General features: G+C 38.1%; 1 protein-coding gene across 1 annotated transcript; it reads left to right on the top strand.

The window, feature by feature from the left end:
- Positions 1-3,157: 3,157 nt before the first annotated feature.
- slc45a2 (solute carrier family 45 member 2) lies at positions 3,158-78,262 on the top strand. The gene is made up of 7 exons (XM_028803036.2): positions 3,158-3,771; positions 27,596-27,772; positions 46,410-46,765; positions 53,380-53,523; positions 60,437-60,560; positions 63,230-63,435; positions 78,027-78,262. Exons 1-7 carry the CDS (start codon positions 3,321-3,323, stop codon positions 78,249-78,251), a joined length of 1,683 nt encoding a protein of 560 aa, XP_028658869.1. The 5' UTR covers positions 3,158-3,320; the 3' UTR covers positions 78,252-78,262.
- The last annotated feature ends 45,874 nt before the right edge of the window (positions 78,263-124,136 follow it).

The raw sequence follows: 124,136 nt of genomic DNA, 5'->3' as shown, positions 1-124,136 counted from the left end.
TGCTTCCTTTCCACCCTCCTCACTTATTGATTGCATAGCAGAAATCAAATCCTGGTTTTCTTCAAATTTTCTTAAATTAAATAGTGACAAAACTGAGGTTCTCCTCATTGGTACAAAATCAACGTTATCCAAAACTGATCATTTTTCATTTGTTATTAATTATTCCTCTGTCTCCCACAGGTTAAGAGTCTGGGTGTCATCCTTGACAGTACTTTATCCTTTCAGTTCCACATCAATAACATCTCCCGGTCTGCATATTTCCAATTGCGTAACATTAATCGTATTCGCCCCTCCCTCACTCCCCACACCACTGCTATCCTCGTTCATAGCCTCGTCACTTCTCATCTGGATTATTGCAATTCCCTTTTCTTTGGTCTTTCTCGCAAATCTCTTTATAAGCTTCAACTGGTCCAGAATTCAGCTGCCCGCATCATTACTAGAACCCCCTCTATTCACCATATCACTCCCGTTTTGCAGCAGCTTCACTGGCTTCCAATTAAGTTCCACATTCAATTCAAAATTTTCCTAACTTTTAAGGCTCTCCACAACCTCGCCCTCCATATCTGTCTGACCTCCTCCATGTTGCCATTCCCTCCCATACCCTTAGATCCTCTTCCGCCATCCACTTGACTGTCCCCTTCGTCCGTCTTACCACCATGGGGAGCAGAACATTCAGTTGCTCTGCTCCCCAGCTCTGGAACTCACTACCATCTGAGCTTAGAACTATTGAATCATTCTCACTTTTCAAATATAAACTTAAAACTCATCTGTTTAAGTCTGCTTTTTCTCATTGATTACAATTGCTCTCTCTGATTTTAACTTTTGTATTTTACTTTTGTTTATAATCTCTGTTTTGTCTATTGTTCAGTGTCCTTGAGTGTTTCGAAAGGCGCCTACAAATAAATAAAATGTATTATTATTTATTATTATTATTATTGCATTGTGCTTTGGGGCTGTGTTGTGGCTTGTGGGGGATGTTGCCCACAAGTGAAGAAGAAAAATAAAATCACGTGTGCTTTGAACTTGTGTCCTATGCCTGTGTGTGTCGTTTTGAGGTGGCAATACGCCCCTTAGTGTTGCTATTGGTACAAAAGAGCCCCAGTAGGGTTTCTTGACACACTTCAGCTGAATAATTTGTTGACTGGAAAACCTCAGTGTCAGTGTGTCTGAGAGCGGATGTGCAGCAATGTTCAAAATGGTACTCAGTTTTGTATTAATTCTTTCCTTTGCTACTAACCTCCAGGGGGTCCAGAGTTTCAAATAACTGAGCGTGCTATTTTAATTAGCTTGTTAATTCAGTAGGCATTTCTTGTAGTGATGTTACCAGCCCACCACTGCATAGAAAACTACACTCACCATCACAGAGAGACCTATGATAACTCTTAAGGAGTTACAAGCTGCAGTAACTAATAAATAACCAAAATAATAAAATGTGACGATACCTTGCAAACTACTCAGAACACTTATAGTGTAGGATCTGAACCCAGCCTCATAGATTTGTGAGGTAGCAACACTAATCCCTGTGTCACTGTGCTACCCCTTCAAAATCTTAAAAAGCAAGATGAAGATATGGGGCCTAGAGTCTATCCCAGGTAGCATAGCATGCAAGGCAGGAACAAACCCTGGACACGGTGCCAGTCCATCACAGGGTGAACACACACACACACACTAGGGTCAATTTAGTATCACCAGTCAGGGCTGGTTTCAACATTAAGCAAACTAAGCATGTGCTTAGGGCATGAAGGGGAAGGGGGTCACCACAGATGTTTATCATGGATCATATGGTGCAAAACTGCAAATGGTGCAGGTTTCACCAAAAGGGGCTCCCACATTAAATGAAAAACATTACATACAAATCCAGTCAGGTCCGTAAGTATTTGGTCAGTGATACCATTTTCAGAATTTTGCTTCTGTGTGCCACCACAGTGGATTTGAAGAAAAGCAACTGAAAGGTGATTGAAGTGTAGACTTGCAGCTTTAATTTAAGGGGATTAACAAAAATATCATATGAGCAGTTCAGAAAAGGCAGACATTTTCATACATGGTCCACCGTTTTCAGGGGGACAAATTTGGGACAAACTAACATACAGTAATAATAAATATAACAATCATTTTTAATACCTAGTTGAAAATCCTTCAGAAGTCTGAACCCCTGGCCCTCTCCAAGTGCTGGCTTTCCACTCCAGTGATGTTTTGCCAGGCCTTTACTGCAGTGGTCTTCAGGTGCTGCTTGTTCATTGGACTTTCTGCCTTTAGTTTTGTCTTCAGTAAGTGAAATGCATGGCCAGTTGGGTTGAGGTCAGTTAATGGACTTGGCCATTGAAGAATATTCCACTGCACTTGGTTTGCTGTCCCAGTGTGTTCTGGCTCATTGTCCATCTGTACTGTGAAGTGTCGTCCTATCAGTTGTGCAGCATTTGGCTGAATCTCAGCAGACAGTAGAGCCCTGGACACTTCAGAGATCATCCTGTGACTTCTGCCAGCAGTCATTCAAACCCTTTAGCTGCCACCCATGCTCACGTGAATGACAACGGTTTATTATTGCATATATTTTAAATTAGATATTAATGGGGCTTTCAAGCGCTTAGGGCCTCTAAAGGTCTTAATCTGGCCCTGTCACCAGTCCACCTAACCTACATGTCTTTGGACAATAGGAGGAAACCAGACACAAGTAGAACATGCAAACTCCTTGCAGGGAGGACCAGGACAAGAACCTTAGTCTCTGATGCTACCATTGCGCCACCACTAATTTCCATTCTGTTGTAATAAATTTAGAAATTAGGAAATAACTTGATTGACTAAAACAGGATTCCAGTAATTTAGACATTTATGACCTGCAGCCACTGTGCTTCTCCAGACTGAACTTACACACCACAGCACCCTTCGGATGTCAGGTTTTCTAGTTTTATTTTCTCATATCCTGAACATTTCATGTCTGCCACTGACACATTTTGCACGCATCTATGCCCTTTGGTTGGTTGTTTTGTGTTTGACTAAAGACTTTCTTTATTTTTATATTCCTTTTTCTTCCTTGGGGCAAAGCCATGACCTTGTTCTAGCTGATGAAAAGGATTCTTTCCCCATTGCATTTTTCTAATCTGCCCTGCATCAGTGAAGTGTAGCAGTAAATCTCTATCACATGAATGGAGGAGGGGGGGGGGGGTTCTAAAACATGTGCTCACTCCTCTTTAAGTTTATTGTTATTATTATTAAAAGTAAAAACTCCTCCTATCGCAACGACTAACCTTTCAAGACGATTTCAAAGAAATCATGCGCCCACAGTTCTTTCGGTAGTCCCGTCAACTTACCCAGAAAGCAGCATGACTCTACTCCAAAAAGACGAGCTGGACGAATTCACGCAGGTGGACTTCCTCGCTTCTGCCATGGATTTGTGGACGGCTGAGCAGCCGGATCACGAAGAAGGTCAGGACGACGACGACTCCCCTCCTTCCTTAACCAAGGAGCCGGCCAGGCGCTCCACCGGTAGGCTGCTCATGCACAGCATGGTTATGTTTGGCCGGGAATTTTGCTACGCCGTGGAGGCTGCGTTCGTCACCCCAGTGCTGCTCAGCGTCGGCCTTCCGCGAAGCCTCTACAGCCTGGTGTGGCTCATTAGCCCGGTGCTGGGCTTCCTGCTGCAACCCATCATCGGCTCGGCCAGCGATCACTGCACGTCGCCCTGGGGTCGCAGGAGGCCATACATAATCACCTTGGGGATAATGATGCTTGTCGGGATGAGCCTGTACCTCAACGGAGACGCCATCGTTTCAGGCAAGTTGTCTTGTTACCTTGGAAACGTGCATTTGGGGGGCGACCGTTTAAAGGTTTTAACAGTTCAGTGCCAAAAGTTTTGTGACGGGACAGACTTTAACTTTAACGTCAAGATAGTGTGGCCTGCAATGACTGTTATCAGAATGACACTGCACCGAAAAGTTCTCAGGAACGTTTTTGGTGAGTAGCGTAACCATAGGAGCTAAAGGATAACTAATTATGTGTCTGACCGTTACTAGTAATTAATAATGATCGTCTGAGGTCCATAAATTGATGCCCCCTTCTGGAGCCATTCCCCTGTTTCGCTGATGAACTGACACCAATTTTACACGCCCCTCAAATGTGAATGCAGCTAAACTTCGAGGTCTCTCAGAATCAGTTGTTTTGGTGTCCGCTATTAGAAGCAAATTGAACAAAAAATCTTAACATTTTGTATTTTATAGTATACGTTTTATTTTTGCGATGTGTCATTCAGGAGACCGCACTTTTTATTACTTTAGTTATAAGCTGCGCTCAACGGAGTAGTGGCTCTGTGGCAGAGGATCTGCGCTGGTAATCAGAAAGTTGACTCCATATAAACAGGGAAATGCTAAGGAAGAAGACGAAGAAGAATAAATTATATGCTGCACTCAGCTATGTTTAACACTACATATTCTTATAGACTCTGAATCGAATACATCATATAATTTGTATAAACAGACAAAATATGTAATAACTACGTGCCGGGTGTTTAGAAGCTCTGTAGAGTACTCTCTTTGTGGTTCTCTCTGTGTTATATCATTAGTATTGTATTAGATAGATAGATACTTTATTAATCCCAGGGGGAAATTCACACACACAAAAAAAATCCATGCCCACGTTGTAAAAGTAAGTGTGTCCGGGGAACGAATCCACATAGAATAAAGTGATAGGAGTGATCATTAAAAAAGAGAAAAATAAAAATAGAAAAATAAAGTCGTACACGGAGCTGCTGAAAAGGCTGCCACTCTCGGCGGTGCCAGAGTATTACTGGCGTACAAAATTTTAATATTTATAGTAATAGTAATCCATCCATCCATCCATTTTCCAACCCGCTGAATCCGAACACAGGGTCACGGGGGTCTGCCGGAGCCAATCCCAGCCAACACAGGGCACAAGGCAGGAAGCAATCCCAGGCAGGGTGCCAACCCACCGCAGGGTAATAGTAATTCATTTTATTTATTCGTAGGCGTCTTTCTAAACACTCAAGGATACCGAACAGTAGATAAAACACACATTATAAAACAACCAGAACGTGATTTCAGCTATGCAATTAATAAACGAGGAGGGTGGAAAGGAAACGGTAGTTTTGCTAGTGAGATAGAGCAGGGTGTCATCAGCTCTTTATATTAACGATGCATTAATTGTGGCGGAAGGGAATGGATGGATAATTGTGGCGGAGTTTATACTCCAGAGAAGTGAAGCTCGACGATGTATAAAGTAGTCTTTTGAGTCGCCCAGCTAAAGCCTTCACTACTAGCCGAGCGGTTTTGTATACCTATTGGCAGGGCCGTTCTTAGGACGTTGGGGGCCCTCGGCATAATTAGACTGTGGGGGCCCAAATGCGTGTAGTATTAGCTACAGTTCAGCCAGATTTGACCTGTCTCCACTGGGCACCGCGTGGAGGTATGTAGTGTGCAAAATGTGCAGTGCAGTGGTGCATATTTTTATAAATTTTAGAGCATTTTATTTATTTTTTTTTGTCACAATTAAAAAGTGTGTTTTTTATACAGTTTTCCATTTTTTTCTACCAAATTAAAACTTGGGCTAAATAACATTTCAGAATAAAGCTCAAGAAACGAATTCTTGTGGAATGTGACGTGAATGTTGCTTGTTGCTTACTGCTGGTCGGTTTTGAAAGGAATCAGTAGGAGAATGCACCTTTTCGGCCTCGACAAATTTCAGCAAAGCTCCTTTTTGTGTGTCAATCAAGGCTACATCGTCTGCCTTTATCTTTCTTTTAGCAGCACCGGATGGATAACTGTGTTTCATATTAATATGGCACGTGCGAAACTGCTAACGTGAATAAGACGCAGAGTATGATAAGGCCAATGCCAAGGCGAAAAAGGGAAGAAAGTGTTATACGCAACAGAAAAACATGGGAAGAAGTCTGCGCCCACGCTCATGTTGCAACCGTGGTCTGGAACGGAATGGTCTCCTCCGACGAGAGCACTCTATTTATTGATTTTTATGGAGGCGTGTTGTAACAGGGCTCCGCCTGTGCAGGGCCCTGGCCATAATGAAAGCCCCAAGCCCCAGTTATTTCTTGCAGCATCTCTGCCCCAGGAAAGGGCAGTAAACTTAGCATTAAACTTCGTAGTACAGATACGTAGCTTGCGTCGATCTTAAAAAAAAAAAAAAAAAAAAAACCCTCGAATGATGGGGCCCCTTTTGTCTTGGGACACCGGGTGACTGCCCTGCTCGCCCATGCCTAAGAACAGCCCTGCCATTGGGGTTGGCTCGTGACCTCGCAGCAAGTACGAAGTGACGTTTATTACATTAGCACGATAGTTTATCCTGGTGATGTTTTTTTATTTATAATTAATATACAGTAATCCCTCGCTACTTCGCGGTTCACTTTTCGCGGATTCACAACTTCGCGGATTTTATATGTAAGCATATCTAAATATATAACGCGGATTTTTCGCTGCTTCGCAGATTTCTGCGGACAATGGGTCTTTTTACTTCTGGTATTTGCTTCCTCAGTTGGTTTGCCCAGTTGATTTCATACAAGAGATGCTATTGGCGGATGGCTGAGAAGCTACCCAATCAGAGCACACACTTAAGTTCCTGTGTGCTGCTGATTGGCTCAGCGACGGAGTGCTGCATTAACCAGGAAGTCTCATCTCACTCATTCAGCATTAACGTGCTCTTGCTACTGCATTCAGGGGATTATCACCTTCATCGTCATCATTTTTACTGCGCAGCATATTCATCACCATCATCACGTCATATATAGCTACGTGTACTTCGCTATACAGTAAGTGTAAACTTATCTATCGATTTCATATTGCTTAGCAGTTGTCCCTGTTATTAATAGAGTAAAGGGTGGGTAGTAAACAATACAGGGAGGGTTTAAAAACGTCCAAATACACGTTAAATAATTAAATAAATATGGTGTCCCTACTTCACGGAAATTCAGTTATCGCGGTCGGCCTTGGAACCTATCTCCCGCGATAAGTGAGGGATTACTGTATATATATATATATTGTATATATGTTGTATATATATTTTGCACTCACGTTCAGTTTGCCACCTTTACTATAATAGTACATTTAGCACAAAAGTGTACCGCAAACATGGGGATGGGGGCGTGGAAAGTGGATGGAGTCAAAAGAGATACGGCTGACATGGTTGTCATCTTATGGGTCTCAGATTGTCTCAGGTCGCCGAATCTAGCCGAGGCTTAAAACTGTCCTGACTGTCTTTACATACTTCTTGTTTGTTCGGCAGCTCCCGTTAGAGGTCGTCCCAGCAGATCATCTTTTCCATTTTTCCAGTCTTCTGCATCTTTCTCGGTCACCTTTTATTGCCTAACTGAACATATTACAATATGCAAGCTTTCGGTGCAGCAAAGGCCTCTTCTTCAGGCAAGATTTAATTACATATGCAAGTTTTCATATAGTAATCTGTTCGGTTAGCCAATAAAAGGTGTAATTTTGCCTGACTTCACATTGCATCCATAATGGCTAACAGAGTACAATCTCCAACTACTACTGAAAAATACAAAAAAAACAATTTGATTCTAATCTTCATAATTTAAGATGACAAACTTCAAAGAACTCTCCAAGTGAAGGTACCAGTCCTAGATTTGTTTCCATGCTTAGCTGGAAATCTGAATGTTCTTAATAAACTTAGGAAAATTAACAGGATGAGTATTGATAGGGGCGGGATGAGAATGCTACTGTCCAATGGCCATCAGTCCCAAACCACTCCACCCCAAATAACTGCTACACTTCACTGATGCAGGGCAGATTAAAAAATGCAATGGGAAAAGAATTCTTTTCATCAGCTAGAACAAGGTCATGGCTTTTCCCCAAGAAAGAAAAAGGAATGAAAAAATAATAATAAAGTCTTTAGTGAAACACAAGACAATCAACAAAAAGGGCATAGATGCATGCAAAATGTGTCAATGGCAGACATGAAACCAGAGGTAGCCTTAGGGGGTGTGTGGGGCCTAGGGCTGACCAACCACATGTGGGGCCGGTTACGTCAAACACTGTTACTGGTATGTGTGGACTCTATAAACTTGCGCTGAAATTTAATAAAAATAATGTTAACATACAACAGATTTTCTAATTACAGTATTTAGCTAAATTTTTACAAGATAACACGCAGACTTTATCAAAATATAACTGAAGTATATAAATTGACAAATCCGCTCAAACAGGACATGTATACCTCAAAAGCGGGGCCTGGGGCGGTCGCCCCACTTGCCACCCCCAAACGCCGCTCTTGCATGAAATGTTCAGGATATGAGAAAATGGAAATAGAAATCCTGACATCCGAAGGGTGCTGTGGTGTGTAAGGTCAGTCTGGAGAAGCACAGTGGCTGTAGGTCATGAATGTCTTAATACTGGAATCCTGTATTAATCAATCAAGTTATTTCCTAGTTTCTAAATTTATTATGACAGAATGGAAATCAGTGGTGGCACTGAGGCACAGTGGTAGCACCAGAGACTAAAGTTCGCTCTGCATTTTTCTCTGTCACACCTACCACCTGCATGTCCTCTCTCACCTCATCCATTAACCTAAATCAGGGGTGTCGAACTCCAGTCCTGGAGGGCCACAGTGGCTGCAGGTTTTCATTCTAACCATCTTCTTCATTAGTGACCAGTTTTTGCTGCTAATTAACTTCTTTTGCCTTTGTTTTAATTAACTTGACTCAGACCCTTTAGTTCTTTCTTTTTCCTTAATGTGGAGCCAAACAATAATGAGACACAAAACAAGCTGCCACATCACCAGCTAACCACATTATCTGAACATAAAGAAAGGTGAGGGTCTCTGTAAGGTTGATCTCCGAGGTCACCAAAACATCTCGACAGTGTTCTTAGAAAAAACAGAAAATGAACAGTTTTGGAAATGTCTGCTGTGGCAGAATGAGAGCAGCAACAAGCTGTGGAATTAAATAATTGGTTTAATTAACAGCCAGAATTGGCTTCTCATTAAGAGATTGTTTGGAGTTTGAAGCCCCAGTTTAGCTGGTCATCTGTTGGCTCGTTTCACATCTCATTTCTGTTTGGCTGCCATTTAATGAAGAAATGAATCAATTCAGAGGACTGAATCCTTAAAAACAGGGCTATTAAAATGAAGGGAAAACAAGTTAATTAACAGTGAAAACTGGTCACTGATTAGGAAAATGGTTAGAATGCAAACCAGCAGCCACTGTGGCCCTCCAGGCCCGGAGTTCAACACCCGTGACCTAAATACACAAAAAATGGAACACTGATGTATTGTAAAAAAAAGTTTGTATCACTTGTACAAGTGAATTATGTTGCCGAGCCATGTAACTAACTAGCACAGGTTATAGTTGTACTAAAGTATTTTGAATTACTCGCATGAATAATCATTTCCGGCTGTCATGTGCATTATTGTGTGCCATCTGCAAACGAAGGGAATATTTTTGTAACTACATGAAGGGTATTCACAAATGATGGGCACCTTTTAACAGGTTAAAACATGTTACGTCATAAACGATCATGCTAATGAAAAAAAATCAGTGAATGTACTCTTAATGATATTAAAGTTTAATGAACTAACTGTTTATAAATCTCTCATTGGCATGCAGGTTAGGAGAACTGGGGAAGCTAAATTGGCCCTAATGTGTGTGTTTGCCCTGCAATGGACTGGTGCCCTGTCCAGGGTTTGTTCCTGCTTTGCGTCCCATGCTAACAGGGATAGGCTCTAGCAAAGTGATCCTGGTCTAGATTAAGCAGCTTGGAAAATGATGTGACATACTCTTAATGATATTAAAGTTTAATGAACTTACTGTTTATACATTTTTCATAGGATGCAGTCCAAAGACATACAGGTTACTTGAATTGGTGATGCCAAATGGGCCCATTGGTTTATGTGTGTTTTTTGTCCAATGATAGACTGGCACCCTGTCCAGGGTTTGTTCCTGCCTTGTGCAAAATGCTAACTGGGATAGGCTCCAGCACGCCCCTCGACCCTGGTCTGTTTTAAGCAGGTTAGAAAATGACATGACAAGTACTCTTGATATTAAAGTTTAATGAACTTAATCCTTAAGAATTTCTCATAGGACACGATATAAAGACATACAGGTTAAGTGGATCGGCGTTGCTAACTTGGTCATAGTTTTTGTATGTGAGTGTGTGTTCACCCTGCACTGGACTAGCACCTTGTCCAGTGAGTGATCTTTCCTTGTACCTGACCCATAGCCTTCTTCTAGCAGTATTTCTGGATGTGGCGGAAGTGCTGCCCCACAGGACTCAGCAGTGCCAGCAGCACCTCCTGGCGGTAGGTGCCCACAGTACCCAATAGGGCTGCTCCAAACTCCAGCTCCCATGGAGCCCTGTGGGAGTCTGAGACACTGCTGCAGTCCAGGGGGGCTGCCATCTGGCGCTCCGGATGAGGTTAATGCCCTGAATATGCTCTCTCCCCCAGTTCTTCCACTATATAGGTGTCCCGGCTGGGGCCCTTGTCCACCACATCTCTAATATTATTAGTTCATTAGAACAGATTACTCTTAAATATGCTTCGTACATTTGGCCAAGAGTAAAATCAACTTTTGCTTTTCCCACTGATTGACCTTGGATTTTGTTGATGGTCACTGCAAAACGCAGTTTTATATGAAACTGCATTCTTTGGAATCAGAACAGGTACTTATTAGGAATAATACTAATTTTGGGTGTAAATATAATTCCATCTGTGACACATCTTGTAAAAATGGTAGTTTTGATCAAATTTGTATATAACTCTTTGATCTTTAATTTTATACCATTACAAAGTTTTGAAGGGTTTAGATCAAAGCAGTTTACACTGAATCATGGTTGACTTTAGCTTTATACATACAACAATGGCATATACAGGTTTCACATTTACATGCCATATGCAGGTGTTTTAACTTGCATGGTTACACTGTATGTATAAATTTTATATTTTAGTAGCTTACTGTTGCATATTTATTCTGTAAAGGTTATTTGTAAGAACTCTGTGCTTGCACTATAAAAAGTCATCTGAGAACATAAGAAAAGCTTTGATGAAAATAGGCCACTGAACATCCTTCATCAATCTTTATTCACTTAACTCTGTGAAAATGACAAGAATAAATGAAAGTGCATGTCTCTATAATCTTTAAAGAAACGATAGTATAGAACATTGTGCAAACTCAGCACAAACCATTATTGGGCAGGGAATTGAAGTACCCAGTGGTACAAAACAATGCCTGTAAACTTTGCATTAAGCTTAAATCGTATCCTTTACATTTGAATTTTGAATCTGAATCATCCCTGCTGAGGTGTTTCTGTGTTCAAAACAGCATTTGTAGTTTTACTCCTTTAAGGGAGATTCATGTTATTCTGCATTACTTGTGAAAATTTTAAATCACACTGCTTTCAGATAGATGCATTTTTAACTGGTGATTTGTTTCCATCTAAAAATGAACTTATGTGTTTGTTGGTATGTGACTACTAGTGTACTACTACTGGTCAGTGACTCATATTAAAAATGATAAGTGAATTAGCTATAAACTGGAAAGGACAAATATTTTCTTTTATTTCTGTTTTGGAAATAAAGTATGGTCTTTGCTAATTATTTTTTTTAATTCCACAAAAAATGTATAATAAATATTTGTGTGCTAGTCATGCTGGTTTGTATGATATTATGGAGTGTCGTATAGTTGTACTTTCTGCATACAAGCTGCACATTCACTTTACTTATGACAAGTCAGTTTGTTATGATTATCAGCCACTCCACACTTTCAAAAAGTATTAAGAGTTTTATAAAATAAATGATTTTCACTGCACACAACATCTTCTGCCTGTTTTAGGAAAATAAAGTATATTTGCACATTAGAGAGGATGTGTAGTATAGCAAGGAAGTGGTGGTGCAAGATTTTAAAATAATAACAGTGAGCCTTGGGCTAGTGAGTGCATAGTAGTGGTGGTGGTGCTGCTGTGAAGGCGTGTGGCCACAGGGTTTTCAATGGGGAAACGAGCTGATACAAGTGCAACTGGACAAAATTAGGTTCTTCTGTAGGGTTTCTGGGCCCACGTTCCATGTCAGGGTTAGAGGTGTAGCAATATGGGAGGACCTTGAAGTGGAACTGCCATTTTCTGGATTCAGAGTAGGCAGAGTTGAGGTGGTCTGGGCATGTAGTTAAGGTATCTCCTGGGTGCTTTCTACGGGAGGTGTACAAGGCACAGCCAGCTTGGAGAAGACTTTAGACCTAGCTGAAGGATTTTATTTCTCTCAATTGTCCTAAGAGTGTTGAGTGCCATAAAGCAAGGCAAGCTAGACAGATGCTACAAGAGATAGAACAGATGCTTGTGATTATTGAATTATTTGATCCAAACGCATAAAGAAAGATTCTTTATTTATTATTTGGCTGTAATCATAAATTCTGCATCAAAAAGCCTGTTATGTTTAATTCTAAGAATTTTACTAATCCACCAGAAAAGAACAGTTAATGTTCGGGGGTGAATTACATGGATTGTTCTTGTTTTTACTGGACTTGCAGCAGACTCAATCACGTTTAACTAATTAAGAGTTTCTCTGTTAGATTTGTAGCAGTAAGGAAATAGCCAAAGCCAATTGCCACATATAAATGTATCTCTCCACAGCCTATTGTTATTAATTAGCATTGTTATTTTTAATATTTAAAATTAAATTATAATTTATATTAAATAAAATAATATTTTTTATTGATACCTAATAGGAAACGCACTGGCTGCAGCAACATCATAAATCATAAAAAACATAAATTAAAGCATAAATAAGAGCAAACTATTACACAAAGTGTTAACCCAGATGTATACATATAATAATAATAATAATATAACAAAGCTAGATACTATCTATCTATCTATCTATCTATCTATCTATCTATCTATCTATCTATCTATCTATCTATCTATCTATCTATCTATCTATCTATCTATCTATCTATCTCTGTATATATATATATATATATATATAATGATGTTTTGAGTTTGTGTAGCTTTCTAAATGTATGTAAGACTAAGTCTAAGTAATTAAACTAAATGAGCTTATTACCACAAAGAATACCAAAAAAAACTGAATTATCATTATTGCTTCCAATTAATTGTAAAATATCAAACTGTGTGAATTAGCTTTAACATTTGTTTATTTAAACTGGGGAGTCTAGATAATGTCCTCAAAGTACCCCTTCGTGCTACATGAAGAATCTGAGCACTTGTATTTGATAATGATGATAATAACATATTTAGTAATGACAATATAACTTGTTTTTCAATCTGTGTACTTTTTAAGTTAATTCACTCTACACAGCTTTGAAGGATTCAAATTTCTAACTGGAGCTATTCTCAGTTAATTTAAGTGAACAAAGATTTATCCCAATGTTTGGATTAAAAATATTCATAAATATTAAAATATATATTAATGAAAGTGGAATAACATTATTTTTGAAATGTAAATTTGTGAGATTAGGGGTGGACAAGATATGTATGTACTGTATGTGTGTATGTATATGTGTATGTGTGTGTGTATATATGTGTGTGTGTGTGTGTGTGTATGTATATATATATATATATATATATATATATATATATATATATATATATATATACTGTATATATATAATATTTGTCCCACAAGTAAAGTCTGACATTATCCCATCAAAACAAATCAAAGGACTTACAGCCTGACCTCTGGCTTACTCTTTGTTTTCACTACCCCTTAGTCATGTGGGGTCAAGGAACCAATCATATGAAGGTTTACTAGTAGCACCAGTGTTGTAAACATCATATCCTTCTAAAGTCTTACATTAAGTCATGTACATGTCTGCCCATATTGTGTAAAAGTAAATTTAGTTATTTATTCTTTCTGCCATGAATTCATATTTGTCTATGATAAATATATTTAACTTATTAACAACTAACTTAGGCAATTTATGACAATTAGATGTCCATATATGTGTATACGACTAAAGAAAAATATGCTTTATTCAAATGTATGATTTTCTAAGGTATGCATTTTTTGTTTTCCGCTATCCTAGTGTTTAATTAGGTATTTTATTTGTCTTTCTACTTTGTCATATTTCACTCTTCATAACCACAAGGTTAGAAATTGTTCCATCTTCACTACTTTTTCTTTTGCATTTACATTTAATAATGCATGATCTTGATATAACATTTGATGTTAATTAGTATTGTATTACATTTTCAGTTGGTCCTGCCAGAATTCAAGTCAGATCTTTATCCCCTTGAATACAGTCTGTCTCATTTTTCTTTGTCTACAGCTCCCCAGGGTTATGCAAATGTATCAACAATCTAAGACAAATGAATATGGGCTAATCGCCAACAGAGATGTGTGTAGCCCACTCTATTACAATTTCTCTACTACATTGATGCATGTTAAATCTTGCTTATATTTTGCAACAGCTTTGCTTTTTTTTAGTATTTCTTTTGCAAGTGACCTTTCCTTGAAATAGAGAAGTGCTTGTAAGGCTTGTTAGTAGGACAAACCTTTTGAACAGGAGACCTAAGCTGTCAGTTTTTACCTAATGTATCTTACTATAAAATGAAAAAGTAGAGGCTTTACAGTTAGTATGTACACAGTATTGAGCAGACTTTAATTATGCAATAAATACAATCAAAAATATTTTCAGTTTATGTAAAAAGGATGCTTTATAATTGCAAAGAAATTAAGAAATTGATATGTTCACACATTAATCTTTGTCTTATAGCATTACCTTACTTTTATGTATAAATGTACAGTGTAGATTTTTGCATATAGTTGTAATAATAATAATAATTATTATTTTTTATATAACATGTCATACTGATACATGCAATTCAAGGTACTTTCCACAGATTAATCAACAAAAGAAATATATACCACATTTACTTTGATTATTATCATTATTTAATATTGTGATCATTTCTAATAAATGTAATTATACTAAATTCAAAATCATCCAGGTATTAATTAAAATTTAACCACTAAAGTGCAAAACAAACCTTCACTCTTACCTTAAAAGGTTTTCTAATTAAAGTATTTATACATTAAGGTTGACAATAGACAACCATATCTAATTAATATATATATATATAAATAAATATCCATCCATCCATTATTCAACCCACTATAGCCTAACTACAAGGTCACGGGGGTCTGCTGTAGCCAATCCCGGCCAACACAGGGCACAAGGCAGGAAACAAACCCCGGGCAGGCGGCCAGCCCACCGCAGAATATATAGTATATAGTATATATATAGTATATCTTACAGTATATATCTACATTTTACCTATCAAAGAATCCAGTGTATAGTGAAAAACATATTCCACAGCTTTTAATTAACTAAGTAAGATTTACTTAATAATTATACAAATCACTTGCTTTCAATACAAATTTAAAGGGATTTTTAATATAAAAATTGAACAACATTACCAGGATATAGTGGTAGTATATTTCTTAAGCACTAAATGGTAACAGTTAACAACCAAGCAACAGGTAATTTAAAAGTACAACATAAATATAAAGGCATTTCAAGGAGTAGAACTTTGAGAGCATTGTTCGACAGTTTTGGCCATCATATGTAATCAACAAGCTGCTGAATGTTTCAAGTCATTTTCTTAATAGTAGCAAGCCAGGTCAGTTGAAAAGAGTTTCCTGCTGCATCAGTGTATGTACATTTTTGTTTCTAAGTTGTACATTTCATGAAATGACTCACGACAGCATCAGCATTTGTTAGATCTTACAGGATGACTAGTAAAGTAAACATTGTAATGTTACTGTTCTTTCTGACTTTTTCAATACTAAAATTAGTTTTGCCTGAAAACAAAGGGCAGCTTTTTATAATGGGTTTCTGGTTTCTCTCTGCATACAGTGCAGTACTCTCTCTGATTTGGCTTTAATACTGTTCCCTTCCTGCAGCCCTCTCTATATTGCGGAATATGCCCCTATTTAATCTATTGAAAAAGTTCTTCCCATATTTGAAAGGTTATTTTCCATTTATTTTTGTCTTAATGCCACTTGTAATTATGATCCCTTTTACACGTAACTGGTGAGTTGAAGCAGCAGTAGAACGGTTTGCCTTGTACTTTCATCTTTTGTTTAATCCATAACAAGTATGCGATAATTATCTTACTTATATCACCGTAAACATTGAGAAGATTTGATTAACTATTGCCATTACTACCCTCACTGCCCCAGTTGCTTTACAACAACAACATTTATTTATATAGCACATTTTAATACAAAAAATGTAGCTCAAAGTGCTTTACATATTGAAGAAAAGAAAAATAAAAGACAAAGTAAGAAATTAAAATAAGACAACATTAATTAACATAGAATAAGAGTAAGGTCCGATGGCCAGGGAGGACAGAAAAAACAAAAAAAAAAACTCCAGACGGCTGGAGAAAAAAATAAAATCTGCAGGGGTTCCAGACCATGAGACCGCCCAGTCTCCTCTGGGCATTCTACCTAACATAAATGAAACAGTTCTCTTTGCTAGGGTTCTCATGGAAGGACTTGATGATGATGGTCATGCAGACTTCTGGCTTTTATTCCATCAATGTTGGAACATCTTGATGCTTTGAGTAGATGGTGGTGGCGCAGGCCGCCACCACAAAGAAACCGGAAAAAGAAACAGAAGAGAGAGTAGGGGTTAGTACGGATTTTAGAGCCACCATGAATAGTTATTATAATGAATTGAATATACAGAGTATCAGGATTAAATTAAAGTGAAGTTATGAGAAGGCCATGTTAAAATAATGTGTTTTCAGTAGTTTTTTAAAGTGCTCCACTGTATTAGCCTGGCGAATTCCTATTGGCAGACTATTCCAGATTTTAGGTGCATAACAGCAGAAGGCCGCCTCACCACTTCTTTTAAGTTTTGCTCTTGGATTTCTTGGACACTCATTTTAGGATCTAAGGTTACGATTTGGAATATAGGGTGTCAGACATTCCGATATATAAGATGGAGCAAGATTATTTAAGGCTTTATAAACCATAAGCAGAATTTTAAAGTCAATTCTGAATGACACAGGTAACCAGTGTAGTGACATCAAAACTGGAGAAATGTGCTCGGATTTTCTTTTCCTATTTAGGATTCTAGCAGCTGCATTCTGCACTAGTTGCAAACGATTTATGTCTTTTTTTGGGTAGTCGTGAGAGGACTGCGTTACAGTAATCTAGTCGACTGAAATCAAAAGCATGAACTAATTTCTCGGCATCTTTCAATGATATAAGAGGTCTAACTTTACAGCTCATGCTACCGTTTCTGTTGCTTGTATTAAAGATTTGCTGCACAGTTTATCAATACTGCTCAGTACAGTACAATACAATACAATACAATTTATTTTTGTATAGCCCAAAATCACATAAGAAGTGCTGCAATGGGCTTTAACAGGCCCTGTCTCTTGACAGCCCCCCAGTCTTGACTCTCTAAGAAGACAAGGAAAAACTCCCAAAAAACCCTTGTAGGGAAAAAATGGAAGAAACCTTGGGAAAGGCAGTTCAAAAAGAGACCCCTTTCCAGGTAGGTTGGGCGTGCAGTGGGTGTCAAAAAGAAGGTCAATACAATACAATACACAGAACAGAATACAAGTAATCCTCAATGCAGTATAAAAATAAAAATATTACAAGTACGGAGCAGAATTTAACAGTAGATGATATCACATAAAATGATTTGGATTTGTTTAGAGTCCTGGAGACCTCGGCCATCAAGCTGCCTCCCCCATTTGGCCATTCCACGGCTGAGACAGCGCTGAACCAGCTAATCCAATGAAATGCCTCCTCTACCGCACAATTCCTGCGATCCTCCATCAGGGATGACTTTACCTTAGGCAGGCAAAACAACTTGGCAGGTGGGCCGTGGCACCAAGTGCCACATTTCAGTACCAAAAAGAGAAACAGAATAGGTGAGGGTTAGTAAAATTAGAACTATCATATTACTTATGTTTTAGTGCTAATGACTAACAACAGAGATGCAGTCTGTACAGTTAATCAGCAGCTCTAGTCAGGGTGTGCTAAACTGAATTAGTGAGTCTTCAGCCGGGATTTAAAAGCTGAGATCGAAGGGGCATCTCTTATAGTAGCAGGCAAACCTTTCCACAGTTTAGGGACCCGGTAACTAATAGCTCATCCTCCCACTTTTATTTTATTAATTCTTGGAATTATAAGCAGACCGGCATCTTGAGATCTTAATGTGCAATCTGGTTTGTAAGTCATGATAAGTTCAGACAAGTAAGCCAGACCTTGGCCATTTAATGCTTTATATGTTAAAAGGAGGATTTTGAAAACTGCCCTAAAGTTAACCAAGAGCCAGTGTAAGGATTTAAGAACTGGAGTAATGTGTTCATATTTTCTTGTTCTTGTAATAATTCTTGCAGCAGCATTTTGGATTAACTGGAGGCTGTATAAAGAACAGTTTGAACATCCAGTGAACACAGCATTGCAGTAGTCAATCCTACTAGAAATAAATGCATGAATTAATTTCTCAGAATCCTGTTTATTTAGAAAGCGCCTTAATTTCCCAACATTTTTAAGATGGAAGAAACATGATTTGGACAACTTTGTAATGTGTGCTTTAAATGACATGCTAGAGTCAAAGATAACTCCTAGATTGCGGGCTGATTAGGTAAAATTAATGGTGATTTCAACGGAGTTAAATGATGACAAAATATTGTTGTGATCAGCATCATTCCCTCCAATAATTATCATCTCTGTTTTATTGGTGTTTAAAGATAGATAGTTCTAATCCATCCACTCCTTTAATTCACTAACACAACTAATTAAAGACATCTTTGGAGAAACTTCATTTGATCTAAATGAAAGGTATAACTGGGTGTCATCTGCATACAAATGAAAATTAACATTATGTTTCCTAATGAGAGATCTCAGTGGAAGCATGTAAAGTAAAAACAGTAAAGGTCCCAGTACTAAGCCCCGCGGAACACCATATTGAACTTCTGTGTATAATGATGGAGTACTGTCAGCACATTTCTGTACGTATTAGAATCGATTTGATAAATAAGAACTAAACCAAGCGAGCACAAAGCCTGTACCCCCAACATCATTACTTAGCCTGTTCAGTAAAATGGAATGGTCATTGGTGTCAAATGCTGTGCTTAAGTCTAACAACATAATTACAGTGGAGTTTCTTTCATCAGAGGATATCAAAATGTTGTTTAAAACCAGCGTTAGTGACGTTTCTGTACTATGACCAGTGCGGAAACCAGATTGGAATTTCTCAAATAAATTATAATGCATAAGGTGTGACTAAAGCTGATTGGAGACTACTTTTTCTAGTATTTTAGAGAGAAAGGGTAAATTTGAAATAAGCCTATAATTATTTAGTATGTGTGGGTTTAGGTCTGACTTTTTAAGTAATGGTTTAATGACTGACACTTTTAGTGCATCAGGTACTGTGCCTATCTAATAATGTTAAGAATAGGCACTGCAAGAACATCCATTGCACTTTTTACTAGTTTTGTTGGCACTGGATCTAGGGAACAAGTAGTGGGTTTAATTTTAGAAGTTAAGACTTCCTGCTCAGTTACAGGATTACAATTACTAAAGTGCTGAATGCAATGTTGAGACAGGGTCTGCTAAGCTAGTATGTGGTTTGTACTGTGATGCTGAGATCTGGGATCTTATATTTTTAATTTTGTCTTTTGAAGAAGTTCATAAATTCTGTACTTCTAATATCTGTTGGTATTTTGCACCGTAGATCTGAATTCCCATTTGTTAAATGTATCGACTGTTTGAAACAGTACCCAAGGATTTTTATTATTGCTATCTATTATTGTAGAAGAGTATTCTGAGAGAGCTTTAAACAGAGCTTTTTTATATTTTTAACACTGTCTGTCCATGCAATTTGAAAGACATGTAGCTTTGTTGTTCTCCATTTGCGCTCCAGTTTTCGATACTCTAATTTAAGAGCTCGAGTGTTTTCATTAAACCAGGGAGAGTTTCTATGTGCTAGTGGCTGCATGTTAGACGATAGTTACTGCAGTCTGACACACTATAAGGCGACACCCAAGTGAAGAATTTTCTATGTTGTAGTTCACCGGGCTTTGTGAGTCCTATAAACTGGTTGTCTTGGGCACCCGGACTACGGATTTCTACCGAAAATGCCTGTATTTATAATGTGACATAAATGTTGTGGGAAATGGGAGGTGTGGGGCTCACCTTCAAAATAATTTGTAGTTAAATATAGATCTGTTATCTCTTGGAGTTTTCTTATTCTCAAAACAATTTTAAGTAGTTTTACTCTTTTAGTTCCTGATTTTAAAGTTCTTGTTTGTAGTACAGAACTGTGGCAAAAACAATACATTAATCCTTTAGATGTTTTGGTTATCCAGTTTCTAATAATAATATTTATATGCAGTTAGTGAAGGGCTGAGTCACTGTGCCGTTGCCTTAAAGGCTATTTGTACATTGAAAAGAAAAAAGGTAAGAGATCCAGTGTTTCAGCTGTATAGTGTTCATTTATTTCCCAAGCACCAATAAACAGACTTTAAATATGCTGGTGTTCTGAAGAGTATGATATAAATAGGGATTGCAAGAAAAAAGATCAAATTTTTAAATTAATTGTACATTGATTACAGAAGGATAGTTAAACTCAAGAAGTGCCCTTTTAACAAAAAAAATGAAATCAGAGCCACTTTGCTCTCTGAAGAACAGTATTGAGGAACAGTGAACATTCTGTTATTTTTCACCTTTCACCTTCACTTTATTATTATTAGAATTGATTGAAGAGAACATTTTTTAAACATTTTATTGATTTTATTAAAAGCAAAAAACAGTTCTGTAAAATTTTACTGGCTTGTATAGAATAAGTTCAAGACAAATCAACCCCCACCCATGAGAAAGAGAACTAGGCCAACACAGTAAAACTTTAGAAATATGAACAAATAAATAAATAAAAAAGGGAAGAGAATCTGCTTCCTCAATTTAAATGCTTATTCAAAAATGTTACACTGGTCAACAAGCATTTTGCTACTGGGATTCTTTCACCTGTACTTTAACAAATTTCACTTGCTGACTCCAAATCTGAAAACCGTTTTCATCCAGCACATCTCATTTTTTAGTTATGATATTCCAGGTCTTGGACAACTAGGGTGACTGGACAGTAAATATGATGCGTTTCAGCATTTAAGAAATAAGTTTGGTCTCAAGAAAGTGAAGCCAAAATTAAGAAAAGTGTTTTTGTTGGCCCCCGAAATCCGTGAACTGATGCTTGACAATGAGTTCAAAAAGAAACTGAAGCCAACTGAATCAGCACCCTCATTCGTGCAGGTTGTCCAGAATTTTCTTGACAGTCACAGAGCAGAGAATTATACTGAGCTTGTGGAGAATATGCTGAAAGTATATTAGCTTACGGAAGCCAGAATGTCATTGAAGATGCATTTTTTACATTCTCATCTCGACTTTTTTCCACCAAATCTAAGCGATGTCAAAGATGAGCATGGGGAAAAATTTAATCAAGATACTGTATAAAGGTGATGGGAAGCTGATATTGGGGAAAATTCACTCTGGGCATGATGGGTGACTACTGTTGGTTCTTGCAAAGAGAGACGGATGTGCTGTACAAGTTCAAAAGCGAGTGCCTCCAATAATTTTGGGCACGCTCACCTCACTTTTATATTGAGGTAAATTGACATAAATATTCTTTAACGTGTCTCTGGCATCGTCTTCTGGTTTGTTTTTAGAATAAACGCATCAAAACAATTTTGGTGAGACATAGTACAAACTTCACATATCGTGTTAATATATTATATTGATGTTCAAAAGTGTGAAAACGTCAATGATGTATATTTCAAAAACCTGACGTGCTAGCTTAATTCTGATTTCATATATGAAATCAGTGTAAAAAACTAAATAAAGAGCTGCTCTGAAGTTCCCAGAAGCAAACAAAAAATATTTTTTGAACACCAGTGTTATTGATTAGAACCTTCCAAGTTTTAAAGAAGTTTTGCACAGATCCTCGTATGTGAGAATTTGATTGTTTCCCATTTCAAATAATATTTAAGATCAGTTACCCACTGACTTAAAAGAGGTGAGTTAGGATTCTTCCAGTTGAGCGAGACAAGTCTACGTGCCAATAGTGAAGTAAAGGCAATTACTGTTTGTCCTTCTCCACTTTAAGCCCATTTGGTAGTACACCAAACATAGCTGTTAATGGATTAGGCCAGATTGTGACACCAAGGCTGTCTAAAGGCATTTAAAGATTTTGGTTCAAAATGATGTTAAAACATTTGGCCCAATGAGGCTGGAACGTGATTGCAACATTCACAGGTTGGATCTTGCCCTGAAAACATTTTGGACAATTTTAAACAAGATAGATGTGCTCGATAGATGATTTTAAGTTGAATAACTGTAAGCTTTGCGCATATGGAGCTAGAGTGAATTCTGTGCATTGCTGCCTTCCACTCCTTTTCTGAAATGTTGAGTGAGAGATCCTTTTCCCACTGTACTCTGGGATCTTTGAAAGGGAGGGACTTTAAAATGTTTTTATATACTACAGAAATGCTGTCTGAGTCCTCAAGACTGATCAATATTTTTTCTGGAATAGAATTAGGTGGGAGGTGAGGAAAATTGGGCAAGTTTTGTTTAGCAAAGTTTTTAATTTGAAGGTAGTGAAAGAAATGTGTTGCTGGAAAGTTAAATTTGAAGTGTAATTGTTCGTAGGATTTAATCCTGAATGTTTTCCAAACATTAAAAACTGCTTACGTTTGAGAGGGTGGAAAAAGGTGGTTATCATGCAGAGGTGCCACAGATAAAGGCTTCTCTATCTTAAAGTACTTTCTACATTGGTTCCATATTCTGAGTGAATGAAGCACAATTGGGTTCTTAGTATATTGGCGATAACTTGTATTTATTGGGGAACAAAGCAAGGAATATAAAGAAGTACTGCAGGATTTTGTTTATATTGTGGACCAAGCCTGTCTATGTTCATCTATTTGTGTCAATGTCCAAGTTTTTATAGCTTGTATTTTTGCCGCCAAGTAATAAAATTGAAAGTCAGGTAGAGCCTTTCCACCTTCTGCCTTAGGTCTTTTTAGGGTCACCCTTTGGATACGTGGATGTTTTGAATTCCAAATAAATGAGGTTATGATTGAATTTAACTTCTTAAAAAATTATTTATTGATGTATATTGGAATGCTTTGAAATAGAAAAAGAAGCTTAGGAAGGATATTCATCTTAACAATGTTAATTCTTCCAGCTAAAGTGAGATGAAGGATAGACCATCTATGCAAGTCTTGCTTAAGTTTTTCATGCAGACAGCAAAATTTTGTTGATAAAGAGCTTTATGTTTACTTGTGATGTTTACCCCTAGGTATTTAAATTGATCTGTGATGATAAACAGGGAGGTGTCCAATTTAGTATCATGTGCTAGAGAGTTTACTGGAAAGAACGCACTTTTATTCAAATTAATTCTGAGACCAGAAATCTTTTGAAATTCTGTTAGTGCTGTTACGACTGCAGGCACAGAATTTTGTGGATCTGATATATACAGTACCATATCATCTGCATATAGTGAAATTTTATGTTTAAGTCCTTCTCTGATAATCCCCTTTATTTTATAAGCATTTCAACAGTGAACTACCAGTAGCTCAATATCTACTGCAAAAAACAGTGGTGACAAGGGAATGGAATATCCTTGTCTAGTACCACGTTCTAGCTTGTTTGTTGTTAATACAAATTGAAGCTTCTGGACTGGTATGTAGTAATTTGATCCATGCACATATGTTCGGTCCAAACCCAAATTTCTCTATTGTAGTGAAAAGATAGTTCCATTCAACCATATCAAATGCTTTTTCTGCATCCAGCGATAATAATATCTCCGGGGTGTTACACTTTGTATGTGAATACTTTACATTAAACAGGTGTTGAAGACTGGAAGCTAAGTATCTGCCTTTAATAAATCCAGTTTGTGTCTTGTGATATTACTGAAGGAAGCACTTTCTCAATCTTTCTAGCTGGAACTTTGGAGAGTATCTTAACATCATTATTCAAAAGTGAGATTAGTCTGTGTGATGCACAGTCCTTATTTTGTTTAGGAAAGATGGGAATTAATGCTTGGCAAAAAGTTTGAAGTGGAATTTTATTGTCTCTAGCTTCTGTAAATGTTGAATTTTTTATAAAATTCAACAGGGTAGCCATCAGGGCCTGCTGCTTTCCCACTCTGAAGTGAGTTTATAGCATCTAGTAATTCTGATAGTGCCAGAGGTTTATTCAATTCCCCTGCACTGAGAATATCTAGATGTGGTAACTGTAATGCATCCAAAAACGCATTACGTTGTGTCTTGTCTTCTTTAAACTGAGTAGAATATAAGAACATTTAAATCTCTTAAATATGTGCATTATATTTTATGGTCAATGATTTTTGTCTTCATCTGTGTTGGTAATTACTGGTATTGCATTGCAAACTTCCTGTTTGTGGATTTGTTGAGCTAAAATCTTATGAGTCTTCTCTCCATGTTCATAGTAAGGATGTCTTGATTTAAAAGTGAGTTGTTCTGTTTCTTTAGTTGTCAAGCGGTTGACTTCTGTATGTAAAGCCTGTATGAGTGCCTCATTTGAACACCTGGCAAGTTCTTGATCTGTTTTGGTAATTTCACTGATTACCGTATTTTTTGCACCATAAGACGCACCTGACCATTAGACGCACCTAGGTTTAGAGGAGGAAAACAAGAAAAAAAATATTCTGAACCAAATGGTGCACTAATATGTTTAATAAAATATAGCAGAATAATATTTCAACCATGTAAATTCAACAGCGGTATTAAGAAACATCATCACTGTCATTAACAAATAAGGAGAGACTTTAAGGTTCAAGCATTCTTCTAGTTTTATGGAAACCCCAAGAACTCCACATCGCTAGTGTCAGAATTTATTAAGCTCAGTTGCTCACAATTACTTTGCAGCACCACGTACCTATCATCACGCGACATAACCTGTCCAAAACCACCAGGGGACAAAGCACGTTTGGACCAATGCTCCCTGAAGTTATATCGCCAGTCTAGTCCCATCTATATTTGTAATGCCACAAAGCCCTTCATCTCGTGTTTTGTTGTGGGTTTCCAGTTTGAAAAATGAGAATGCGGTGCAAGCACAGCCCTCGATTCAAAAAATTGCTCTGCATACCTGTTTGTCTCATCTGACAGTAGCTGAAAGGCAGCTTCAGGAAAGAACAGCCTGAAGTAGTCCAGCGGCTGGTAATCTATCGAGTCCAGAGTCCAACTCAGTGATAATGCGCTTCGCTCCCTCATGAGATGTAGACGCTATCTTGCCTTTGTTTATATTTGTTTAGATTTCGCAACTCACGCACACGCAAGGATTAGATGCCGAGTCAATGAGTCTAACATTCCTCCAAGCACAGAGGGAATGCCTGTAACGTAACAGTGAGTTTTGTCGCCCTCTAGCCCTGGATGTCGACTTTTGTCAGGTATTACACATCATGGTCTGTGATACAATATTCGCACCATAAGACGCACAGACATTTCCAACCTTCTTTTGGGGAAAAAAAAGTGCGTCTTATGGTGCGAAAAATACGGTAACTCTGATACCTTCTTAGTTTCCGATTTAATTTTGTGGCAAAGATATGAAATAATCTGTCCTCTTAAGAAAGCCTTCCAAGTTTCCCAGAGTATTCCTGCGGAGACCTCTGAGTATGTATTTGTCTCTAAAAAAAAATGATTTGCTTGGATATAAACTCTGTATAGTTCTCGTCTGCTAATAAAAGTTGGTTAAGATGCCAGCTGTGAGATGAGTATGTGGGGCGTAGTCATCTCAGCTCCAAAGTCAAGGGGCATGATCAATAGTGTTGTACTTAAAAGATTTAATCGTAGGCAAGAAATTGATATCTATGCAGAAATAATCAATTCTTGAGTAACAGTGATAAGGTGAGTAGAAGGAATATGCTCTTGAGTTTGGGTTTAGAAATCTCCAGGGGTCTGATAAGTTGTGATCGGTTACAAACTGTGTAATTGTTTTTGCAGTGTTTTTGCACCCCTGTGGCAAGAAACCTATCTAGGTCTGGATTTAAAACACAATTAAAGTCACCAGCCATTATAATTTTATGAGTGTTCACATTGGGAATGGATTCAAATACATTTTAGATGAAGTCCCTATCTAGCTTGTTCTATGTATAAGAATTCCCACACGTCTAGGTTTGTAAAGCTGGAATGGAATATTTGGCCAGTCCAGTCTCTGTGCAGCCGAAACGGATCCTTGCTTAATAACTGGGTCTCCTGTAAAAAAAACTATTTTAGCATTTAGACCTGTTAGGCGAGAGAATACTTTCTGTCTCTTCAATTCGTGATTGAGACCTTTAACATTCCAGCTCATAAAGTTAATTGTTTGGTCATGGAGACGTTGCTGTCATTTTGTAGTCTTAATTTAAGATAGCAAATTGTTACATAAGATAGCTTTGACCTTAAGTTCCAATTTTTCCAGGAGTTATTGCCATAAAACTTATTGTTACATTGGTTCTTACAATTATGAGGATTAAAAGGATAGATTATAAATAGCGTGCTTTCTTTATCTACCCCACCCCCCAAATCCCCCTACCCCTCCTATTTGCCTCCCCACGTGAGGCTAGATCACACTTCATAAAGTCCAAGTCGTCTGACATAAACCAAACACGTCCAAAACAAAACAACCCCCCCAGAAGCAGTGTATAAGGATTAAAACAGAGATATACATTGACAGATCAGTCCAAATACTATAACCATAAAATATATTCTTAAACAGTCCTGAGAAAGTAAACCCAAGGAATGAGATTAAACAGTAGCCCTGGATAAGCAGATAACGTTAAACAGTTCCCTATGAAAAAAAATACGCATACACACAGACATGCATATAATTGTAATTAAAACGTAAAAAAAAAAGTGTCCGAGAAGGAAATAGGATGTATAATTACGGTACCAGTATCATTGCAAGCAGATGAAACAGCAGGTAAGATCTTCTTTGCCATGCCAGGGCCTTATGCGACTCACGATCATATTTCAAAAAGTGTTGGGATCAGTTTTCTTAGCTCATTTTCTGCTTCCTCCGTAGAAGTAAAAATGTAGAACTTGCTTTGCATGTCCACTTTCAGTTTGGCAGGATACAAGAGGCTGTATCTGATCTCGGCTTTCCATAAACGCTATTTAAAGCTATAAAATGCAGCATGTTTAGCAGCTGTTTAAGGTGAGAAATCAAGGAAAATATGAATGTGTTTTTTTTCAAATATAATCTCTTGTTTCTGTCTGAGAAGTAACATTATATGTAATTTAAATTGTCATTTTTCAAAGCGCACAATGAGAGTCCTAGGTTTTGATGTATTCGATCCACTTATGCGGTAAGCTGCTGCTATCTCGATGTCTGATTTGAAGTCCTCTCCAATTATTTTAGAGAATAGTTCAGCTACTTTTTCACTGGGTTTGGACTTTCACAATTTTCAGGGAGATCTAATTTAAAAAAGTAATACTAAACACTGAGTCTGAGAATTACTGCCTTCCCATTTTCATTTATTGTAAAATTTTCACCTATATATTTAGGTATAGTTAATATTTACCTCAAACACCAGAGATGTTTACTTGATCATTTTATTGAGTTTAATTTCATTTTATTATTCTTGTTCTTTCAGCTATTGTAACAGAGAAATCTATAAAGAGGACCTGGGCCATAGTAGTTGTAATGTTTGGAGTAGTCCTATTTGACTTTGCAGCAGATTTTATTGATGGTCCAATCAAAGCCTATTTGTTTGATGTTTGCTCTCATGAAGATAAAGAAAGGGGATTGCATTTTCATGCTCTGTTAACTGGTAAGTGCTTTATTTTAGTCTTCCGTTGTTTTACTCATCATAGCTTTATTCTACATTATTACCATAATCCTTTTCATCATAAAAATGTCACCTAACATTATATTTACATTTCCTGGTAAGGGCTATGGTGGCAACAAGCCTAGCTAGTCTAATCAGGTCACCCTGTTTCTAGTAACTTTCTCCAGGTTCTGATAGGGAATTTCCAGAGGCTTGCAACAGATCCATCCAGAATATCTAGAAGTCTATATGCCCTGTCCACTTCAGCTGGCTTCTCTCAAAATAGAGAAGCAGCAGAATCTCCCAGATTACCCATTGTAGAGAGTTAGCACAACAACGTGTATGTTAACTTAAATTTGGCCAGTTGTACTTGGAATTGTATTTTGTCAGTTTTCTTCTACAACATGTTATGGGCTTTCAGTGGTTCTGAAAGACATTTCTAGGATCCTGTGTGACTACAGCTTTCATTCCAGGCATCTTCTACTTTTGTTTGGGCTTCCATCTTTTTAAATTTTTTAATTATAAAATTCTAAATAAGCTTTTTATTCATTGTGATAGGGATTTAACTTATGAATCTATTTTGTACATGATAATTAATAATTTTCCTTATCTTTCACTATCTTTCAATATCATTTTTTAAAATGTTGCTCTCTTATAAGGTTTACACATTTTCTGGTAGCTGCCCTGTGATGAACTTGCTCCCAGGCATGTAATGTCCCCTATCTTGCACCCAGGTCTGTTGAAATTGGCTGTGACTCATTGTAACCCAGAAGTGGATTAAGATGGTTAAGAAATGTTACCTTCAGGATCTCAGTAGGAAATTCTATCATAAAACATGATCTAAATGTAACAATAGAATCCAGTGTCTAAATCCTCTTGCAGTTTATTTCTTAAAGTTGAGACATAAAATTTAACCACATTTGTAATAAGTTCTCTTAAAACACTGGAAGCTTGTGAATTTCTTATACAAATGAATCTTATATTACAAATGTGGCAGGGTATCCTAGTAGATGCATAAATAAATAAATTACAAAGCTGCTTTATTACAGTTTGCAATGGTATGCTCAGTTACTTCAGGATTGTGCTGAGACTGAGCCAGTCCCTGCAGCTTTAGGTACAAGGTAGGAAGCAACTTTAGAACACACATTATTACCTACATTACTAGGGTGTACTCATGGACACATTGCAGTCACTAGCTGGACCATTTTATTGATATTCATAAACTGTACTTCATTAATCCCCATGGGGAAATTGTCTTTTGGGATTACTGTTGTGGGTCAGCGCACAGTCAGCCATTGTACAGTGGCCCTGGATTTATGTATTTACCATTTACCCTAGCCTGGTTGGTAAGGGTAGTATTCAGACAAAACCTACAAAAACACTATGAAAACTTGCAAATTCTATGCAGACAATGGTCTGGCTGGGTACTGAACTATGTTTTATCCATTTATCCACCATTATACTTACCTTTTATATTTGTCACCTCTGTGGGAAAGTTGTCTTTAAGGGTTTTAAATTGAAGAAAGCTGCATATAGAAAATTCCAGTATAACCAAGTTCATTCAGTAAAATTAAGTCAAATTTTGTTTCTTTATTTTTATTAAAGGTGTTTAGGAAATGAACACCTCAAATTTAAATTAAAAAAGTACCATAAAACTATTAAAAATATAGCATAGTTTGCAGTTTTTTACTTTTACATTAGTAGTTTATGCTGCATTTTTTAATTAAGTCAAGAGCAAGAACACAGCGTAGTCTGCATAACATATGCATTTATTTAACAGTAGGTATTACTATAATTTACTTCTTCATGACCATAAGGAATTTAGATCTAAATCTATCAGCTGCTGTAGAACTAAACCAGTCATTAAAAAATATAAAACTAATCATGGCAACTCTGCTCAAACTAACAAAACTATCCTGTTTAACAAAATGTTTTGAGAAGTTACAAAATAAACTATCATATTTTTATGAACTCTGAAGCCTGACTCAGTACTGTAATCAGTTGTAATCCAAGACTAAAGTACAGGGTAACACTTGGCGATCCTAAATTTATCCTTGTGTGTCTATGTATGTGTGTGGATGTGTGTGTGTGTGTGTGTGTGTGTGTGTGTGTGTGTGTGTGTGTGTGTGTGTGTTAATGTTTGTCATGCAATGGACTGGCATCATGTCCAGGGTTTGCTCCTGCCTTGCTCCCTGTACTAGCTGGAATGGGCCCCAGCACCCCCTGCAACCCTGTTCAGGACTTAGCGGGTTAGAAAATGACAGACTTTATAATAACTTTCATTATGTTCATTAAAAAATCTTTACAAACCTTTATAATGGATAAATAGTTTCAACTTTAAATTAGGTACTTCAAAAAGGTCAACAACTGACGAATAAATGAATTGTAAAGATGTAAAGTAGCACTATGTAATGACTTATTAATAAAGCTAGTATAAAGTGTCACCAAGATTCATCTATCCATTTTCTATAGACTACCAATATATGAATTATCATTTAGTTACATTTCTAACCATTTGAAGATATATTAACTAATAAGGGCAGTACAGTGGCGCAATGGTAGTGCTATTGCCTCTAAACAAGGAGGTTGGGGTGTCCGTCCTGGGTCCTGTCTTTGTGGACTTTGCATGTTCTTACTGTGTCTACATGGGTTTCCTCCAGGAGTTCAGGTTTCCTCCCACAGTCCAAAGACATTCCTGATGCTGAATTAGTGCAAATGTGTGCGTGTGTTCAACCTGTGTGTGTTCTCAACCTGGGATGGACTGGCACCCTGTCCGGGGATTGTTCTTGCCTTGTCCTATTTGCTTGCTGGGGTAAGCTTCAGCTTCCCTGTGATCCTGCTCAGGTTAAAGGAGGCATATTCTCTTTTTATTTTGGCTACATGAACACTGTTATTTTGTGTGACTAGTTGTTATGATGCTTTATGGTTATTAGGCACATGAATCACACACAATAAGACATCATGGTGGCCATGTTATATGTGATGGTAGTGCAATTAAAATAGTCTTAAAATTTGATTTTGCTGAAGTTTTATTTAAAAAGGAAAATGTAATTTAAATGTAATAATAAACAAAAATTGACATCTTCAAATTAATATCTTATAAAACTGCCGTCATGAAATATTAAAGATGTAACAAATGCAAAATAAAAAAGTTTCCTTTGGGTAGAGTTTCACTTTAGCAAGAATTTTAATTATCCATTTAGTGTCCTTTGTTCAAAATGCTGAATGTCTTTCCTTGGACAGGGTGTTCTTTTGGAAAATTGTGAAATGTAATTTCAGTACATTTTTTAACGGCACTCCACATTTTTAATAAAGTGCAACAATGCAGAATAATTAGATATTTTTCAAAAGCATTGAAGCATACTGTAGATTTTACTGCTATAAGATGAAATAATATTAACACACTGACACCTGGACATTTAAAAGCAGCCGGATAGGTATTCAAAAAAAGCAAGATAAGCATAGTATATCATTTCTCTAATAAAATTACAGCAAGCTTATTTATAATGTATTTTTTTTAAATGAAGGCTTTTTAGATAACATTCAGTAAAACTAAATTATTTTCCTTGGGGAATTGGTGCACACCTTCATACATATTATGATATAAAACAAACCCTGACTTTGGCTGCCTGTCAGTGCCAGAGGGCCTATTATCAGTTCAAACAATTTATGAAAAGGACAGAAAAAAGTGATATTATTTTGACATCTTCCTAGTTACCTCAGAGTGTTTTACATAAGTTTGTACAACCACCTGTTAAAGAAGTGTTTAAGGCAAAGTTTCAGTGAATTGTTAATTACACATAATTGGTCACTTAGCTTTTATGAAGAGGACCCTGTTACGAATGGGAGTTTCTGTTTCATATTAGGGTCTTTCTCATAAGCCAAGAAACTGTAACATTTATCTATCCCATCAATTTGAGTAGAATTTAATAGAATTTGCCCTTTCAAATGTAGCAGGTCCTTCCAACAGTTTCCCAAGTTAATTATATTCACAGATTCCATATTTAAAATGGGTAAGGCAATACAAAGCAATAAGAATGCAATACAATACAAAGGCACATGATAATACATTTTTGTTGCTCCAGAAAGCTGAGTTTAGTTTAGTTCCCACCTGACAGCTTTTGCAGTCCTGACCAGATATACTGTACTCAACCACTTTAAAAGAAACGGTATCTGAGAAACAGGCAGTGCATAGCTACATCTGGTAGCAAACATACTTACCGATTTAACTCTTGTATTAGATGGTTAGTAGCTTCCTTTTTTTCTAAATCTGGCAGATTTTCAGGTACTTTATAAATAGTTGGTCTTTGAAAATGAGTAAGCTAGATTTTTTTGTGTCATTGACAAGTGTCTTGAGTTCAGTAGTATGAACAGTGGTATATGTTACCTGAACATACTGTGACATTTGAATGGTTTACTTGGAAACTTTTGTTTGCTTATATGTATGCCAAGCCAGTTAAATTTCTGGTAATTATGCTTAGCCTGGGAAACTGGCAAGTTTACTTTTCTGTGATATTTAAGTTTTTTTCACATGTGTTCTCAATGTAGAAATAAACTGGGATAACCTTTACATGTGAAGGAGGCTACCACATAGTTGACACAGGCCTCAGGTAGTGCTTTGAAACAGCCATCTTCAATGTTTCTCAAATAGACTTTAAATAAGGCTTGTTGTAGAGAGCAGGATCTTAGTTTTTGAGCCTGCTCCTATAAAACTAAAGAAGCTGGTCAATTCCAAAAAAAAATTATTAGAAAAGAACAACACAGCTAGTAAAACATTATCTGTTAGGAAAACAAAGAGCCTCCAGGAACGAGATTGTCAGAATAGTCTGTCCTATGGTTTCACTAGTTGTAATCTGCCCATGTTTAAATGGTTTTCGGAATTCTTTTGTTCTTCTGTTTATACCAGATTATTAGTGCAATTTAGCAAACTTTATTCTACTTATTGAAAAAAAGATATTCTAATGTGTACTTACTGTAAGTGGAAGTATTTTGGATCTGGAAATGATTAGTAAATTTATGTTTCAACTCGCCTAAAACACTCTTGCATGTTCTCCCCGTGTCTGCGTGGGTTTCCTCCGGGCGCTCCGGTTTCCTCCCACAGTCCAAAGACATGCAGGTTAGGTGGATTGGCGATTCTAAATTGGCCCTAGTGTGTGCTTGGTGTGTGGGTGTGTTTGTGTGTGTCCTGCGGTGGGTTGGCACCCTGCCCGGGATTGGTTCCTGCCTTGTGCCCTGTGTTGGCTGGGATTGGCTCCAGCAGACCCCCATGACCCTGTGTTTGGATTCAGCAGGTTGGAAAATGGATGGATGGATGGATAAAACACTCTGCTTACTTAAATACATTGCTGTGAAAAAGTAAATTCATGTACCATTTAGATTCATGTTTTTAAAAGAAAACCTCGCATCCTCTTCAGGTATACTCTATGGTAAAATGTGAAATTCATGGATATTTATGCAATATAGTCTGGTCAGGCCCAGAGGCAGAAAAGCTGCCCCTAACCATAATGTCTCCACCACCGTGCTTTACAGTTGATATGAAGTTCAAACATGGCATGTGGCATTTTGTTTCTACCTTACAGAATACATTATTCCATTTGTACTGTTATTCACCTGTTGGTTATCAGGCAAACTAAGGTTAGGAATCAGTTTTCTGAGGGTTTTTCCTTCCTGACCTTGCATGTAGGGCAATGTCGAATTTAGATTGATAATTCATACAGTTTGATATTTACTGAGACATACTTGCCTATAAATCTCTTGATGCTATCCTGGGGTTCTTGGAGACTTTCTGCAAATCTTTTTGTTCAGCTTTTGAATTGAAATAAGTGGAACAACCTTGCCTGAACAGAGCAGAGGTGGTTTGAAATTTTCTGTTTTGGTAGAGAACGTTATGGGCAGTTTATTGATTGACTACAGATGTCTTGGAAATTGTTTTTAAAACCCATCTCAGACTCATAGGCATAAACAGCCTTTCTTTGGAGAGCTGTTTTGATCATGCCAATGCAGCCACAGACCTTAAATACTAAGACTAAACCACACAACAGGTTTCTGATGTTTACATAATGCAGGGCCTGCTAAGTTAACATACAACTCTACTGCCTTTAAGTGATCTGGACCAAATTTTGAATAGTTGCCCTCTAGGAACATAAGGGCAAGACAGACTACTTTGGAACCCAAAAAATTGACCCTGAGAGTCTCTGTGTTTTTATTTACCGTATATACTCACATATAAGTCGGGTCTTGAAACCCGAAAAATCGATCATAAAATCAGACCCCTTATATGCATGTTCAAAAATGCGACACTTGTCCATCTTCTTGTCTTCTCCAATCTCGCACCAGTTTCTCAGTCACATCGAATTTTGTTGCAGCAGCACAGTTACCAATTTCTTTCGCTGCTTCAATGACGTTTAATTTAAAACCAGCTGCATATTTTCTTCTGATTGAACGCTCCATCGTAGATAAGGGATGCTCTTCTGGTAAAGGAGTATGAGGGTGTGAGATACAAAAAACACAAATCAGTGCAAACGTCGCTTCGGAATAGTTTGGGTATTACCGTGTGGTCACGTAGGCACAATACATAGGAAAAAAAAAGGCAGTGTGCTCCATGGTTACTCTATCAGGTGGGCGTTAGCATATCATAATCTCTTGGACAAATAGCGTGAGTTTTCTGTATTCGACTTATACAACCGACATTATAAAATACCAGAAATTATACAGTAAAATCAAGTCCCAACTTATCTGCGGGAGAACTTATCCACGAGTATATACAGTATTATCTATCTATCTATCTATCTATCTATCTATCTATCTATCTATCTATCTATCTATCTATCTATCTATCTATCTATCTATCTATCTATCTATCTATCTATCTATCTATTTATTTATTTTTGCAACAATCTGCACACCCGTACCATCTGCAGGCACAGAGCAAGTAAAACATCTGAACAGGTTACTATAATATAAAAAAGAAGTATTGTGCACTTTTGCAGGGGCATGTTGGGTGAGATTATTTTTGATTTTGATATGCTTTATTAATCACAGAGGAGAAATTGTTTTTTTGCATGACCTTAGATAGATAGATAGATAGATAGATAGATAGATAGATAGATAGATAGATAGATAGATAGATAGATAGATAGATAGATAGATAGATACATACATACATACATACATACATACATACATACATACATACTTTATTAATCCCAAGGGGAAATTCACATTTTGGTGGTCAGAATGCAGAGTCAACTGTTAAACAGACAGACACCCTGGAACAATTTTCAGTAGGATACCTTCTAGTAGTAACAGTATTTGAACCAGCAACCTCCCAGATACCAGCATAGATCCTTAGTCACAGAGCCACCACTCCTCCCTTGATCAAGAGTGGAAGTGTAGCACAACACAAAAGAGAAATAAAAGGTTGTTCTTTAACTACTGCTTAACTAGTGCTTCATAATTTAAACACTACAAACCATCTACCTTAAATTAAGAGGATCAGTCCGACATGACGGTGTTACTGGTTACAACCCAGCAAAGCATTACCACAATTCTGAAATCCATTTGGACCAAATAACAACAGGGTCAACATATAAACAAAACATAAACCTTTGCTTTCTTTCCTTAACCCAGTCCTAGTAATATACCTGGGCAATGCCAGGTACTTAAGCTAGTAGTATAAATAAATGCAAAATGCATCTTTATCAGTATTGTGAAATGATGCACAAATATTTTTTCTTCAAAAAATGTAAAAAAGGCAAACATTTTCATTTTTTACACATCATTGTACACATTATTATAGAGTTTTGCAGCAGGGTTTATGAACAGTTTGTCTTGACAAACCTGAAGAAAGTAAATAACAAACCAGCCAAAAACATTTTTATACTGACAAAATTAGCCAGGACTTCTTTAGATGTATATGAATTTGTGATGCGTAAGGTAAAAACTATGCAGGAGAAAAGTAAAAAATTACAGGTTAGCAGGCAGGCAGGCACTGAGCCCACATGCATACAAAAGAAACACCATGTTCAAAACAAAAAACACAAATTAAAATAAAATTTGATAAGTATTGTTAAGTGATTGGTTAAGCACTGTAACAAAATTAAACAGAGATAAATTTGCAAGGATTGGGTAACCATGAATATCATCTTTTGATGATGGAATATTTGTAGAAAAAAAGGTGGATCAGATTTTAACATTGCCAGTGTGTCTAGTAGTGTTGGATCAGTACTAACATTTAGACTTTGGTATCAATACCAGCTTTTTGATCTCAGTACCGGTACCAAAACTCCAAAAACCCCCGACTTACCCTAGCCACCCTGGTGTGCCATAAAATTGCTTGCCTCCCTGGTGCACCACACCGTCATTTCACACTATGCACCACTTCCTTGTTGATAGCCATGAAGTCCTAATTGTGTCAAAACGTGTAGTTTTGTTTCGTAAAGTCTATGAAACAGATGTTTTTCTAAAAATGTTAAGGGCTGTGAAAGATTGAGAGGAAAGCTAGCGTTTACTTCCAGTGCTAAAAATCCCAAAATGCTGGTATTGTACTGTTTTCAAATTTGTGTTTTTTGGTACTTCTCCAGTACCGGTATACTGCACAAACCTAATATCTAGCTCCTGCACTTGTTATGAACTGTGACTTCTTTGAGGAATTTATAGATAACTTACATGAAGAATCAGGGCTGGAGCAGAGCCTCATGGTGATGTTACTAGTGTTTGGGTTGGTCGCTGTCATCTTGACTAGTATTGGCAGGAAATATTAGGGTTTCTGCTGGAAAGCACTCAAAATCCTTCACTCTTGTGCCCATAAAACTAGACCCCAGCAAGGCACCACATATCCCTTTGCTATTTCTCAGTGATTGACAGGCACATATATCTGACAGACAGTTATTTATTTAAACATTTTTAATGTTGATTTGTATGGCTGATTATCTTCTGCTATCTCCTAGGGTGCAAGGTAGCCAAGCTACTTTGGCCAAGTGTATCAGCATGTGAAAGTGACATTGGTAATTTTTCCTTTAAATGGAGTTATTGCTCTTATGATTGCCAGGCTGTGTCATTCTGACTCCCTTTTTCTCATTTATTCATTTTGTGTTTCTTTTTCCTTTTTTTATATTTCTGTGCACTAATATTGTGATTGCAACGCATTTTTCTCTGAGCATGTTTGTGTTGTTTTGGAGGACATCAGGAGTCAGCTGGGCAGAGAGACATTTGTTTTAGATCTTGTAGAGGCAATTGAATGAAACAGAACTTTCTTTGCTCCATTATAAGCCCTTTTCTTTTAGTGTTTTTTTTTTTCTAGGTCACAAATTATATATTTGCTTTAAATAAAATTAGCCATTTGGCACACAATACATAAGAAGTTAGAACACATAATCTGCATTTAAGGTCTTGACAAGGATAAATTGTGCAATCACACCAGCAAATTGCACCAAATACAGTATATAAAACACTTTTAATGCTGCTTCAAAACTCAGTTTCCAGTTGTTCAGCGATTTGGATTCATTTTAAATTGCACACTTGGAACTAAACCCTTGTGAGCCTCTCTTTTTTTTCCCCTTTCTCTTGTTCAGAAATAAACGGAAAACACTTGTTCCTGTTTATTTGGTAAAAGAGAGAACGGGTAGGTAAATGCAGCGCAACAAGCTCAATAATGACACATGCATATAATAATTCACATCACCGACCCATTATTGTAATGTGTGTTGACGTGACAAACATATTAAACCTCAGAAGTGATGAATATGATGTATAGACTATTTTACTTCAATTTTAAGAGGGTCAGTGCTGCGTATTCGTACTAAACATCTGAAATGTGCAAACACACTTTCCACAAAACTGTTAGCTTTATAAATTTGACAACTAGCATGGAGATTTCTATTTGTGGCATCTTTTGCTTTTATTTTTGAACTTTTGAACTGCTGCATAGGGATTACTTCGCTACTCAAGAGCAGCATATCGTAACTGCAGCAGCACTTCACGGGGGACCTCCAACCTTCACAGGGGACAACTGCCCCTACCCCCCCAATCCACATTGATGATCATGTATCATAGCTTCATGGCACTTGATACTTCACGGAAGACCAGATACCCTGAAAAAGAATAAATACGTCTGGAATCTTCACATCTGCTCAGCATTTAAAAAAAAAAAAAAGTTAAAGGGAACATACATAGGTGGCAAAAAAAGTCTCATATTTTGGAATTTCGGATTAGGGATACTCAACCTATGTGTTGGTACATCCATCCATCCATCCATTTTAAAATACAGTACATTCTGTCTTCACACAAAGAGCATTTTCAGGAAAACATCAAGCTAATATATATGGTGTTTGTGCTAGTCAGTGCTTGTCAACACCCATACTTTGACCTTAACAGAATTATTCAAGGAGGATACAGCTTCTAGATTCACATAGGCAAATGCATGAACAATACAACTTTACCTTGAAAAGGCCTTTTAATTGAGTGTTATTTGATAGGAGACATACTGTATATGAATATTGATGATGCATATACACACACTTTTCACAATCTATTTAGAGATTAAGTGAACAAAATGTCTTGGAGTAGGATAGGTAGATTGAAGAACAGTTGTAACTATGACAACAAATACCTCAATACATAATATACATGGGCTCTAAGGAAAATAGCAAAATGAAAGCCATCCTTAAAACATTTTTCTACCAAGAAATATTGTCCTGGTAGCATTATGAAACAGTTTTAGAGCTTAAAAGAATTGCAGAGAATGGAGGAAAAGTGGATTCAGAACAGTACAGATTAATGCTGACAGCTATGGTTGTCAAGAGTCAATGTATGTCAGGAGATTCATCTTTGAAAAGTCCTAAAACATCCAAGTAATGGCACACCAGAAGAAGGTAAAAAGAAAGAAAATGAGCATTTTATAGTAACTTAGCCAAATGATAGAATTGCACCATCCGACCTGATCTTCAGTGACTTCCCAAAAGAGAATTGGCAAAATTGCATTGCTATAACAAAGATGAGGAAACTACTTGGATAACATGAGACTGTAATTAAAAATAAGGAAAAGTTTAACTTATTTTAATTCAGTTGTTTATTGTATTTAGCTCATCAGGTTAAGCAATATTCCTTGTTATATTTGAAATTATTTTAATGAGTTTAAAAAGTATTATTATTTAAATATATGCAAAGATGTGTTTGAATACAGTGTAGTATAAGTAGATATAGTAATATGAAACGTAAACATTTTGAGTTGAAATCATTAAATTAAATAACAACTTCAGATGTGTGGTTGTGTCACAACCAATGCACAAGCAACAAAGTAGCTTTTTAAAGCCTTTGCAGCAAGAAGTGACACTGTCTTACAGTCATCATACTCTAATTCAAACCCCAGGTGGGTACTATATTTGTAGTTTAGGTGAAGGAATAAGGTGAATTTTAGGAAACCAACTGGTCTATGATGAAAGGTAAAGAAAAGTGTAACTTTGTAAGAACTAGGCAATATCTACTCAGAAATTTAGAGAGAAGGGAACCTAGGATGCACTTGGAATGTCTTACTCTTTGTCAAAAGTGAGAAAGAATCCTCAGGAAATTGATTCAAAGTTAGAACACCTATTGGCTGAAAGAAGCAACACACTGTCCCAGATCAAGACAATCAGGATGTTGTTGCCTGTTTAGTCTGTATATTGTGATGTGTGAGTCACGGACTTGCACAAGAGAGAAGCGGGTGAATTCAGGTTTACAAGAAAATCAGCTTTATTGTTGTGAAGACAGGAACAGTTTCAAGCATTTTATTCAAACGGGAGTCGTCAGATCAGCACACAAAACCACAGCAAGCAAGTGGTGACATTGTCAGTCGTCCTGCATTAGCTCCCTTCTTTAGATTAAAAGAATAGATAGCCTCCCACCTCAAGAAGATTCATTCTGAGAGAAAAAGTGAGCACAAGGCCAGGTCAGCAGCTGGTTTTAAATGTTCCCTGCATCAACCATTAGGCGACAGACATGTCACGAGGTGACGGGCAACAAATTCCTGCCTGTTTTAACAGAGTTTCAGCGTGCGGCTCTTTTGGGGGGTTGTCGAGTGCTATTGGGGGGTGCCAGGCTCCCACAATATTTATAATGCAAAGTTCACTCACTCACTCATCAACAAAAACACTATTTCCCATTTAGCTAAAAAGCTGAAATGTGTCAGGGTGATACATCTACTGTACTAATTAACATTTTTATATATCCGTATTTAGGAGAAAACTGAATAAGAACCTCACAATCTCAACAATGTTTGACTGATTTGATTGAAACTTGGTAAAGTTATAGAAGAAAAAAATTAGTCTGCCCATGTTTTTTTTTAATTTGTCAATAAATGTTTTATTTGTCAATATTTATTAACATCATTCTAATATGCATGTGCTGTGCTGAGAGTGTGCTTTATACAAATGAAGGATGGAGCAGAAGCGACTGACAGGCCAAATAGCCCCACTAACCAAGGGTGGAGAAACAATTGAAGAAGGGGCAGTGTCCTGGATGGGAAAAAAGAAATGTGTTCACATCTGACATATACATTCCTTTGCTCATCAAATTTCTTTACAAGTAAATGTGCATCTGCAGACTTAGAATGGGGAACCACATACAACTGACAAAAAACATGATAAAAATACTTCAGTGAGTGACAACAAATTAAAAATCATAAACATCTCATTTCAAGTCAAATGAATACACGTTCCTTTAAAATTGTGTTTTGCAATGACCATCAACAAAAGCAAAGTCACTAGGAAGAGCAGGAATTGATCTAATGCAGGAATGTTTTACTCCTACAGTGCATCCGGAAAGTATTCACAGCGCATCACTTTTTCCACATTTTGTTATGTTACAGCCTTATTTCAAAATGGATTAAATTCATTTTTTTTCTCAGAATTCTACACACAACACCCCATAATGAAAACGTGAAAAAAGTTTACTTGAGGTTTTTGCAAATTTATTAAAAAATAAAAAAAATGAGAAAGCACATGTACATAAGTAAGCCTTTGCCGTGAAGCTCGAAATTGAGCTCAGGTGCATCCTGTTTCCCCTGATCATCCTTGAGATGTTTCTGCAGCTTAATTGGAGTCCACCTGTGGTAAATTCAGTTGACTGGACATGATTTGGAAAGGCACACACCTGTCTATATAAGGTCCCACAGTTGACAGTTCATGTCAGAGCACAGGAATTGTCTGTAGACCTCCGAGACAGGATTGTCTCGAGGCACATATCTGGGGAACGTTACAGAAAAATTTCTGCTGCTTTGAAGGTCCCAATGAGCACAATGGCCTCCATCATCTGTAAGTGGAAGAAGTTCAAAACCACCAGGACTCTTCCTAGAGCTGGCCGGCCATCTAAACTGAGCGATCGGGGGAGAAGGGCCTTAGTCAGGGAGGTGACCAAGAACCCGATGGTCACTCTGTCAGAGCTCCAGAGGTCCTCTGTGGAGAGAGGAGAACCTTCCAGAAGGACAACCATCTCTGCAGCAAACCACCAATCAGGCCTGTATGGTAGAGTGGCCAGACGGAAGCCACTCCTTAGTTAAAGGCACATGGCAGCCCGCCTGGAGTTTGCCAAAAGGCACCTGAAGGACTCTCAGACCATGAGAAAGAAAATTCTCTGGTCTGATTAGACAAAGATTGAACTCTTTGGTGTGAATGCCAGGCGTCACGTTTGGAGGAAACCTGGCACCATCCCTACAGTGAAGCATGGTGGTGGCAGCATCATGCTGTGGGGATGTTTTTCAGCGGCAGGAACTGGGAGACTAGTCAGGATAAAGGAAAAGATGACTGCAGCAATGTACAGAGACATCCTGGATGAAAACCTGCTCCAGAGCACTCTTGACCTCAGACTGGGGCGACGGTTCATCTTTCAGCAGGACAACGACCCTAAGCACACAGCCAAGATATCAAAGGAGTGGCTTCAGGACAACTCTGTGAATGTCCTTGAGTGGCCCAGCCAGAGCCCAGACTTGAATCCAATTGAACATCTCTGGAGAGATCTTAAAATGGCTGTGCACCGACGCTCCCATCCAACCTGATGGAGCTTGAGAGGTGCTGCAAAGAGGAATGGGCGAAACTGGCCAAGGATAGGTGTGCCAAGCTTGTGGCATCATATTCAGAAAGACTTGAGGCTGTAATTGCTGCCAAAGGTGCATCGACAAAGTATTGAGCAAAGGCTGTGAATACTTATATACATGTGATTTCTCCATTTTTTTATTTTTAATAAATTTGCAAAAACCTCAAGTAAACTTTTTTCACGTTGTCATTATGGGGTGTTGTGTGCAGAATTCTGAGGAAAAAAAATTAATTGAATCCATTTTGGAATAAGGCTGTAACATAACAAAATGTGGAAAAAGTGATGCGCTGTGAATACTTTCTGGATGCACTGTAGATAGTGTTGATTAACATTTTTTGTAGTGAACATGCTGTATTCTCCAGTGACCCTGTTTGCCAGGTATTTTACTGTAAATTTGCCTTCCTGCCAGTTTTGGCATTTTTTTTCTTTCCCAACTCCCCATGATGGTTTACGAGGTGACCGTGATATCACAGAGCTGTGGCAGCCCTGCTTAGAATTTTCCTGGCTGATTACTGGTGAGAAGTTAAGCAAAATTACTGTAAGATCTTTGCCTTCTACTCTGGAAAAAAGCAAATAATTTGTTTTTCCAATTGAGGGTCACAATTGCTGACCATAATGAGAACATTACTAGTACTGCCATTGGATATGGAACACTGATCTCTTTGGGCTGGCAGTACAGTGTTGCATGACTAATATGCATGCACAGTTAGCCATATGCTAAAGCTATAATCCAAAACAAGCCTTATAGGAGTCGTCCTCTTCTCCTCCCTGAGAAAAAAAAACCATTGGACACTGTGAAATAATAATATTACTGTTCTTCACGGAAAAAAAAGTATAAAGCATCTTCAACTGATATCAGAAACAAAAAAGACGTTCCAGGTACACCCGGGGCCATGACTTCGATTAATGGAACAAGCTGGTGTCACACTGCAGCTTCATCACATAGCTAATATGTTCCCCAAGATTAACATTCTGTGAGTGCAATGATTTTTATTTTTTTTTAACTTATTGTTAGTTTATGGCCATTTGTTGTATTTCGTTTGTAGTTATCGTTCCATCTGTGTCTTTCATTGTTTAGGTATAGGGGCACAGTGATTAACACTGCTCTCTCACAGCTAAGATCACATTTTTTGGCCACAATAATCATTCCGACAAAGTTAATAGATTCTTCCCCAGCCTTAGGGACAATTAAACCACCATTGCACCATTATAATCCACTTGAAACTAGTTCAGTCCCCCCTTACCCACTGCATGCATTTTGCAGAGTTCAGCAAAGTTTCTGAACATTTCCATGATTTTGTCGAACTTGCAGCAAAGCAAACTTTGCAGGGTTTGCTCATCACTACTCATGGGCAATTGTGTATAGCATGTTCACATGTAAGCAACTCCAGTGACCTCATAGTATTATTAATTCTCATTTGGCTTACACCTTTATTCAAGGCAACTTACATTTGAGATATAATTAGATATATTTCTTTTATTTTTCCAATTGGAAAAATGGAGATCAGGCAGGTGAAGTGACAGTCACACAGTGTCAGTAGCAGGATTTGAACCCACAATCTCAAGGTTTGACGTCCTACTACTACACAGCTACATATATTGTATAGAGAAAAGTACTTACTTAGTTACATAATTACTTCTGGCACACTTGATTAACTGACAGCACTATAATTGAAGCCCATTGTCTTGCTATTAGTGCCGTGTAATGAATACTACCATCCAATCAATAATACATTTACTAACCATGCATCTATCACTTGTTTCTGGGATACTGCCTTTAGATGCAGATTTTAAAAGAAATAACCATATCTGAAACAAAAAAAAAAAAAGTTAAAATTGGCACATGAAAACAGACTTTGGACAGAAGATGACTGATAAAGTATTTTATGGTCAGCATCCTGAGATCATCTTTTCTGTGTTGTAGATAACACTGCAATTTGGCATGTATTTAGGAAAGAAGCCAACTGAGGACCTGTAAGACGTTAGTTTCTCAAACTAAAGACTCTAACGTCCGTATCCTGTTATGCAGTTGTGCATCTGGGGCTTCCTCTTCTTTTTCTATTCTGGTTAGTTCTAGTTTGCCCTCTTCTCTCTAAATAGTAACAGAGACCTTTGTATGAAATCCTCCATTTCTTGGCGTCCACAAAAAAAAAAAAAAACAATGGATCAACATGTTTTTTGAGAAACCTGCTTTTAAATTTTGCCCATTTTTGAACCCAGAACTGAATTTTAGAAATACCAGTACTTTCCCACCTAAGTGATCAGAATAGCAGGTTTCAATGGTGCCAATGCAATTACAAAGGTTTCTCTAATTAAAGAATTTACCATTTACACATGACTAATTAATGCTAACAGAGTTTACCATTAGGACACTGAAGGAATGATTGCTGAAAATGGGATTTTGTGGTCATACATAAAATACAAATCAGTCATTTCAAGCAGTAATAGCCATTAGAAACAAGAACAATGTCTTGGCTACACAGTATTTTTAAATCAATGTAATGGTACCTTAATAAAAAGGTTAGCAATTTCTATGAAAAACATTAAACTTTCAAATAGTATTGTATGTGTTACTTTAATTGGTCATTTTAAATTTGGTCATTCATGAGTGTGGGCATGACTAGGCCTTATGTTGGACTGGCATTCCTACTAGAATCTTAGCCTGATGATTTCAAATTGCATCACACTAGTGCGACAAAGTTGTGTTATGTTATAAGTAAAACTTATTTAAGGTTTAACTTCAAAATAAATACTTCATCAAGAACACAAAGGCAAAAATGGAAGGTCTTTAAGAGTAAGTTTTCTGCCATGCCGCAGAAAGAACCTTAGAAGAAATGAGTAACGTAGTTGAAACTGACACATTAGCAATGTTAAAAGCTACTGTTGCTTTCTAAAAGTTGTGTTTTTGTTTTCATACAGCATGTTCTAATTAGATTTCTCTTGCATCCATTCCAAGCAGTAATCACTTTATTTCTTTTAATATCTTTTACTTTTAAGACCATTTAACTATTATATCACATCCAGTTACCCTACAGGTTATTATTACAGTACTTTTTCTTGAAGAGACACTCCTGCCTGGCACCTGCTGTTGCTTCTATTTTGAAGTCTGCATTAAAGAATGAAAAGACGGGTGAATATGATCATATGGAAGAATAATGATTTGGTAACATGATCTCTTTTACATATTGTCCAAAGAAGGAAAGCAGAGCGGAACAACGTGAAAGGCCTTTTAATTCTTATTTCTTTGAGTCATATGCTAGGTTATGGGTCTGCTTTCAACAGTCATTAACTACATATTTTGTGATAAAGAACATTTACGAAAAGAAGATGGCTTGTTTTCTTAAGTAATATCAGCAATGCTGTACTGATTTTGTCAATACTGTATTACATTAACATATTTTGACTATATTTTTTAATTATTGTAAATGAAAAGTCCACTTTTTTCACTTGTATAGTAAACCTTTCACAGGAGAATCTTTAGGTGGTGGAGATGTATGGTTACATGTACTGTATTGTATACAGATTCTGTATTATTAGAAAAATTAACAGCAGCTCTTCATTCTAAAAGAGTAACATTGAATCACTTACTGTATTTTAGCCTTAGTAATGAGTGTGTTTTGTTGCTTTCTGACTTTTCAAGTGCACAGTTGTATTAATAAACCTTGAAAAATCATGAGAGGAATGTATAAGCCTTGGAGGGCTTTAGCTTTTTTCATTCTGCGTCAGTGCAAGGCTACCAGTGTCAGTAAAAGTATTATACAAATATCTAATGAGTGTATGTCACCATACACCATATGTGAGGCTTTTTCTGTTATTGGAAACTGAGTTTTTATTATTATTTTATTTTTTTACACTTCAGAGTGAGCTAGTGAAATATTTTGATATTTTCCACAATCGGAGTCCAAGCAACTGAAGGAGGAGCATCAAACAATATGAGAACATTGGGATTGAAAAAACAACGTTGTGGTTGGCTATTCATCACATTAACTACTAGTTTACTCTAGACAGCACAAATAGTGAATGGTACCATACCTCTGAATGACATCGAATGCAGTAAAATCTGAAACAAAGAATATATTAAAGACATTTTTTTTTAAATCCAGATTACTTAGCACACATAATTAATATTGGTGTCAAATATTCACTCTATACTGTACTACAAATCACCATTGTTAATTCATTGTATAAGTAAAATAAAGTTGATTAGATTATTAAAATCTAAATAATTTATAACTGCTGCCTGCAGATTATATGGTTAGTTTGGTGATTTTTCAGCATAGTGTGACTGGGCACTGCTGTTTCTACAACATAAATAATTTGTGTGGTGAAAATATGAGATGCATGTACAGTATTTGGGATTGCCTAACCATTACATTTAAGAACAGTATTTCTGAGTTTTCTTAGTAGTGTTAACTTAGGTTTTTTTATCCTTATACTGAGTAAGTTATAAGAAAAGAAAAATAACAACATGTATTAACTTTAAAATGTACGTTTGGCATGATAATATTGTTTTATGTGTCTTCACCAGAGGTTTAATGAACCTGTTTTAAAGTACCCAATTTCTTTCATGTAGGTTTAGGTGGTGCTCTTGGATATCTTATTGGAGCAATGGATTGGGGACACACTGTCCTTGGGAAGCTATTTGGATCAGAGTATCAAGTTATCTACTTCTTTACTGCTGTCACTTTTGGGATATTCCTCACCATGCATCTGTGCAGCATCCCAGAAATTCCTCTTGGAAAAGGAAGTTCAAGAACCACAGATTCAGATACCAGTCTTCTCCTAAAGCATAAAGTGCACAGCAATGGATATGGAGCAGTTATGGAAACAATTGATTCTTTGGAAGAATCAAACAAGCGACCCAGATCTTTCTCTGCCATAGGAGAAGCAAATTCAATCACGCTTATCATTAAGCAGCCTAACAAAGAGGTACCTATATTTCTTCTCATTCCAAAATTTCTTTCTTATAGTTATTCCTTTCTTTGCTAGCATATTTTATTCTTAAGGACCTTGAATTGTAATTTGCTTCCAGGGCAATCAATTGTATGCCCTTTATTATTTTAGGTATAGATGCGTCTTGCATAAAACCCGAGGAAAAGTACCAATAGCATTAGTGCTGAGCATTACTCAGGCAATGGTATAGGCGTGTTTTGCATAAGCGTCAGGCCCGAGCATTAGTCGGGCAACGGTGTAGACACATCTTCTCCTAGCCTCATAATGGCATCTAAGAAACACCTCTCAATGGCAGTGATGACAGGGTGAATTTGTCTTTAGGCTGTGAAATTGAGATGGTCAGTGAAACCAAAAGTGATTTTGGTGAATCCAAAAGTGACACTTGTATCACTCGCACATGTGAAGTGTGCTGTTCATATTATTTTTTTTTTTTTTTTTTGGCAGCTCCCGTTAGGGGATGCCACAGCAAATCATTTTTTTCCATATCTTTCTGTCCTCGTCAACTTGTTCTGTCACACCCATCACCTGCATGTCCTCTCTCACCACATCCATAAACCTTCTTTTTGGCCTTCCTGTTTACCTCTTTCCTGGCATCTCTATCCTTAGCATCCTTCTCCTCATATACTCAGCATCTCTCCTTTGCATATGTTCAAACCAACACAATCTTGCCTCTCTAACTTTGTCTCCCAACTGTCCAACCTGAGCTAACACTCTAATGTACTCATTTCTAATCCTATCCCTCCTTGTCACAACCAAGGCAAATCGTAACATCTTTAACTCTGCCACCTCCAGCTCTGTCTCCTGGTTTTTGGTGAGTGCCACCGTCTCTAACCCATATAACAAAGCTGGTGTCACTACTGTCCTGTAGACCTTCCCTTTCACTCTTGCTGATACCCGTCCATCACAAATCACTTCTGACATTCTTCTCCACCCATTCCACCCTGCCTGCACTCTCTTCTTCGTCTCTTTTTCACACTCCCCATTACTCTGTACTGTTGATCCCAAGTATTTAAACTCACCCACTTTCACCAGCTCTACTCCTTGCATCCTCATCATTCCTTTGACCTCTCTCTCATTCACACATGTGTCCTGTCTTGTTCCTACTGACCTTCATTCTTCTCTTTTCTAGAGGGTCCCCTCAACCTGCTCTCTACTCTCGCTACAGATCATAATTTCATCAGCAAACATTATAGTCCATGGGGTCTCCTGTCTAATCTCGTCTGTCAACCTGCCCATCACCATTGCAAATAAGAAAAGGCTCAGTGCTGATCCCTGATGTAATTCCACATCTACCTTGAATGCGTCTGTCACTCCTACCACAGACCTCACCACTGTCACACTTCCCTTGCACATATCCTTTACCACTTTTACATTCTTCTCTGCTACTCCCAGCTTCCTCATACAGTACCAAAACTCATCTCTAGACACCTTGGCATAAGTTTTCTCTAATGACACAATGCAACTTCTTCTGGCCTTTTCTATACTTCTTCATCAAAACCCTCAGAGCAAACATTGCTTCTGTAGTGCTCTTTCCCAGCATAAAATCATACTGCTGCTCATTAATCATCACCTCCCTTCTTAACCTAGCTTCCATTACTCTTTCCCATAATTTCATGCTGTGGCTCATCATTTTTATACCTCTGTAGTTACTACAGTTCTGCACATCTCTCTTATTCTTAAAAATCGGTACTAGTACAGTTCTACTCCACTTCTCAGACATCCTCTCACTTTCCAAGATTGCATTAAACAGTCTGGTTAAAAAGTCCACTGCCATCTCTCGTAAACACCTCCATGCTTCCACAGGTATGTCATCCTCTTCACAACTGTCCATACTTCCTCCTTGTTAATCCGTTGCACTTCCTTACTCACTGTCTCCCAATCGTCCAACCTTCTCTCCCTCTCATTCTCTTCATTCATCAGCCTCTCAAAGTACTCTTTCCATCAGTTCAACACACTCTCCAACAACTCATCATAAACCATTTCTTTAGCCTTTACCACCTCTCTCTTCATCTTACGCCTTATTTCCTTGTACTCCTGTCTACTTTCTGCATTTCTCTGACTGTTCCACTTGTTCTTCAACAACCTCTTCCTCTGTATACTCTCCTGTACTTCCCCATACCACCACCAGGTTTCCTTATCCTCCTTCCTTTGTCCAGATGTCACTCCAAACACCCTTCTAGTTGTCTCCCTTACTACTCCTGCTGTAGCTGCACATCTATCTGGTAACTGTTCACTAAAACCCAGTACCTGTCTTACCTGCTCCCTGGATTCAACCTTACAGTCTTCTTTTTTCGGCTTCCACCATTTGGACTTGGCTCTGTCCTCATGCTCCTCTTCTTGATATCCAACGTCATCCTACAGACTACCATCCTATGCTGCCTATCTGTGCTTTATTATTATTATTATTATTATTGTTATTTTCATGATTTATTGTTTTGCATCTTTTACAGTAGAAAGATGAGATTTAATAAAAATGTAATTTTTCTAGCCAAAATATGCAACACTTTTTTTTGAGATAAAATGTAATGCTGAGGATCTTAACAAATTTCTGGGTTTGAATATTTAAGAGTCACAGTATCTTTTTTTTGTTTGTTTGTTTTTCTATTTTTTACTGAGTGCAGCTAAAATTGTTAATTTACTTAATATTTGTGAAATTGTTGCCTAATTAGAGGTAGACAAATGAAGTAAGTCTCAGATGACACACCACAGTGTCTGTTAAAATGCTTTGATCTGGACAGTGTTCTTATATTGCTAAAATCTCTGATATTTTCATCTCTCAAAGAGATAAACAGTTGTTTGATGAGGTCATTTCAAGAAGTTTCAAAGCATCTCAGTAGCTGAAATGCTTGCGACCCAGTGACATGTTGGCAACAGTCTCACCGTAAGCATGCTGAAAGGTCTGTGTGTGTCTACTGCTGCACTGTGATGTCATATTGACCTTGTTATAGATCGCGGAATGCTTTTGGGAAAAAATGTTCACCTAAGACGGCAGCACAGCAAATGTCCAGGAAAATATATGCCGAACAAGGTTGCTTGCGAACACAGTATATTCGCTGAAAAAAACAGTTTGGCGAATTTCCCAGAATAACACTAGGAATGAGTCCTACAGGCTCCATACTTTAAAGGTGAAGCTCATAATAATGATTGTAGAGTCATTTCAATTGTTAGTATGAGTAAATTGGTTCCAGCAAATAATCTTTTTAAGGTGTGGATTTAAATACTCAGTCAACAGTAAAGTAAGAAGGAGGTTACAGGAAAGAAAGAAAGTTCCCCCAAACAGTAGCACAGCAGCAAAAGGTTCCTGTTTGGAACAGTGGTGCCAGTGGTGTCTAGCCCTGTAGTTACAAACTGGGGCCAGGGATTATGAGATAGTAGGTGCTCCCTTAGGGAATAATGGTAGGACAGGCCCAGGATGTTTGGCATTCATGATCCCAGAAGTTATTTAGCACATTGACCTGTAAGTAACCTTTGGGCATGATTTAGAGGCTACTCCCTTACTAATGGACTTGCCATCTTTTTGGTCAGGAGATGAGTTGGAAAAAGACTCAAATGGCAGAAGGTTCAAGCAAGCAGTGTGGTTTCAGAGTAGGGGAGAGACTAAGAGGTGAGCTGGAGAAACTAGTGTGGCATTTGAGCCATTGTACTTTTGAATCGAGGAGCAAGGCTAAAAATCTCTCTCAACCTGATAAACAGAACCTTAAGAATGATATTGAATCCTAGTGGGACAAATACGGTTTGTGTTTTCTTTTGCATACTTGATGATAGGAAATTACATTTACAAAGCACATTTAAAAAACAACATTATATTAACCAAAGTAATGTACATAAAAGGGATAAAAGGCTAGGAAAAGATAATGTTAGAAACCATATAATCATTACCACAGATGCATTAAGACAAAAAGCAAAAAAAAAAAAGCATAAAAACTTGCATCCAGATAGACACATAAAAATACTTTTTTTGATTAACTTGAGTCTACATATAAAAACAATAATAGAAGGAGCTGCTCTAATATCGAAGGATAAGCTGTTTCACAATCTCAGTGGACCAAATGCAAAGGCGCAATTTCAGTTACATTTTAACTGGGATTAAGGCACATTTAATAATAGCTAACAAGAAGCTCTTAATAACCTGGTAGTGGGGTTGGGGCAAAGCAAGTTAGAAATATAAGGTGAAACCATACCATTTATAGCTTTAAAAATAAAATGAACCGATTATAATAAATCCTACAACGAACTGGGAGGCAGTGAAAAAAAGTTAAAACCAGGGTGATGTGACTTATGTGATGTTTCTTAGTGCTAATCAATAATCTCGCCACAGCATTCTGCACCAGTTCAGATGTAGTAAAGACAATTGACTGGTACCCATATGCAAAGATTACAATAATCTATATGGAAAGATATAAGTGCATTGATCACTTTCTAAAGATCAGGAAATGATAATATTGCTTTCACCTTCAAGATCATTCTAAGATGAAAAAGCTAATCTTGAGGATCGAGTTTACTTGTTCGTCAAAACTGAGGTCCAGATCAAAAACAACTCCCTGATTTGTAACTTGTGATTTCATTTCTATTGGTAAGTGCTCTAGGATTTTAGAGAGACTTGCAATATTTTCAGGAAGACCAAAAAAGATCACCTCAGAACTACCTTCATTCAACTGAAGGAAATTATTTACCAAGCAGCCTTAAATTTCCTCCAAGCAGTCAAAATGTTCCTCAAAGAACAAGAATATATCATAGACAAACAGAGCTGAATATCATCAGCATAAAAGTGAATGGAAACACTGTGTTTCGTAATGGTCTCCTCTAGAAATAGCATATAAATTGAAAAGAGAACAGGCCCTAAAGTAGAGCCCCGTTGGATTCCACATGAGACACCAGCAAATGAGGAGAACTGATTTCCAATATTGACAGAAATGGTCCTGTGATTAAGCTACAAGAGAACCCAATTTTCAGGGGAGTCAAGTAGTATAATATGATTTACCATATAAAAGCATCATTTAAGTCCAGTAAAATTAAAATGGTACGATCACCAGAATCAACAGTAAGTAATATGTCATATGTAACCTTCAATAGAACAGACTCAGTACAATAAAACGCTCTGGACCATGAGTGGAATTATTCCAGAATATTGTATTATATGGATTAATATATTACCAAGGAAAGACAGCAGCTGAGAAAAAACGTTTTCAAGAATTTTAGAAAGGAATGTCAATTTAAAGATGGGACAGAAATTACTAAATGAACTTTGGTCTAGTGTAAGGTTTTTTAAGGACAGGCAGCCATTGCATGCTTAAAAGATGCCAGGACAATGCCAGTAGCAAGACAAGTATTAATAATAAGCTGAACAGTAGGACCAATAACATTAAAAGTCTCTTTAAAGAGATGCATTAGAATTACATTCAGGGGGAGAATGTGGACCTTATATTGGACACAGTTTTTGCAAGAGAGAAAAGGCAAATAGGGTCAGATTGACAATATACTACATCGCAAGTCAGGTACAACAAAGGAACTGAGATTGATATGTAATAGAAGATTGAATATTATCAATTTTACCAGAAAAAATGCAAAAACGTTTGAGTGTCAGGAGTATTTCTTATAGCATTAATGGTTTCAAACAAATCTCTAGGTTTGTTATCATTTTTGGAAATAAAATCAGTAAAGTATTTTGTCCTGGCTGCTTTGAAAAGATGAAAAGTCAGTGCAGTGCATCTTTTTATGCTGTGTTTCAAAGAGTCTTATTCAACCACATTTCTTTAACATTTAACATGTTTTAAAGTTTCAAATGCACATTTCCATATTAACTTGACAGTATTACTTAAAAGTTTCCCGTACCTAATTGAATGATTTGCTTGAAGTTTTTTCTTCTTTCTTTTTGTTATTAGTGTAACTATATTTTCTCAGCACAATCAAGCATAAAGAAGAAATCAACACTGCACTGGGAATCCAATACAATGCAAAACATGCATGTTCATACATACTCACTCTCAAAAGTTTCAACCTGCAATTGTGGATTTGTCTCGCATACATTTTTTGGATTGTGAGAAGAAACCTCACACACGTTCATTGTAAAACATTGTAAAAGGCATACAAGCCAGGAATATGGCCAAGGTCTAACAATTTGTCACTGATGAGGAATTCACTCAGGCCAATATTCGTTCTCATCCACTTATTTTTCCTGAGACAGCAGCAGAGGCTGTACTTAAACACATGGCCAGAGTAGCCTTCTCTGTCGCTGTGCCAAGGGTGTACTTATTTCACATAGGTGGCGAAGAACACTATTCTATAATCCCTAGGCCCCATATTTGAGTTCACCTACTGCCATTTTAGAGAGTGAGCACCTCAGAGGGGAGAAAATATCTGAGCAGAGGAACCAATGAAAATTATAAAATTCTATTCTGAATGAATCAAATTTATGTGGATCATCATCTACATACCAAAATTTAACACCTTATGATATCAAAGTACAAATAACATTGTAAAAAATATATTTTAAATTATTTTTATAGTTTGGCTGACCTCTTGTAAATGTGATGCTTATTTACTGCTAGTTATTCACCACTTACCTTTTTCATGATTGATTTGTTTTGCAGGTTCAACAGCGTATGACACTGAAGTCCTTAGTAAAAGCTATGCTTAGTATGCCAAGTCATTACCGATATTTGTGTGTCAGTCATCTCATAGGCTGGACTGCTTTTCTTTGCAACATGCTATTCTTCACTGACTTTATGGGTCAGGTAATATAATTTTATCATTTTAATTTCTTAGTCATTTTGCATACTGTATTGGGTCAAGTTAATTAAAACCAGAAAGACAGCAAAAAGTCAACATAAGATTGTTTTCATTTTTTTCTGTTTATTAAACATATGCATGCACACCTGCTCCACTGATTTTAATGAGTGTATTTATTAAATTTCTAATTAATAAGAATTGCCCCTCTGTTTAGCCAGTTACACAAATGTAATGATAAAAATACAAAGCAATACTGACCCTAATTCTATAACATTAGAAATAACCAATACCGATAAAATGGTGTTTGTTATATATGCTCAAAGAGTACAGTATATTAAGGCAACTTATTTTATTTTTGAGTGTGTGATGAAAATTATGTAAATTTTACAATTGCACTGTTTCATTTCTTTCCCATTTTGCTACTTATTTCCATGTATTATTTGCTCCTTTTGTCTGATTTTATGAGAGAAATGTAAGCTGGACAAATGAAGGGCCTTAGTAGTCACTGGTAAACTTAAAATGCGTTCTGTGAGGAGCATTTCTGTTACCTTAGATGGCTAAGGAGACCAATCGTCAAGTCACAGACTTTGGAATAGTGGGGGCAGGAGGTACCTTTTTGGAGTAGATAGGCCTATGGGGTGGAAATAAGCAGACACCTCTTGGTTCGATACTACAGTGTTTTTTGCTTGCTGATTCGATATGCATTGCCATTTGTAAAGTATTGCAGTTTATTGTTGTTTTTTTTTTAATTGAAGAGAATTTCTCTCTAACTTGACATTTTCAAGTCATTGTGTGTAATACAATTAATTATATATTTTAAATTTAAATGTTTTAAATGAGTTAACAAGTAAGCTTTATAATTGTATCCATAACAATACAAATGTATGGAATTAAATTTCACATTGGCAGTGTCATATAATGTGCATTGTTCCACCTGGTTGGCACATCAGTAATATGCTGTGCTGTTGAAGATCCCATAATTTCTGCTTTTGTTGAAAAGCTTGAAGGCCTTGGGTGCTTCTGTGGAAAATCCCAGTGATGCTTCTTATTCTTCCTGATAGCCATGCAACAGCTGGTAGTTTGAGTAAGTCGCCAAGTTTAATCTGCACACATAGCATTTAACATGAGGAAAGCTGAACACCTCAGCTGGAAGAAGCATATTTGACACGTTGTTGGTGATTAACACTGGCTGTTTTTCTTCAATTCCCCATTCCTCAGTGACATTACAAAGTAGCTCAGCCATCTTAGCCCCGGTATGACTTTCATGCACAACTAAGGTTTGTAGGACATAACAGGACCATTTTTCATTTAAATGATGTGGCTATCTAACATAACACTGTGCTTCTCTTAAAGTCCATGAATCACATGTCAGCACAACACTTTCCACTTTAAAGAGTAACTGTTTTAATTCTGATTTAGCCACGTTGTATATTTCAGAGAACTGCTGCAGCTGAGAAAAAGTGTTGCGATGGAATAATGTACTTTGGCTCGAGAGTACAAATCAGGTTGTTAACTCCTGCATTCTCAACTACACTATAAGGAAGAATGTCCTTGCAAATAAATTATGCAATGGACTTTGTTATCCATTTATTACAACTGCTAGGGAATTTATTTAAAGTTGTATTCAAATTTGTGTGGCAAATTTTGCACACGGCTGTAGTCATCTCAAGTCCATTTGTTTTGTGAAATCCAAAGTGAGTCCAGGCTGTAGATTTAAATTGTGATGGCACCACCGCATAAATCTGACAACCTCAGTCAGTCGTGTGCACGTTTTGCACTGTTTTCAGGGCACCCGTTCCTTCAGTAAAATGTGACCGTGTGCAGCAACACCTTATGGATCTTACTGCAGCAGCATTAGTAAATATATGTACAATATAAACACATTAAATATCAAGATGAACAAAAATTGTATTTGGATGCAGAGTTTCAAGTCTTTAAATAAAACCTGGATGTATCTCTTGAACTCAGTCACCAGTGTCCAAGTTGAAACCTCAGTTAGTGATGGGTGATACTGCTGATTTTCTTTTCGATCCAATACTGAGTGATACTGATGCCAGTATTACCAATACCAATACCAGTACTGATGCAGCCAGAGTGTCGTCTTTCAAGAATGGTTAATCTTCTGTAAAAATTTACAATATGTGTGGGCATCAAAAAGTCACATGTTAAAGACTTTGTATTAGTAGACTATTACACATAGTGTCGAAGATCAGACTTCTTTGCTTGTTTATAACAGAAATTACAAGCGATCTCTGGAACAACAACAAGCGTTAACATTACATTTTTCCTAGAAAAAGTATGTAAAAAGCATTGTGTTTTTTGGCTCAAGAAATTGTTTTTATTTTTTATTGTAAAATGGGCTAAATACTAAAAGTGTGCAGTTACAATTGTGAAAAGTATAATGATGCAAATACTGAGTGAGCGTCACTTTCGGATTCATCAGAATCAATTTCGGTTTCACTGTCCGTTTGAATTTCAATGCCTGAAAACAGATTCACTTCGTCATCACTGCTATTGAGAGGCTCCTCAACATCACTGCTTGTATCAGTGATGCAAGACGCCATTATTACTAGGCACACCTACAGGTGAGAGGAGAAGACACACCTATACCGTTACCCAGTTATTGCTCGGGACTACCGCTTATGCAGGACACAGCTACTGTATACTTCTGCCGCTTTTAGCTTTCATTTTACAGCCTGAGTAATACTTGGGTCTAATGCTAGGGAAATGGGATTTAAAGATAACATTGTGTAGTATTTTTTTTTTTTTTACAAAATTAACATAATAAATATGGAGAGTTTGAAAATGTGTTCTAAGAATGTCCATTCATCAAGCTGTAAATGTAATCTACTGTAATGCTGACTCCAGCTCATTTGTGTTCTTTTAGTACCTTGCTATCCTTAAAAGGACTGCTAGATTTAAGCCACACAAAGATGGAAAGAACACAAGACTGTACAGATCTGCTGTTTTTACAGGCACTCCTGCTATTGATGATGTCATGTCAGTTCTTTCTTTTGGTGATTCATCCCAGGCTAAACTTGTCCAGCACCACTGCAATGCTCTAATAAATAGACATTGATTATTTTCTATTTAAACAATTACAACAGTCTTGCATCATTTTACAATACTAACATTACCTAGGTACTGCCTGCCTTTCTGGAAGGCTTCTTTAAGAGTAGATTGCAGCCTGAGTGTCTTTGCACTCTTCTGATCACCTCCGTTTTAACTCCTCAAGTTCGGCAGCGTGACTGACTTTCATGCGTTTTACTAGGTTTGTGGTGTTGCTGTAATAATGTACAGTCTTCTAACACTTATCACATTTTGCTTCATTATTATTCACTCAGTGGAGTAAAATGACTGCCAACAACGCTTCACTTTCTTTCTGCCATTACCTCACATACGCAGTCCCACTGCTTTGGCAGGTGGACTGCAACACTGCCTGTGTGAATGCAGGGCGATGAAAAGCGTAGAAGGATAAGCAGCTCCCATTTTGCACATTATGATGCATTTAATTTAATCATATTTTTACCATCAAATGCTTTTAAAAAAATAATTTCCAATGAACTTGCATATCATTGAAAATGTGTAATATCGATACTTTTAATGTGAACATCGATGTTTAAATTAAAAGGTCAGGATCGGAAGCATTGATACATTAGTATCGATCTGCCCATCCTTTAAAGGGTACAAGGGCAAGTCCTTTCAACATTTAATTTCCTATGCTAATCCCTATTCTATTTCGGCCAATTCCAATTTTTAAAGAGTCCAGTTAAATTTTTACAAGTCAGTACACAGGTGTTATGTCATAACATTTTAGCTAGTCATAATCTGAGTTGATGTTATACAGTATGCAGTTAATTTGGTATGCGAAAATGGAGAATACAATTAAACATATCTGTAATTCTGTTTTAACTTATTGAGATTAATATGCAAGATATTCTTAATAAATTTTAAATAAAGATATGTAAAATATACTTTTTGAATATCTGAAATGCCATTTTAACAAACCAGAATATAACTGAAAATATAATTTAGGTATCTCAAAAACTCTATAGAAGTCAATGGGAAAAGTTGCTCAGCTATATTTTAGATACAGTAGTCCCTCCTCCATCGCAGGGGTTGCGTTCCAGAGCCACCCGCGAAATAAGAAAATCCGCGAAGTAGAAACCATATGTTTATATGGTTATTTTTATATTGTCATGCTTGGGTCACAGATTTGCGCAGAAACACAGGAGGTTGTAGAGAGACAGGAACGTTATTCAAACACTGCAAACAAACATTTGTCTCTTTTTCAAAAGTTTAAACTGTGCTCCATGACAAGACAGAGATGACAGTTCCGTCTCACAATTAAAAGAATGCAAACATATCTTCCTCTTCAAAGGAGTGCGCGTCAGAAGCAGAGCATGTCAGAAACAGAGAGGAAAGCAAACAAATCAATAGGGCTGTTTGGCTTTTAAGTATGCGAAGCACCGCCGGTACAAAGCTGTTGAAGGCGGCAGCTCACACCCCCTCCGTCAGGAGCAGGGAGAGAGAGAGAGACAGAGAAAAACAAAGTCAAAAATCAATACGTGCCCTTTGAGCTTTTAAGAGAGCGAAGCACCGTGCAGCATGTCGCTTCATGAAGCAGCTGCACAGAAGGTAGCAACGTGAAAGTAATCTTTCAGCATTTTTAGACGAGCGTCCATATCGTCTAGGTGTGCGAACAGCCCCCCTGCTCAGTCTCCCTACGTCATGATCAGAGAAAGTCAGCGCAAGAGTGAAAGAAAAGTAAGTTGGGTAGCTTCTCAGCCATCTGCCAATAGCGTCCCTTGTATGAAATCAACTGGGCAAACCAACTGAGGAAGCATGTACCAGAAATTAAAAGACCCATTGTCCGCAGAAATCCGCGAACCAGCAAAAAATCTGCGATATATATTTATTTAAATATGCTTACATATAAAATCCGCGATAGAGTGAAGCCGCGAAAGGCGAAGCGCGATATAGCGAGGGATCACTGTATTATTGTGTTTTAGATTAAAATCTAATTAAGACTAGTCAAGGAAGGAAGCACAGATTAAAATGAGTTTTTACATTTGTCAGCCACCAGTGCTCAATGGGAAGCCAGAAAAAGTCCAGAGAACAATGACAGAAGTGAATCACAGTTTAAAAAGAAGATCAGAAACTCTTCGACCAGAATGAATCACATTAACACACTGTATGTCCTGTTCCTTGTTGCTTAAGTACGTGGACGTTTCCTTAAGATGTTATAGCTTTAACATGACAAATGATTTTCGCAGAAACTCTCAAAACTTGAATACACTGTTTTTGCATACACACTTATTTTTTAAAATGGTTCCATCCTCAGAAGAGTAAAGATATACTGGTAAACTGGTAGATACAACAAGAAAAGAGAAACCACCACAACAGCTAAGCTGTTACTTAGCTGCCGAAGAAGAATATTTGCATTAAAACTAGTGCAGCTACATCAAATAACTAGGTCAGTGTATCTACGCAACCAAACCACAATGGTCCGCATACTTTTGTTGTGCCAATTATAAAACTGATGCAGTCCTCCATGATGAATTCTATCAAGTGCCTATACTAACAATAGCACAAGTATTTTTTTTATTAATCTTTTGCTTAAAGTTCTTACAATGAAAAATTCACCAGCCTGATGGAATGTTAATATGATAAAATTAGTAGTCCAAACAGAAATGTTACCCTTAGTCTAGCATAAAACCATTAATCTCAATCCCCTTATTTCATTTGAAATGATGTTATCAGATTTTACATTGCCATCTTTATATCAATAAGGCCTCCGCAGAGCAAGTAAATGGGGTTCAAGAAAGAGTACCTGAAAGTGAGTGTAAATGATGGAAATTAATATGTGATAGGCACATTCAAATATGTGTTTAGAGTGCTGTTCTCACTTTTATATATTTCTTAAGAAGCAGTTCATGAATTGTATTACCGGTAGCTTTCAAATCAATCAATACACAGGATAAGGATATTTTAAAAGCTCCTCATTCAGTTTTATTTCCCTGTGTTATGCACTGTAAAATTAGCCTTTATTTAAACTGACTCTAACATTGTGCGATTGTTGATTTTTTTCAATAAATTAGCAAACAAGCAAGCTTGTATCTTACTTTTCAGATCAATATACTTTGCAAAAAACAAGACAGTACAGCTGATAAACATTAAATATTTGTTTAAAGAAAAAAATATTCACATGGAAGACTGGCCCCTAACTCTAACATAGTGTATCCAATTACTGTTTAAGACCAGTAATATCTGTTCTCTTTTCATTTTTGAAATTCCTTTATTTGTCTTTACTTATACACTTCATAGAACAGAGAAAAACACATTTCTGCTATCAGAGGCTTCAATGGGGTCTAGCAGCGACCAATGTGGAACAACAGCAAGCAAACTGAAAATGACCATGAAAAAATCTCAAGTTGCTCATATCACATTATCCACGTTAGTTATCCAGTCACTTTCTCACAAGGTCATAAACATATGGATTTTTTGATAACATATTGTGTAGCACACTAAAGTGAAGCATGTTTAACCAGGATAGAGCTTGTGATATGAAGATCCATTCCTCCCCTAATTCTTTGGTTAAGAGCGATGTCTTCAGTTCAAAGGCTCAAATCTGTTTAAACGTGCTTCACTTTCCTTCAGTACAGTATAATAGATCTAACCAGAAGTATCATTTGGATCAATTGAACTTCAATTTTAAAAGGAAAGTAGCTTAACTAAATACCAGCATTTTAATGTACAGTGTTTTACATCAATGAGTAATTGTATGAATTTTAACAATCTGAAAATTTGATGTATATTTAATGTATAGTTGAGCAATACCAGAAAAAAGCTGATTTTATTAAAGATGTTTTTGCCTGATTTTATTTATTGTATTTTACCACATTATTATATATTTAGATTGTATACAAAGGAAACCCATATGCTGAACACAACTCTTCAGACTACTTAGTGTACGAGAGAGGTGTTGAGATTGGATGTTGGGGCATGTGCATAAATGCTGCTTCTTCTGCAATATACTCATGTAAGTAAAGACCCTGTCATGTTACTTAGTACTCAGGTTGGCCTGTGTCTCTGGAATTGACTACTACAGTAATACTCTAATATTACAAAAAAGGGGATTGACGGTATCAAAATGGCCATAAAATCAAAAACTTTTCCACCTTTTGTTTGATTTTTTTTTTTCTTGCCATACACTCTTGTCAAGAATTCATGGCTTCTAAAAGAACAAAAGCAGTGAGACAGTGTGCAAGCCAGTTTCGTCTGATTCAATAAAATAAAATGACTTAAACTAATTAATGTCATTGGTTTCTTAACCCACTTATTGTAGTCTTTGGGAGGAAACTAGAGTTGCAGGTGCATCCATTTTGGACACAGAACAAATTGTGAAGATTCTTCTCAGAAAGTCCTTGGGTTGGCAATGATTTGAACCCAGGATTTTGGAGCAGTGATGTAGTAATGCTAACCACTCTATCAACAAATCAGTTTATAATCTTTTCAAAACAATGAGTGAAAGCAGACATATGAAACAGTTCATGTATAAGTAAGAAATGGTTTCATAACCAGAGTATTAGTTGTGAGCATGGATTGTATTAACTTCAGTATAGATGACTAAGCATTAGGTGATGTTACTTTGATTGCACTAATTGGAATGCCATCTATACGTGCAGGCGAGTCATCATCGCCAAGGGATGCATTGAAGATACAACCTAAAATTCTCTGTGGGTTGTATAAAGCATTTATGTAGACATTTTCCAGTCAATATAGTGTTATTACTCAGAAACACCAAGATATTTCCTGAATGGCGTAAGAAATTTCCAATATCAGGCACCAACCCACTGTCATGTCTATAGGCTAATACAGTATGTACCAAACAAGTCATGCTGACTATCTGGCATCATGGTCATAAATGATTCAGCCCCTACAAAACTCACAGAATTATATATACGGTTGACTAATACAGTGTTGAATTGTGTTGTAACAGCAGGACAATAACCTCAAGGTCACCATGATCAGAATGCATATAATTTTCTTTTTTAATAGCAACTTTGATAGGTGAATGACCTTTAACAGTGATCATGAACCTGATGGACATGCTCATGTGGTCATATTGATCTCATATTTTGACTTTTATTCAGGGCTCATCACTAATTATAGGTAAACCTTTTTCAATTGAGACTTTACAGTGTGTATGTATATTTCTTTATTTTATTTAGTTATCTGTCTATTTATGTATTTATTTATTTAAATAGATTGTGTAAAAAGCCAAATTTCCCCCTGGAGACAAATAAAGTTCTATCTATCTATCTATCTATCTATCTATCTATCTATCTATCTATCTATCTATCTATCTATCTATCTATCTATCTATCTATCTATCTGTCTATCTGTCTGTCTGTCTGTCTGTCTGTCTGTCTGTCTGTCTGTCTGTCTGTACCGTTTTTTAACTGAGTATATTGTACATATATTTAAATATTGTGTTCATATTTATAAACAAACTAAGGCGTTATTAGGAATAGTTCTCCTAAAAATATTGCATTTATTTTTAGTCTATTTTACTACTGCCATAATTAAGCAAATTAGAATAGAAGATAGATCAGGGAACTACTTCTACCTTTTCTGCACCTCCCTCAATTTTTACCAATTCTTCTAAGCAATAGAACTTTCCTACCCATTTCCAAAAAATGCAACTTTCTAAATTTGCCCTAACTTAATACATTCAGCACACTACTCACACATCTAAACAAGCCAAGTTCCCACTTGCTGTCTACAGTCTGTCTGGCCCACTAACATCACCATCCCCATCACAAAATATTTTATAAAACTCCTTCCAGCAAACACATGAAAAGGAATGTGCTCCTCACATTACTTTTAAAGCACACACTGTACTATCAAACACAATGCAGTATATGACGTTAACACTAAATGCCAGTCCCTGAAATTTGATCAATCAAAATGACTTTTCAAAAGGAATTAATTTAGGAAGTAATAGTATATGTTAACAGACTAGACAGATGTAGATAATTGTGCATTTTACATAATGTCTCATACTGTGAAATATATCTATGAATGCAAAATGATTTTTACTGTATTTAATGCATAATGTATAATGTACTGCACAAGAGATATCTTAAAGTATGTTTTTTATAGGACTTTTTATTTAAATGCTTCCAAAATGTTTTAGTCTGATATTATTCTCAAACCTTTATGAAATATTTAGTTGATTGCTGAAACAGTGGTGTGGAGATTTGTGCTATAGTTAAACAGTTCCAAAAATATGTGTTTCAGTTCCAGTTTGATCACTGATTATCAGAAATATGCATGTCTCTTCATGTGTGTCCATTCTAAACTATTTGGGCATGTTTGATTTAATCAAAACTATCATGGTAGGAAGAACTTGGGTAAGTGCATTGTCATTGTCTTCTGTCTAGTGTAAGTTCCCATGTAAAAGCATAAGTGGGATCAGAATATTAATAGATCAATATCTATTGACATTAGTGGTGAAATTCTTTGTATGTATGTGTGTTTTAATTTCACATTTTGAAAGCTAATAGTGCTGCTTTGTTTTAGGTTGACATCCAAGTATTTAGTGTTGTGTTTGATTTATATTTAATTCTGTGTTTTTTTATTATTTGATTTTTATTGTTTATCTGAGAGCATTTTAACCAATTTTTCATTTTATTTTGGCTTCAGACTTTCAGAAGATCATTTTGCCATATATAGGCCTTAAAGGGCTATACTTCACTGGCTACTGCATCTTTGGTCTGGGTACAGGATTCATTGCTCTCTTCCCCAATGTCTACTGCACACTTACTCTCTGTATAGTGTTTGGTGTCATGTCCAGCACAATGTATACTGTACCCTACAACCTGATATCAGAGTACCACAGGGAGGAGGAGGTAGGTACTAAATGTAGTTCATTTAAACATTACTGTCAGAAATTATAGGTTAGGCTTTCTGAATCTTTAGGCCAGCTTAAGGAGATCTTATTTACTGTATAAGCAGCCTTAGTGACTGATAAATAGGCTAGTGTGAGTAACCTTTTAATGTACTTAAAAAATCAACTCCTAGCACAAGAAACTCAAAGCCTATATTATTATGATTTGTTAGTACTGAATTTAGACTTTTTATGATGTCAGTGCTACAAGTGCAATTAATAGAGTGCAGTAACAGGAAAATGAAAGCATTGCAAAAATATTGCATGTGATGAGTAGTGTTGATCAGTGAAATTCGCCAAAGCATTATTTGCAGAGAATTTGCTGAATTCGCCCTTGTTCATCGAATTATTTACTAATAATCCGTCTGGCTCAGGACAATTTTTTTTTTTCCCGCATAATGCTTTGCAAGGCCAGTGCAACATCCTCCGGAGCTGTAACACCCAACATTGATCCGGACTGCCCCTTGGGTATATAATGCTGATTATTTCCATTACAGACTCTGTGGGACGAGTTATCTGTTCCTGTAGCCAGATGTGCAGGTTGATCTTCGAGTTCCATGTCAATATAAGAGAAGGAGGTGCATGCCCTCAGCATAATAATTAGCCACGTGGCACAGGGAGATTTAAAACAAACCTGAAAGAGCCTGATGCACCCAACACTGGAGACTCTATGAAATAATAATAATAACAGAAGGTTTATTACCATTTACAAGACATTTATCTTTTTGATAGAAGAAAAAGTACAAAGCATCAGCACAGACAGTTTAGAGATTCCTCAGTGTGACTTCAAAAAATAGAACGAGCCAGGGATTTCAATCATGACAAGCCTCTTTGAGTTTTCTGCCTTTAAAAGATTTACATATTTTTTCTGACTTTTGACAATGATTTCAGCATTTCTGCTTTGCTTTGATGAAATACATGATTGTGCATCTCTGTCTGTGTTCTTTCTTCTTTGATATCACGGAGGCACGGTTTGGACTGCAGTGCTGCCACACAGGTGAGGTTGCCTTTTTAGCCACAATAATTGGTCCACTATAGTTGGCAGATGTTACTCTAGGACTCAGGGACACTTTAAAGATGATTACCATTACAATCCAGTTCAGTCTAGTTCAGTTAGTCCTTCCCCAATGACTTTAATGCAGTTCACCAAGTTTTGGCGAATATCGTAAACATTTCTGTGATTTCAAGGAACTCACGGCAAAGCAAACTTGGCGATGTTCGCTCATCACTAGTGATGATAAAGAAAGAAGAAATAGCAGAGACAAAAAGCTGTTCAAGTTAAAATATATTGCCATTTACTGTATTTGCAGCAAGATTCTTACTTGATTATCTCATGTCAGTGACAGTAATATAATGCATACAGCAAAAAATGAACACCACAAAATGGCAATGTTATTAAAAAGAAGTATTGTTTGCTTTAAAAGACTTTTAGCCATAATCCATTTTAAGCCAGTTCAACCTTCACTTTTGTTTCTTTAGCCTTCTCTACAGCATCATGTGTCATGATATTCAGTGTCTTTTAAAAATATCGGAAGCCTTGCAAATATTGTATCATAAAACTTTGTATCCTCAATATTCAGAAAAATTGTAAAAATTAATTAATTGGCATCCACTGCATTTGAAGAATTCTGTCACATTATTTCATAATCTCTTTTTGCCTAAACAAACAATAGAAGTTGTTTAGTGAACATAATATCAAGGCACGTCACATGGGTCCATATAACAACTCAGCCTCAGGGACTAAACCAGTAGAATTGGGGCCTACAGTCCAGTGCTTAAGCCACTAAATCACACTGCCAGTATTCTTAAGATAAAGGACTCCGCTACTTCATGTTTTCCTTATAAAGAAGCACATAGGCCATGATCTTGAAATAAATTTAATAATTCTACTCTACACTTCTCTAGCACCATTGTAGCCTGAATGATATATTCAAGATGTTACCTCTGACATAATGTAAAAAGCTTTAACATCCTCCTGACTCCAAGGCAACTCAACATCCTATTAACTTTTCTGATCATTTCCATACATTCTTTAGTTTTAGACAGTGATGAATCCACTGTTACTCTGGAGTTTTTTTAGTTGTTGTTTTCTAATTGTTTAAAAATTACTGAAAATATTAAACTCCTAGTTATAAAAAATTACATTTATTTAAATGAAAATACATTAGTCACATGTTCAAGTTGAAGTATGCTTTATTAGCAAGGGTACATAGTACAATTAGGTGCAATAAAAATTTGGGAAAGAGTTACAGTATAGAGAGACGGCTTAGGGAAGAGACCACCTTAGGGAAGGAACAACTTGGTATTATGCCAGGGAGTGCAATAACTGGCGCAGTTTTTGCACTGAAACAGCAAATAGAGAAGCATTGAGAAAAACAGAACAGTTTTTTACATTTAATGTATATTTATTTGGAGAAGAGTTATGATGGAGTGTGTGGACGAAAAAGGCACACTGGAAAGCAGACAGATAATATTTTCTCAATTCACTTTATTTATTCATTCGGAGTCGCAGTAAGTAGAGATTCAAAAGAGTATAACTTATTGCCGCAAAGCTCAATTGAACCCTGATCAAAAGCCAGGAGGGGTTTTTTATACTTCAGCATCTCATGATTAATAAGACAGAAAGAACATCCTTATCAAAACAGTAAAGTTAAACAATATGTCTGTTGAGCTAAGCATTATCTGTGTTTTGGAAGCTAAGCACAGGAGAGACGCCTTTGCATAAACTACATGTGCAGTTCTGCAGCCTTGTGACCTTGTCCCTGAAACATTCACTCTGAGAAAGGGAAAAACAAGAAACAGCTTACATTTTATTCATGTGGACACTATTTCTCCTGAACCCTGGAATAACATATTTTTGTTAGTTCATAAGCCAAAGCGTCTCTCACTGGCAAGTTACAAAATAGTTATTATAAAGATTCTAATTTACTAAACACACAAAATACATGGTGCTGAGGAGAACATTCTTCTTCTACAAGTGCCACGTCAAGAGGTTTGGAGGTGCACAACAGAGAAAGGAGTACCAGAGATGTATGTGAGAATTGTCCTGGAGGGAGTGTGGACTCAGATTAAAAGCAGTGTTGGGGTTAAAATACAAGATCTCAATTAGAGTAGATGTGTGAATTTCCCATTGGGATTAATAAAGTATCTATCTATCTATCTATCTACACCAAGGATGTTCTTCAAGTACTTACCTCTTTCATCTGGTTATGGATGCATACTTTTTGCTGATGACATTGTGTTGTGTAGCACCAGATAAAAGGAAGTGGAGAGGAAGTTGAAATAGTGGAGAAGGGCTTTGGAAGACTGAGGACGGAAGATAAATAGGAAGAAGACAGATTATATGAGGTTTTATGATGATAAGGATTCAGAAGTTAGCCTTCAGGGAGAGCTACTGAAAAGAATGGATAAATTTAAATATCTAGGATCAGTGGTATCCCAAGATGGAAAATGAGATGCAGAGATAACCCATAGAGTTTAGAAGGTATCATGAGTATTGTGTGATGGAAGAATTAAGGCAAAGGTTATACTGTAGGTAAGGTTTTAAGGCAGTGGTAAGATCAGCAATGATGTATGGAGTGGAGACATGGGTAGTACAGGGAGCACAGGAGAAGCTGAATGATGCAGATATGAAAATGTTAAGGTAAATGTGTGGAGAAGAAAAAAGGAAAGAAAAAGAAATCAGGCAATCAGAGGTACAATAAAGTGGGAGAGATATGTCTATGAAAGTACAGGAAGGTAGGTTGAATTGGTCTGGACATGTGATGGGGAGGGACAATGAATATGTGTGCAAAAGAGGGATGGGAATAGAAATACAGGGGAAGATAAATTGAGGGAGATCAAAACAGAGGTGGAAGGAGATACACTGATGAGGAGGTGCATAACCTTAGCTGTATGAAGAAGGTTGATCAAGCAAATTGACCCCACATAGAAGTGGGAAATGTGGAAGAAGAAGACATGTGAGCGAGGTTCTTGCTTAAGTATTTACCACAGACTAGTGTCAGTGTTATAATGTAAGCACTGCCCAAGCCTTAACTTGTCCAGATCCCTGTGTATGCATTTTGCAGATGCTGGTGCACTGCATCTATTTATCCTCTTATGGTAGCTTTGTCCCATCTGCATAGTTGAGCATAGTTTAACTTGTTATATATGTATCTAACTGATTTGAATAAAGTAATAAGGGTAGCCCAAGTATTGATTCCTTAACATCCACATATTTGAACTTTTCTCATTCAGAAAAAAGCTTTGGTACATACAGCCAGCTGATTACTATGCTTAAGCTAATTCTACTGTCAGCTGCAAACTACTTCTTAAATCTCTGATTCTACTGATTTGATTATTGGCCTCTTCTTTTCTTGGGTATCCAGTGTACACAGTATTGCAAATGCTGCTATGGCTCAGTGGTTTTATTGTTCCTCATAAAAGCTGAGAATATTTCAAAAAGCAATAAAGTAAAGTAATTTGGACAGATGGTTAACTGTCTTGTCTTTTAGAATAACTTCCAATATGCAAACAGTCTTGTAGGCACCAAAATTAATACAATCATCTTATATATAATATACATAAATATTTGGACAGAGACAACTTTTTTCTAATTTGGGTTCTGTACATTACCACAATGAATTTTAAATGAAACAACTCAGATGCAGTTGAAGTGCAGACTTTCAGCTTTAATTCAGTGGGGTGAACAAAACGATTGAATAAAAATGTGAGGCAATTCAAGCATTTTTTTAACACAATCCCTTCATATCAGGGGCTCAAAAGTAATTGGACAATTGACTCAAAGGCTATTTCATGGGCAGGTGTGGGCAAGTCCGTCGTTATGTCCTCATCAATTAAGAAGATAAAAGGCCTGGAGTTGATTTCAGGTGTGGTGCTTGCATGTGGAAGATTTTGCTGTGAACAGACAACATGCGGTCAAAGGAGCTCTCCATGCAGGTGAAAGAAGCCATCCTTAAGCTGCGAAAACAGAAAAAACCCATCAGAGAAATTGCTACAATATTACGAGTGGCAAAATCTACAGTTTGGTACATCCTGAGAAAGAAAGCAAGCACTGGTGAACTCAGCAACGCAAAAAGACCTGGACGTCCACGGAAGACAACAGTGGTGGATGATCGCAGAATCATTTCCATGGTGAAGAGAAACCCCTTCACAACAGCCAGCCAAGTGAACAACACTCTCCAGGGGGTAGGCATATCGATATCCAAGTCTACCATAAAGAGAAGACTGCATGAAAGTAAATACAGAGGGTGCACTGCAAGGTGCAAGCCACTCATAAGCCTCAAGAATATAAAGGCTAGATTGGACTTTGCTAAAGAACATCTAAAAAAGCCAGAACAGTTCTGGAAAAACATTCTTTGGACAGATGAAACCAAGATCAACCTCTAACAGAATGATGGCAAGAAAAAAGTATGGAGAAGGCGTGGAACAGCTCATTATCCAAAGCATACCACATCATCAGTAAAACACGGTGGAGGCAGTGTGATGGCTTGGACGTGCATGGCTGCCAGTGGCACTGGGACACTAGTGTTTATTGATGATGTGACACAGGACAGAAGCAGCCGAATGAATTCTGAGGTGTTCAGAGACATACTGTCTGCTCAAATCCAGCTAAATGCAGTCAAATTGATTGGGCGGCGTTTCATGATACAGATGGACAATGTCCCAAAACATACAGCCAAAGCAACCCAGGAGTTTATTAAAGCAAAGAAGTGGAAAATTCTTGAATGGCCAAGTCAGTCACCTGATCTTAACCCAATTGAGCATGCATTTCACTTGTTGAAGACTAAACTTCAGACAGAAAGGCCCACAAACAAACAGCAACTGAAAGCCGCTGCAGTAAAGGCCTGGCAGAGCATTAAAAAGGAGGAAACCAGCATCTGGTGATGTCCAGGAGTTCAAGACTTCAGGCTGTCATTGCCAGCAAAGGGTTTTCAACCAAGTATTAGAAATGAACATTTTATTTCCAGTTATTTAATTTATCCAATTACTTTTGAGCCCCTGAAATGAAGGGATTGTGTTAAAAAAATGCTTTAGCTGCCTCACATTTTTATGCAATCATTTTGTTCACCTCACTGAATTAAAGCTGAAAGTCTGCACTTCAACTGCATCTGAGTTGTTTCATTTAAAATTCATTGTGGTAATGTACAGAACCAAAATTAGAAAAAAGTTGTCTCTGTCCAAATATTTATGGACCTAACTGTAAATGAATGTTTGCTAGTTTCCATTCTTTAATTTTTTTCTGGTATTTTATAATTTTGGGGGGAAAACATAGCATTAGTGAGGTGTTAATGTAATTTTTGATTCTGCCAACTGGTAAAGCTGGTGACCAAATTGTACCACACAGTGGCTAATTAATAGGAATGAGAATGAAATTCTGCATTTCAAAACATCTAAAAAGTGGTTTTAAAATGTAATGACATCATATAAAAATTGTATTGTACAACACAATTGTGTTTATCTTAATAAATGACAAAGTGTTATGTGTCAATTTATTATAAGGGCTAAATAAGGATTAAAAAATTGGAAAATCTGTACATCTATGACAAAATTAATTGTCTGATTATTAGAACTTAATTGTTGACTTGCAGGCTTAAGCCTAAATTTTTTTGTTCCCTTAACATCTTTAACTTAAATTATTATACCATTTTAATTAAAAATTATACACCACACTGTCATGATAAGGAATTCTAAAAAGGAAGCATTGCTGGTAGATTAAAGAATATGAAAAACAAAGGATCTTTTGATATATATAAAAATGCTTGTCAGTTTTGATGGCTTCTATATGATTTATGCATTTTTGTTATATTTAATAACTTAAGACCCAAAGAGTGCATTGCTAATGCATGTAACACTGTTGGCTGCATAACTCTGCCTAGCATTCACTGACAACAATTTGTGATTATCTGCTCAAGGGATATTTGAGCAAATAATAATTTTAAAAAGTTAAGAATTTATTACATAATCTCTGAATTTATTTTTCAACTTTCTCATTAGGAAATTTAACATGCACAAAAATTTATTAATGGTGAGTAGAATTGTTTTGTGTCCCATGTGCAAATTCTAACTGTGATACCTTCTGTTAGAGTTTGCCTTTCCTTGTTTTTGTAAGATTTGACCTGAGTTTGGAAATTCCTTCGACACAAAAAAACACTGCTGCATTGAGTTTAATTTCTTATTTGACTGAATGTGCAAGTGAAAATTGAATACACCTTAGTTTAATTTAATTTCCTACAGATTTTGTCTGTCTTAAAATGCGTTATTTATGGCCTGCTAGCAGCAGACAAACAAAATAAATAAATTACAGTACAGTGATCCCTCGCTATATCGCGCTTCGCCTTTCGCGGCTTCACTCCATCGCGGATTTTATATGTAAGCATATTTAAATATATATCGCGGATTTTTCGCTGCTTCGCGGGTTTCTGCGGACAATAGGTCTTTTAATTTCTGGTAAATGCTTCCTCAGTTGGTTTGCCCAGTTGATTTCATACAAGGGACGCTATTGGCAGATGGCTGAGAAGCTATCCAGCTTACTTTCTCTCTCCCTCTCTTTCTCTCTCTCTTGCGCTGACGTAGGGGGGTGTGAGCAGGGGGGCTGTGTGCAGCTGCTTCCTGAAGGACTTTCGCATACTTAAAAGCTCAAAGGGCACGTATTGATTTTTTTTATCTGTCTCTCTCTATCTCTCTCTATCTCTCTCTCTATCTCTTCCTGCTCCTGACAGAGGGGGTGTGAGCTGCCGCCTTCAACAGCTTTGTACCGGCGGTGCTTCGCATACTTAAAAGCCAAAAAGCCCTATTGATTTTTTTTTTGACTGCTTGCTTTGCACTCCTTTGAAAAGAAGATATGTTTGCATTCTTTTAATTGTGAGACAGAACTGTCATCTCTGTCTTGTCATGGAGCACAGTTTAAACTTTTGAAAAAGAGACAAATGTTTGTTTGCAGTGTTTGAATAACGTTCCTGTCTCTCTACAACCTCCTGTGTTTCTGCGCAAATCTGTGACCCAAGCATGACATTCTAAAAATAACCATATAAACATATGGTTTCTACTTCGCGGATTTTCCTATTTCGCGGGTGGCTCTGGAACGCAACCCCCGCGATGGAGGAGGGATTACTGTATACAAATTCAACATGCAATTCCTCTTTTTACCTTATGGTGGCAGCACCACGGTGTAACAATTACAGAGTTGTTAGAGTTCCCTCGTAACTGTCTAGCTGTATGAGATTTGCTCTGAGCCTTCAGCTGTCATGGCTACAACAAGTAAAAAAAGTAAAATTGATCATGAAGGCTGCTGCTTCCAGAAGAGGTACAAATTACAATATTTTTTTCACTGAAAACTGAAACAACTGCTTGCCTACTGTGTTTGCCTAATTTGTCATGAGATTTTCACCTTAGTTAAGGAATATAACGTAAAGAGACACAACGAGACAAAACATGCTAATACATACGATGAGCTATCAGAGTGACAGTGCTGAAAAAGTTAAGCAACTTCAAGATAACTTAGCGACTCAGTAGTGGTTCTTTATGCAGGCACACAAGTCAAATGAAAACATCACCAAAGCATGCTACGAAGTGGCTATGTTAATTGCTAAGCATGGCAAACCTTTTACCAAAGGCGAGTTTATTAAAGACTATGTTATGAAAATAGCTGAAAACATTTGCCCTGAGAAGAAGACAGAGTTTGCTGATGTTTACCGAGCTTGTAACAGTGTGGCACGGTGTATTGAAGAGCTATCATCAGATATTAAGCAACAACCAGGAGACAGGGCAGTGAATTTTTATTTTTTTGTTAGTCTGTGATGAAAGCACAGATGCATCAGACACTGCTCAGTTACTGATTTTTTTGGAATATAATTACTGGGATTATTACTGATGGCGCACGTGCCATGGCTGGTGAACAAAGTGGATTGTTCACGCTGATTTGCTATTTTCAATTGTGTAATTTGATATGGTGGAGCGACTAGATCAGCGACCACTATCGGCAAATCTGACATACTCCCACAAAAAAAAGTCTTTTGTGTGTTTTTTTAATTATTATTTTTATTTAATTTATTAAAAGCAAGTAACATTCCATACGAACAAGTCAAACTTAACAAAGCTAAATTCAATTCAACCCCCCACCCAAGGGAAAAAGAGGAAGGCCAACAGCCAGAGTAAAACTTTTCAGAGTAGAAAAGAGGGAGGAGAATCCTTTTCCCCAGTATAAAAGCTTATTCTAAAATATTATTGATTAGATCCTTCTAGGTTTTAAAAAAGTTTTGAACAGATCCGCTAAGTGATAATTAGATTTTTTCCAATTTCAAATAGTATCAACGATTGGTTACCCACTGTGACAGGGTGGGATTCTTCCAGTTGAGCAAGATTCCTTAGAAGGCTGGCGTCCTTCAACATCTGCAATAAGATGCTGCAGATGTTCTATCAGACGGTTGTGGCGAGTGCCCTCTTCTACGCGGTGGTGTGCTGGGGAGGCAGCATAAAGAAGAGGGACACCTCACGCTTGGACAAACTGATGAGGAAGGCAGGCTCTATTGTAAGCATGGAGCTGGACAGTTTGACATCCGTGGCGGAGCGACGGGCGCTCAGCAGGCTCCTGTCAATAACGGAGAATCCACTGCATCCACTAAACAGGATCATCTCCAGACAGAGGAGCAGCTTCAGCGACACACTGCTGTCACTGTCCTGCTCCACTGACAGACTGAGAAGATCGTTCCTCCCTCACACTATGCGACTCCTCAGTTCCACCCGGGGTGGGGGGGGGGGGGGGGGGGGGTAAACGTTAACATTATTCAAAGTTATTGTCTGTTTTTACCTGCATTTTTTTATTACTTTTTAATTTAATATTGTTTTTTTGTATCAGTATGCTGCTGCTGGAATATGTGAATTTCCCCTTGGGATTAATAAAGTATCTATCTATCTATCTATCTATCTATCATATAGTGCCTTTCATATCTATCTATCTATCATATAGTGCCTTTCATATCTATCTATCTATCTATCATATAGTGCCTTTCATATCTATCTATCTATCATATAGTGCCTTTCATATCTATCTATCTATCTATCTATCTATCTATCTAGATGTCTACGTGCTAATAATGAAGTGAAGGCAATTATAATTTGTTTGTGCTTCTCGACTTTAAGCCCAACTGGGAGTCCAGCAAACATACTTGTTAGTGGATTAGGATGGTTTGGGACACCAAGGCTGGTCCAGAAGGATGTTAATAGATTAACGTTTCTTACACAGTAACTAGACAAAAAGACAATTTTTTGCTACACAAAAGTATAAATATGTACTTGAAATTTGATTACAATATCACAACTAGGGATAACAAAAGCAGTTTTATTTCCTTAGACTATGCAGTGGAGCTTCCATATTGTGGCTGAAATTTCAGATTCTTTTACTGCTAAATGGGCAAATTATTTTTCTTTATAAGAATTAGGCAACTTTTGTTACTCTGGCATTCTCATTTCTGTAGATGTTATGCATAAGGATTATTTTAATATTTTATTGCACTTAATGGCGAGAGAGAGAGGTTTGATGACTTTATGCAGTTCAATGGTTTAGCAAGAATATATAATTTGAGAATGGAATTATGTGATTATTAATACAACTATTATTTTCAAAGGCACTATGTTCTAATTATTACTATTTACTGATAGTCTTCATTGACTTTTGGTAGATATTGTAGTCATCGTCATTTGTATTTTGATGTAAATTCTAAGATAATTTTTTGCTATCAAACCCCATAGTTCAAATCCATGCAGGTTAAGTGGATGACTTACTGTAAGTGGTCCTAGTGTATATTTAAGTATATGTGTTCCCACCTTGCAATGGAATGGTGCACAGTCCAGGGATTGTTCCTGCCCTGTGCCTTATGCTTCCTGGGATAGGATCCAGCTTCTTCGCAACTCTGCTCAGGATAAAGCAGATTTGGAAGATAGAAAATGGGATGGGATGTTTAGTAATGCATCCTGTATATTTTACATGTTTTTTTTTTTCGAGGCAACTGATATTATCTTTGAAAAACTGCCGTTTTGCCTTATTTAATATGCTTACGATGCTATATACTCAGGGGTGCACATAACTGGTACGCATGCATCGGTGCGTACGTGGCGGTCAGAGACGGCATCGACACCTCATGTTGCTAATATACGTTGTTTTCTTTTTGGTTTTGATTATCTTGTGTTACCAATATGTCTAAAAAACAACAGACATTAAGCAGCTACTTTGTCGTTTCACCACCTGCAAAGAAACAACAAGCCGAGCCAGTGGCTCCAAGATGTGCCGTGGCTTGAAGCTAATGATGAGCGCACTGAAATGTGTAAGTTGTGCCGCTCACATCCACATATCGCAGACAAAACAAGTGCCTTTTACACAGGCTCAAAGAATTTCAGTCATATGTTATTTGACAAACATGAAAAGAGCAAGGAGCACATGAATGTAGTACAAGCTATTTCTAACAAACAAGTTAGTCAGAAAGAAATTTCCACTCACCCTCTAGCTAGATGGCGAACAAAGGTAAATGAAGAACAACGGCAAGCTCTGTGTAATATTTTTCTCCTGGCCTTTCATAAAGCTAAACACGCTCGTCTCCTAGCTTCCTATGCTGAAGATATTCCTTTACTGGAGCGGCTAGGAGTTAATGTCGGAACTGCGTATCAATCGCGTGAGGCAGCCACACGGATAATGCAGACCAACGCGGAGTTGAAAGCAAAGTTGTAGTCTGCTGAATTTTGGGGACTGATTTTTGATGGATACGGAAGACCTCATTAAAAGCGAGCAGGAGATCGTTTTCATTGCGTCTGTGTCCAACATCGGGCAGTTTACCACGGAGTTGCTCGGCCTAATCGAACTGGGTGCTGACCGATCTGCGCGGGCTGTAACTGACGGACTCGTTAAACCTTTCCTGGAAGCAGACTTGGACAACTGGAAGAGAAAGTTGGTCGCCGTGTGCACAAACGCGGCTGCTGTTAACGTCGGTGTATACAACGGAATTGTTCCGAAACTACGGCAACTGGCTGCAGTAGGAGACTCCCATGTGCACATTCTGTGCACCGCACACATGCTAGAAAACTGCGGAAAATCAGCTGATCGCAACGTTCCGTACTGTGAGACCTTTAATCGCTCCGTGGTCAAGCTGCTGTAGTTTTATTTACAAAAAGGTGGAGAAAAAATACTACTGTGCTTAAGAAGTTGTGTGAAGAGAACAAGAACTTTTTTGTGAAATTGTGCAAATTTCATAATATCAGATGGTCTGTGTGGAGGCAGACACACTGCTAAAATTATAAAGATTATCGCCAGCCATTAAAATGCAACTGCTTGCAGCATTATCTGCACAGACCAATTACAGTGTTTTCTGGGCAACGTGCTTAACATTGGCAAGATTTTGAAGACCACATCCATTGTGTTTCAGAAGGAAAAGCTGAGCATTGGAAAATGTAAGGATGAACTCGTGGTGGCCATAGGACAGTTTACACTTTTGCTTGATGCTGAAGGCCACTACAGAGCATATACTGTTTCTAATGCTGATGCTGACAGGGACAAGATAAACTTACTCAGGGGGTTAATTGAGGAGTTTGGAATCAGATATGACTCACTGAAGTCATGTGAACATTTCTTAGTATTTGATCCTTCAACTTGGCTTCAGGAAATACAAGATTTACATCGTTTTGGCAACACAACAGTTTGTACCATTCTTCAGAATTATGAAGTCACACTGAGTCTTGACAAAGACACAACTGTCACAGAATGGATGCGCTTAAAGCAAACAGGGAAACGCTTGGCAGCATCCTCTGTGTATGACTTGGTCCAGATAATAAATACAAGCAGTCCAGATCTTTATTCCAACATTGTCAAGTTGGCTAAACTGTCTCTTACACTGCCTTTGAGCAGTGCAGCCTGTGAGAGGGGATTCTCAAATCTTAACATAATAAAAAAACAAGCACAGATCTCGTCTGTCACATGCTCGCCTCATGGCCCTAATGCACATCCACCAGTCAAAGAAGACCACAGAGACATTTGACCCAAAACCAGCGGTTGACCTGTGGATGGAGACAGCTAAGCAGAGGCTTAACCAAGGAGAGGAAGATGCATCTGCAGCATCATCATCTACCATGCAGGAAGCTGAAGTAGAGGGCTGTAAGGTAGACAGTGAGGAAGGTTGCACTTATTAAAACCTTACTCTGTATAGAATGATCAGGTATTTCTGATTCTTACCTCTTTTTAAGCTGCTGCTATATTTTTATTTTATTATTAGTGTTGTTGTATCTATTTATTTTTTACCCTAATTCTTTACCTTACTGTTAAATCTGTTATAGAAATTGTTTTATTTCAATTTTTTCAATTTCTTTGGCAAAACTGTTTATGGTCATGCCAGTGAAGCTCATTGAATTGAATTGCGTACCAAACTCCATCTGATGGTACTCACTTGAGTAACTCACTGATAAAATGATGTGCCCCCCTGTATATACTAATCCAGTTCAGCTAAAGAGCTTTGTTGTAGAAAGGCACCTTCTTTTCTCTGGTGAATGAAGATTATTATATGTTTAAAATGCAGGTAGCCATTCAGTTTTATTCAGTTTATTCCTTTAGCGCTAATTTCTACCTGACAGCCCAAAACACTATGCAACAATTACAAATGCAGCAAGGTTTAAAAAAATAAAATAAACATGTTCCTAATTAACTGTTGAATAGTAAGTGAACTGTTGTTGTGCTTAAAATAAGTGAATGAATAAATGTTTCAAGGTCCTTCAACTAAAGAAATAGCTTTAGAAATCATAGAAAGGTGATGACTTAAGGTTGAACCATTGTCAAAGATAATACTTAGGAGTTTGTCAAAAAAAATCCCTTTTATAAATTTAAACATAAATAAATGTCACTTATTGGTTGTAGTCTGCACATGTCAAATATATTTGAACTTGAACTACTGTTGATCATTCATCCTCTGATACACAGACTTGGACACATTATTAGTGTTGTTTCCTTGTGTCATAAGTTGTTTTGGGTCTTACAACAGACACCCTCTCCCAGGCAACCCGACCAAGGTTGACCAAGTGTGCATCTTGTGGTCCCAACACATCACCCCTTTTCAGCTAGGCCCATCTTGATGCCCTTTCTGCAGCCTCCACACTGTTGTTGACGGCTCTTCTCCTACTTGCACCAATGATACACAGCGTTCTATAGGCTTTACTGAGGGAATGGCCTGCAAACCCTCAGCAACACACTTGCACTGGTATGCACCTGGTCCACTCTTTTCTATGGCAGGCCTCCAGCAGTTCATGGTAGTTTTCCTTCTCCCTTTCCTGCTCCTCGTCCATCCTCTTCTCCCAAGGCACAGTTAGCTCCAGAAGGATGAGCTGTTTTGCAACCTCGGAAACTAGTATGATGTCAGGTCTCAGAGTGGACCTGGTAATATTTATTTATTTTTTATTAGTAGGTTACACATTATGATTTCTACACTATTGAAGTTTTTAGACCTTTTGAACATTTTATATAGATTTAAATGCTGTACACAAACATACTTAATTTGCTGCTTTTCGTTTCCTTTTTTTCAGATAAAGAGACAGACTGGCAAGTCACCAGAGGAAGGTAGAGGAATGGGTGTAGACTGTGCTGCTCTTACATGCATGGTTCAGTTGGCACAAATCATTGTTGGAGCAGGTCTAGGAGCATTGGTCAACCTGGCTGGTAGTGTCATTGTTGTAGTAATGTCTGCTTCTGCTGTGTCTTTAATTGGCTGTTTGTTTGTAGCCATTTTTGTCAGGTTTGTGGATTATTAAAATTTAATTCAAACACCATTTTTGTGTTATTTTTTTCTTTGTGTTGATGTTTTTTAGTATAATCTCATGATCTTATGAGAACAGAATCATTTCGCTAATTGATTTCAGTGCTCTCAGCTTTTCAGATGCTTTTCCCATTGCAGTAAAACAGTTTGGAAGTAAAACAGTAGCATCAAATGCCACAGCAAGACAACAAGAAGAGAAACGGAATAGAGGAAAGTTAGTAATAGTTCATAATTATTGTAGTACTTACTATATTTTATACAGTACAGGTGCTGGTCATAAAATTAGAATATCATGACAAAGTTGATTTATTTCAGTAATTCCATTCAAAAAGTGAAACTTGTATATTAGATTCATTCATTACACACAGACTGATGTATTTCAAATGTTTATTTCTTTTAATGTTGATGATTATAACTGACAACTAATGAAAGTCCCAAATTCAGTATCTCGGAAAATTAGAATATTGTGAAAAGGTTCAATATTGAAGACACCTGGTGCCACACTCTAATCAGCTAATTAACTCAAAACACCTGCAAAAGCCTTTAAATGGTCTCTCAGTCTAGTTCTGTAGGCTACACAATCATGGGGAAGACTGCTGACTTGACAGTTGTCCAAAAGACGACCATTGACACCTTGCACAAGGAGGGCAAGACACAAAAGGTCATTGCTAAAGAGGCTGGCTGTTCACAGAGCTCTGTGTCCAAGCACATTAATAGAGAGGCGAAGGGAAGGACAAGATGTGGTAGAAAAAAGTGTACAAGAAATAAGGATAACCGCACCCTGGAGAGGATTGTGAAACAAAACCCATTCAAAAATGTGGGGGAGATTCACAAAGAGTGGACTGCAGCTGGAGTCAGTGCTTCAAGAACCACCACGCACAGACGTATGCAAGGCATGGGTTTCAGCTGTCGCATTCCTTATGTCAAGCCACTCTTGAACAAGACACAGCGTCACAAGCGTCTCGCCTGGGCTAAAGACAAAAAGGACTGGACTGCTGCTTTGTGATGAAAGTAAATTTTGCATTTCCTTTGGAAATCAAGGTCCCAGAGTCTGGAAGAAGAGAGGAGAGGCACAGAATCCACGTTGCTTGAGGTCCAGTGTAAAGTTTCCACAGTCAGTGATGGTTTGGGGTGCCATGTCATCTGCTGGTGTTGGTCCATTGTGTTTTCTGAGGTCCAAGGTCAACGCAGCCGTCTGCCAGGAAGTTTTAGAGCACTTCATGCTTCCTGCTGCTGACGAACTTTATGGAGATGCAGATTTCATTTTCCAACAGGACCTGGCACCTGCACACAGTGTTCTTGATTGGCCAGCAAACTCGCCTGACCTTAACCCCATAGAAAATGGGTATTGCGGAAGATGCAATACGCCAGACCCAACAATTCAGAAGAGCTGAAGGCCACTATCCGAGCAACATGGGCTCTCATAACACCTGAACAGTGCCACAGACTGATCGACTCCATGCCACGCCGCATTGCTGCAGTAATCCAGGCCAAAGGAGCCCCAACTAAATATTGAGTGCTGTACATGCTCATACTTTTCATGTTCATACCTTTCAGTTGGCCAACATTTCTAAAAATCCTTTTTTTGCATTGGTCTTGATATTCTAATTTTCCGCGATACTGAATTTGGGACTTTCATTAGTTGTCAGTTATAATCATCAACATTAAAAGAAATAAACATTTGAAATACATCAGTCTGTGTGTAATGAATGAATCTAATATACAAGTTTCACTTTTTGAATGGAATTACTGAAATAAATCAACTTTGTCATGATATTCTAATTTTATGACCAGCACCTGTATATATCTTACAAATGGTTAACAAACACAGATGTAATATGCACATCTAATCAGCAGTTCTAGTCAGGGTATGCTAGACTAAAGTATTTTCTTTCGATATTTCATCTCAACAGTTATGAGAGTAGAGAGTTTCTTAAAAAATGAACACAACATGACAACATCACACTAAACTTCATATCAGTCAGTCTAAATATTTCTGATGGTGAAAATCATATTATAAAACTAGGAAACTCAGGAGGATGATGGAGCTCACCACTTGGCCTCAAGCTTCTTCCCACTTCTCATTAGTACTCTGAATCCATCATACTTGTCCATATAGTATATGTCAGAACATCTGTTCACTCATATTCATATATACCGGGATAAAGCACTGATCCCATACTTAAGTTAATTTGTGATTTTTATGGGTGGGATATCGGAAGCTTGGATGGTATTCACTTTGTGCACTCCAGCACTGAGTCCCTGCTATCTGCAGATAATGATGTGCTTTTTGGCCTCGTCTGATTATAAAAGCACCTAAGCCGCATGCAGCAGAGTGTAGGTTGAGAATCACAATTTCCAATCTGAGGACATGGTCATCCCTTACAAATCAGAGGATTGTCCTCTGTTTTGACAAACTTACTACAACCCAAGGAATTGGGGTATATCGTTTTCATGAGTGAAGGTAAAGTGAGTAAGAGATTTGACCATATTACAGTGCTGGTAAAGTGGGAGCTAAATCAATCAGGTATAATGCTGTTTTTTTAACACTTTTTCCCATAGGAATTGCCCAACAATTCTTTGTTCTTTTTTGAGGCAAACTGATACACATGTAGCCATGTTCACTGCCACACATAGACGGCAAGGTCAAATGCAGCACAGTTGTGAACCAACAGGCTAGATGTTGTAAAGTTTCAGTGACCTACCTCAGAAACCAAAAAATGCAGAGACGTTCAAAGAACGCTCATAAATTTCACAGTTATTTCCGCCTATTCACAGATCTAACTTGTTTCTGCCTTTCTAATACGATATTTAACTTAGATGGAGGGATGCATGAAAATGCATCTTCAAAAGGAATCAGCAGATAAAGGTTATTCCCACACTGAAAGATCAGAAAAAAAGTAAAAGGCAGAATGTTTTAGCTGTATAGCCATCATTGTGTCTGAATAGGAAACAACAGATTACATAGAGAAAAAAGGAAACAAAGTCAGGGGAGGTGAAAGACCAGAGAGAGTGTGACGAAGCAGCCATTAGGAGAGATGAAGAGAGAGAGAGCAAAATGTTAATCATTTTAGTATTGGAGAAATGTGAAAAAAAAAATGCACACACACATGACATCATGACTTGAGACACTTAAGGCAGCTGGAAGAGGTTCTGTGATTTGATGCGACAAAAATTTGTGTTTTTGGTTCCAAATGCTGGATTTGGCATAAGTTAAACACTGTGCATTATAAAAACACATTATCGTCACTGTGAAACATGAAAGGAGCAGCATCATGCTATGGTGATGCTTCTCTCCAGCAGACCCTTGAAGGTTTGTTAGGTTAGAGGCTGAACTCAGGAATACGTAAGTAGATAAGCCTATGGTTTCCTGGGAAATGGATGATCTGTCAGAGAGTCTGCAGTTTGTGTGGCGCAGGAATTGTGCAGCTGATGTAGATGTGAGCAAAACTAGAGCAGCACAACAAACAAACAAACATCTTTACTCTTTACCCTGTACGCCTCGGACACGAAGTAGAACACCAGGTCATCCATCCATTGTCCAACCCGCTGAATCCGAACACAGGGTCATGGGGGTCTGCTGGAGCCAATCCCAGCCAACACAGGGCACAAGGCAGGAACCAATCCCGGGCAGGGTGCCAACCCACCGCAGGACACACACACACCAAGCACACACTAGGGCCAATCCACCTAACCTGCATGTCTTTGGATTGTGGGAGGAAATCTGACACCAGGTCATGTCATTTGCAGAAATTTTTTGACGATTCTGCACTAAAGGCACATATTGACAAGAAGAATGAAAGAAAGTATAGGCGTCAAGTGAAAGGCTTAGTTATATAGAATTGTCTGCAACTTAACATCAGCAAAATCAAGTAAATGCTTACTGACTTTTTTGCGCACTAAGGAGCTTCAGCTTTTGGTGACTATTCAGGGAGTGAATGCAAAATTGGAAAACTGCTGCATGTAGTTGGGGTTCAACATGAACATCAGGCTGGAATGGCCTCATAACTCAGTGGAATTAAATAAGAAAGTGCAGAGCAGACTCTTTTTTTTTTTTCCTCACAATAGTGACATTTTTTACAATTTCTGCTTCTCAATATTTTACACTGTGGTGTGCCTGGCCAGTGACATCACTTCATGAGAGGCCCACAGAACCAACAAGCTAATGTAAAAAGGCAATGTCAGTTATGGGATATACTCTCGACCTCCTGGAGTTGATAGCGAAGAAGAGAAAGAAGACAAAACAGAGTGACATTATGAACAATGCCGCACATCCTCTCTCTCTGACACACTAGCATTGTGTACTTTCAGGCAACGAATTATTCAACAGAAGTGAATCAAGACATGTTACTGAGTCTCCTTTATACTAACGGCAATATACTTTAATAATACCTCACTGACACATCTTTTTTTATCTTTAGCTTAGTTAGAAACTTTTCTTTCATTTTAGTTATTCTGCTGTGTATTTGAGAGGGAGGTTTTTGCTTGTTGTATTTATTTAATTATTGAGCTTTTGTAAAAATGTTGATTTCCCTTCTGGGGAAAAATAAAGTGCTATCTATCTATCTATCTATCTATCTATCTATCTATCTATCTATCTATCTATCTATCTATCTATCTATCTATCTATCTATCTGTCTGTCTGTCTGTCTGTCTGTCTGTCTGTCTGTCTGTCTGTCTGTCTGTCTAAAATAAATTCAGGAAAACCTGAGGCAGTCTGCAAGAAATTTTCCAGCAGCATGAACCCAAGTATAAATCCAAAGCTACATAGAAAAGGCTTAAAAGCAATGTTACTGTCCTGGAGTGCCCAAGTCACAGTCCAGATCTCAATGTAATTGTGATTTTTTTAGCAGGATTTGAAAAAAACTTTTTTCTCTCAATCCCCACGAAACCCAACAGAGCTTGAGTTGTTTTGCAAAGAAAACAGTTGCAGTGTCCAGATGTGCAAAGCTGATAGAGAGAGAGAGATCAATATGTGCAGGCAAACTCTGGGCTGTCAAAAGTGCATCTCCTAAATATTGACTTGAAAGGGGAAAATACTTGTGCAATTAATTATTTAGCATTTTATATCTGCAATTAACTTAAACCACTTTGCCGAGATCTATTTTCACTTTAACATTAAGGAGTTAATGTTTATCAATGTGAAATAAGCCAAATTAAATTCATTGTGATTTAATGTTGTATAACAATAAAATGTGAAAATGTCCAAGGGGGTGACTTTTAATAGGCACTATAGCTCTTTTCACTTTTATGGACAGAATTTCTAGGCGCAGCCAGGGCGTTGTGGGGGTCCGGTTTGGTGGGCTCAGGATTGGGTCACTGCTTTTTGCAGATGATGTTGTCCTGTTTGCTTCATCAGGCCGTGATCTTCAGCTCTCTCTGGATCGGTTCGCAGCCGAGTGTGAAGCGGCTGGGATGGGAATCAGCACCTCCAAATCCGAGACCATGGTCCTCAGCCGGAAAAGGGTGGAGTGCCCTCTCAGGGTTGGTAGCGAGATCCTGCCCCAAGTGGAGGAGTTCAAGTATCTCGGGGTCTTGTTCACCAGTGAGGGAAGAATGGAGCGTGAGATCGACAGGCGGATCGGTGCGGCATCCGCAGTAATGCAGGCTCTGCATCGGTCTGTCGTGGTGAAAAAGGAGCTGAGCCGCAAGGCGAAGCTCTCAATTTACCAGTCGATCTATGTTCCTACCCTCACCTATGGTCATGAACTATGGGTAGTGACCGAAAGAACGAGATCGCGAATACAAGCGGCTGAAATGAGTTTCCTCCGCAGGGTGTCTGGGCTTTCCTTTAAAGATAGGGTGAGAAGCTCAGTCATCCGGGAAGGGCTCAGAGTAGAGCCGCTGCTCCTCCGCATCGAGAGGAGTCAGATGAGGTGGCTCGGGCATCTGATCAGGATGCCTCCTGGACGCCTCCCTGGTGAGGTGTTCCGGGCACGTCTAACCGGGAGGAGGCCCCGGGGAAGACCCAGGACACGCTGGAGGGACTATGTCTCTCGACTGGCCTGGGAACGCCTTGGGATTCTCCCGGAAGAGCTAGAAGAAGTGGCCGGGGAGAGGGAAGTCTGGGCATCTCTGCTCGGGCTGCTGCCCCTGCGACCCGACCTCGGATAAGCGGGAGACAATGGATGGATGGATGGATATAGCTCTTTTAAAGTTGATGATGAAGAAGGTGCTAATGCTTTATGTTTGTAAAATTATAAATTGTAAATTTAGCTGTAATGACCCATCTGTATTCTTAGTGGAACAGTCATTGTATTGTATAATTTAATTGTGTAAGTTAAATGCTATTGAGCACATAGTTTTCACTGGCACTTCAAGGGAGTTTTCAAAATGAAAATAGGATTTTTCCTTACTCCATGTTTCATGATGACACATTGTACATTCAAAGCAACTTAGTATCATTTCAAACAATAAAATAAATAAGTGTTCATTGAATTTAAAGGTTCCGCACGTAGGAAAACTAACACGTTGAATCTTGTTAATTTAATGAGGGTAATTTCCTCTTATCTCATTTGCACAGTTTTTGTTAATTGTACTTAACAAACACAAGTGTACACATTTTTTGAGAAGTATTATATTCCTGAAACAAGTATAATGTGCCTGATGCTGTCATTGCTAGTTTCATTTGTTACCAAAAATATATAGTGGGTGTATGGAATTAAATGTTTTTTTTAATTAGACACCTTTGCCTCACTCAAAATTACCATAACAGTAAACAAATTAACATACTTGTAATGGCCCTTTAAACAGATATAAAACTTCCTGAAAAAAAAAGTAAGGATTTTGAAAAAGTTCCTCTGACCTGAAATAAGGATCAGCATCAGACAGGAATACAGCAACATTACTTGCGCAGAATTTAAAGTTCCATTAACTGGGTAATTTTAGTTTATTCCATTCCATTGCTGTATTGCAACATGAATTTGTTTGCTAAAAACTACTTTCTAACAAGCATTGCGTGCTTACATTTTTATGATATCTATTCTAAATGGATTTCATGTAGTTAATTTTATTATATTATGAGAAGTTGAAGTGCACATAGTACATTAAAATAATGCACATTCCTACAAGATAATATCACAGTGAGTATGCAATATATAGATGATCTACAATAATAATAATTATATTATTGTTTTCTTCTTATATAAAACATGCAGAGCATATGATAATCCTCTTTAATAAAATCCCTGTGTGTGTCCAGGTGTCCGTGTGTGTGTGTCTTCTGGTGAAGAGCGCATGCGCGGGGCACGGTGCGATGCGCGATATTACTGTCAGAGAAAGTTAGAGGCGTTTTACGGAAATACAAACCAGTATTACTGCGAGAGGAAATTAAAGGTACACAATACAGTGACTCATATTACAGCCACATACAAGCCTGTATTACTGTCAGAGGAAATTAAAGGCATGTTACCGACGCGCATGCCTGTATTACCGCCAGAGAAAATTAAAGGTAAATTACGGACGTACAAGCCAGTGGACGTACAAGACAGTATTACTGTCACACTGAATTAAAGACACATAATACACGGCAGCAGCTCAGCAAGTAAACATCAACAAAAGAAAGGCTGAAAGAAAGAAAAATACGACCAACAAAAAGAATGAGGTCAAAGTCCCTTGCCATTTAATATAGACTGTTCCTACTAATGTTTATGCACTACTGTTCTAGCGCCCGTTATTGTAACGGGCTAAATGACTAGTACAGTATATTTTGCTGCAATGTTTCATTTTCACCAAAAGAAAAGAAAGCCTTAATACTAATTAAATTTGGTTGTTTCGATAAAACACTTCTCTTGAAATTTTCATAACTCTTTCCCTTCAGTCCTTTCATTCATAGTTCATCATTAGAATTTTTGATTGTGTTTCACACTGTTTTACAAAACTTATACAACTGGAGCTTACATTTGGCTGTTGGGCAGCCTTATAACCTGTGCATTTAAACTGTTCCTGAATCTAATGTTGTAAGTCCTACTGGTCTAAAGTGACTATCTAAGATAGCTAATGTCTTCATTAACACTGTTTTCATTTCTAAGCCACCATATGTTCTATAATAATAATAATTCATTACATTTATATATGTACTATATGTCCTGGACAGAAGAGAGCCATGTATACTAACTTAATGGCTTCACCATCCTCTTTTGCTTTGCAGTTCTGACCTGAGGTGCTGTATGCGGACATGATGCAGCTCGCTAACAAGCAGAGTCTCCACTACGTACCTACAGAGGTAGTTAACCATAAATAAAGACATCCAGGATTTCCTCAGGTGCCTAAGTAAGTAAAGGCATTGATCAGCCCTCTTGACAATAGCCAAAATGTCTTGTGCTAGCTTCAGTTTATCAGCGTTTGTAATCAAAATGGGGTGTAAGGCTGCATGATGCTTTGAGGTGTTCTGAGTGCAGTGTTAGGAGGAAAATGAAGTGAACACTGATGTAGTGGGATAAAGAGAGGCCAATGGCAGAAAAAAATAGGGACAGGATGAGAGAAGGATTTTAATGTGGTGGACAAGTGTAATGAATACATCACAGCATAGTGAGCAGTTCAAGACAAGTGTACAGTCATGACCAAAAGTGATAGCTAAAAGTGACAACTGAGTGGCTCGGGGAACAAAACATTGAAATTTTGGGTCCATGGCCAGAAAACTTCCCAGATCTTAATTCCATTGAGAACTTGTGGTCGATCAACAAGAGGCGGGTGGACAAACAAAAACCCACAAATTCTGACAAACTCCAAGCATTGATTATTAAGAATGGGCTGCCATCAGTCAAGATTTGGCCCAGAAGTTGACTGACAGCCTGCCAGGGTGAATTGCAGAGGGCCTGAAAAAGAAAGAAGGGCCAACACTGCAAATATTGACTCTTTGCATAAACTTAATGTACTAGGGTGTTGTACCGTGTTAGCCATTATGAATGTAATGAAAAGTCAAGCAAAATGACACCTTTTATTGGCTAACTAAAAAGATTGCAATATGCAAACTTTCGAGGCAACTCAGGCCCCCTCTTCTCGAAAGCTTGCATATTGTAATCTTTTTAGTTAGCCAATAAAAGGTGTCATTTTGCTTGATTTTTCACTACATAAACTTAATGTGATTGTCAATAATCAAATGAAATGCTTGTAATTATACTTCAGTATACCATAGAAACACCTGACAAAAAGATCTAAAAACACTGAAGCAGCAAACTTTGTGAAGACCATTTCTTGTGTTTGGCCACAGCTGTACAACATCAGAGTTTTGTTTACTTTATTTTGTCTTCTGAGTTCTCCCATTTTGTTCAGGTTTCTGTAGTTATTACTACTAACCTGCAGTGGGTTGTCGGCCTGCCCGAGATTGGTTCCTGCCTTGTGCCCTGTGTTGGCTGGGATTGGTTCCAGCAGGCCCCCGTGACCCTGTGTTCAGATTCAGCGGGTTGGAAAATGGATGGATGGATTCCTACTAACTAAATTAAAGTTATTTGTTTAGCTCTTGTTCTTGCCTCTAATATAATTTGAATTCAGTTGATTATTTCTAGAACAGTTTATGCACTTTCAGTCCAAATGAACTAATCTTGAGCCGGCTACGGGATGCATAGCTGCATTTATCTGCAGCTTTTAGTTCACTTCATAGGAAGATTCAAGCAACAGTGTGATGCGTGTTTATATAATTCCACAGACCAAATATCTTTGTTTTAAGAGTTTTAGTAAAATTTCAAAATTTTATATTAAAAAAGAAAGTTTCTTGTTTAAAAAAAATTCTGTTTAAGGCTTTTATCTTGTTTCATTTCTGTAAGTTTGGTCTAGCAAAAGAAAATCCGAGCACATCTCTCCAGTTTTAATGTCACTACACTGGTTACCTGTGTCATTTAGAATTGACTTTAAAATCCTGCTTATGGTTTACAAAACCTTAAATCATCCCTCTCCATCTTATATTTCAGAATGTCTCTCACTGTACACTCCAAATTGTAACCTTAGATCTTCAAATGAGTGTCTGCTTAGAATTCCAAGGGCTAAACTTAAAAGAAGTGGTGAGGCGGTCTTCTGCTGTTATGCACCTAAAATCTGGAATAGCTTACTGATAGAAATTTGCCAGGCTAATATGTTGGAGCACTTTAAGAAACTGCTAAAACACAGTATTTTAACAAGACTTTCTCATAGCTTCATTTTAGTTTAATCCTAATTCTCTGTATATGCATTTAATTATCATTATTATTCATGGTGGCTCCGTAATCCATACTAACCCCTACTTGCTCTGCTGTTCTTTTTCCGGTTTTCTGTGGTGGCAATCTGAGAGACCACCACCTGATCAAAGCACTGTGATGTCCCTACATTGATGGATTAAAGGCCAGAGATCCACATGACCATCATCATCAGGTTCTCCCATGTGAACCCTGAATACCATTAGGACTGATTGAGGTCATTTATGTGAGGTAGAATGCCTAGAGGGGGCTGGGTGGTCTCATGGCCTAGGAACCCCTGCAGATTTTACTTTTTTCTCCAACCGTTTGGAGTTTTTTTTGTTTTTTCTGTCCTCCCTGGCCTTTTACTCCATGTTAATTAGTGTTCCCTAATTCTATTTTCTTATTTATTTTGTCTTTTCTCTCTTTCTTCATTGTGGAAAGCACTTTGAGCTACATCATTTGTATGAAAATGTGCTATAGAAATAAATGTTGTTGTTGGTCATACAGTCGTACATCTCCTATTCTATTTGCAAACATATCTAACAGTCCGTGCTAGCAATAGGACTACGTCCTCACTGGCTTAATTAACACACTCCGTTCCACAGATATAGCTAAGAAAGTTCTATCTCATGTTAACTTACAAAGGATAAAAGGCGATACCATATTGTAGGCAACTATAAGAAACTGGTATTCTATAGGAATTAAGCAAACACTTATATGAATTTAACATCAAACATTAACTTCCTAACACTGGCTGTTACAGGGTGAGTGCACTGAATGATAATGATGTTCAGAACATTTTGTTCAGTTTATTTATTTATTTTTTTGTACACACTGTCAATTTTTTTTAAAACAACTATAAAATGTCAGTGTACCCTACTAGCAGAAATGAATACTTGTTGCTAAGTAAGCCAGGTTGTCTTGTTTTACATGTTCATTGTGCAAGGAAAAGCTATTTTCTTCTGAAAATTGAAACTTTTCAAAGTCCAGACTCTGTCTCCTTAGAAAAAATCACTCTGTTTCTTCTCTTTCATTGAGAGCACATAATCTGACACTAAGAAAAGGATCTACACGTGTGATGGACGGCCAGCAGCTCAACCTGGCCGGGACGCCCAAAGAGTGGAAGGATGGGAGAAGGCAGCTACTCTGGGACACTGCCTCCCCCAGGATGCTAGATGAAGATTTCCCTGCAGTATAGCGGTGCCCCGGATTCCCGCAGGGCACCATGGGATCTGGAGATGCTGCAGGAGGATCTGGGAAGTTCTACTTTCTACATAGCCCGGAAGTACTATCGAGTCATGGGGACAGAAGCCCAGAAGTACTTCCGGGCTGACGGAAAACTTGATTTCTCCATCTGACCCAGAAGTGCTGGCAAGTCATGTGGGCAGAAGAGCAGCAGCACTTCCGGGTCGGACCATATATAAAGGACTGCTGAAAACCCAGCAAGTAAGCCAGAGTCGGGTGGAGGTGGACAAAGCTTGCTGGGAGGTGTTGGGGAGAAAAGAGAGAAGACAATTGTAATAATTATTGTGTTTATTTACTTGTATTGGTGGTGGCTGTGGTGCTTAGGTCACTATTTATAGAAGAAAGAAGAATAAAAATACTTTACCCAGCGTCCTGAGTGTCTGTCTGTTGGGTTTAAAGGGGCAACAATGACCTCTAGCATCCACGCCTGCGACTGTTCATCAATGTCTTGATGTTGCTAAAGGGAGTGCTTGAAGATTTAACCAATCACTTTGTACTTCCTGTTTATTGGTTTTCATGTAAACAAATAAAGTTTGTGAATGAAGGCTTCAAGTCAGTCTCTCTTTCTGATGGCTACTATAAGATTGTTCATTACTTCTCTACAACAACAACAACATTTATTTATATAGCACATTTTCATACAAATAATGTAGCTCAAAGTGCTTTACATGATGAAGAAAGAGAAAATAGACAAAATAAATCAGAATTAAAATAAGGGAACACTAATTAACATAGATTAAAAGTAAGGTCCGATGGCCAGGGAGGACAGAAAAAACAAAAAAACTCCAGACGGCTGGAGAAAAAAAATAAAATCTGCAGGGGTTCCAGGCTACGAGACCACCCACCCAGCCCCCTCTGGGCATTCTACCTAACATCAATGATCAGTCCTCATTGTATTCAGGGTTCTCATGGAAGAACTTGGTGATGATGGGCATGTGGACTTCTGGCCTTTAATCCATCAATGTAGGGACATCACGGTGCATTGATTAGGCGGTGGTGGCGCAGGTCGCCACCCCAGAAAACAGGAAAAAGAACAGAAGAGAAAGTAGGGGTTAGTACAGATTTTGAATATGTATACCATGAATAATAATGATAATTAATTGAATATACAGAGCATCAGGATTAGACTAAGATGAAGTTACAAGAAAGCCATGTTAAAGTAATGTGTTTTTAGCAGTGTTTTAAAGTGCTCCACTGTATTAGCCCGGCGAATTCCTATTGGTAAGCTATTCCAGATTTTAGGTGCATAACAGCAGAAGACCGCCTCACCACTTCTTTTAAGTTTAGCTCTTGGAATTCTAAGCAGACACTCATTTGAAGATGTAAGGTTACAATTTGGAGTGTATGGTGTAAGACATTCTGAAATATAAGATGCAGTGAGATGATTTAAGGCTTTGTAAACTACAAGCAGTATTTTAAAGTCAATTCTAAATGACACAGGTAACCAGTGTAGTGACATCAAAACTGGAAAAATGTGCTCAGATTTCTTTTCCTAGTTAAGATTCTAGCAGCTGCATTCTGCACTCGTTGCAATCGATTGATGTCTTTTTTGGGTAGTCCTGAGAGGAGAGCGTTACAGTAATCTAGTCGACTGAAAACAAAAGCGTGAATTAATTTCTCAATGTTATAAGGGGTCTAACGTTTGCTATATTTCTTAAGTGGAAAAATGCTGTCCTAGTAATCTGATTAATATGTGATTTAAAATTCAGGTCAGAGTCAATAGTTACCCCTAAATTCTTTACCTCCGTCTTGACTCTAAGTTCAGTTCCATAAAGGGTACAAGTGAATAACAATGTGAAGTCTCCTACTGTTGGTAAACTGGGTTGAATTAGAGGTTTGAAAGTAAAGACAGCCCCAGTCAGAAAGCAGCCTGCCATAAAGGTCCCTATTGTGAAATTTGCAAAGTTCTACAAGGACAGTGAGACAAGTAAGAGGTTACCAGTATGTTAGATAGTTGGCTTTGAAATTTCTTCCAATCCCCATCTAGAAAGGAATCTAGAAGTTTAGTTGGTACACTTTGTGATAGATGCATGGCATAGGTGATCTGAAGACAGATCTGAAAACATCATCCACCTATTTTCCAACCTTCACTCCAGTTAATGGTCATGGGAATCCAGAGCCTGTCACAGCAGAATCAAAAAACAGAGCAGGAAATCAATCTCAGGACAGGATGTCTGTTCATCAGAGGGCTCGCTTACACACACACACTCACAAATAATAATCATAAATTACTTTGCGTTTATTCTACATCTTGAAATCTTATTAACTGCATTGTATTCAAAACTGCTTTAAGCTCAATTGCTTGTAACTTTTTGAAATTGTGTTGCTGTCCTGACAAGCTCCTAACGAGAGCCTGCTATTGTCATGCACAACTCTGTCTGTTCACTTCAAAATATGGGACTTTACAAAAATGGAAATTACTAACAGAAGCACTAGGCAGTGAGGGAACTAGACTGGATCAAATGTTCTAAATTGAAAAACCATCTTTCTAAGTTTTCACTTTGTTGACATATAAAACAAAGCAAGAAGTGTGATTACAGGAATAGCATAGTTACCAGCAGACAGATCACCTCTGATAAGGATGTTAAGATTAAGATTTGGTAAACTGGCAACATCGAATTGGCCCAGTGTGAGTGTGACTGAGAGTTTCCTAAATGTACTGGTGACCCTTCCAATGCCAGTTCCTGCCTTGTGTTGAGTACTGCTGGAATTGGACTTTGTTCCCTGCTACCTTAAAATGAATAAACAAGTTAATTTCTTATAGTAAAACATATTTGTAATAAAGACAAAAAATGTCAGTGTTACAAAAACTAAATTTGTTCAGATTCATGCCAAGATTATTGTTTTATGCACTAAGTGTAGTAGTAGTATTGTCAGTGAAATGAGAGCAATAAAACCTTGGTTATTCTGGCAGGGTCAGAGGGTATTTGAAATTTTGGAAACTCTACAGATAAATGTACTTCCATCTGCAAGAGTTTTATATATATAATTGGATCAGATAAAGCTCCGACATAACATCTTGACAACTTGGCCTCCTAGCTGTTAAGAAATTGGATTGTAAAGTACACGTTTGACAGCTCAGTCCACTCCACTGACAACTTCACGTTTAACTGCTCACAATGTAGACATGAATGGGCTAACGGTGATATAGATACAGTACAGATTAGAAAGATGCTAATTATGAAAGGGTCAAAATGATTCTTAGAGGCACTTATACCTGACATATTCCAGCATTAAGTGTTTCCATTTGCAGTTCTTAAACCTAAATGTAAACTTTATAGGGACATTATTACTGCATGTCTGTACCAACACTGCAACACCATCTGATAACAACATCAGTTAGAGTTCTGTGGTGCGGCATTATGCTATTTTAGATTCTGTTGAAACCACAAATAAAACTATCTATCTATCTATCTATCTATCTATCTATCTATCTATCTATCTATCTATCTATCTATCTATCTATCTATCTATCTATCTATCTATCTATCTATCTATCTATCTATCTATCTATCTATCCATTTTCCAACCCGCTGAATCCGAACACAGGGTCACGGGGGTCTGCTGGAGCCAATCCCAGCCAACACAGGGCACAAGGCAGGAACCAATCCCGGGCAGGGTGCCAACCCACCGCAGGACACACACAAACACACCCACACACCAAGCACACACTAGGGTCAATTTAGAATCGCCAATCCACCTAACCTGCATGTCTTTGGACTGTGGGAGGAAACCCACGCAGACACGGGGAGAACATGCAAACTCCACGCAGGGAGGACCCGGGAAGCGAACCCGGCAGCGCTACCCACTGCGCCACCGTGCCGCCCTTCTATCTATCTGTTATATAGCTGCCTTTTCTATCTATCTATCTATCTATCTATCTATCTATCTATCTATCTATCTATCTATCTATCTATCTATCTATCTATCTATCTATCTATCTAAATGCTTTTATATGTTTAAAATGTATAAAGTAGCATGCAAAGATATTATAAAAGACTAAAGTGTATGTTTTTTGTTCAGCTCTCACCTTTGTTCCAAGTACTTTATGAGCAAAGACTGAAAAAGCACAACTGCCTACCTAAAGCCCTGTGCTCTCAGTGCAGTTCTAAAAGAGTCTAAGATCTTTGTTAAATGGCAGGTGATTCTGAGAACATGAAGTGCAGCCAGAAAAAAAATTAAAATGTTTCATTTTAGAAAAGAATTAAGTAGAAGCTGTTGTCTTGATTAATTGCTGGTTAGAATGAAAAGTGACAGACGCTCTGGCCCTTAAGGAACTCTGTTTAATCAATCTGCTTCATATCTGATAATTTTTTTTTTATTATTTACTCTGTACTTTTGCTATCAATAGTTTTGTAAAACTCTTAGTTAATAGTGCATGAATTTAAAGACTCAATGAAAAAATGTAGATTGATTAAGTCTTCAGTGAATGCTATTAAAAGCTGTATTCATGTGTGAATTGGTAGATCCATGAATTGCCTTTAAAGATTAGCACCTCTTTCACATCATTAGATGAATAAATGTGAAGGGCTGAGAGCTCCTGTCATCCATCAACAATATTCTCTGTTAATTGTTAACTCAAAACACAAATTTTATGTATAATGGATTATAAGTCACCTTCAGTAAAAACAACAATAAATAACAGATAAATACACATAGAAATAACAATGATATGTACATTTTTTCAAAATTTATAAATAATTTTGTGAAAATAGCACAAAGCCAAAATATTTAAAAGGCTTGAGCACACTCCCTCTAACCAGTCAGTCCGTCAGTCATTATCCAACCCGCTATATCCTTAAACAGGGTCACGGGGGTCTACTGGTGCCAATCCCAGCCAACACATGGCACAAGGCAGGAACAAATACCGGGCAGGACACACACACACACACACACACACACACACACCAAGCACCCACTAGGGACAATTTAGAATCGCCAAAGCACCAAACTTGCATGTCTTTGGACTGTGGGAGAAAACTGGAGTACCTGGAGGAAACCCAAGCTGACACAGGGAGAACATGCAAACTCCACACAGGGAGGACCCGGGAAGTCAACCCAGGTCTCCTTACTGTGAGGCAGTAGTGCTACCCACTGCGCCACCGTGCCACCCTCCCTCTAACCATTTAGTACAAATAGTGGTGTTTCTGGACTACGATGTAGTAAAGCACAGTCTCACCAAAAGACGTACAAAATAACTAATAAGCTTCCCTCAGTAATTTAACATATTCTTAATATGTTTATAACAACTTTTAGCTTTCTCTTGTAAAGCTTTTTTTTCTCAAATTTTTTATCATATGCTCAATGAAATTGCTTATCTATAAAATACTGCTCTTATTGTACTATGCCAAGATGTTGCAAGCCTGTTTCCTGCTGAGCACTTGGATCAATTTGGCCCTGAAGTTGTAGCCTTGGGTGTGTGAGCACAATTGCAACTTGAACAATCCATTTTAGTGATGGGGCTTGAAGGTTATCAGCAGTATTAAAGCGACCAGTGGGTAAACAATGAAACAGGTTAAAAGGACAGATGAAAGTTTACTTCCTAATCAGATTTGGATTGTCTCTACAAGAAGGGGTTTTATGCATTCAATGGCATTTTGATATATTCTGCGACTTTGAATGTACCAGCTGTCCATTTTGCACATGTGTAGGCCAAAGCCTGCAGGTAGCAGTTGAAATACTAGTCTACTAGAGGTGAACCTTGTGAGAGTGAGAGTCCTGACCTGCTTTGTTGAGCATTTTGGAGGCCTTGCTCCCTTTTTTCATCATGTTTATGAGTCTAAATCACAACAGAATGCTCCATTCTATCAAAACGAAAAAAAATGTAAAATTAGATTAAGCTCAGTGCTGAAAAAAAGCTTCATATTCTTCAAAAGGATTTTTGGGGACATATAAAAAATCTTTCCATACCATTATACTGCACACAATAGTAATACGAGGTGAGACACAAAAATAAGCGGATTGGTAAAAAAACTATTTATTGATGAATTACAGCATTCTAAATATTGTCACCTTCTGTACAAACTTTTGTCATGTGAAGTTCTTCGTGCAAAATGTGTCTCACTGATTCCCTGTCAATACCAGCCAACTCTAAGATAGCTCGAACACCTAGTGTCATACACGGGCAACTAGGAAGATGTTGTATGGACCAAGCAAAGGTAATTCCACGCCAGGCCAGGGGGTGGCCGTCACTTCCCATTCGTCTTCATATCTTAAATCCTTCTTGAGGCATGAAGGATTGAAGACTTCAGTGCCAGCTTAAGTGAAAAATTAAGGAAAATGTACTAAGTAATTGAAATACAAACACTGACTTTAATCAGTTTTAACACAAAAAGATGCCGACAGAAGAAGAGAAGAAGCGGGCCGCTAGGGTGGAGAAAAGAAGAGCTGCTCAGGAAGGAGCAAGCGCATCAACCTCTGAGCAAACGAATGCTAAACGTACAGAGAAAGAGGAGGAAAACTAGGAACGCTCAAGTCAAGTGTATTCACTGCATGTTATCCTGCAGTCCGCCGTTACTGGTAATACAATGATTGGCATTCAGTTTTGTTCCTTTTAATCTACAGAGCATATTTGAAATTACAGTAGCTCTAAGACCCTAAAAGAATCAATGTAATTTGGAGCAGGAACAGCTCATCTTGGAATGCATTTAAGCTTTTAATGATTTTATTTTCCTGTCTTTTATTATGAATATCTTTAAAACTACTTTGGTTGCTTTCAGATTGGTCATTACAGTATCTATCTATCTATCTATCTATCTATCTATCTATCTATCTATCTATCTATCTATCTATCTATCTATCTATCTATCTCTCATACAGTGCCTTTCATATCAATCTTTCTATTATGCAGTGTCTTTCATATCTATTGATCTATCTTTTTTGAAAATTAATGAAAAATGTTGATATTATTGACAGAGTTCACAAATTGAAAATCTAACTGACAAGAACATGGTTTAATAATATGATAAAATATGTACAGTAAAAAATAATAGTTTAAAAAACAGTTGCTGCATTTAATACAGGTTAGAAATATTATAGGTGAAATCTCAGGAACTGACTGGTCAGCTGGCCTGAGGGAATACAGGTTTTTAGGACATTAATAGGGTGGCTACTGTACTTGTAGTCGGTTTCACAAGGTTAGCCCGGAGTGAATGTATAAAATAAATTTATGACCCGGTGGAAGGCAAGTAGGTGATCGTAGACTATAGGGGGTCTTGTGGGTTACTGACATAGGTGGCTCGAAGGGTCCCAGTGGACACCAACAAAAGGTGACTGGGATGAGAGTTGGTTAAGGACCGTGTTCACTGGTATCTCATCCCTGCTGAGCATGCCTGAGGGGTGAACAGGGAGAGTCAAGAGACAGAGAAAGGGTCACTTCGGCAAAGTGGAAAGCGATGATTCTGACTCTCATTTCTATTATTGGTTTTAATTATTTATGGAACTTATTTATCAAACATATTTATTGATTTTAACTTCTTCACAATTGCACTGTTTTATGGATTATTTATTGAAGACTTTTTGTACTGTATTTTAAACATTGGTTTATTGATTGTTTTCATAAAAGCACTTTGCAGTTTTGCACAACAACTGTTGTCTGAACCCTCATTCACCCTAGTCCTTCTCTGTTATAACTATCAATGTACTGGGAAAATGAATAGGGCCATGGCTATGAACAACCAGCACATCGCAACCTTGCATTGGTTCTTTTTCCAATTATTTAAACTTAAGTAAGAAAGACATTAAAATAAAAGGTTGAAAAAACTACAAGGGGCTGTATTTGCCATAATTAATCTCACTAACCTCACAATGATGGGGAATGGCATGTACTCAGGCCTCTTGAGATTCTAATTTTTCATTTAATTAACTGCCCCAACAACCATCACCAATCCAAGCAGATGGAGAATGAATGAATAATTGATTCATGGGTTAATTAGCTTGACAAAGTTGCATGAAGCACACTTTATTAATGTTATTCTTATAATGAGTGCTCTTTATATACTCCATTCTTTGTATGTGACTCTCAAGAAATTCTACACCCTGTAGGATTTTGGCCTTATGTAATTTTCCTATTTTATTTTAGCTTATGTAGTGGCTTAAAATTTAATAATAAATGCTGTACAGTCTGCAGTGGGTTGGCACCCTGCCCAGGATTGTTTCCTGCCTTGTGCCCTGTGTTGGCTGGGCTTGGCTCCAGCAGACCCCCGTGACCCTGTGTTCGGATTCAGCGGGTTGGAAAATGGATGGATGGATGGATGCTGGACAGTGAAATGTGCAATTTTTCATACAAAAGGAGAACAAGTAATACAAAAGGAATGCACTTTTTTGTAATGCCTTAAACATTACAATATGTAACTATATAACATATTTAGCTACTTTTCTTTGTATGTAACGAGTAATATAACTAAGTTACATTTTATGATTCTTTTTAAAATGAATGTTCCTCAACACTGCCAGTAGATGTCTGTACATGTAGACGTTTAACTCCCTGAACCTGTCATTTGGGATGCACTTGGTTGCCCTCTTCTCCCCAACTTCAAATCCCAGTATGCCGTGACTGTAGCACTGGCAAATAGAACTGCACACAGTACTTCAGATGTGATATCACAAGTGCATTATATACTCTGAGCTTGACACTTCTAGATTTATATTTCAATAGTTTTTACAATGGGTCCACCCTGCGTGGAGTTTGCATGTTCTCCCCGTGTCTGCGTGGGTTTCCTCCCGGCGCTCCGGTTTCTTCCCACAGTCCAAAGACATGCAGGTTAGGTGGATTGGTGATTCTAAATTGGCCCTAGTGTGTGCTTGATGTGTTTGTGTGTGTCCTGCGGTGGGTTGGCACCCTGCCCAGGATTGGTTCCCTGCCTTGTGCCCTGTGTTGGCTGGGATTGGCTCCAGCAGACCCCCGTGACCCTGTGTTCGGATTCAGCGGGTTGGATAATGGATGGATGGATGGATAGTTTTTACAAAAAATGTACATGAAAAAAACTAGATGGAAAACTTTAAATGGGAGTTGTTTTGCTTTTATTATCAGGAAAATCTACCAATGGGGTAAAAAAATCTTATTGATGAGATTTCATAAAGTAAGCCAAATAATCATACTGTAAATATACATTTTTTGATAACTCAGTAATTCTTACAAAAAGGAAGATGATTTAATGTCAGGTTATAAATACTTTACACTTGCCTAGATTTTATTTTTTGCAGTGTAACCTATGGGAACAACATCTACTAGCTAAGAAAATTATTGTGAAAAACTGAATGGTCTCCTCAGAGTTGGTTAAACTTCTTGTGTTCTTATGGACAACTGAAAATGGATGAAGTCTAAGTGGTTGGTATGTCAAGGTTCCCCTGTGACACTCTGGCATCTAAACTACAACCGATGTGTTCCTCATATCTCGTGCTACCAGGTTAAGCTCCAGCCTTTGTGATCCTGGACTATGTAAATACATAAAATGGGTGTCTCCCAATATTTTCCATAGATTGTGACTTGAAACTGGCTGCGAATGATTGAGCGCAGGCATGGCGTTGTGCTCTGTGATATACTGCTTTCACATCCAGAACTGGGTCCCTACCTTGGACATTAAGTGGAACAAAAGAATACAGAAAATACAGAGAGAGAAAATGTTTTTGATTGTTATTATATTCTCTTTATTTCACCCACTGGTTTATCAGCTATAAAGCAGTACAGGATTTCACTGGCCAGTTTCCATGCCAAGTGCTTTTTTGCATAAATAAATGTGTTTATTTAATTTAAAGGTAATGACTAACATTCAGTTCTAAATATTATTAGAACTTTGAGCCATTGGAAGGCTTCTAAAAAAGGAAGTGATAATATACTAATAGACATTTGCTAAGGTTTCTTTTTAGATAGTGTTTTGTCATTCTACTTTCCCCTTTTGTATTATTGAAGCCTTTGTCAGAATGCTTCAGATCTCACAGACTGACCACTGTTTATAAGGTATTGTACTTTATAACGTCTCCCCACCTTCCCTTCTACATTTATAACTTCAGGCAATTAGGTGTAGTAAAAGACAAGCAGGAGGTAAGTTACACTTTAAATAATGTATTAATGATAATATTCATAAATAATAACAATATGCTGCGGTGAGCTGGTGCCCTGCCCGGGATTTGTTCCTGCCTTGCGTCCTGTACTGGCTGGGATTGACTCCAGCAGACCCCCGTGACCCTGTGTTAGGATATAGCAGGTTGGATAATGACTGACTGACTGAATAACAATACGCAAAGTACATTTGAATATTGGCAACCATACAACCTGATAAATGCTGATGTGTAGTTTCAGACTTGTTTGTTACGTAAAATGTCCAGTTTTGGTCAGCTTTGTTCAGAACAGGCTGCATGCCTGTCTCAATATGAAGATAAGTAAATAAATCAAGGTAAACAGGTAAATAACATTCGATCTGGCTTTTATATACAAAGTATACTGACAGCAAAAGTGCGACGTGCATTCTTTCACCCTCGTCATCATCTGAGTTCAAGTCTGCTATAGCGCGTCTTTATGTGAAAACAGCAGTGTCAGATCGGGGGGAGTGTGAACGTGACTGGGAGAATAAAACAGAATAAAAAAAAAAACAACGCTAACCTTTACAAGTACCATTGTGTTACAGACTCAAATCAAATGTATGTTTTTATTCTAAAATAGTAAGAATAAGTGCAGCTCGCTTCTCAAAACGGAATCGTCCAGGGTCAAACTCGTGTCCTTTTGATTACCAGTCAGCGGCTCTTACCGTTACGCCACCAAAGCAGTCGTATTAAAGATGTGTCAATGTCGCACCGTAACGCGGGTTCTTTTTCTGCAGTTATATTCTTGAATAGAGAATAGAGTTCTGTTATATTTGTACCTTTTGTGAAAGTGTTTATTTGATATTTGAACTTCAGGCTTCACACTAGGGATGCACCGATACCACTTTTTTGTAAAACGAGTACGAGTACTTGCATTTCAGTACTCGCCGATACCGAGTACTTGCCGATACCGAGTACTTAATAAAAACATGATTTAAATTTACAGGTAACAGCTTTAGTCATATAATTTAACAAAAAAAACAAGAAACTCTCGTCTATCCACTGGGAGGTTAGGCTAATTAGCGACACGGGGCTAACACTGCTTGTCCAAATATCCGTGGTGAAACTAAACGCAGAGGAGGCTTGCAGTAGGCTATGGATATGTTTTTTCACGGAGTCGTGTAGTTTAGGCAGCTCCGTGTCAGTCATGTAGCGGCAGCTTGGGACATCATATCTGGGCTCCAGAACATGGAGGAGACGCAGGAATCCCACATTTTCTACCTCTGAGAGTGGCTGGTCACTCAATGCAATGTACTCGATAATTGCCTGTGTTATTTTCACAGCACGTGGATTGTCTCTGGACATTTTCTCTCGTCTTGCAAGAGTTTGCTGCAGCGTGGGTTGTGTTGGTTTAGAAGCGTGGGTAAACTCTTTGTACTCGTTGTCGTGTTGGGATTTTAGGTGCTTGATTAAATTACTTGTGTTAAATGCGCTACCTTTTGAGCCTCCTCTGGACAATTTCGCTGAGCACAATTTGCAGTCCGCCTTTGTTTTGTCGTCTTCATTCACTTTGAAATAGTTCCACACGGCTGACATGTCTCGCCTCGTCTTCTCCCCGCTCTGAGCTGCAGCCGGGGCCTGGGGGCGGGCACTCGGCGCCTGTGATTAACCCCTTACACGCCGCTCAAACATAGACATTTCTCAGACCGTGGTATCGGTCCCCGGTATCGGGGGACTTTTAACGAGTACGAGTACTTTAGAAAATGTGGTATCGAGGCCGATACCAGATACCCGTTTCGGTATCGGTGCATCCCTACTTCACACATTATACACTTCCTGTCTACATTTTGTCAATTATTACTAAAACATGAAAAACGTTTCTATTTTAACTATGTGTTTCCATAGATTGTTGTAGACACAGAACACACATGAAATGCATGTATTTCAAATAACGATATATTATTTACCCTCTACAACTCTAACCAACTGACATGCAGGTAAACGGACTTGAGCTAAGAGAACTTTGTGTGGCGGTGTGGGGATGTGATAGCCAACTGCTTGCTGCTTATCGACACATTTTCAAGACAAAAGATGCTGATGGAGAGGTGCAAAGGGATTTAAGGTGGGGTGGATTTACGAGTTTTTTCATAGGCTTTGGTAATTCTAGTGTTAAAGGCTTCTGATACAAGCCAATTCCAAACAGCCATACTTCAGACCAATGGGGACCATGTGTTAAGTTGAAGCTTACCAATTAGGCTTTCCTGTGGGGGTCGACAGAGAGAGTCCCACAGAGAAACATTTGCCAAACTTGTTTGAGGCATCACCCCCAACCCTGTCATAAAATTTACTATCCTGACTTAGTCCTAGGGGGTAAACATGAATGCTTCTCACTAATTAAATACTAATATTTAATTAGCCTAAGTTTTGCCTAAGTTACAAATAAAGACATACAAAATATTTATCAACTTGTATGCAAAATTTCACACCACAACAGATAGTTTCATATAAAATATTCTTATTTGGGACACATGACCTTAATAGGGCAACCCAAGTCAAATTAGCAATCTGCAATGAAAATGTCTGAAGGGCCAGCTTGTGACATTTAATATGACGTGAAGAGCTCATTTTGAAAACTGGCCACTTCTCTTGTTTCTTGAAAATCAAAACCTTAGCCATTTAAACATTTGCTCTCAAAATAAGTCCAGTGGCAAAGGCCTGAATATTCATAAATTTTCAGTTGCTTTAATTGGTTTAGCACAAAGAGTTAGGTCAAACACACATTTGTTTGTAACCATGAGAAATTTAAAAGTCATGTAGTGACCTCCTTATGTTCTGGAAAAGCCAAAAGGCAATAAATAGTTCAGAATTCCTATTGTTATCTTTCTAACTGTTACAGTTTTTTTTTTTTCAGACATTCATATTGGTGTGCTGATCCTGAATTGTAATGGTGAGAATTGACTGCTGCTTCAGAAGACGTTAACATCCAGCCAGAGTCATGCTACAAGTCAAGTCAGAGAACATGCAATGGTACAGTGCGTTGCCGCACCCACTACACGACGAAACAACTCGGGATGCCGGTTGGCAACCCACCAGGCAGACATGTGGTCCAGTCCCACTCTCTGGAAATGACCCTCCATCTGCAGCAGCCAGGAGTTACGTGGACAACCCCTTGGCCTGTTCCAGCCACTTGGGTCCCCAACAATGAGGATCTTATGAGCTGGATCACCTTCAGGGAAACGCGCCACATGACCATAGTGCCGTAACTGACACTCCATCACAATGCAGGTAATGTACCTCATTCGGGACTCCATGAGCAACCGCTCATTTGACACAAAGTCAAACCAGTGGTACCCAAGGATTCTCCGGAGAGACACAGTACCAAAGGAGTCCAGTCTTTGTCTCAGGTCACTGGATGATGTCCATGTCTCACGACCATATAGCAAGACAGGAAACACCAGGACTCTAAAGACTTGGACTTTTGTCCCTTTCCAGTGACCTCATGACCCCCCATGCTCTCCCAATCCGTCTACTGACTTCATAGGAAGAGTCACCAGAGACATGAATGTCACTGCCAAGGTAAGTAAACCTCTTGGCAAGGAGGTACTTACTTACTTACTTACTTACTTACTTACTTACTTACTTACTTACTTACTTACTTACATGCTGCACTATAAGCTAATTATTGCAAATAGGTTTTAGTGGGACTGAAGAAGCACAGTATGTCTTATAAAGTTATTTTTCATAATTTTGTATCATTGATATTAAGGGTGGCATGGTAGGGCAGTGATTAGTGTTGTTCCCGATAGACTCATCATCCTGTGCTCAGTCACTTACTTTGTGGAATTTGTAGGGTCTCCCCATGTTTTTTTCTTTTTTTTTATTTCTGGTTTTTATCATATAACCTACTGTACACTCCCATCTGCATTGGGCAGAATGCTGCGAATAGGATGAGTATCCTTACATTTTTTGCTCTGGCTAACTGATGAGATCACAACACATCTGAACTGTTGTTAGAAAGGCTCAGCAATGGCTCTGCTTCTTCAGATATCTGAGGACCGCTCTGACTTCTCCATCTCTTCTAAAAAAACTTTTACAGGTGGTCAGTGCGGTTCCTTCTCACTGGCTGCATAACATCTTCTTATGGCACCTACCTGGCTTACGCTTAGAAAGCACTGCAGAAGACAATGATGGCAACACAGAATATTACCAGCTGATATACATAACACTCACTGCCTTTGAAATGTATATCAATATTTCTAATTAAAATATAAAACTGAAATATATTAGCACAAATATTCAGACCCTTTGCTATGTCACTTGAAATTTGGCTCAGTCGCATCCCATTCTATTGATCGTCTATTGTACACATTGTTGGGAGTCCACCTGTGTTTTGTTCGGTTGATTGGCCAAAATTAGAAAAGACGCACAAGCCTGTCTATAGAACATCCCGCAACTGACCTCAAGGCATGAGGTCAAAGGAGTTGGCTACAGAGCTTAAAGAATGGGTGTGGTGGGCTGGCACCCTGCAACGGGATTGTTTCCTGCCTTGCGCCCTATGCTGGCTGGGATTGGCTCCAGCAGACCCCCGTGACCCTGTGTTAGGATATAGCGGGTTGGAAAATAACTGACTGACTGACTGGCTTACAGAAAGGATTGTGTTGAGGCACAGATATAGGGAAGGTTAAAAAAAGAGTTCTACAGTATTACAGGTTCTCAAGAGCACAGTGGCCTCCATAGTTCATGATTCTACCTTGAACTGGATGCTTGGCCAAAGTGCACACTCAAAGGAACAAGGGCTGTTGTATTATGTGATATCATCTACTGTTGAAATCTGCTCTGTACTTGTAATATTTTTATTGCACTATTGTATTGTATTGAGGATTACTTCTGTTCTGTTCTGTGTATTGCGTTGTATTTACCCCCCTTTTTTGAAACCCACTGCATGCCCAACCTACCTGGAAAGGGGTCTCTCTTTGAACCGCCTTTCTCAAGGTTTCTTCCATTTTTTTTCCCTACAGGGGTTTTGTGTGAGATTTTTCTTGTCTTCTTAGAGAGTAAAAGCTGGGTAGTCTGTCAAAAGGCAGGCCCTGTGAAAGCCCATTGCGGCACTTCTTGGGTGATTTTGGGCTATACTAAAAATAAATTGTATTGTATTGTAAGAGAGGTGACTAAGAACCCAATGGTCACTCTGGCTTTGGTAATAGGAGAATCTTCCAGAAGGACAACCACCACTGCAAAACTTCATTAATCTTGGCATTATGGCAGAATGGTCAGGTGACACATGAATGCCCTCTTAGAGTTTACAAAAAGGCATCTAAAGGATACTCAGACTATGTGACACAAGATTCTCTGCTTTGATGAAACCAAACTGTTTTAAGTGTCACACCTGGATTAAATCAGGCATCGCTCAACACCTGTGCAATTCCAGTTGTGAACGCTAGGTGGCACTATTACCCCTTAAACCCAACAGACAGACCCATAGGACACAAGGTAAAAGCACTGAGAAGTATTTTTAATTCTTTTTCTACTCTAAACAGTGCCCTAAGCACCACAGCCACAATAAACAGGCAAATAAGCACCACTCTCTACTCTTTCTCCTCCACACCTTCCAGCAAGCGTTGTCCACTCAGGCTTCCTTGCTGGGTCTTCAGCAGACCTTTAAATCATCCTTGACCCAGAAGTTCTTCTGTTCTTCCGTCCATGTGACCTTCCAGCACTTCTGGGTCAGATGGAGAATTCAAGTTTTTAATCAGCCCGGAAGTACTTTGGGGTTTCCGTCATCGTGATCCATTAGTACTTCCGGGTTAGATGAGAATTTATTCTCCCACCATGTTCCCACAGCGAATCCCCTGGTGGCACCCATGGTACCCAGCAGGGCTGTGTTGCCGAACTCCATGTCACATACTGCCCTGTGGGAACCTGAGTAACCACTGCAGTCCAGGAGAGCTGCCATCTAGCATCTTGGGGGATGCAGTATCCTCAAAAAGTTGTCTTCCCCCATCCTTCCATCTCAGGGATGTTCGGGCCGGATTGAGCTGCAGTTCAATGGTGAAGTATGGTGGTGGAAGCGTCATTCTGTGGGGCTGTTTTTCAGCTGCATTGTTAAGGGAAATCTGAATGGAGATAACCTGCTTCAAAACACTCTGGGCCTCTGACTAGGCCCTAAGAAAAAAGCAAAGACAACGCAGGTGTGGCTGAGGGTCAACTCTGTGAATGTCCTTGAGTGGCCCAACCAGAGCCCAGATTTGAACCCAAACAAACATCTCCAGAGAGACTTGAAAACTGCTGTCCATTAATGGTCTCCATCCAATCTGACAACGCTTGGGAGGATCTGCAGAGATGAATGGTAGACAATCCCCAAATCCAGGTGTGTGAAGCCAGTCACGCCAAACCCAAGAAGACTACAGGCTGTAATTGCTGTCACAGGGGCTTTGACTAAGTATTCTGATGTAATATTTCAGTTTCTTATTTTTAATCAGTTTGACAGAAAAAATCCTAAAACCTTCATTTCATTTTGTCATTTTGAGCTATTGAGTGTTGCTTGGTGAGGGAAAAAATGAATTAAAATGATTATAGAATAAGGCTGCAACATAACAAAATGTGTGGAAGGTGAAGGTTTCTGTGTGCTTTCTGAAGGCACTGTATATAACTGCATAAGGCAAACATTAATAAAAGCACATCATATTATAAATGTCTTTAAAATACAACCCAGCAGCATTTTTCCTCTCTGCTTCTAGGCATGTCATCCAAAAAGGGAATCTATTGGCACACTGAAGCTTTTCAGTATTAAAAAACCAAACGAAAAAAAAAAAAGCTTTCAGGCTGGCAACAGGTTTAAATTCACTTGCGCCTCTCTATTGATGTCTTTGAGTGTGTGATTTGGCAGAGTGTCTAAGCTCTGAATTGAAACCAAGAACACAATTTACAATTTCCACCTGATGCCTACAGTAGCAGGCCTAACCAGACATCATTTTACCACATCTATCTATCTATCTATCTATCTATCTATCTATCTATCTATCTATCTATCTATCTATCTATCTATCTATCTATCTATCTATCTATCTATCTATCTATCTATCTATTATATAGTGCCTTTCAAATCTATCTATCTATCTGTCTGGGTTGCCAATGTAAGAGGGAGCCCGGCCACAGTCAGACATGACAACGCAATGTCCACAACACACACGTTTATTTACACAACTATTTATAACTTATTTACAATGTCCAGTCCTTGGTTCCTTCGGCCCTCTCCACTCCTGTCTCACAAGCTCCGTCCTTTTTCCACCCGACTCTGGCTCCTCGGATGGAGTGAGGCGGCCCCTTTTATCTTGTCCCGGATGTGCTTCAGGTGCCTGAAGATGAACTTCCTGCAGCACTCCCCAGTGTGGTGAAAGTGCTGCCTTTGCACCCGGAGGCATAAACCATCCCTGGTCTGTCAGCACTTCCTGGTCTCCTGGAAGCGCTGTCCTCCAGGGATCGAGAAACGTCCGGGTGCCCAGGGAAAAGAAGTGGCGCTCTCCCAGTTCCTCCTTCCTCCAGGTGTCCTGGCAGGGTTCCTGGCCGTCTATCACAATATTTATATATATATATATATATATATACACAAAAGCTGTACTATTTGTCTAAGACAAGCCGAAATCTAAGTAATAATAATAATAATAACATTTATTTGTATAGCACATTTTCATACAAAAAAGTAGCTCAAAGTGCTTTACATAATGAAGAACAGTAAATAAAAAAAAAACAACATAAGAAATTAAAATAAGACAATATTAGTTAACATTAAAAAAAAGAGAGTAAGGTCCAATGGCCAGGGTGGACAGAAAAAACAAAAAAAAAACTCCAGATGGCTGGAGAAAAAAATAAAATCTGTAGGGGTTCCAGGCCACGAGACCGCCCAGTCCCCTCTGGGCATTCTACCTAACATAAATGAAATAGTCCTCTTGTGTCTAGGGTTCTCACGGAAGGACTTGATGATGATGGACATGCAGACTTCTGGCTTTTAATACTTCACTGTTGGAACATCACGGTGCTTTGAGTAGATAGTGGTGGTGAAAGCCACCACCAAAAGAGTATCAGGATTAAATTACAGTGAAGTTATGAGAAGGCCATGTTAAAATAATGTGTTTTCAGTAGTTTTTTAAAGTGCTCCACTGTATTAGCCTGGTGAATTCCTACTGGCAGGCTATTCCAGATTTTAGGTGCATAACAGCAGAAGGCCGCCTCACCACTTCTTTTAAGTTTTGCTCTTGGAATTCTAAGGAGACTCTCATTTAAGGATCTGAGGTTGCGATTTGGAATATAAGATGTCAGACATTCCGATATATAAGATGGGGCGAGATTATTTAAGGCTTTATAAACCATAAGCAGAATTTTAAAGTCAATTCTGAATGACACAGGTAACCAGTGTAGTGACATCAAAACTGGAGAAATGTGTTCGGATTTTCTTTTCCTGGTAAGGATTCTAGCAGCTGCATTCTGCACTAGTTGCACAAACGATTTATGTCTTTTTTGGGTATTCCTGAGAGGAGTGCGTTACAGTAATCTGGTCGACTGAAAACAAACGCGTGAACTAATTTCTCAGAATCTTTCAATGATATAAGAGGTCTAACTTTTGCTATGTTTCTTAAGTGAAAAAATGCTGTCCTAGTGATCTGATTAATATGTGATTTAAAATTCAGATTAGTCAACAGTTACCCCTAAGCTTTTTACCTCCGTCTTGATTTTTAATCCTAATGTATCCAGTTTATTTCTAATAGTCTCATTGTATCCATTATTGCCAATCACTAAGATTTCAGTTTTCTCTTTATTTAGCTTGAGAAAGTTACTATTCATCCATTCTGAAATACAAGTCAGACATTGTGTTAGCGAATCAAGAGAATCGGGGTCATCAGGTGCTATTGATAAATACAGCTGTGTGTCATCAGCATAGCTGTGGTAGCTCACGTTGCGCCCTGAGATAATCTGACCTAACGGAAGCATGTAGATTGAGAAGAGCAGCGGACCCAGGATAGAGCCTTGTGGAACACCATATAGGATATCATGTGTCTTTGAGTTGTAATTACCACAACTAACAAAGAATTTTCTCCCTGCCAGGTAGGATTCAACCAATTTAAGACACTACCAGAGAGGCCCACCCATTGACTAAGGCGATTTCTAAGAATATTATGATCAATGGTGTCAAATGCGGCACTCTAAGAGGATGAGAACAGATAAATGACCTCTGTCTGCATTTATCCGCAAGTCATTTACTACTTTAACGAGTGAAGTTTCTGTGCTGTGATTTGTTCTAAAACCTGACTGAAATTTATCAAGAATAGCACGTTTATTAAGGTGGTCATTTAATTGCATAATGGCTGCCTTCTCTAGAATTTACAGGTAATCAATATAGACCTCAACATATTCAGTATTAATGTTTGCAGTGCACAATCTATTTGAATGTATTTTGTAATACATGTAGTAACAAAGTTCATTGCATTTTTAATTCGCATTGTAAACATTACTACTGTTTTTACAATATCAAAGCAAATGAATTAAATAGAGACATAGCAACCAAATGAACATACAGATACACAGAGATATACACACTTGTTCTTTTATTAAGCATATACATATATGTATCATCACCATTTTAACAACATTATATACCTGTTAAAAATCTAAGTCGTATAAAAATCTAAGTAATCAATGTTGGCTTCAGCCTTAACATTAGCAGTGCACCATGCAATTCATGTGCAATACACCACCATGCACCATGCACCATGCAATACATATGTTTCTGTTATATGCCATTTGGCATGGGATTCGTAAAAGCAGTGATAATGATTGTGATGCACCATTTATTGGAATTTTATTATTAGAAATGTTTGTCATACAACTCTAAATCCGAGGCCATGGTTCTCTGCCGGAAAAAGGTGGAATGCTTTCTCTGGGTTGGGAACACATTACTGCCTCAAGTGGAGGTGTTCAAGTATCTCGGGGTCTTGTTCACGAGTGAGGGAAGAATGGAGCAGGAGGTTGACAGACGGATTGGTGCGGCATCTGCAGTAATGAGGGCTCTGCAATGGTCCGTTGTGGTGAGGAGAGAGCTGAGCCAAAAAGTGAGGCTGTCGATTTACCAGTCGATCTACATTCCTACCCTTACGTAAGGTCACGAGCTTTGGGTAGTGACCGAAAGATCAAGATCGTAGATACAAGCGGCCGAAATGAGTTTTCTCCGCAGGGTGGCTGGACTTTCCCTTAGAGATAGGGTGAGGAGTTCAGTTATCCGGGAGAGACTTGGAGTAGAGTCTCTGCTCCTCCGCATTGAGAGGAGTCAGTTGAGGTGGTTCAGGCATCTGGTCAGGATGCCCCCTGGACGCCTCCCTAGGGGGGTGTTCCGGGCATGTCCCACTGGGAGAAGGCCATGGGGCAGACCCAGGACACGCTGGAGGGATTATATCTCCTGGCTGGCCTGGGAACGCCTTGGGGTCCCCCCAGAGGAGTTGGAGGAGGTGGCCGGGGAGAGGGAGGTCTGGGCATCCCTGCTTAGACTACTGCCCCCATGACCCGACTTCGGATAAGCGGTGGACAATGGATGGATGGACATGGATGGATGATAGAATGACAGGTATATAGTGACCGTTGGAAGAACTGCAGGTTCACACAAGAGAAAATATTGGGGCGCCAACCCTGTTGACCTCATTTAATAAATGTAAGTTTAACAAAACTGTGCTTGATGTCGCTAAATAAGCAAACAAAAGCAAATTTCTGTCAAGGGACATTTCTCTAGGCTTTCAATCCTCGTAAAGTCATGGCAGGAAGAAACTCCATCTTGTGGTGCGTCCCTGTAATGAGTGTTGCCATTTTCTGGAACCGTGGGATATTTAGCAGGGGGAATTGGAAGGGACAGAGTCACTTGCCCTCACTGGGCATCTTCTTTGTATTGTGGAGGGATAAACAAAGGATAGGGTTAGTGCCAGCGCCCCTTCTCAATGCAGGGTGGAAAGTAAATACCTCAGTAGTGCCCAGAGGGTGATCCACAGATGCACACGTGACAGTATATTTATATATATATATATATTGTAATAACAAAGCAAAGACAGTGAGAAGTTTTGGGGCGCCCATAGGCAACCCCTGTATAACTGATGTCTCAAAAAAGAGACATAAAACACGGGTTAAAGTGTTACATTGTGTCTTTTCAGATGAGAGTCTGGATACAACTACCAAGATGGTTTCCAGCATGAAGAGGCAGGTCAGGTGGATGGACTCCTGGAAGTGATATCCTTGGTGGAAAAGCCGTCAATCTTCTGGTCTGCAGAAGGAGGGAAAGAGAAGGTGTAATCGTAGAGTGCCAGAACCTTTAAAATGTCCACTATTTGCACACACGCACATGACAATATATCTATTGTGACACTAGAGGGCACTGTAGCTCCTCAAACCCACCAGACAAACATCCAAGACACCAAGTAAAAGCACTAGAAATATTTTAATTTCTTCTTTCTTTGATAGTGTGCCACCAGTGCACCACAATCACCTCAATGAACAATAAATCAATAATCACAACACACCAATTCTCCTCCCAGCAGCTCCGTCACACTCCTTCCCAACTCCGGCTCCGCTTGCTGGGTCTCCCATAGTCCTTTATATAGTCCTTGACCCGGAAGTGCTCCTGTCCTTCTGTCCATGTGATTCATTAGCACTTCTGGGTCAGATGGAGAATTACATTTTTCTTCAGCCCAGAAGTACTTCTGTTCTTCCGTCCCCGTGACTTGGGAGTACTTCCGGGCTATACGGGAAACAAAAATCCCCTCGTCTCCCTGCAGCGTCACACGGTGGCCCCCACGGTACCCAGCAGGGTTGTGAAGCCAAACTCCATCTTTCATGATGCCCTGCGGGAATCTGGTGCACCTCTAGGCTGCAGGGAAGACACCATCTAACGTCCTGGATGTGTCGGCCGGGATGAGCTGCCGGCCGTCCATCACACTATATATTAATTAAACTTCCTCAGATTTTCCAGGTCTTGAGAACAAGGTGATGTGGTATTTGTTTAAATGCATAGTTTCGCAGAGTTGACATTTCTTTAACTATTACAATACCTTAAACATGGTACCAAGTCTCTCTTCTTTATTTTATATGTTTTAATTAGAATAAAATCACTTGGGAAATCATAACATGTGATTACAATATAATACAATTGAATTGCATTGCCTGTTCCAAGAAGAATGATTCTCCGTTTTAAATGAGGGCTTCATCTAACTTGTCAGAAGCCAGCTCAGCTCCACATGGCTTAGCAGGTTTGGCCTTCACATGGCAGCAGATGCCTGCTTTGTGCTTAAGCAGATGACTGGACCTGTGCCCCCTTTCTTTATTCAGTTTGCTTTTTCTCCCCTCTGTCTCATTTCCACTCTTCACAGTTAGCTTCTCATAGCGCTTTTTCTTTTTTGCCTTATCCTGTTAGAAAATAATAAGAAAAGCTGTCAGGGGTAAAACTACACATTACATAGATTTTCTTGTATTTATTGTAGCTTTCTGTATGTCATGTAATTTAAATTTAAGTGATTGCCTGTCTGAATAAAGTGGAAAATGAAAGGATAAAATATTTCAAATACAGCGTCAATCACCATTAAATCCTCTGCTGTACTTTTACAGGTCTGCCTGTATACTGTAAGTAATGATTTTGTTGGCTCTACTACATCCGCCGCTCTCTTTCACCACATCTTCAAATCTGCATTTGCAACATTTTCTGTAAAAGTGAAATATTCCCTCTACGTCAGGGGTGTTGAACTCCGGTCCTGGTGGGTCACAGTGGCTGCAGGTTTTCATTCTAACTTTTCCTAATCAGCCAGCAGTTTTCATTGCTAATTAACTCCTTTTCCCTTCATTTTAATAGCCCTGTTTTTTAAGGATCAGAATCAGAATATCAGAATATCTTTATTGTCATTGTAACAAATACAACGAAATTAGGTGCAGTCCCTGCGGTGTCAAAATATAAATAAAATATAATTAAAAACAGGATAAGAAGAAATAAGGTAGAACACAAACATTCAACATAAGACCTTAATTGCACATGAACACTATTACACAAGATGTCATGTATTGCACTGCTGCATTGGAGGTGATGAGGTGGCATTCAGTGCCCTAATAGTAACAGGGTAGAAACTGTTATTCAGTCTATTAGTCTTTGTTTTGATGTTCCTATGTATTTTGCCTGATGGCAACAGTTGGAACATGTCATGAACGAGGTGTGAGGAGTCTTTTAAGATGTTTTCCACTTTCCTGAGGCAGCAAGAGGTGTGCAGTTCATCCAGAGAGGGTAAAGAACAGCTGATGTTCTGCTGGGCAGTCTTTACAATCCGCTGAAGTGTTTTCCTTTGCGCTGTTGTGCAGCTGGAAAATCCCACGCAGAAGCAGTAGCACAGAATACTCTCGATAGAGCAGCAATAGAAGGACACCGGCAGTTTTTGGGGGATGTTACTTTTCCTGAGGACTCTCAGGAAATGAAGTCTCTGCTGAGCTTTCTTCGCCAGCTCAGCTGTCTTCACACCCCAGGACTGGCCTTCCATGATGTGGACTCCCAGGAAGCAGAAGTCTGATGCCCTCTCCACACAGTCCCCTCTGATGTAGAGTGGTTTGATGTCCGTTTTCTTTTTCCTGAAGTCCACAATGAGCTCCTTGGTCGTACTTGTGTTCAGGAGCAGGTTGTTGTCAGTGCACCATGCTGTCAGTCGCTCCACTTCGTCCCCGTAGGCGGATTCATCCTCCCCAGAGATGAGCCCCACCACAGTGGTGTCATCTTCAAATTTGACAATGATGTTGCTGTGGTGGGCGGGGGCGCAGTCATGCGTGTACAGCGTGAAGAGCAGGGGGCTAAGCACACAGCCCTGAGGAGAGCCGGTGCTGATGCTGATGGCCGAGGAGATGTGAGGGCCCACCCTAACCCTTTGTGTGCGGTCTGTCAGGAAGTCTTTAATCCATGTACAGGTGGAATACGGGAGTCCCAGGGCTAGCAGCTTGCCCACCAAGCTGTGATGGAGGATGGTGTTAAAAGCAGAGCTAAAATCAATAAAGAGGAGACGTACATAGCACCCCTGGTGCTCCAGGTGGGACAGGGTAGCATGGAGAGCAGCCTCAGTAGCATCCTCAGTAGACCTCTGAATTGATTTGTTTCTTCATTAAATGGCAGTCAAACAGAAATGAGATGTGAAACGAGCCAACAGATGACCAGCTAAACTGGAACGTCAGACTCCAGCCAAGTTCACTCCAACCAGTTTCTTAAGGAGAAGCCGATTCTTGCTGTTAATTAAAGCCGTTATTGAATCTCATGACTCAGTTAAGATTTACATACACCAAATATAAAAAGAATTGGAACCGGTTTTTGTTTGGTTTCCTTTTTAGTAATAAGCTGATGATAAACAGAGACAAATTAATCCAAAATAAAGAGCACAAATCATTTTATGCTTTGCAGTTTTATTCGCTTATCCATAATATTCAATAAAATTTAATAAATTTGTAGTCAAATATTCTCTTTGAACATTTAATCCAGCACAATAGCACAGCTTCTGTAATTTAAAGATAAGACTGTGATACATTTAGGAGGGGATTCTAAGGCCAAAATCTGCTGCTGTAGAGCAGCTCTACATTGTTTCCGTCTTCCATTTAATTTTTACGTTTTACAAATGCCGGTAGCAATCAGCTTCGGTTATTGCACAGACATTTCATGTTTGCAGCAAGTCTTTTGAGTCAGAATTCCATTGTCAAATATTTGCCGTGGATTAATTGCAAGATTGCAAATACAAATTCATTTCTTCAGTGCTGATATTGTGGTTTAAATAAATAAAATATAGTTTAGCATACTGTTTTTAGTTTATGCACTTAATGAATATGTTCCAATTAATATCATTTTGAAGCAGTTACAGATTTAGAAAACAAATAAGTAAAAACCATAGGTATTCAAAATAATGGAATGAACAGTATTATCAGGATCATTACTACTAATGTGAAAATTGGCTGTATTGGGAAATGTACAGTAGCTATTGACACTCGTATCACTTCGGTGCACTTTGAAAAGCACAAATGGGATGTGTTAAAAAAAAGCATTTATATAATAAAAAATTGGGAGTGGTCTCCCTTAAACTTACTCGTATACTCAGATATGGGGATGGATATTTGAGGAGTAAACCACACCACAATGATTATATTTTATATTATGTACATTAAGAATCATCAACAACAAATCAAATGATATTAATAATATGTTGAACAATTATTATAAAAGTAAAGTTGAATAAATCGGACTCTGCAGCTGCATGAATAAAACGTAAAATACCGCTTCTGGTTAGACAGAAATCTGGATAGAAATCTACGTTTTGTACCTAATACTTTTTGGTTGACCTAAGTGAAGCGTACTCAAGTTATCATGTTTACACACACACACACACATATATGTTTCCAAAAATGGTATTTTCGGATTCAAGAAGGTCTAAAACATCAAGATCTTGACATCGAATCTTTGAATGATTCCAATACTTTCCCTATACTTCATATATGAGAAAGTAAAAATTACGAAGTTCTGAAATGGACACAGCACCATTACGTTAAATGACAAAATATTTCTATGACTTGTAGAATACTCAGAATACTTATCTGGACTTGCATTTGTGTTGCGTTGCCTGCCCAATCCACGCTTGCACAGGTATTGAAAACTTACTTCATCTAAAACAAGCCGTTTTAACATTTAATTGCTTTAATTTGATATCTGCTTTCAAAACATTGATATCATGAGGTTTTACTTTGATATCAGGACTTAGAAATTTGCTACAATGGTGATATTGTCAGTTTTAAGCTTAAGTTTAAGTCTTTTGAAATTTAAAATCCAGATTTTTAAATTTGCAGCCAGTGGATTTCTCAGTACAGGTGTAGTTGTGTTTTTCTTCTTCCTATCACATAATGGGATTCTGCAATTTGCTTCACACTCAGCAGCACACCCTCTAGACACTGTCTTGTGCGACGTTTCTCAACCTTTAAGTATTTGCGACCCGAGTTTTCATAACAGTTTTATTGCGCCCCCCCCCCCCCCAACGTTTTTTTGAAAGGAGCCCACTAATACCAATTTGTTCTTTTTTAATTAATGATATATCATAGATGCATATTTTATTATACCTACTTAACTTTTATAGACATTTATCTAACTCTATATTTATTTTTTTAGTATCAGAATGTAGTTTAAATTAATTTGTTTTGGTTTCAATAGATGTATTTTTCATATTTTCGATTCTTGTTTTTTTTTTCACATCTTTGCGCCCCCCTTTTTGTTACTTCGTGCCCCCCTAGGGGGGCCCTCCCCACAATTTGAGAACCACTGCTCTTGTGTCACCTTCTCGATCTGTTTGCCTATGCAGTTTGCTGTAAGAAAGACATAATCCCCACTAACGTAAAATGACATTAAAAACTCAGAATCAATGTCTCCATGATGGGACAGTTAACTTTGTTAGATGGAATGTTAAAGGCCTGAATCACGAATTAAAGAGAAAGAAAGTATGCTTTCACCTAACAGGCTTAAACGCTAAAACAGTATTTTTACAGGAGACCCACTTACTAAGCAAGGATCAGTCCAGACTACAAAAAGACTGGACTGGCCAAATGTTCCATTCTAGCTTTACAAAGAAAACTAGAGGTGTGGGAATTCTCATACACAGAACAGTTCCATTTGTAGCATCAGATGTAGTATCGGACCCTGAAGGGAGATATGTGATGGTCATGGGCAACTTATTTAACAGTAAAATGATTTTGATAAATGTCTATGCACCCAATATCGATGATAAGGAATTCATGCAAAATCTATTTGCATCCATTTCCAATGTGAACACTCATAAAATTATAATGGCTGGGGACTTTAATTGTGTTTTAAATCCACTCTTAGATGGGACTCCCGTCACAGTGGGGACGACATCTAACACTGCAAAGACAGTTACACAGTTTGTAACTGACCACAAACTTATCAGACCCCTGAAGGTTTCTTAACCCAAACTCAAGAACATATTCGTTCTACTCACCAGTGCATTATAGCTACTCAAGAATTGATTATTTTTTTTATAGATAATAATTTCTTGCCTATAATAAAATCGTGCAAATACAACACAATTGGTATCTCTGACCATGCCCCTCTAGTCTTGGAGCTAAAATCATTAAGCCCCTCACCTCGCAGATGGCATCTTAATCTTCTTCTATTGGCAGACAAGAACTGCACAGAATTTATATCCAAACAAATCATCTTCTTCATAGAGACAAACACACCCTCAGAGGTTTCTGCAGGAACACTCTGGGAAACTCTAAAGGCCTTCTTAAGAGGACAGATTATCTCATATCTTTCCCACAGAAATAAATTAGAAACCAAGAAAGCGTCAGAGCTAAGAAGCGAAATTACTAGAATAGATGAAGAACAAGCCAGGCGTCCAAGTGAGGCTCTTCATAGGAAAAGGCAGGCTCTGCATACAGAACTCAACATCTTGACAACTAAAGAAACTGAACAACTTATTTATAAGTCAAGACATCATTACTATGAACACGGAGAGAAAGCTAATAAGCTTTTAGCTCAACAAATCCACAAGCAAGAAGTTCGCAATGCAATCCCAGTAATCACCAACACGAATGGAGAAGAAATCATTGACCATAAAAATATAATGCACACATTTAGTGATTACTATAAAATCTTACATTCTTCTGAGTTCAAAGAAGACAACACACAATCTAATGCATTTCTGGATACATTACAGACACCACAAATAGATGCTTTAAGTGCTGAGGAACTTGATAAACCTCTGACCCTATCAGAATTACTAGATGCTATAAAGTCACTTCAAAGCGGGAAATCAGCAGGCCCTGATGGCTACCCTGTAGAATTTTATAAGAAATTCTCCACTCAGCTAGCTCCCCTCTTATTGGCAACATTTACAGAAGCTAGAGACAATCAAATTCTACCTCAAACTTTTCATCAAGCATTAATCACCGTCTTCCCTAAACAAAATAAGGACTTGTTACAATGTGCATCATACAGACCAATTTCACTCCTGAATAATGATGTTAAGATACTCTCAAAAATTACAGCTAGAAGGATGGAGAAAGTGCTGCCTTTGGTAATATCACAGGATCAAACTGGATTTATTAAAGGCAGACACTTATCTTCCAATCTCCGACGCCTGTTTAATGTAATATATTCACCAGCAAAGTCAAACACCCCAGAGATATTATTATCACTAGATGCAGAAAAAGCATTGGATATAATTGAATGGAACTACCTTTTCACTGCATTGGAGAAATTTGGGTTTGGCCCGAATATGTGTGCATGGATCAAACTACTGTACACCAATCCAGAAGCTTCAGTTTGTATTAACAACATTTGTTCAGACTACTTTAAGCTAGAACGTGGTACCAGACAAGGATGCCCCTTGTCACCATTGCTGTTTGCAATCGCCATTGAACCACTGGCGGTTCACTGTCAAAATTCTTATCAGATAAAGGGGATTGTCAGAAAAGGACTGGAACAGAAAATTTCTCTATATGCAGATGATATGGTTTTATATATATCAGACCCAGAAAACAATGTGCCTGCAGTTTTAACAGCACTTACAGAATTTCAAAAGATATCTGGTCTCAGAATTAATCTGAATAAAAGTATACTCTTTCCAGTGAATTCACAAGCTTATAATATTAGATTGGACACCCTACCTTTTACCATAGCAGAGCAGTTTAAATACCTAGGGGTAAATATCACAAGTAAACATAAAGCTCTTTATCAACAAAATTTTGCCGTCTGTATGGAAAAAATTAAGCAAGACTTGCATAGACGGTCAACCCCTTATCTCACTCTAGCCGGAACAATTAACGTTGTTAAGATGAATATCCTTCCTAAACTTCTTTTTTTATTTCAAAACATTACAATATATATCAAGAAATCATTTTTTAAGTAATTAGATTCAACTATAACCTAATTTATTTGGAACTCAAAACATTCACGTATCCGAAGAGCACCCTACAAAGACCTCAGGCAGAAGGTGGCATGGCTCTACCTAATTTTCAGTTTTATTACTGGGCAGCAAACATACAAGCCATAAAAACCTGGACACAAATAAATGAACATACACAGGCTTGGTCCGCAATAGAAGCAAAATCCTGTAGTACTTCTTTATACTCCCTGCTCTGCTCTCCAATAAATGAAAGTTATCACAAATATACTAATAACCCAATTGTGCTTTACTCACTCAGAATATGGAACCAACTTAGAAAGCATTTTAAGATGGAAAATCTTTTATCAGTGGCACCTCTGCAGGAGAACCACCTCTTTCAACCCTCACAAACATATCCAGTTTTTAATACCTGGAAAAGATTTGGGATTAAATTGCTCAGAGATCTTTATATAGACAATATCTTTGCATCCTTTGAACAATTACGTTCCAAATTCAACCTCCCAGCTACACATTTCTTTCACTATCTTCAAATTAGAAACTTTGTTAAACAGAAACTGCCCGATTTTCCTCATCTCATACCCTCCACCATGCTGGAAAAAATACTGCTCAGTTTCGAGGAATTAAATACCATTTCCGCATTATATAAAATTTTGTTAGAGTCCCTTCCTTTCAAAGATCCAAAAGGACAATGGGAAAAAGATCTCTTAATTAATATATCAGAAAAGGAGTGGAAGGTAGCAAAGCAGAGAATTCATTCGAGCTCCATATGCGCAAAGCATAGAATTATTCAACTAAAAATTATATATCGAGCTCATCTGTCTTGCTTAAAACTGTTCAAAATGTTTTCAGGGCAAGATCCAACCTGCGAACGCTGCAACCAAGCTCCTGCCTCATTGGGTCACATGTTCTGGGCCTGCACCAAATTAACTTCATTTTGGACCAAAATTTTTAAATGCTTTTCAGACAGCCTTGAGGTCACAATCCCTCCTAACCCATTAACAGCTGTGTTCGATGTTCTTCCAGATGGACTTGAAGTGGAGAAGGACAAGCAAACTGTGACTGCATTCACTACACTTTTGGCACGCAGACTTATTTTGTTAAATTGGAAGAATCCTAACTCTCCTCTTATAAGTCAGTGGGAAACCGATGTTTTATATTATTTGAAATTGGAAAAAATCTAATTCTCAGTTAGAGGATCTGTATAGAATTTTTTCAAAACCTGGCAGGATCTAATCAATAATATTTTAGAATAAGAAGAAATAATTATTTCTGCATTTCTTTTCCTTCTCCATTTATTTATTTATATATATTTTTTCCTTGTTTGTTTTTGCCCTATTAAAAAGCTCTAAGCAATTCTCCTTTGGCCATGCTGTCCTTCTCAGGGGTGCTTTGAGTACTGAGAAAAGCGCTATATAAATGTAATGAATTATTATTATTATTATAAGGGTGGGGTTTGATTTGTCTTCAGTCCTTTTTTGTATAAATGGATCTATTTGTATAGAATCATTACAATAAAATTAATAAATAAAATTAAAAAAAAAAAAATACTAACTTTGTGAAGTCTGCCACTTGCCACAGTTTTTGCTTCACCAGCGTGTATCATGTCATGGTTGTAGACCCAGTTGTTTGTAAGTAATTGTGTGACAAATTCAAGCCGTAGCATTTTGTATATATTATGTCCTTCCATTCTTCCTGCCTCTATTTCAGAATATTATTTTTCTGTAGATATTTTTCACATTTTCTGAGTTTTCTATTATTTTCAAAGCACTGACATATGGTGTACAGGCCTGTAATTACAAGCAGGATGTGTTTTATATTTCTTTGGTTGAGCTGAGGTTATCTCTCTAATTTTCCACCCAGCAGGAACATCGTCCTTCTTTATTTTTTTTAATAATGTTGTTTATTTCATTGCTACTAAAATTTCAGTCAGACTGAAGTCTACTAAGTCCTAGTGGTTTTCTGGATCACAACTATTTCTTTCAAAAAATACCCTTGACCTTTAGTACCTGACAGATTCATTCATTTACAATATTTTAGTTAAAGGTCAAAAAAGATAACGGTCATGTATTTTTTTCCCAACTTTGACAGCCCTAATTTTATGTCATCTTTAGGGTGTAATCTCTGTAATGCAATATGTGAATGAATTTGTTATTAGGATAGATAAAAATTTAAACTTTATGCACTCCTAATAGTTCAATTATTCTAAATTAGACATTCACTGGTATATGCATCAATAATTCTAAAAGTGTTCAAAAGCTAAAATGTAACTCTGAAATTTAGATTTTAACTTACTTGTCCTGAGAGTAGGTTAGCAATCTATCAAACTCACATTGTTAGCATTTTCCAATGAATTCCAGTATTTTAATAAAATCTGCTAGATTTCCATAATTAAACATACTAAATAAATATGAGTCATGTACTGGAGTGCCTGTTACTGTATGTTTCTGTTTTTTCTCTTAGGTGGACTGCCAGTCTGCTTTCATTGGGCACTTAATGGCTGATACAAAAATCAATGAAGTTGTCCACTTGGATCTCCAGGTACTGAATGGTAAAGTGACAACACAACAAAGACTCACTTCCTTGTATAAAGTGGACTGAGAAAGTTTTCAGACCCCTTCATTTTCCGCACACTTTACTGTGTTGTAGATCTACACGTTTGCTATTTTTGTCCATCACTCTACACTCAATAACCCCTAATGATGAAGTCAAAGCATGTTTTTAGAAGTCACTCATATACAGTAAGGATACAGACCCTTAATTCAGTGTTTTGTAGAAGCCCCTGCAGCAAATAAAACTTTGAGTCTTCTTGGGTAAGACTCTGCAAGCATTGCACACCTGGATTGGGGTAGTGTATCCCGTTCTTCCTGCCAGAACTTCTCAAGCTCCATTAGATTGTTCTGTGGGATTTAAGTCTGGGCCACTAAAGAATAGTCAGAGACGTGTCTTGAGCCACTCCAGCCCTGTCCAGTCCTGTGATTTTTGTAAAATAATTTTCCTGTTTTAAGATATATGCTCTGAGATTAAATATTTGACTACCTATTTCAAGATGAGCTAACTTGTTTCAAGTAACTGGACAGTCATTCTCCACTGGTATTAAGAATTTTCCACTTATAAGAATGATTCACTGCTACGTGGGCAGAACCGTGGGGGACGGCTAAACAGGACTGTCAGGAGGGCCCTGCCCGGCTCCCCACTCCTGACGTCACGCTTCCCTCTCCCCTCGGCCCACAGCCTCTGTCTCGGATTAGCGTGAATAGATCACTCCAGCAAACGCACTATGACTCTTAGCGTGATGAGAGAAGTCACAAAATCAACCGGAATGTTCCAGCAAATTATAGAAAAAAACCCCGATCTAAATCTGTTAAGTAGTTCTCTCGTTCACTAGCTAAGTGGTGATAAGGTACACCCCGAGGTTGGGGCGGGCGTGAGTAAGGAAAGCCCCGCCCCTTCCCCTCGGCCCATTGCGTCTTTCTCAGGTTTCCACAAATAAACGATACTTAGCGCAATGAGAGAAGTCGCAAAATCAACCAGAATGTTCAAGCAAATTATAGAAGAAAAACAGATATAAATCCGTTAAGTAGTTCTCTCGTTCGCTAGCTAAGCGGAGGTAAGGTACATTCCAAAACGCAGAGGTAGACCGGCTCCCCACTCCCAACGTCATGCTTACCCCTCCCCTCGGCCCGCAGCCTCTGTCTCAGATTAGCATGAATATATCGCTCCTGCAAGCAAACTATGATTCTTAGCGCAATGAGAGAAGTCACAAAATCAACCGGAATGTTCAAGGAAATTATAAAGAAAAAAAACAGATCCGTTAAGTAGTTCTCTCGTTCGCTAGCTAAGCGGATGTAAGATACACCCTGAGGCTGGCGTGTGAATGAGGAGGGCCCTGCCCCATCCCCTTGGCCCGCTGCATGTCTCTCGGATTAGTGAAAATAAATTGTTACAATAAGCAAACTATGATTCTGAGTGTGATGAGAGAAGTCACAAAATCAACTGGAATGTTCAAGTAAATTATAGAAAACAAACCCGATCTAAATCCGTTACATTGTTTCTCTCATGAAAAGTGGACAGACATACAGACGGATGTTGGATTTTATATATATAGAGATAATTTCTTTTGTTCCTTGGCCTTCATTTTTCAGTGTGCTAAATCTAAGAATGCAAAATAACTGAATTAAAAATGATTTTCTAATATTCTGTGTATTTTGACTGTAGAAAGTCTAATCTCAAGTAATTTGTTCTAAAAAATAGCATTTTCTACTTATTTCAAACCTTTGAGCACCTATCCGAGTTTTCTTATTTCCTACTGGAACTAACTTATTTTAAGATTTCTTGGCAAGTAAAATGATCTTGCTGCATGGACAGATAATTTCACTAATATTAAGATAGTTTCTCCTGAAATTCAGTATTTATATGTTATTTTTTAGCTAAGCTTTTTTGCAGTACATATGCTTTGGGTCATTGTCATGCTGAAAAGTGAACCGTCACCCCAATCTGAGGTAATATGCTCTTTTTATCAGGTTTTCCTCAAAGGCCTCTCTGTATTTGGTTGCATTCATCCTTCCCTCAATTCTCACCAGTCTCCCTGTCTCTGTCTTTGATAAACACCTCCATAGTATGATGCTGCCACCATCATGTAAGGCATGATATTAGGCAGTTGATGAGCAGTGCCTGATCTTCACTGGGCACAGTCTTTAGAGTTCTGCAGGTGGACTTCAATTTTTGCCTCATCAAACCAGAGAATCTTTTACCTCAGTGTTCTCAGAGTCCAAGGGGGGCCTGTCATATGTGTTTTACTCAAGTGTGGCTTCTGTCTAGCCACTGTACTGATTGATAGACTGCTGCTGGGACAGGTTCTACTACCTCAGCAGAGAACATCTGAAGCTCTGCTAGAGTGACCATTGAGTCACCTCCTTAACCAAAACCATTCTTTCCAGGTTACTTACTTTGGCCAGACAGCCAACTCTAGAAACAATTCTGGTGGTTCCAAACTTCTTCCATTTCACAATTATGGAGGCCACTGTGCTTCTAGAAACACTCAAAGCTTTAGAAATTACAGTATGTTATACCATTGCCCTCAGCTATGCCTCTCCATAATTTGATCACAGAATCTATTGTAAGGTTTCTGAACTCTTTTGGGACTCCCCCCAATGGGACACCACGCTGAAGAGCATCCTGAATCATGATCCCTGCATCTGTGGAAGACAGTTTATCAGTTGCCAGGGCAACTGCAGGCTCCCAACGCTGCAGCAGCTCGCAGCTAATGCAGATCCGAGTTGATTGCGGTCAAGCTATAAGCATGTGCTGTCGATGGGTGATGCAAGGAACATTATAAATGCAGGGAACAGGATTACTTGGCCACTAACCCGGTTACGATCCTACCTGATTGCTGTGTCTGGGTATAGGAGAGTGATAGATCCCGTCACAATAAATAACCCGTTTCAAGTTGAATAAAGTTGTTTTTGCTAAAGTACTCAAACTCAGCCTCGTGTTTTGGGGTGCAAGACAGAGACTCAC

The sequence above is a fragment of the Erpetoichthys calabaricus genome, chromosome 5, assembly GCF_900747795.2.
Source record: "Erpetoichthys calabaricus chromosome 5, fErpCal1.3, whole genome shotgun sequence".
NCBI classification, from domain to species: domain Eukaryota; kingdom Metazoa; phylum Chordata; class Cladistia; order Polypteriformes; family Polypteridae; genus Erpetoichthys; species Erpetoichthys calabaricus.
This window is presented reverse-complemented; position numbering and strand designations above follow the sequence as displayed.

Coding starts and splice junctions, on each gene's coding strand:
- slc45a2 (XM_028803036.2), top strand. CDS start 3,321: ATGACTCTACTCCAAAAAGACGAGCTGGACGAATTCACGCAGGTGGAC. Junction 53,524..60,436: donor TCACTGACTTTATGGGTCAG/GTAATATAATTT, acceptor TTATATATTTAG/ATTGTATACAAAGGAAACCC. Junction 63,436..78,026: donor AGTACCACAGGGAGGAGGAG/GTAGGTACTAAA, acceptor CCTTTTTTTCAG/ATAAAGAGACAGACTGGCAA.